This window comes from Staurois parvus, unplaced genomic scaffold, assembly GCF_062004578.1.
Source record: "Staurois parvus isolate SC_StPar_1 unplaced genomic scaffold, SC_StPar_1.0 ptg000387l, whole genome shotgun sequence".
Classification (NCBI taxonomy): Eukaryota; Metazoa; Chordata; class Amphibia; order Anura; family Ranidae; genus Staurois; species Staurois parvus.
The window spans coordinates 6733904-6876016 of record NW_028318183.1 but is presented as its reverse complement, the minus strand read 5'-3'; the positions used below and the strand labels follow the sequence as shown (position 1 = coordinate 6876016).

Sequence of the window (142113 nt, the reverse complement as noted above, 5' to 3'; positions counted from 1 at the left end):
GAGGAGGAGTGTAAAAATTTGGGCCAGTTTTGATGCCTAAGGTCTACGGAGCTTGTGATAATGGTGGGGCCAGTGAATTCAAAGCTGTATAAAGGATGTTCTACTGAAAAATGTCTGGACATCTGTCTGGAACCTAAAACTCAAATGCAGTTTTGTAATACAGCATTCCAGTGATGCAAACACAGGTTAAAGTGATTGTAAGGACTCAAAGTTTTTTTACCTTCATGCATTCTATGCATGAAGATAAAAAAACCTGTGTGTAGCAGTGCTCCCAGGCCCCCTAAAACATACCTGAGCCCCATCCTGATCCAGCAATGTACATGAAAGCCTCAGCTCTCCTGGGTCTTTCCCTCGTCATCGACTGAGACATCAGCGGTAGCTTGAGTATCTGCTTTATTTACTATGATATGGTGGAAGATCATATCAAATTTTGTATGTGCCTGGATTTTGTGCAAACCTCACACTGAAAAGGAGGACTTTTTCTCAATATGGTCTTTAATTTTTCAGAACAAGCCTTTGGGGGGGGGGGTCTAACCCCTTCTAGGTCAAAACACTGTGTGAACCTAGAAGAATGCGTAGACCCCCAAAAGCTTGTCCCAAAATAAGTAGCAAAGTCTTCCAATCTATTGTTTTGTGCTTCAGTGCATATAGTGAGATGAGAGTCTCCATCATTTAAAATACACCTATGATAAAAAGAATTATAGACCCTTAATTTCTTTGTAAGTAGGCAAATGTACAAAATCTGCAGGAGATCAAATAATTAGTTGCCCCACTGGATGCAGAAGTGAACGTGATTCTGAGTGAACCAGATTTAGGAAATAAAACCCCTAATTTCTTCTTGTTGGCTGACAACGCTGCCATTGCTGTAGTGAAATCCCAAGCAGCGGGTTTGTCCTGCCTGTTTTCCCCTTGCTGGATTTCTAGATCCCTCCTATTCCTCCTCTCCCTGATCCTTTCCACATGTAAATTGTTATCTGTCGTTAATAGGAAAACGATTGATATTGAAGCTTTCTAATTCTTAAATGTGGTGGCTGTGATAGTTTTCTTTTAGCCTTTTTTCCTTTATTTTCAATCTGGTGATCTTGCCATCAAGTCTATTTCAAGAGAGCAAGCTGTCCTGCAAATGTAGCAGATAGAGGGTTGAGACAAACTGTTTACCACTGACATGGGTGCTTACGTAATAAATACATCAAGTTGCATAAAAATTAAGAAACAGCATATGTATAAGGAACACTATGGGGTTGATTTACTAAAAGCAAATAGGCTGTGCACTGCAAATGCAGTTGCTCTACATCTGAGAACATTCAAGGCAAATAAAAAAAACAGCATTTTTGCTTGCACAATTGGATGAAAGAAATCAGCAGAGCTTTGCCTCATTTCAGAGTTTCCCCTTGGATATAAAGCAAATGCACTTGCAGTGCACTTGATGTGCACTTGCAGGTGTACTTGCAGTGTACTTGCGGTGCACAGTATATTTACTGTTAGAAAATCAACCCCTATGGGTGACACTAATATGGGATAATCCCATCGATGTCCCAGGCTCTTGAATAAATCGTAGGTTGAACTACACGTTTCACAGAATCGCCTGCTTCATCAGAACCATTTATATTACTTGTAAATAAATAAAGCAAACTGAAAAAGAAAAGGATAAATTACACAAAGCAACAAAACCATAATGATATTAATCCAACTGAACTATCCCCAATGGAACAGAAAAAGAGGAAAGAGACAAGAAAAAGGTGCATTTCAATAAATTAGAATATCAAAAAGTTAATTTATTTCAGTAATTCTATTCAAAAAGTGAAACTCATATAGATTCATTACACACAGAGTGATATATTTCAAGCATTTTTTTCTTTTAATTTTGATGGTTATGGCTTACAGCTAGTGAAATCCCAAAATTAAGTATCTCAGAAAATTAGAATATCGTGAAAAAGTTCAACTTTCCATTAATATGCTTGGATATAGCATCTGTGAACAGCCAGCGTCTTTAGAAATGACCTTTTGTGACTTACCCTCTTTGTGGAGAGTGTCAATGACTGTCTTCTGTGTAGTTCAACCTATGATTCAAGACCCTGGGACATCGATGAGATTATCTCATATTAGTGTGACCCATAGGGGTTGATTTACTAATGGTAAATATACTGTGCACTGCAAGTGCATTTGATTTATATCCATGGTGTCACACTCTAATCAGCTAATTAACTCAAAACACCTGTAAAGGTTTTCTGAGCCTTTAAATGGTCTCTCAGTCTGGTTCAGTAGGCTACACAATCATGGGGAAGACTGCTGACTCAACAGTTGTTCAGAAGAAAGTCATTGACACTCTCCACAAGGAAGGTAAGTCACAAAAGGACATTGCTAAAGAAGCTGGCTGTTCACAGAGTGCTGTATCCAAGCATATTAATGGAAAGTTGAGTGGAAGGTAAAAGTGTGGTTGAAAAAAGTGTACAAGCAGCAGGGTGTCAGGAGGATGCTTGCCATAGTGGTGCTGAAGTCTCTAGGCTCAGGCGCAGATGTGCGAGGGCTGTTCTGTTGTGCATAGTCGTGCGCATGCATGCACCTCTAACTGCCCGTTGCTAATGTTGGTGCCAATTAGACTATTTAAACCCAGCAGCACTATTAGCCTGTGCTGTGTGATCTGCCGCTCCCCCTCCTGTATTCCTGTGCCTGTTCCTGTGAGTGATACCTGTGATTGACCCCGGCTTGCTTCTTGGACTCCGCATCTGCCTGATCTGCTCCCACCATTACTGACCTTGGCCTGTGACCTGACTATTCTCCTGCCTGCCATTTATGCCTTATCCGTTTATCTGTTACCGACTTGGTCTGTCTGACCCTGCATACAACATACAACGGGCTACCCTGGTCTGCAAACCAACCTGTCCTGCAGTGACGTCTGCATAATACCAGCCTGTCCCTCTGCCAGCCTGCTCTGCTATCAGCCTGCCCTGTTGTGACGTCTGCCCACTGCCAGCCTGCTCTGCCACCAGCCTGTCCAGCCGTGACGTCTGCCTGCTACCAGCCTGCTCTGTTGCCAGCCGGTCCAGGTACCCCATCTTCCAGTGAAGTGCCATTCCTGCACAGACTACAGGACTGACCAGGCACTCATACCCTGCCGTGCTCTTGTGGTTGCTGTTTCAGTGGCCCTCGAACCAGAACAGTATGAGAGGCCTTCCCCTGCCGTCAGGCTCACAAGCAAGGTACGTGACACGGATACCCGCAGCCTTGAGAGGATCGTGAAGCAAAGACCATTCAAGAATTTGGGGGAGGTTCACAAGGTGTGGACTACAGCAGGTGTTAAGATTCACCACACACAGATGTATCCAAGACATGGGCTAAAACTATCACATTTCTTGTGTCAAGCCACTCCTGAACCAGAGACATCAGAAGCGTTTTACCTGGGCTATGGAGACAAAGGATAGGACTGCTGCTCCGTCCCCTTTTCGGATGAAAGTAAATTTTGCATTTCATTTGGAAATCAAGGTCCCAGAGTCTGGAGGAAGAGTGGAGAGGCAAAGAATTCAGTTGCATGAGATCCAGTGTGAAGTTTCCATAGTGGTGACTTAGGGAGCCGTGTTATCTGCAGGTGTTGGTCCACTGTGATTTATCAAGTCCAAAGTCCGCTCAGCCCTCTACCAGGAAATTCTAGAGCACTTCATGCTTCCCTCTGCTGACCAGCTTTATGGAGATGCTGATTTTATTTTCCAGCAGGACTTGGCACCTGCCCACACTGCCAAAGGCACCAAAACCTGGTTTAATGATTATGGTATCACTGTGCTTGATTGGCCAGAAAACTCGCCTGACCTAAATCCCATAGAGAATCTGTGGGGTATTGTCAAGAGTAAGTTAAGAGACACCAGACACAACAATGCAAACAAGGTTGCTATCAAAGCAACCTGGGCTTCCATAATACCTCAGCAGTGCCACAGGCTGATCACCTCTATGCCATGCTGCATTGATGCAAAAGGAGCCCCGACTAAGTATTGAGTGCATACTATACTGTACATGGACATACTTTTTAGCAAGCCAACATTTCTGTATTAAAAATACTTTTTTTTTATTGGTCTTATGTAATATTCTAATGTTTTGAGATACTGAATTTTGGGTTTTCACTAGCTGTAAGCCTTAATTGTCAAAATGAAAAAAAAAAGTTTCACTTTTTTAATTGAATTACTGAAATAAATTAACTTTTGATGATATTCTAATTTATTGAGATGCACCTGTATAGCTATGTATTCATATACAATATGGTATACATATCTTACCTATGTCTGAAAAACACAGAGTATAAGCGACAGATATCGTAAGGTGTGTGTCTGAGAATGCGCCTCGTGGACTATGGGATGTACCCGATCCCCAAGGTATCAAGCATAGATGCTATGATTCATATATGAATAATATGAAAAATATGTTTAACCTCTATGAAGAACAAACTACCCAAAATATACTTAAATTTGTTTGAGAGAAAGAGCTAGGTAAATGCCGCTGCTTTGAAGGCCAGGAAGATATGTGACAGATGAAGAAAGGTTCTGGGCAGATAATGCACCCATATTTCCCTTTAGTTCCAATCCCATAGCCAACACAGGAAAGTGATGGAATTCCTAGTTGTCACCAGAGCTGCTATCTCCATTGGAAGGTTACCCTTTTATTCCTGTTCTGGTGACAATCCAAACTTTGAGATCTTCCTTCACTTTCAATCTTGGTGGTAGTGTTAATTTAAAACATAACTAATGTTATAAACACAACTTTTACAAAATTTTTGGATAGAGTGGAGAGGGATTAGAACACCTTTCAAGTTTTTATTGATTTAGGGCTAGTTCACACTACTCTGGATGCATTCCAGATGAGTTTTTGTTTACAGTTCACACCACACTGTTCCAGTGCATTGACACTACAAGGTTTATTTACTAAAGGTGGAGAGTGCAAAATCAGGCTCACTTTTGCATAGAAACCAATCAGCTTCCAGGTTTTATTGCCAAAGCTTAAATGAATAAGCTGAGGTTAGAAGCTGATTGGTTTCAATGCAGAAGTGAGACTGATTTTGTACTCTCCAGCTTCAGTAAATAAATGCTCCTATGCCTGCATTTTTGGTGCAGAAATAAAAAGCACTGGACTGCATCTGGTGTGATCCAGCCCTTAAAGTGAAAGAAAATCCCTAATTTTGGATTGGAGGATTTAGGAATAGAGGGGAAAACTTCCACTGGGGACACTGGTGACCCCTCTGGATTCCTTCTCTTTAGAAGGACTTCTTCGCGCTTATTGGTTGGCTATGGGACAGGAAGAGAAGGGAAATCTCCCTAGTGGGACGCAAAGGCAAATGGAAAAACTAACAAGGGTTGTAACCTTCCCTTCCCTTAACCACCTCCCGCCCGCCTGCCATATAGTAATATGACACATGCAAGGTGGTTCTCTCGTTCTGGGAGGACATCATATGACGTTCTCCCATTCTCACCGCGCATGCGCAGCTCAGAGAGCACAAAGCGCGGCGATCGGCGGTGCGCTGTGTCCCTGGGACACAGCGGATCACTGATCACGGAAAGAGCCGAAGATGTCAGCTCAGTCATGTGATCAGCTGTGTCCAATCACAGCTGATCACAAGTAAACAGGAAAATGCCGGTTATCTGCATTTCTCTCCTCTCGAGCTGTCACGTTGACAGCTTGAGAGGAGAGCCAGTAATCGGCTTTCTGCCGAGGGGACATGTACACAGATCATCAGGGCACTGATGATCAGTGTGCCCTGATGATCAGTGTAGCCCCAGCAGTGCCACCTGTCAGTGTCCATCAGTGCTCATCAGTGTCACATATCAGTGCCCATCTGAGCTGCCTTTCAGTGTCACCTATCATTGCTGCCAATCAGTGCCACCTGTCAGTGCCGCCTTTCAGTGCCGCTTATCAGTGCCCATCACTGCAGCCTCATTAGCGCACATCAGTGAAGGAGAAAAATCACTTATTTACAAAATTGTATAACAAAAACTAAGAAAAAACTTTTTTTTTCAACATTTTCAGTGGTTTTTGGTTTGTTTAAGAAAAAATAAAAAACCAGATGTGATTAAATACCACCAAAATAAAGCTCTATCTGTCACAAAAAAAATTATAAAAATTTCATATGGGTACAGTGTTGCATGACCGCGCAATTGTCATTCAAAGTGCGACAGTGCTGAAAGCTGGAAATTGGCCTGGGCAGGAAGGGGGTAGAAGTGCCCTGTAGGCTTGTGGTTAAAAAAAAAAAGTTGCCTTTAGTTCTAAGAATGAAAGCCCAGCCCTGTTTGCTCCAGTTTTGATGAACTCCCTCTATGTATTTTTTTTAAACAAAACTTCTACTTTTTGTGATTAGTAAAGAAGCCTTTGGTGTACAGAAAAACATCAATTTTTTCCTATTTCATTGTAGCTTTTAGTAAACTGTCTATTGAAAACAACTGTCAGCCAAAAATAGCCACAGATTTTCTAAACACAAGCCTTTGTCATTTCCTAAATAGCTGCAGCTTTTACTATATTAGGGAAATATGTTGTCTACTGAAAATAACAGAACTATATTTTTTCACAAAAAAGTACCTCTTTTAGTACACTGATTGGGAATATATTTAGCAAGCTCTTTGGCTTAAAACAGCAATGTATTTTGGTTTATATACCTCTGTTTATTCCTAAATAAGTGCACAATGTAAGGCAACAATAGGCCTAGATTTTTTTTTACAAACCACAGATTTCACTACAATGTCTGAATATATGAATTTTTTATTACACTTTAAAAACAAAAAAAAATCTTTTAGCAAACTGAGTTTGGATAGTCAAAATAAACCTATTTTTGCCCCCAGTTACACAGCTTTAAGGCTAGGTCCACATCTATGCAGGTTGGAGCTGATGTGTTTTTCCGGCGCGTTTTTTGAAATCCCTGCCGCTTTCACTCCTCTCCTTGCAGGGGAGACAGTTTGGGCTAAAGGGCTTTTGATTGGTCAGCACTGTCACATGGACGGTGCTGACCAATCAGATGCCATCTAGTCCGCACTGTCATCACTACAGGGAGAGGAGAGAAAGCTGTGGGGATTTCAAAGCCCCAGACCTGTGAAGCAGCTTTCTCTCCTCTCTTTGCAGGGATGACAATACGGGCTAGATGGCATTTGATTAGTCAGCACCGTCCATTTGACAAACTCAGGCTATGACAGTCTGAGTTCACAAAGGAGCAATGGGGAAACCGCATGCAATTTGGACAGGAATCTCATTCCTGTTCAAATCGCATGCTATTCTTTGCAGTGCAATTTGCATCCATCTTGTATGGACGCAAATCTTACAGCAAAGTATCGGTATCGTAGAGTACTTGACCGAAAGTATCGGTACTCGTACATAAGAAAATGGTATCGGTGCATCCCTAAAAACGATCCTTGGCTCCACCCCGGATCCAGACTGACACTTGCGGCAGCCAATTAGGTCTGAAGAAGAAGCGGAAGCTTGGAAATGTGTCACCTGACTTGTATGTGGTATCCCATCGGACATCGCCTTCAGCCCAGCCTTCTGTGCATTCCTTTCATTGGAACTAAGGGGCCAAGCTCAACCCAAGAAAAACAACGCCACACCGTAATTTCCCCCTCCCCACCAAACTTTACACTTGGCACAATGCAGTCAGGCAAGTACCTTTCTCCTGGCAACTGCCAAACCCAGACACATCCATCAGATTGTCAGACAGAGAAGAGTGATTTGTCACTCCATAGAACACGTCTCCACTTTGACCAGTGGTGGTGTGCTTTACACCACAGCATCCGACGCTTTGCATTGGACTTGGTGATGTAAGGCTTAGATGCAGTTGCTCAGCCATGGAAATCCATTCCATGCAGCTCTCTCTCACTGCTATTGTGCTAATCTGAAGGCCACATGAATTTTGGAGGTCTTTAACTACTGACAGTTGGCGACATCTGCGCACTTTAGAATGCGCTGACCCCGCTCTGTCATTTTATGTGCTGTTGTTCCCATTTGCTTACACTTTGCTATAATACCACTAACAGTAGACTGTGGAATATTTAGTAGCAAGGACATTTCACCGATGGACCTATTGCACAGGTGGCAACCTATCACGGTACTACGCTTGAATTCACTGAGCTCCTTAGAGGGACCCATTCTTTCACAAATGTTTGTAGAAGCAGTCTGTATGCCTAGGTGCTTTATTTTATGCACCTGTGCCTATGGAGGTGACTGGGACACTTGAATCCAATGATTTGGAGGGGTGTCCTAATACTTTTGGCAATATGGTGTATTTTTTTTAGCAAAGACCCTAGAGAATTGAATAACGATTGTTGCAATTTTTTATGTCACATGGTATCTGCGTAGTGGTTTTTCAAACACAATTATTTTTGAAAAAATACACTTTAATACAGGTTCCTTTGGGAATCACATTTGTACTGATATGAATGTGGGACACACCACCCACTCCTGAAAATGCTGAATTTGCCATGTGATGGTGGTTGACACGGAGACCTGTGCTCTTATGAAGTTGAATTTTTAACCACAGCCCAGGAAACAGACAGTAAAGTTTTTAGTTAAACTGAAACTTCTATGAAAACCTTAATTTTTGCATATAGAGGGGAAGGTTTAGACCCATGTCAAACTTTAATATTGTGTTCCTGTCATAGGGAATTTCCCTCACTTTCTGACTCATTGAGTGACCACATGGAAATAATGGTGGAAATACTTTTATTATTATTATTATACAGTTTTTATATAGCGCCAACGGTTTGCTCAGCGCTGTACATTACAATGGGAGACAGTACACGAGACAGTACAGTAACAATACAAATCGATACACGAGGGGTTCGAGGGCCCTGCTCCTTGGAGCTTACAATCTAGGAGGGAGGGGACAGTGGTACAGGAGGAAATAGCTGTGGGTGATGGAGTGGTAGGAAGAGTGGAGGAGATCAGCAATTAGCTGAGGGCGGGGTAGGCTTCCCTGAAGAGATGGGTCTTCAGGGTGCATCTAAAGGAGAGGAGGGTAGATGATAGTCTGATAGATTGGGGTTGGGAGTTCCAGAGGATGGGGGCAGACCTGGAGAAGTCTTGGAGACGGGCATGGGAGGAGGAGACCAGGGAATTAGAGAGTAGGAGGTCTTGTGAGGAGCAGAGAGTACGTTTAGGGTGGTATTTGGATATCAGGTCGGTGATGTAGTTTGGGGCAGTGTTATGAACAGCTTTGTACGTCAATGTTAGCATTTTGAATTTTATCCATTGGGCAATTGGAAGCCAGTGGAGGGATTGGCAGAGGGGGGTGGCGGATACGGAGCAGTTAGTAAGGTGGATGAGTCTGGCCGCAGTATTCAGAATAGACTGAAGCGGGGATAGCCTGTGGTGAGGTAAGCCGGTGAGGAGGGAGTTACAGTAGTCGAGTCGTGATATAATAAGGGAGTAAATGAGTTGTTTAGTAGTTTCCGGGGTTAGGAATGGACGTATTTTGGAGATGTTGAGGAGGTGGAGTCAACATGAGTTTGTCAGCGATTGGACCTGGGGTTGGAAAGACAGGTTGGAGTCTAGGATGACACCTAGTACTCTGTATTGTGGGGTGGGACTGATGGTGGCATTGTAGGACGTGATGGAAAAGTCGGGGGGGGTGCGCGGGCTGGGGGGAAAACTAGGAGCTCGGTTTTGGAAAGGTTTAATTTGAAGAAGTGGAGTGACATCCAATCCGATATGTCGTTCAGTAGGCTAGTGATTGGGGCAGAGACTGAAGGGGTGAGGCGAGGGGTAGAGAGATAGATTTGCATGTCATCGGCATAGAGATGGTAGTTGAAGCCGTGAGAGTGTTTCAGTTGGCCAAGGGAGGAGGTGTAGATGGAGAAGAGAAGGGGCCCGAGGACAGAACCTTAAGGGACCCCAACAGAGAGGGGGAGTGAGGGGGAGGTGGTAGCGTAACTTAATCAGAAACACAGGCAACAATGAAAACCCATTTAAACCTCCAGAAAACCCATTTAAAGAGGCAATGAACTTGTACATGCAGTCAGTTGGCAGAAAACTTCAGAAAAGCTCAATAGCTCCGGCTCTAGCATGGCAAGACTTCCCCCAATGAGCACCCAGTAATTCAAACAGAAATACAGAAAAGAGCCCCAGACCAAAAGCGGGATGGAAGAGTCCAAGGTCATTTTAATTGTTGGTATAGATCATATATAAACAGCCAATATAATTTGAGGGGGGTCAAACGCCATCCCCTTCATCAGGACTAAAAAAATGTATGTGCAGTTGTGTTCAAAATAATAGCAGTCAGACATCACTAACCTGATCAATCACTGTTTTTGGTAGAAATGATATTTCTACATAGCAAATAATTTACTAGCAGGTGTAGTAGAGTAATAGAAATCCAACAAACCCTACAGTCATGACATGCATGCTGCTGATTCTGTGTAATGGAATCACTAATTGAAAGGGGCATGTTCAAAATAATAGCAGTGTGGAGTTCTATTAGTGAGGTCATTCATTCTTTGAAAAACAGGTGGCAATTATTGCCCTTATTTAAGGAAGGAAGGCAGCAAATGTTGTACATGCTGGTTACAGTGCATTTCTCTCTGAAATTCTGAGGAAAATGGGTCGTTCCAGACATCGTTCAGAAGAACAGCATGCCTTGCTTAAAAAGTTGATTGGAGAGGGGAAAACATATAAAGAAGTGCAGAAAATGATAGGCTGATCAGCTAAAATGATCGCTAATGCTTTAAAATGGCAACCAAAACCTGAAAGATGTGGACGAAAGTGAAAAACTACCATTCAAAGTTACCTGTGAGTACTGTTACAATTAGAAGACACCTATGTGAAGCCAAGCTATCTGCAAGAAGCCCCCGCAAAGTCCCACTGTTGAAAAAAAGACATGTGCTGAAGAGGTTACAATTTGCCAAAGAGCACATTGACTGGCCTAAAGAGAAATGGCGTAACATTTTGTGGACTGATGAAAGTAAGATTGTTCTTTTTGGGTCTAGTGGCTGGAGACAGTTTGTCAGACGACCCCCAAACACTGAATTCAAGCCACAGTACACTGTGAAGACAGTGAAGCATGGTTGCGCAAGCATCATGATATGGGGATGTTTCTCATACTACGGTGTTGGGCCCATTTATCGCATACTAGGGATCATGGATCAGTTTGAATACATCAGAATACTTGAAGAGGTCATGCTGCCTTATGCCGAAGAGGAAATGCCCTTGAAATGGGTGTTCCAACAAGACAACGACCCCAAACACACCAGTAAACATGCAACATCTTGGTTCCAGACCAACAAGATTGACGTTATGGAGTGGCCAGCCCAATCTCCGGATCTTAATCCAATAGAAAACCTGTGGGGTGACATCAAAAATGCAGTTTCTGAGGCAAAACCAAGAAATAGAGAAGAACTGTGGCATGTAGTCCAATCATCCTGGGCTGGAATACCTGTTCACAGGTGCCAGAAGTTGGTTGACTCCATGCAACACAGATGTACAGCAGTTCTCAGAAACAGTGCTTATACAACTAAATATTAATTAAGTGATTCAAAGGAAACAAAATCTTCAAACATTTTTCAGTTTATATAGTGAATGTTTGAGTTTGTAAAGAAGAATACAAACACTGCTATTTTTTGAACAGTCTAATATTCACTTTTCTTCAATTTTTTTAGAGAACACAAATTTGATATATTTTTCTTCATGTTTTGATTTGGAATAGAATGTGTAGTGTTCCCAATGCATTTGTGTGTATGGAAATAAAAGCTATTAGAAGGATTTTGAGCTTTATTCACTTTTTTCAACACACTGCTATTATTTTGAACACAACTGTATGTATACGTATACACCTCAAATTATAAAACAAAAAACATAGTATAATTACAATGAAATTGTCACATGAAATTCAATTACCTTCTAAAATTAGATGCATATGTATAAGACTAAAATGTTGTATATAATAAAACTGTAAATGATTGTGGAGGTAAAAAAAAATAAAAATATTGGCCAAATGTTTTGAGAATGACACAAATATTAATTTTCACAAAGTCTGCTGCTACAGTTTTTATGATGGCAATTTGCATATATTCCAGAATGCTATGAAGAGTGATCAGATGAATTGCAAATATTTGCAAAGTCCATCTTTGCCATAAATATGAAATTAATTCCCCCCAAAAAAATTCCACTGCCACAAGAGGACCAGCTGACATAATGTCAGTGATTTTCTCATTAACACAGGTGTCAGTGTTGATGAAGACGAGGCTGGAGATCACTCTGTCATGCTGACTGAGTTAGAATAACAGAATGGAAGATTTCAAAGCAGGGTGGTGCTTGAAATCATTGTTCTTCCTCTGATAACTATCGTTACCTGCAAGGAAACACCTGCAGTCATCATCACTTTGCACAAAAAGGAATTCACAGGCAAGGATATTGCTGCTACTAAGATTGAACCTAAATCAACCATTTATGGGATCATCAAGAACTTGTTGTGAAAGAGGCTTCATGGCACCCAAGAAAGTCCAACAAGGGCCAGGACCATCTTCTAAAACTGATGCAGCTGGAACCACCAGTGCAGAGCTTGCTCAGGAATGGCAGCAGGCAGGTGTGAGTGCATCTGCATGCAGAGTGAGGCAAAGACTTTTGGAGGATGGCCTGGTGTCAAGAAGGGTAGCAAAGAAGCTACTTCTCTCCAAGAAGAACATCAGGGGCAGACTGATATTCTGCAAAAGGTACAGGGATTGAACTGCTGAAGATAAAGTCATTTTCTGTGATGGATCCCCTTTCCGATTGTTTGAGGCATCCGGAAAAAAACTTGTCTGGAGAAAAAAAGGTGAGCGTTACCACCAGTCCTGTGTCATGCCAATAGTAAAGCATCCCGAGACCATTCATGTGTGGGGTTGCTTCCCAGCCAAGGGAGTGGGCTCCTTCAGAAGAACACAGCCATGAATAAAGAATGGTACGAAAACATCCTCTGAAAGCAACTTCACCCAAACATCCAAGAACAGTTTGGTGACTAACAATGCCTTTTCTAGCGTGATGGAGCACCGTGCCCTAAGGCAAAAGTGATAACTAAGTGGCTTGGGGAGCAAAACATCGACATGTTGGGTATATGCCAGGAAACTCCCCAAACCTTAATCCCATTGAGAACTTGTAGTCAGTCCTCCAGAGATGGGTAAACATGGGGCGGGGTAGCGCCGTGCGTCGATGCCTCGGTGGAATGCCATGACAGTGGAACTGCGCATGCGCAATTCATGGCACGTACTGCGCACACATGGGCATTCTGACACCATATTTAAATCCTGGTCCATGCAATACACAGCAGACTTTTTGATCTATGAGTTGTCACATCACGAGGAGCTCGCCTCATAAGACTTATCTGGGGATCTAGGTAAGAAAGGGCTATTTTTCACACTTTCTCTTGTTTAAACACCTTGAACAACTAATCTCTTTTGGGAGGATCTGATGAGGTAGTTATAAAGCCCTCCTTTGCAGTATTTGGCTTGCTGTTTCTATGCGGTGCACCGCTGATATCAAATCATGCATTGGGCTATTATCCACATCCAGTGTTTTTATAAGAAGATCTTTGTGCTGGTATGAATGAATTCTTATATATATCTACATATATACATGCAGTCTATCCAGTATCATGCCTTGATTCTGGTAGGATTTAAAATGTGCATACAATATTAAGTGCAGGGAGCCCATGGCTACTCTGACACCTATATACTTACATCTATACATATGCATATACCTTCATCATTTAATGTCTATATGTTTAGGCTCTATGCACACTGGGCGTTTTATTAATGCTGGTAACAAAAAAAGTCCAAAAAAGCTGGTTTGTTGCAATTTACAGCGTTTTACCACATTTTACGCGTTTTTCAGTGTTTGAGCATTTTCACAGCTAAAAAACTCCTCTAGAAACCCACTAGTCCTGGGTTTTTTCCCAGCCAAAAAAACGCCCTTGCCAAAAAATGTTGATTACAGTCTATGTGTGCATGAACACATAGGATAACATGCTGGGGAGTTTACTGACTGTAGAAAAAAACATCAAAAGCCAAAAACAGCAGTTGTAAAAATGTCCAGTGTGCATGAAGACCTAGAACCATATTATACATATAAAACTTTTATAAAATAAATGTGATAATGTAATCAACACCTATTATATCACGCCAAATGCAACTTGTATGTAAAGGAGCTGCCACTATATATAAACCAAAAAAAATTCTTTCAAAATTAAAACACCAAATTAATAAAGTGTTTAAAGTGGCGCTGAATAAATAATCAATAATGAATACAATAATGAAAAAATATAATGATGAAAAAAATAATGTATCGTGAATACCCATAAAACTCAATAGTGATAACAGAAGTTTATAAATAGTTTGTGATAACTCACCACAAATATTTGCCTTCCACTCTCGTGGTTGGCCAACAAGCTTCCTGGGACATATTTCCCATTTATACATGGATTATAGATCACTTGAGATAAAGATTCCACAATTGACCATGTAAAACAAACAAAAAACTCTCCAATGGTGTAGTATGAACAAACAGATCCTTTAATAAAGTGTTTGGACCTTACCCACAAGAAAAATCAATAAAACAAGCCCGAACAATATATCCTTTGATAAGCCTGAAGTGAACATAGACCAGGTGCTCTCACCACCTCCGGTTTGTTGGTAATAGACGCCGTCGCATCACTTCCGGTCACAGTCCATGTCACTTCCGGTTGCCGCACCATCATGCTCTGATGCGTTTTGTCACTTCCGACTTACTCATAGGGGTGATGGTGCAGTGCGGTGTGTTACTCTTTATAGAGCCGGCAATCAGAGACATCAATCCTCCGATTGGTCAACTGCAATACACACCTCCACACAGGAAGTGAGGTGGGAACCTGGCGGAAGTTCACACCATATACAAGTACAACTATGGGCAAAAAAAATATATAAAACAATTCACCATAAAAGATATATGTATACACATATTAATCATTTTAAAACATTGTATAAAATAAATACAATATTTTCAAACATCACGAGTGAATATGAGAGAACGTCCACATACATCTTACCATAACATCTCCACAAATATGAATGCATGAATCCAATGATGATAATCTTGTGTTATCACTATTGAGTTTTATGGGTATTTATGATATATTATTTTTTTCATCATTATATTTTTTCATTTTATTATACATATAGTCTATTTAATATTTTGTTCAGTTTTTTGATAAGACTTAAACTGTCTGCATAATATTAAATGCAGGGAGCCCATGGCTACTGTGAGGGACCGCCGAGCGGCACCACTAGCACTCCACCGGTCAGGCGTGCCCAGAGCGCGGAGTCTAAGCCCCAGGGTACTTGTTCACCAGAGCCCCTGATGGTGGGGATGGACTTGTAGTACCCCGGGACCAGGTCGCCACTACTGAGCACACCTGTCAGTGGTAGGGGTGTTCGCCAGGGGCTCCAACCAGGGAGAGCCAGATGTGAGGAGGTCGGGCGACCCCGATGGGATGGATGGATGGATGGCTGAGCAAGTGCGAAGTCAGACAGGCCGAGTTGGTAACGTAGAGGACGGTAAGGTACAAAGGAGCAGGCAGAGAATCGTCGGGTCACACGCCAGGTCAGCAACAGTAGGTCAGATCTAATGAGGGGCATCCAGGGAGAGAGGTCAGGCAAAGCAAGGGTCTGGGCAGGAGAAATCAGCAGGTCAAGAACAATCCGGGTCAAATAACTTACAAGGCACAGGTTCAGAATCACAGGAAGCAGGTAAGACCAGAACGAAATGACAGCTCAGGGACATTTAAATATCCCGCCCTGCGCTGCCATTGGTGCCTAGCGGGCGGCCGCGGCTTCTACTGCGCATGCGCGAACTCGAACGCCGCGGCCGGCCCGGACCTAGTGCCCGTGTCCCTGCACAGGGCGGAGCAGTGCGCCTGCGCCAGGACCATCGCAGCAGGGATCGCGGGGATCCCTGACAGCTACTGTGGCGCTTATATATTTATACTTATGTACATCCTTTCATCTTAAAAAGTTTTCTATGCTGACATGTTATTTCATCGTAGCAAATCCACCTTACAGGTAAAACTCGAAAAGTTAGAATATCGTGCAAAAGTTCATTTATTTCAGTAATGCAACTTAAAAGGTGAAACTAATATATGAGATACACTCATTACATGCAAAGCAAGATAGTTCAAGCCGTGATTTGTCATAATTGTGATGATTTTGGCTTACAGCTCATGAAAACCCCAAATCCACAATCTCAGAAAATTAGAATATTGTGAAAAGGTGCAATATTCTAGGCTCAAAGTGTCCCACTCTAATCAGCTAATTAAGCCATAACACCTGCAAAGGATTCCTGAGCCTTTAAATGGTCTCACAGTCTGGTTCAGTAGGAATCACAATCATGGGAAAGACTGCTGACCTGACAGTTGTGCAGAAAACCATCATTGACACCCTCCACAAGGAGGGAAAGCCTCAAAAGGTGATTGCAAAAGAAGTTGGTGTGGAAGGGAAAAGGGAAGGGAAAAGTGTGGAAGAAAAAGATGCACAAGCAGCAGGGATGACCGCAGCCTGGAGAGGATTGTCAGGAAAAGGCCATTCAAAAGTGTTGGGGACTTTCACAAGGAGTGTACTGAGGCTGGAGTCAGTGCATCACAGATGGATCCTGGACATGGGCTTCAAATGTCGTATTCTTCTGATCAAGCCGATCCTGAACAACAAACAACATCAGAAGCGTCTTACTTGGGCTAAAGAAAAACAGACCTGGTCTGTTGCTCAGTGGTTCAAAGTCCTCTTTTCTGCTGAGAGCAACTTTTGCATCTCATTTGGAAACCAAGGACCCAGAGTATGGAGGAAGAATGGAGAGGCACACACTGAAATATGCTTGAAGTCCAGTGTGAAGTTTCCACAGTCTGTGTTGATTTGGGGAGCCATGTCATCTGCTGGTGTTGGTCCACTGTGCTTCATTAAGTCAAAGCAGCCGTCTACCAGGAGATTTTGGAGAACTTCATGCTTCCTTCCGCAGACAAGCTTTATGGGGATGCTGACTTCATTTTCCAGCAGGACTTGCCACCTGCCCACACTGCCAAAAGAACCAAAACTTGGTTCAATGACCGTGGGATTACTGTGCTTGATTGGCCAGCAAACTCACCTGACCTGAACCCCATAGAGAATCTATGGGGCATTGCCAAGAGAAAGATGAGAGACATGAGACCGAACAATGCAGAAGAGCTGAAAGCTGCTATTGAAGCATCCTGGTCTTCCATGACACCTCAGCAGTGCCACAGGCTGATAGCTTCCATGCCACGCCGCAATGAGGCAGTAATTGCTGCAAAAGGGGCCCAAACCAAGTACTGAGTACATATGCATGCTTATACTTTTCAGAGGTCCGATATTGTTCTATGTACAATCCTTGTGTTATTGATTGCATGTAATATTCTAATTTTCTGAGATTGTGGATTTGGGGTTTTCATGAGCTGTAATCCATAATCATCACAATTATGACAAATCACGGCTTGAACTATCTTGCTTTGCATGTAATGAGTGTATCTCATATATTAGTTTCACCTTTTAAGTTGCATTACTGAAATAAATGAGCTCTTGCACGATATTCAAATTTTTCGAGTTTCACCTGTATATGCAACAAACTGCTATTTTTTAACTTCTCCGTTTTGTCATATGACATTGTTTTATCTGATAAATTGTTCTCTAAGTCATGCGGGCACACAGTGTAGTAAATGCTTACATTGTGTTCCTATAGATCCATTTTGGCTATTTTAGCCAACTAAGTGGCTCCGCTGTCTGATTACGGTGATCCCTGTGTGAGAAATTCACTTTGGGGGCTGGTTTCCCTCCCCCTTTCCTGAGCCCTCTTGCCATCTATCCCTGGTGCATCAAGGTGTTGATGGTGAGCACATCAAAAGAAGATCATTTTCTGTTCTTTTTGTACAATTATGGCAAGATAAATTACAAAAGAAAACTGGACGTATACTTATGCATTTTTTGACTGTATATCATAAGTGATGTTATTGTTGATTCTTATTTATGTCCACCATATTCTGTAGAATGCTTCTTGGCCATCCTTTCCCTTCAGCATACCCCTGAAAAAAGACTTTTGCTCTGAAACGCATCGGTTCTTTTCAGCTGAAGTTTACTCGCCCTTCGCTTTCTTCTGGTTCACAGGAGAGGGTGAATATCAATTCACAGCCCACAGCAAGTTTACAGGCATTTTTGCCATTTTTTTCGATGTATGATTTTAACATTTGTGTTATATGTCAAATTATGATGTTTCACCACAATTTTGTAATAAAATTATTTACATGCTTATATTATTAGTTTTGAGTTGCCTTAAAAATCCCAGTACAAACTGTCGGGGAACATATCTTTGGGTATATAGCTTTTGGGATGTTGGCAACTAGAGAATGAACCCTGTGCTGGATCCACAAACTGGGTGAACAAAAAACCCCCACGAATTCTGACAAACTTCACGCATTGATTATCTCCTAGATTGTAAGCTCCTAACCCTCTTGTATTGAACTGTATTGTTGCTGTATTGTCTCCCGTTACATTGTAAAGCGCTGAGCAAACTGTTGGTGCTATATAAATTCTGTATAATAATAATAATGTAAGAATGGACTGCCATCACTCAGGATGTGTCGCAGAAGTTGACTGACAGCATGCCAGGATGAATTGCAGAACTCTTGAAAAAGACAACACTGCAAATATTGACTCCTTGCATAAACTTAATGTAATTGTCAATAAAAGCCTTTGACACTTATGAATTGCTTGTAATTATACTTCAGTATTCCGTAGTAACATCTGACAAAAAAGATCTAAAAACACTAAGGCAGCAGACTTTGTGAGAATTAATATTTGTGTAATTCTCAAAACTTTTTGCCACGGCTGTAAAATCAACAAAAAAATATACATAACAGTAATGCAAAATTAAACTGCCGATTAGCTAGATAGCAACTCATAAGGCTAGGTTCACACTATTGCGGGTGGGTGCGGGGTCAGGAATCACAACAAAAATCCACTGCTCTTTAAAAATGCATCCAAAAACACAGCGCCCGCAGGGAAATCACATGGTGCAAGAGCAATATTCGATTTCCTGGCTGCTGCGTTTTCAAAATGTCCAGTCACAGCTAGCAACACAATTGTGCACAATGAATGGCAAGAATGGAAGCCATTCATTATTTACAATTGTCATGTCATCTGCTGTGATTGGTCACAACGATCACATGGTACCAGCAGTGGGCTGGTTCAATGATCTGTCATCAGCTGTGTCCGGTGAACACAGCCAATGACAGACCAAGCCTGCAGCGTGGCCGCATGACCACGTGCAAGGAGCATTCCAGGAGGCGTCTACATATGATATCCACCCAGAACTATGAAAGTCCCGCCCGGCTGTCATACTACAATAGGGTGGAAAGTGGTTAAAGCTGAACTCCAGGATAAGCAAATATTATCTAAATACATTCATCATGTGTGTTCTTACTTGAATCTTGATGTGCTTTGTGTATTTCTTCCAGATCTGTGCAGTAATCCAGTGTGAATGTTTGCTTCTTTGCAGGAGCTGTCACTCTATCCTTGTCCAGGGTGACTGGTCTTGTCCTCACCCCCTACTCTAGTTTTCTGGAGGAAGCCTGTAGTGGGTGGGGACCTGTCGGGCCACTCCTACGGATCTGCTCTCTGCACATGCTATGTACAGCCCAGTGATGATGTCACTGCTACATTTACAAGGTAATATCTGGGGTTGCAAAGATATTTGGTTTACACAAAAAGGATTTACACACTCACTGTCCACTTTATTAGGTACACCTTGCTAGTGCCAAGAAAGTATCCCCTATGACATTAGACCACCACCAGCCTGAACCGTTGATACAAGGCAGGATGGATCCATGCTTTCATGTTGTTTATGCCAAATTCTGACCCTACCATCTAAATGTTGCAGCAACCAGTCTGCCCATTCTCCTCCGACATCAACAAGGCATTTTCATCCACACAACTGCAGCTCCCTGGATATTAGATATTATAAAGTAATTTGTTTACGTGTTTACGTGTTTTTACTAGTAATGGCAGCGATCAGCGACTTATAGCGGGACTGCGGTGGGCATTCTGACACTGGAGGGAACTGACTTGGTGTCACTGACACTGGAGGGAACTGACTTGGTGTCACTGACATCCCTAGTGACACCAATACAGTGATCAGTACTAATAAAAGCAATATTAACACTGTACTAATGGCACTAGGCAAGAAGGGGTTAACATGTGGGGCGATCAAAGGGTGTGCTGTATGCCGTTTTACATAGTGTGCTTGTGCTGTGTGTGTGCTTCACTGGAAGCACACTGCTTTGTATGGCTGTGTGCAGTAGCTGACAGGGGAGAGAACTGTATTGTTTAAAGTTCTTCCCCACCCCCGTCGGTGATGCTCAGCATTCACCGGGCGCCGGCGAGTAATCACTGGCCAGGACCCGGTGATTGACAGCTGAGACTGTGGAACTGCAAAATCACGTGTATATATATATATATATATATATATATATACACACACGTAATTTTGCACACCCGTGCCACCCTGTAGCAGTACTTCTGCTATAGGGCGGATGGGAAGCGGTTAAAACAAAAAATTGTAATAAAAAAGAAAAACAAAATAAAACAAAAAATGATTACCATTTTCTTTCTTTTTGTACTGTCACCATTCAGTGTCCCTGATCACTGCCACACCAGTTATATGATGATGCTGTACTGCACTGGTGACCGTATGTTTAAAAAAAGTTAGATTTTTTTTTCTAATTTCTTAATTTACTAAAAAATGCTGACAAAAAATTATAACTTTGAAAAACGTGCCCTGCTTCTTACTAAATACCTTGGACTGTCTAATTTCCAAAAAGGGGTAATTTTGGATTTCAGATACAGTGCATCCAGAAAGTATTCACAACACTTAACTTTTGCCACATTTTGTTATGTTACAGCCTTATTCCAAAAAATTAATTTAATCCATTTTGGAATAAGGCTGTAACATAAAATGTGGCAAAAATTAAGCGCTGTGAATACTTTCTGGATGCATTGTATATACCATAGTTTGTGGACTCTTTCCTACAGACTAAATAATAAACACTGATCACCAAAGAAATGTAGCAGAATACATTTTGGCCTAAATATATCAAGAAAGATGATTTATTTGCAATGAAGCTGTAACCACTTCAATACCAGGCACTTTTACCCCCATCCTGCCAAGGTTTTCAGCGCTGTCGCACTTTCAATGACAATTGCGTGGTCATGCAACACTGTACCCATATGAAATTTTTTTCTCACAAATAGAGCTTTCTTCAGGTGGTATTTAATCACTGCTTAGTTTTTCTTTTTTGCTAAATACATTAAAAAGACCAAAAATGCTGAAAAAGAAACATGCTTTTCTTAATTTCTGTTATAAAATTTTGCAAATAAATAATCTTTTGGAGGGGATGAACAAGAAAAATCTATCAGTGTGTGGCCAGTTTTAGGGTAACATGTCAGGGTTGCGTGTGTGTGTGTGTGTGTGTGGGGGGGGGGGGGGTAGGGCTCAGGGTGGGTTAGCACTGCCCGGTTTGTAAATATTGGACTTGTTACCCATGTAATTAGAAGAGAGGTACAAGACCTAGTTTACACTGCATGAAGGGCCTTTTTAAAAATCTACCACCCACCGCCGCACTGTTTAACCGCTTCTCGACTGCCCTATAGCAGAACTACTGCTACAGGTCGTAAGGGCTGCGCAATATTACGTATATAATTACATAAGCAAAATTATGTATATGTGATTTTGTTTTTCTGGGTAGGGGGCGTGCGTGCCCTAGCCGTGCCACCATTGGCGGCTACAGCTGTTGATCACTGGGTCCCGGCTGGTGATTCCCCGCTGGCACCCAGCAATCGCCGAGTATCACTTACAGGGGAGAGGTCTGTATGTAAACAATACAGATCTCTCCCCTGTCAGCTCCAGCACACTGCTTTGTATTGCTCTGCATAGCGGAGCAATACAAAGCAGCGTGCTTACACAGTAAAGAACAGCACACAGCACCCATAATGATACACACACAGCATACAGTTAACCCTTTGGTTGCCCCAGATGTTAACCCCTTGCTGCCCAGTGTCATTAGTACAGTATCTGTGCTTTTTATTAGCACTGATCACTGTATTAGTGTCACTGGGGATGTCAGTGACACCAAGTCAGTTTCCCCCCAATGTCAGAATGCCCACCGCAGTCCCGCTATAAGTCGCTGATTACCACCATTACTAGTATAACAAAAATAAACAAATAAAATTTCCAGTATATATACCACCATTTGTAGATGCTTTCATGTAAACCACTTCATTTACACGTTTTGGGATTTTTTTTTATTAAAGACATGTAGCAGAATACATTTTGGCCTAATTTTATTACGAAATGTGATTTTTTACATTTTTTACTTGATGTTTTATAGCAAAAAGTCAAAAATATAGTTTTTTTCAAAATTGTCAGTCTTTTTTTGTTTATAGTGCAAAAAATAAAAACGCACAGGCGATCAAATACCACCAAAATAAATCTCCATTTGTTGGGAAAAAAAGGACATACATTTCATTTGGGTGCAGCGTTGCAGGACCGCGCAATTGTCAGTTAAAGTAACGCAGCACTTTATCCTCTGGAGGATAAAAGCAAAAGAAAATCGTGCGCTGCCAAATAATGAGAATAATAATAAATAAGCTGCTGCAAACATGTGTTATGTGTGTAAACATTAAAAAACAGACTAAAACAAATAAAAGTGTTGCACTGCTAGCATAAATCAACACATGTAAATATATAAACAAAAACATGACTGATAGTCTCAAAAGATGATAAACCATAAAAATGAATGCAAATCTTCAAAAAAATCCAAATAAGTGAAAAATCTTCCTGCTGGTGATTGCACCCAAAATCTCAGCGCTGTAAATCTTCAATACATGTGGATCACCACAGTGAACATAGACTTCCAGGTGGACTCTCACCTTCTCGCATGGACCTGTATGTGGACACAGGTCAAACAAAGCATCTCCCCTATTAGTGGGGGTAACACATAACGTGCTCCTCTGTGCACTCTTCCCCTTATGAATCACCACTGGACCTTCACAAATGGTACCTGATATCAGTACAGCTAGCTCTGTGGATAAAGCGCCACAACCACAAAGTGGACCATAGTGCAGTAGGCTTCTTAACCGCCTCCTGCCCGCCATACAAGGAAATGCAGGGCGCAAGGCGGTTCTCTCGTTCTGGGAGGACATCACATGACGTTCTCCCACTCTAACCGCGCATGCGCGGCTCCGGGGGCACGCAGCATGGCAATTGGTGGTGTGCTGTGTCCCTTGGACACAGCAGATCAATGAACAATGGAAAGAGCCAAAACCGGCTGCTCTGTCATGTGATCAGCTGTGTCCAATCACAGCTGATCGCACGTAAATAAGGAAATGCTGGTTATCAGCATTTCTTTCCTCACGAGCTGTCACGCTGACAGCTCGTGAGGAGAGGAGAGCTGGTAGTCAGCATTCCTCAGAGGGGACATGTACACTGATCATCAGGGCACTGATGATCAGTGTGCCCTGATGATCAGTGTAGCACCATCAGTGCCACCTGTTAGTGTCCATCAATGCCACCTACCAGTGCCCATCAGTGCCTACCAGTGCACATCAATGCCACATCAGTGTCCATCTGAGCTGCCTTTCAGTGCCACCTATCAGTGTGCATCACTGCTGCCTATCAGTGCCGCCTATCAGTGCCAGTCAGTGCCGCCTATTAGTGCCATATATGAGTGCTGCCTTTCAGTGCCCTGTCAATACCCATCAATGCCACCTACCAGTGCCTCATCAGTGCGCCTATCAGTGCCCATTAATGCAGCCTATCAGTGCCCATCACTGCAGCCTCATTAGAGCACATCAGTAAAGGAGAAAAATCACTTATTTACAAAATTTTATAACAGAAACTAAGAAAAAGGTTTTTTTTTTTTCAAAATTTTCAGTTGTTTTTGATTTAGCAAAAAATAAAAAACCCAGAGGTGATTAAATACCACCATAAGAAAGCTGTCTCAAAAAAAGGATAAAAATGTCATATGAGTACAGTGTTGCATGACCGCGCAATTGTCATTCAAAGTGTGACAGCGCTGAGAGCTGGAAATTGGCCTGGGCAGGAAGGGGGTGTACGTGCCCTGTAGGCTAGTGATTAAAAGGTGTATATTTATTAAAGCATATGAACTCACATGATAATAGTGTTAAAATGCAGAATCAAAAAATGGAGAGCAAGTCCCTGCCTGTCAGAATGGTGTAGGAGCGCTGACATCACCTGACTCCTCCCCGCGCGTATCGTCACGCACCACATGACTTCATCAGGGGTAGCTCTGGAGGGCGAGTGGTTAATGGTGACAGCCCTGTGGTGTTTGGCAGGCAGGACCTCCGCTGGTTACGGCTCGGTATTCCCATTTAGAAACCTTGTTTGGCTCTCAAAAATAAATAAGTTCAGCATCGCCCGCCCTCTGAATGTCAGCCGCTCCTGTACCACTCTCTGAAAAACGATCCACCACAGAACGCTTTTCACAGAATGCCACTAAGGGTGTACACTTTGCATTCTTTGGTGGCTCTATGACAGAATGTACAGCAGAATTATGGATTTTTCAGATTCTTCTTTTGAAGAAACCTATGACAACATGGAAGAACACACAAACTCCATGCAGACTGTGCCCTTGGGCAGACTAAGTACTGGAGGCCATGTTTAGAATGGGAGGTTTCCATTGGTGCAATGTGTGGGGGGGGCTCACAGGGCGACACAGGCTGGGAATACAGGAGGAGTTGTCACCTTCTCCCCATGTGACGGTCACACGCATCGTCCTCTCTCTATCTCTGAACTTCCACCACCCGCTCCCCGACTCCTCCTCCACCGGCGAGAGCGCGCACAGGGGGTCCCGGGAGGCGGGGGCGCGCACTGACTCAGTACGGAGTGTCCGATGGGCGGGAGCGCGCGGCTCCGGCCTGTCTGTTGGCGGTGATCGGGTGAAGATGGCGCCGGGCGGATGGAAATCCTAATGACAGTCTCCAGGATCGCTTCTATCTGTACCATGGTAGGTGTGGGAGGCCTGGGAGTCGGATCCAGGGGGAGGGCTGCTGAGGACGGACGGCCGGGGCAGGAGTCCTCTCTGCAGATCTACGAGAGGCCGGGGATGAGCTGAGGCCTAATGCTGGATGTCAGCTGTCCGCTTAGGTGGAAGGGGAAGTCATGGGGCACATAGGGGGAAAGCGGGGCCTGTCAGCTGGGAATAGTACTGGCAGCACACCCCACAACGTAACACCCAGAGCAGGAGGGGGCACCGGAGTCACTGCAACGGGGGGAGGGGCATAGAGCTGTAGGTGGGCAGAAATGTGTGTGTGAGGAAGGGATGAAGTTGCAGGTTGCACAGGTGTGCGTGGGGGTGAAGTTGTAGGTTGCACAGGTGGGGGGTGTGAAGGTGCAGGTTGCACAGGTGTGTGTGGGGGGTGAAGGTGCAGGTTGCACAGCTGTATGTATGGGGGTGAAGTTGCAGGTTGCACAGGTGTGGGGGGGGATGAAGTTGCAGCTTGCACAGGTGTGGGGGGGGGATGAAGTTGCAGGTTGCACAGGTGTGGGGGGGATGAAGTTGCAGGTTGCACAGGTGTTTGTGGGGGGGGGGGTGAAGTTGCAGGTTGCACAGGTGTGTGTGGGGGGGGGGATGAAGTTGCAGGTTGCACAGGTGTGTGTGTGGGGTGGGGGATGAAGTTGCAGGTTGCACAGGTGTGTAGGGGGGATGAAGTTGCAGGTTGAACAGGTGTGTAGGGGGGATGAAGTTGCAGGTTGAACAGGTGTGTAGGGGGGATGAAGTTGCAGGTTGCACAGGTGTGTGTGGGGGGGGATGAAGTTGCAGGTTGCACAGGTGTGTGTGTGTGGGGGTATGAAGTTGCAGGTTGAGCAGGTGCGGGGGAGGATGAAGTTGCAGGTTGCATAAGTGCAAGGGGGGATGAAGTTGCCGGTTGCACAGGTGCGAGGGGGATGAAGTTGCAGGTTGCACAGGTGCGAGGGGGGATGAAGTTGCACAGGTGCGAGGGGGGATGAAGTTGCAGGTTGCACCGGTGCGAGGGGGGATGAAGTTGCAGGTTGCACAGGTGCGAGGGGGGATGAAGTTGCAGGTTGCACAGGTGCGAGGGGGGATGAAGTTGCAGGTTGCACAGATGTGAGGGAGATAAAGTTGCAGGTTGCACAGGTGTGGGGGTATGAAGTTGTACGGGTGTGTGGGGGATGAAGGTGCAGGTTGCACAGGTGGGGGTGAAAATGCAGGTTGCACAAGTGTGCGGGGGATGAAGTTTCAAGTTGCACAGATGTGGGGGGGGGGGGGGTGAAGTTTCAGGTGTCACAGATGTGGGGGGATGAAGTTTCAGGTGTCACAGATGTGGGGGGGATGAAGTTTCAGGTGTCACAGATGTGGGGGGGATGAAGTTTCAGGTGTCACAGATGTGGGGGGGATGAAGTTTCAGGTGTCACAGATGTGGGGGGGATGAAGTTTCAGGTGTCACAGATGTGGGGGGGATGAAGTTTCAGGTGTCACAGATGTGGGGGGGATGAAGTTTCAGGTGTCACAGATGTGGGAGGGATGAAGTTTCAGGTGTCACAGATGTGGGGGGGATGAAGTTTCAGGTGTCACAGATGTGGGGGGGATGAAGTTTCAGGTGTCACAGATGTGGGGGGGATGAAGTTTCAGGTGTCACAGATGTGGGGGGGATGAAGTTTCAGGTGTCACAGATGTGCGGGGGATGAAGTTTCAGGTGTCACAGATGTAGGGGGGGATGAAGTGTCAGGTTGCACAGATGTGGGTGGGATGAAGTTTCAGGTTGCACAGATTGGGGGGGGGATGAAGTTTCAGGTTGCACAGATGTGGGTGGGATGAAGTTTCAGGTTGCACAGATGTGGGGGGGTGAAGTTTCAGGTTGCACAGATGTGGGGGGGGGTGAAGTTTCAGGTTGCACAGATGTGGGGGGGGGTGAAGTTTCAGGTTGCACAGATGTGGGGGGGGGTGAAGTTTCAGGTTGCACAGATGTGGGGGGTGAAGTTTCAGGTTGCACAGATGTGGGGGATGAAGTTTCAGGTTGCACAGATGTGGGGGGGATGAAGTTTCAGGTTGCACAGATGTGGGGGATGAAGTTTCAGGTTGCACAGATGTGGGGGGGATGAAGTTTCAGGTTGCACAGATGGGGGGGGGGGGGTGGTGGTGAAGTTTCAGGTTGCACAGATGTGGGGGGGATGAAGTTTCAGGTTGCACAGATGTGGGGGGGGGATGAAGTTTCAGGTTGCACAGATGTGGGGGGGATGAAGTTTCAGGTTGCACAGATGTGGGGGGGATGAAGTTTCAGGTTGCACAGATGTGGGGGGGATGAAGTTTCAGGTTGCACAGATGTGGGGGGGATGAAGTTTCAGGTTGCACAGATGTGGGGGGGATGAAGTTTCAGGTTGCACAGATGTGGGGGGGATGAAGTTTCAGGTTGCACAGATGTGGGGGGGAGATGAAGTTTCAGGTTGCACAGATGTGGGGGGGAGATGAAGTTTCAGGTTGCACAGATGTGGGGGGGAGATGAAGTTTCAGGTTGCACAGATGTGGGGGGGAGATGAAGTTTCAGGTTGCACAGATGTGGGGGGAATGAAGTTTCAGGTTGCACAGATGTGGGGGGGAGATGAAGTTTCAGGTTGCACAGATGTGGGGGGGATGAAGTTTCAGGTTGCACAGATGGGGGGGATGAAGTTTCAGGTTGCACAGATGGGGGGGATGAAGTTTCAGGTTGCACAGATGGGGGGGATGAAGTTTCAGGTTGCACAGATGGGGGGGATGAAGTTTCAGGTTGCACAGATGTGGGGGGAATGAAGTTTCAGGTTGCACAGATGTGGGGGGAATGAAGTTTCAGGTTGCACAGATGTGGGGGGATGAAGTTTCAGGTTGCACAGATGTGGGGGGGGAATGAAGTTTCAGGTTGCACAGATGTGGGGGGGGGGGGGGGGGGGGGGAAATGAAGTTTCATGTTGCACAGATGTGGGGGGGGGGAAATGAAGTTTCATGTTGCACAGATGTGGGGGGGGGGAAATGAAGTTTCATGTTGCACAGATGTGGGGGGGGGGAAATGAAGTTTCATGTTGCACAGATGTGGGGGGGGGGGGGGGGAAATGAAGTTTCATGTTGCACAGATGTGGGGGGGGGGAAATGAAGTTTCATGTTGCACAGATGGGGGGGGGGGGATGAAGTTTCAGGTTGCACAGGTGGGGGGATGAAGTTTCAGGTTGCACAGATGGGGGGGGGATGAAGTTTCAGGTTGCACAAATGTGGGGGGGGATGAAGTTTCAGGTTGCACAAATGCGGGGGGGGGATGAAGTTTCAGGTTGCACAGATGCGGGGGATGAAGTTTCAGGTTGCACAGATGTGGGGGATGAAATTTCAGGTTGCACAGATGGGGGGGGTGGAGATGAAGGTGCAGGTTGCACAGTTGGGGGGGGGGGGGGGATGAAGGTGCAGGTTGCACAGTTGGGGGGGGATGAAGGTGCAGGTTGCACAGTTGGGGGGGGATGAAGGTGCAGGTTGCACAGTTGGGGGGGGGGGGGGGGGATGAAGGTGCAGGTTGCACAGTTGGGGGGGGGATGAAGGTGCAGGTTGCACAGTTGGGGGGGGGATGAAGGTGCAGGTTGCACAGTTGGGGGGGGATGAAGGTGCAGGTTGCACAGTTGGGGGGGGGGGATGAAGGTGCAGGTTGCACAGTTGGGGGGGGGGATGAAGGTGCAGGTTGCACAGTTGGGGGGGGGGAATGAAGGTGCAGGTTGCACAGTTGGGGGGGGATGAAGGTGCAGGTTGCACAGGTGGGGGGGGATGTGAAGGTGCAGGTTGCACAGGTGGGGGGGGGGTGTGAAGGTGCAGGTTGCACAGGTGGGGGGGGGGTGTGAAGGTGCAGGTTGCACAGGTGGGGGGGGGGGGTGTGAAGGTGCAGGTTTCACAGGTGGGGGTGGGGGGGGGGTGTGAAGGTGCAGGTTACACAGGTGGGGGGGGATGAATGAAGGTGCAGGTTGCACAGGTGTGGGGGGGATGAATGAAGGTGCAGGTTGCACAGGTGTGGGGGGGGGATGAAGGTGCAGGTTGCACAGGTTTGGGGGGGGGGGGATTAAGTTGCAGGTTCCACAGGTGTGGGAGGGGATGAAGTTTCAGGTTGCACAGATGTGGGAGGGGATGAAGTTGCAGGTTGCACAGGTGTGTGTGTGGGGGATGAAGTTGCAGGTTGCACAGGTGTGTGTGTGGGGAATGAAGTTGCAGGTTGCACAGGTGTGTGTGTGTGGGGGATGAAGTTGCAGGTTGCACAGGTGTGTGGGATGAAGTTGCAGGTTGCACAGGTGTGGGGGTATGAAGTTGCAGGTTGCACAGGTGTGGGGGTATGAAGTTGCAGGTTGCACAGGTGTGGGGGTATGAAGTTGCAGGTTGCACAGCTCTGAGAGGATAGAGCTGCAGGTGGACAGAGGTGTGAGGGAGATGAATTTGCTGGTTGCACAGGTGTGACGGGGATGATGATGCAGGTTGCACAGGTGTGACGGGGATGATGATGCAGGTTGCACAGGTGTGACGGGGATGATGATGCAGGTTGCACAGGTGTGACGGGGATGATGATGCAGGTTGCACAGGTGTGACGGGGATGATGATGCTGGTTGCACTGGTGTGACGGGGATGATGATGCTGGTTGCACTGGTGTGACGGGGGTGATGATGCAGGTTGCACAGGTGTGACGGGGATGATGCTGCAGGTTGCACAGGTGTGACGGGGATGATGATGCTGCAGGTTGCACAGGTGTGACGGGGATGATGATGCAGGTTGCACAGGTGTGACGGGGATGATGATGCAGGTTGCACAGGTGTGACGGGGATGATGATGCAGGTTGCACAGGTGTGACGGGGATGATGATGCAGGTTGCACAGGTGTGACGGGGATGATGATGCAGGTTGCACAGGTGTGACAGGGATGATGATGCAGGTTGCACAGGTGTGACGGGGATGATGATGCAGGTTGCACAGGTGTGACGGGGATGATGATGCTGCAGGTTGCACAGGTGTGACGGGGATGATGATGCTGGTTGCACAGGTGTGACGGGGATGATGATGCAGGTTGCACAGGTGTGACGGGGATGATGATGCAGGTTGCACAGGTGTGACGGGGATGATGATGCAGGTTGCACAGGTGTGACGGGGGTGATGATGCAGGTTGCACAGGTGTGACGGGGATGATGATGCAGGTTGCACAGGTGTGACGGGGATGATGATGCAGGTTGCACAGGTGTGTGTGTATGTAAGTTGCAGGTAGGCACAGGTATAAGGTAGGATAGAGCTGCATATAGCCCCATGCTTGCAGTCAGTTGAGTAGGTGACTTACCTGTGTGGCAGTGTACACTGGCACAGAGTAACATCATCAGCAATCCATGCATGTAGGGGTGTTATACATGTGTATCATGAAGAGTATCCAGTATCTCCACCATCACCATAGCGTGGACCAGCTGTGTTTGTGTAGAAGGGTTTATATTTTCCTTGGGATGAAGACAAATGAAGAAACTTGGAGATTCTCACAGGAGAATAGATTGTTCCCAGGGGTCCTGTCCGTGTGTAAATCAGGCTGGATGACTCATACATGTACTGTGCCAGGCACCCCACAGATGCTGTCATGAACAAAACCTCAAACAGGCCACTTCCGGTCACCCACCACCAGGTATGATGGCGTGGCTTCTAATTTACAGTAGGCATAGTTTATTTGGTTTGATAACACCACTAAACTAATATATACAGTGCCTTGAAAAAGTATTCATACCCCTTGAAATTTTGCACATTTTGTCATGTTACAACCAAAAACGTAAATGTGTTTTATTTGGATTTTATGTGATGGACCAACACAAAGTGGCACATTATTGTGAAGAGGAAGGAAAATGATAAATGGTTTTCAAAATTTTTTACTATATCAGAGTAAAGGGGGCTGAATACAAATGCACACCAAACTTTTCAGATACCCCTAACTAAAATCTAGTGCAGGCATCACTAAATGACGGACCGACTCTTTCCTGCCCGGAGCGCCGCAGTCCTGCCATTTAGAAGCCTGCTGCCATCACCGCTGTAATCCTCGTAGCCTACAACGGGAGGAAAGACAGCTCAGCACGAAGGGTTTGCTTCCCGGGCTATCAGGCAGCTGATTGGTTGTTAGGTCGGTCCTAGCAGCCAATCACCAGCTTGCAGCTCCCGGCCTCTGTCCTGACTTCTTGTAGTAAATTGTGTAATTCCTGTGCTTCTCACTCTCCTGTGTAAGGTAGGACAGGAGGGGGGAATGTGAAGTAAGGCTGCTTAAGACAATAATGGGGGGATAGAACAGTAATTTAGAGGGCTGAGATCAATTATGGGAGTGCTAAGGACAATTATAAGGGGGGCTGAGAACTGTAATGTAAGGGGGGCTGAGGACAGTAATGTGAAGGGGGGGGGGGGGGGGAGTATTGCAGACAGTAATGTGACTGTGGGAGCTGAGGACATTAATGGGGGGCTGATGACAGTAATGGGAGGGGGGGGACTGAGGACAGTAATGTGAGGGGGGGTCTGAGGACATTAATAGGTGGCTGAGGACAGTAATGTGTTGGGGGGCTGAGGACATTAATAGGGGGCTGTGGACAGTAATGTGAGAGGGGGCTGAGGACATTAATAGGGGGCTGTGGACAGTAATGTGAGGGGGGGCTAAGGACATTAATAAGGGGCTGTGGACAGTAATGTGAGGGGGGGGGGGGGGTCTGAGGACATTAATAGGTGGCTGAGGACAGTAATGTGTGGGGGGGCTGAGGACATTAATAGGGGGCTGTGGACAGTAATGTGAGAGGGGGCTGAGGATATTAATAGGTGGCTGAGGACAGTAATGGAGGGGGGGCTGAGGACATTAATAGGGGGATGAGGACAGTAATGTGGGGGGGGGATGAGGACAGTAATGTGAGGGGGGGGGGGGGAGTCTGAGGACAGCAATGGGCTGCTGAGTGCAGTAATGGGAGAGCTGAGGACAATTCTGGGTGGACTTAGGACAGTAATGGGGAGCTGAAGACAATTATAGTGGGGCAGAGGACAATTATGGGGGGGGGACTGAGGATAGTAAGAGAGAACTTTGCATGCATGCGTCACAGGTTGGGCAGCCCATTCATTTTAACCTCCCTGGCGGTATTCCCGAGTGTAGCTCGGGGTAAAATGTCAGTACCAAAAGCGGTAACCCCGAGCTACACTCAGGCTTACCATGCGGTGCTGCATAGGGAGTCCCTGCAGCACTTATCTTGTCCTTCGCTCCCACGATGTGTCCCCTGCAGCATCCCCGGCCATCTCCTCAGCCTGATGCCGGCATCCGGCTCCTGTGTTCCGGTCCCTGTGACGTCGGGACGTACGGGCGCCGCCAGCGGCAGGAAATTTGAGAATTTAAGAAAAAATTTCATTTTTTTCAAAACGATTTTGCATAGTAAAACATTGCTGTTTCAACCCATTTCACAGACATTTTGTCCCGAGTGCTTTGTCCTGTGCCCTGTCTGCATTTTGACTGTTCTTTCTGCCTGGAAACTTAGAAAAGTCCATGGCGTCCAAAAAGTGTCCCTTTAGGTCAAAAGTGGGTTTAGATCAGCTAGAGAACAGCGATAGTAAATCAGAACCACTTGCAGAATTGAGTGATAATGATTCGTGGGGAAATTCGTCATCAGACACTGAAAATAATTTTGCGACTTTGCTCAGCGATGTGCGAACTTGGCGCTATATTTCAAATTTCAGTGTTTTTGGTTTGATTATATTATTGAATTAAATGTAGTATTATTATTATATTATTATTTTTTATGATTATTTATTAAATTATAATTTATGATTTTGTGTTTCAAATTTTATCATACCCGGGATGTTTAATAGACTCTTGTTCGGACAGATTTCAGTGAGTAATTCCTAAATATTACAGCCTACAATAAAAAAACTACATATTTCCATGCAAAATAATGGTACCGCTTTCAGCACCAAAAATCTGAAATAATCAGACCGCTAGGGAGGTTAAAGTGCTGCTCTGCCCTAAAGAAAGACAGGGAAGACGTTCTTGACACTTCTTTTAAAATCGTGCTGCATCATTGGTGTGTGTGAAAATGTGCCTTAGGTGGCAATGTGTGGGGGTGCATTTAAGAATTAATGGCACCCCCGCACATCTGATGTACAGCACATTTTTCTGCAAGTTGGGAACATGTTCAATTTCATGACCGTTCTCCAGCCACAGAAATATTAACCTAAGAGGAGATGGGGATTGTGATGTGAAGGATCTGAATCATGGCACCAACATGTGATCCAGACCTCTGTTGGAAGAATCTTTTACTGACTGGACCTCCATGAATTTTAATCCAGTACCCCTGATCTTGTGGAACCGATTGCCTTCAGAAGTCACCTAATTAGTAAATAGAGTCCACCTGTGTGTAATGTAATCTCAGTATAAATACAGCTGTTCTGTGAAGCCCTCAGAGGTTTATTAGAGAATATTAGTGAACAAACAGCATCATGAAGGACAAGGAACACACCAGACAGATTAGGGATAAAGTTGTGGAGAAGTTTAATGCAGGGTTAGGTTATAAAAAAATATCCTAAGCTTTGAACACAGAGCACTGTTCAACCCATCGTCCAAAAATGGAAAGAGTATAGCACAACTGCAGACCTACCAAGACATGGCTGTCCACCTAAACTGACAGGCCAGGCAAGGAGAGCATTAATCAGAGAAGCAGCCAAGAGGCCCATGAAACTCTGGAGGAGCTGCAGAGATCCACAGCTCAGGTGGGAGAATCTGTCCAAAGGACTACTATTAGTCGTGCACTCCACAAATCTGGCCTTTATGGAAGAGTGGCAAGAAGAAAGCCATTGTTGATACAGAGCCATAAGAAGTCCCATTTGCAGTTTGCGAGAAGCCATTGTTGGTGTCAATGGAAGGAATAGTGTCCCATCATTGGCGTCAGTGGAAGGAATAGTGCCCCATCATTGGTGTCAGTGGAAGGAATAGTGCCCCATCATTGGCGTCAGTGGAAGGAATAGTGCCCCATCATTGGTGTCAGTGGAAGGAATAGTGCCCCATCATTGGCGTCAGTGGAAGGAATAGTGCCCCATCATTGGTGTCAGTGGAAGGAATAGTGCCCCATCATTGGCGTCAGTGGAAGGAATAGTGCCCCATCATTGGCGTCAGTGGAAGGAATAGTGCCCCATCATTGGCGTCAGTGGAAGGAATAGTGCCCCATCATTGGCGTCAGTGGAAGGAATAGTGCCCCATCATTGGCGTCAGTGGAAGGAATAGTGCCCCATCATTGGCGTCAGTGGAAGGAATAGTGCCCCATCATTGGCATCAGTGGGAGGAATAGTGCCCCATTGTAGGTGTCAGGGGCAGGAACTATGCTCCACCGTTGCTGACAGTGTGGGGAATAATGACCCAAGGGCCAGATGAAAGCAAGCAAAGGGCCGCATCTGGCCCTTGCACTGTAGTTTGGAGACAACTGCTGTAAAGGAAAGAAGTCTATACTTCTGCTGTGGATAGTCCTGTCCGGTCACATATTCTCTCCAGCTGCCGGATTCAGTGAATAGGAGAGCTCACCAACAATGGTTGCAGTCTAATTGATAACATCATCCATAGGATTACTATGGGGCAGCCGTTGTAGATTGTCTCTTTTCTATACCGAAGCCGGGGCTGGAACCCAATCGTGGTCAGACCCGAGCAGCCTCAGAATAGGTAAGTATACAGATCTTCCCACTTTAATCTTTGTATTATATCATCTGTCAATACTTTATCAAACATTTGGTTTTGGTTTATTCTTTTAAATCTCTAGCTGTTTCTTTGCTCATGAAAAACTAGATGTCAGATGGAACAGCAAGAGTCCTCACCTGTAGAATGCAGCAGGATTCTTCTTTCATTTTATAATCTTCGCCACAAAAACTGCATCTGTAATCTGGTTGCAGTGGGTGACAGCTGAATATTTGCAGTCTGTTTTGTACAGCCAGAGACCACATGGTTCTTTGGGATGAAGATTCAGAGCAAAATGCAGATTCTGTTCTGTGTAGTGTCATTTCTTGTTATGAAAGACATTAGCAATCTTTAACATGAAGAGAGCGTGAGGACTCTAGTGTATATTCAGATGGTTCCTCATCAGCACAGAGATCTGTAGCTGCCCATTGCTCAGGGCTGAACAAATCCCAATGGCCATGTTGCATAAGAAATTGCTGAGTTTTGGCACTCAAATGAGGTCAGAGGATGCTTATCTTGCCCTTGTTTCTCATTTTTGTCCACATGTGCCATATCTCCTCTGATCAGCTGTAATTTTGTGACCTCTGACAGGTTAAGTGAATATCATTGATTATCTCATAATGACTTCTGAAAGTCAGTTGGATATATTGGGCAGCAAGTAAACACGATGTCCCTGAAGTTGCCGTGTTGAAAGCAGAAAAAATGGGCATCAGAACTTGTGTGTGGGGTTGCGTAGCTACAGACTGCTCAGGGTGCCCATGCTAAATCGTGTCCACAGCCAAAAGGTACCCACAATGGGCATGTGATCATCAGAACTAGGCCACACAGTGATGGAAGAAGGTGGCCTGGTCTGATGAATTCATAGCAGTGGCCTCTTTCATCGGGGTAATACACCCTGTCACACTGCAGATATGGTTCAAGAATGGTTTGTGCAACACAAGTTTGAGATGTTAACTTGGTCTCCAAATCTCCAGATCTCAATCCAATCGAATGTCTTGTGAGATGTGCTGGAAAAACAAGTCTGATCCATTGAGACCCCACCTTTCAACTTACAGGACTTGCCAATATCTACTGCTGACAGCTTGGTGCCAGATACCACAGTATATCCTCAGAGGTGTAGTTGAATCCATACCTGGGTCAGGGCTGTTTTGGTGTCAAAAGGTGAAGCTACTTAATATTAGGTGGTTGGTCCTAAAGTAATGGCTGATCAGTGTATTTTATAATAATGTTTGTAATAAAATTTTGACCACACGGAGATTCTTCTAATTCTCATATAGACCTCTGGGGTCTTATTGTTAACAGCAACAGGTATGTTTGGTTTTTTTTCTCTCCTTGCTGTGTCAAGTCAGCTCCTCTGGGATTGAGTAAGAGGTCCAAGTGGGCTCGTCTCAAAGGGTGCATGTGGCTATTTTATAAACAAACCCCAGCAGCTGAAACCTGCAGGTGTAAAGGTTACAAGTAACAATTCCTGTCTCCTGCCTGTGTGTTGTCATGCCCTAGGCACAGCTGTCATAAGGAACTCCGATGTACTTCTTTCCCTCTTTTGAGAGTTTTTTTTTTTTGTGTGTGTGCATTGTTGTAATAAAATGCAGTCCATCTGTTCCTACAGCAATTACCGTGTCTATATCTTTACTTTTACTAGTAAGAAGAGGATTCCTTCCTATAAATTATCTGTCTTTTGTATGAATTGTTATCCCTCTCTTGTGGGTAGGAGCAATAGAGTCAAATACTTGTGTAGCAGTAGTGCATTTCTGTGCACCAGCTGTACCATGGCGTGGTAAAAAGATGTGGATTTAGCAGGGAGATTAGCATCTTGTACCACCTGTCTTGACACCAAACAGTTAATTTGTGCTGGAACCAGTATTCACACTTTTCTTGTTATTTGTGAAGCTATTTTTTTATGCATTTTTCAGGTTTGAGCATTTTTATTTTCGCCAAAAACAAGTGATATTTACTAGGAGGAAAGGACAGTTGTTAGGTGAGAAAATGTGTTTAAAAAAAAAAAAAAAAAAAGTGTGTTTTTCAGGCATCCCAATTGAAATCTCTTGGGACCTAAAGTCCTAAATTGCCCCTGGCCCCACATTTCAAATTGCTAAAGTGAGCTAATGTGGTATTTGACACATTTATTTTCTATTTAAGATGCTGAAGGTAGGACTCCTTGGCTTGTATGTGCATGCTCCAAAAATATGTGCACCTATTGCCTACACTGGAGACCTACAGGCACTCAAAATGCATAGGACATCATGGTGGCCGCACATGTGGAAGGCATTATGCTTGATGGGGCATATAGTCCCAAAGAGAACAATCAGATGTCACTTGTATACGTTCAGACTGCATGTTCCCCAACCAGGAAAGGCGCACAGAGGAAGCTGAAAGCTTTGGAATAAAAATTAAAATTTTGAGTGATCAGTGAAATGTATTTTTTATAATCTTTACTTGTGCAGTAATTATATGATGGCAGCCAGAGCTGCCCTGGATGAGCTGTATATTGACTTTAGATTCAGTTACTTTTTCTGCTTCTGAATTCACTGTTTTTTATTTCAAAATTTCATATGGAAAGCAGGAAGGCGGTAATATTTGGATTTTTTTTGAAAGCTGGTCATTATCCTTTAATGCAAATGGCAGGACTTTGGCACCGAAATTTGAAATCCAGGTATGAATTATAATGCATAGCTAAATTGGTCCAGCTTGGACCTATATTGGTATGCATATGGCAAATATGTGGAATGACTGTGGTAGGCAATAATCACTGTAGTAGATCACTGCTACTTTTGAGGTCCTGTGTCGAGTGACCTGCTGTATAGTAACCACAAGGGGTCTCCCACACGAATACCATTCACAGGACGCCATGCAAAGCATTCTCTGATTGGTCACAGTGGAGATTGTGCCGGCACCGCCCCTCTATCTCGTCCAATCGGACAATGCTTTGCATTGATTGAAAAAAATACAGGGCACTCTATAAATGGTGCAAAGCCAGCAACTCTCTGTAGTTCTATGCAGCACTTCAATTGTGGTGCCTGGAATACAGAGGTGATTGCTGTAGTAGCAGTGCCTATTACAGTGGCTGTCTGCTTCCACATCAGTCTTGTGGGTATGACTTATGCATACTTATATTGGTTCAAGCGATACCAATGTAACTATGATGTAAAATCCATACCTGGAGTTCAGCTTTAATAAATACTACTTATAAGATTCTGTCCATGGTAAGGGGCCAGAAATAATTTTCTGAAGTATTCCACTGCAGCATTGTACAGTAAACCATAGGACAGCCCAGGACCTCACTGAGTGTATATTCTTAGTGGTACACTGCACTCAATGTAAAAATTAAAAGTAGCCTTCCTGCTCACTATTTAGTCCCGGCAATGCTGTGATGCATGAGTATGCTACTTTTGTTGGTGGTCCGAGAGCCTTTGCATGTATTGCAGAAGAACTACAACTGTGGCTTTTTTTTTTTTCAAACTCAGCCTACAAAAATCTTATTAATTTCTTACAGCCTCTAGTCAGCATAGATTAGAACATGGTTTGGAAGTGTGAATGTGGTTGGGTTTGAAACAGAAAGTAACATTGCAAAAGGTTTGGGTTGGCTGCAGTGCATTACACATAATTTACCTGTGTCCATACTATGCATGCTAAGTGATTTAGGCTGCTTTCACACTGATCCATTTCTCTTCCATTTTTTGCTTTAAAAAAACGAATTACCATGAAATCCTGTGGAACTCTTCACACTGATCAGTTGCAGGTCTGCTGCATTTTGTAAAATTTTTCTTGCTGCATTTTTGATGCAGAAAAAAACAACCTAGCTCCCTATTGAAATGCATAAAAAGGCAACTTACATTTGCGTTTTGGTGCATTTTTTTAAGTCACATGTCCTTTTTTCACAGGTGCAAAAAAAGTGGTAAAATTACATATGTGTTTTTACAACGGAGCAGTGTGAAAGTAGCCTTAGGTTTTTTTTTTTTTTTAATAAGCAGCAAAAGATGTTTTTAAGAGGTATGGCCACATCCTAAAGTGGAACTTCACACTCTGTCAACATTCACTTTTTTTTTTCTTTTTGTAGGAGCCTGGAAAACATTGCACCTGTGATCAGCAGTTCGCGGGTGCAATGCAGGGCTCCTGAAAATGGTCAGTGTAAGCTGTCTGTCCGTACATCATAGTGGCAGGCAGTTACAAAATGACAGGGTGCTCAACAGCACCCTGGTAGTTCATTGAGAACTACAAGCCAGCAGCCGCAAGGGGTGATGTTACTTGTAGTTCATTCTCTCTCAGAACTCTGTGAACGAATGATGCAGCTGTGTGGGCGGAGCCCCACACAGATGTGCTTTTTTCAACTGGTGACAGCAGGTGCGGGGAGAAGATCCCCCGCTTGCTGTCACAGGGAGGGGGGAGGATCGGGCGGTGGCTGCAGAAACCAGAAAATGTTATATGTTCCACCCAAAGAACGGGTGGAGCATGTTCCCAAAGGTGAACTTCTCCTTTAACCAGTCCTCATTGCAGCAATAAGCCAATCTACATTCAGTTCATTAGGCTCATGTGACAAATCTGTCACTTCACTACAGTGCATATTATAGATAACATTAAAAACTAAGAAGTATTTTGGTTACTGGTGTGGTAAAAAAAAAAACAGCAGTGCGATGCATTAAAAATAATTTCCATGCACTTCAACTCAAGTGTGTTTAGCATGCATCAACATGCACCAAATGCAAAGCACGTGATGTGAATCCAGTGCCAAGGACTGGGAGCACAAGGAGGCATGAGTATGGAGTATTTGTTTTCACACAAAGGAAAATGGCTCAATTACTTGTGAGTTTTTTTTTTTTTTTTTTTTTTTAAAGATTTTTATACGTAGTCAGCCGGAAGCAATGCCAGCTGGGCAGGATGGAAATCCTATGTATGGAAACTAAGTAAAGTGCAGTAATTGCCAGAATTAATCTCTTTACAGATCCCTTTCAAATAAGTAGATAGAGATTTCATTAGTGAACATGAGTTTCCTTGCTTACCACATGGCTGTTAAACTTTACACCATTTTTTTTAAATTCGCTTATATGAGGAGTTGTGCTGACTGGTGTTTCAGTCAGAACATTTTCATTTTGAAAATCAGATTTTTTTTTTTTAAACACATACGATAGAAGTTGAACCTTTTGAGGATTTATATTTCAAGGACATTAGAAAGCAGGCCAGGGTGGTGACCTTGTATGCATTTTCTGCAGCATTAATGTTACCTTTTAAGCATTGCATCTTGTTCTTTATTTATTATGTTTTCCTGTTTACATGCGCGTAGAGCAGATCAAGAGATGTAAAATGTAATACATTTTTATTTACTGTGCACAAACCAAAACCTTTCATCTCTAAAACCCAAGGACAAAAGGCCTGACCTCATATGATTGTTTGGTATGGTAGTGACTGTAGCACTGGAAGTTATTTAGCACTGCAGACATTGAAGGGCTATTCCCTTTTTTTACATAGAAAAATGATTCTATCATGCATGTTTTATAGGTTAACATTGTCCAGGTTGAAGGGCCCACTCCTACTCACGGTAACATGACCATAACTTGCGTTACGTGTGTTGAGGTGGCATCCATTGTCACCTAGTGCACTAGGGAAATGCATGTGTTGCAATGCACTGCAGCATTTGGTAACATAATACTGTGCATTGCAAAAATTTGGTGCTTTGATGGGTTGCCAGCCCAATTGCACTATATTGTCAAAAGTATTTGGATGCCTGCCTACATAGCTACATAGTTTGTAAGCTCCATGAGCAGGGCCCTCATATTCCTTCTGTACTGAAATGTATTGTAATTGTACTGTCTCCCTTATATTGTAAAGCGCTGTGTAAACTGTTGGCGCTATATAAATCCTGTATAATAGTAGATAGCCTGGCTGAAAAAAGACAAAAGTCCATCCAGTTCAACCATTAAAAAAAAAAAAAAAAGTTATCCTATACCCATAGTTTATCCAGAGGAAGGCAAAAAACCCAGCGTGATTCAGTTTGCTCCTGCAGGGGAAAACGTTCCTTCCTGATCCCCTGAGAGGCAATCAGATATTCCCTGGGTCAACTTTACCTAAAAATAGTAACCAGTTATATTCTGTGTATCTAAGAAAGAATCCAGGCCTTTTTTCAAACAATCCACTGAGCTGGCCAGGACCAACTCTTGAGGGAGTCTATTTCACATTTTCACAGCTCTTACTGTGAAGAAACCTTTCCGTGTTTGGAGATTACATTTCTTTTGCTCCAGACATAAAGAGTGTCCCCTTGTCCTCTGTGAATAACTCTACACCTTGAGTTCACTATTTGAACCACTGATTTATACATGTTGATCATATCCCCCCTTAATCTCCTCTTCTCAAGAGAGAATAAATTCAGTTCCTCTAATCTTTCCTCATAGCTGAGCTCCTCCATGCCTCGTATCAGTTTGGTTGCCCTTCTCTGTACTTTCTCCAGTTCCCCAATGTTCTTTTTGTGAATTGGTGCCCAAAACTGAACTACATATTCCAGATGAGGTCTTACTAATGATTTGTGCAGGGATAGTATGTATGATGCATGCATATTCTTAGCACCCAAGTGCATAACCTTACATTTATGAACATTAAACCTCATTGGCCAATTAAACAGTGTATTGAGGTCGCAAAATCCAAGTATACCACATCCACCGCCACCCCTCTGTCCAAGGTTTTGCCCACCTCCTCATAAAAAGAAACAACTTCTGTCTTTCATGAATCCATGCTGTCTGTTGATTAAAATATTTTTTTCCAGCATGAACTCATCTATGTGTTCTTTTATTAAACTCTCCAGTACTAACAGGTCTATAATTACTTGGTAAAGATTTTTAAATATTGGCACCACATTGGCCTTACGCCAATCCAGTAGTACTATGCCAGTCATTTAAAAGTCCCTAAAAATTAGAAACAATGGCTTTGAAATAACAGAGCTCAATTCTTTAAGGACCCGTGGGTGTATGTCATCCGGTCCAGGTGCTTTATTCACCTTTATTCTGTCTAAATATTTTTGGATCATATCAATTGTGAGCCAATGTGGATCATCTGGAGCTGTGTCAATACCATGCCCATTGTGGACAAGAGCTCCCCCATGCTCCTTTGTATACACAGAGCTGAAGAAGGTATTAAATGCATTTGCTTCCTCTTTGTCCCCAGTCATCCACTCTAGATTATTTTGTAAAGGGCCTGCGTGCTCGGACCGGACCTTTTTACTATTAATAAATTTGAAAAATTTTTTGGGCTTGGTCCTGTTATCTTTTGCAATCTGTTGTTTGTTTTTAATTTTTGCGTCCTATATGTTCTTTTTGCATATTCTGTTATATTCTTTGTGATGTTTAAACGATGATAGCGTTTCTTCATTTTTATATTGAATAAAAGCTCTTTTCTTATTATCTATAGCTTTTTTAACTTTGCCCATAAGCCACATAGGTTTGATTTTTAGCCTTTTAAACTTGTTGACCATGGGAATATATTTTGCAGTGTGTCCACATACAGTCTTTTTGAAGAACTCCCATTTCTGTGTTGTGTTCATCGATGCCAATATTCCGTCCCAGTCTCAGTCTTGGAGAGCAGCTCTCAGCCTTGGAAAGTTAGCTCTTTTAAAATTGAGTGTTTTTATTTTTCCTGTATGTGCTCGCTGTTTACAGCTAACAATAAATGAAATCATGTTATGGTCACTGCTACCCAGATGTTCTTTTATATGGATATTTGTAATAAGCTCTGCATGGTTTGAGATTACCAGGTCCAGCACAGCATCATTCCTAGTAGGGGCCTCTATGAACTGTACCATAAAATTTGCATGCACATGAACTTTAATGGCATCCCAGTCTTTATCCGTAGGGTTCAATATTGAGTTGGCCCACCCTTTGCAACTATAACAACTTCAACTCTTCTGGGGAGGCTGTCCACAAAGTTTAGGAGTGTGTCTATCGGACTGTTTTGTCCATTCTTCCAGAAGCGCATTTGTGAGGTCAGGCACTGATGTCACATGAGAAGGCCTGGCTTGCTTTCTCCCCTTTAGGCTACGTTCACACTAGCCTTGTGTGCAGGCGGCAGAGAGGCGTTTGGGAAGCGTTTTTACCGCTTCCCAAACGCCTCTGCCAATTCTGCACATTACAGCACATGGTGCTGTTCTAACAGGAGCGTTTGCGTCGCGTTGCGTCGCGGCAAAACGGACGCCTCTGGTCGAGTCAGGAGGCTTTGAAGCCTCCTATTCTCGTCTATGGTGCCGCTCCGCAAATGCCCGGCCAGCGTTTGCGGTGCGGTTGCGGGGTGTTTGCGGAGCGGTAACACCACTCAAATGCATTATAGGCGTTTGTGGGGCGTTATTAACGCTCGGCAAACGCCTAGCAACCGCCGCTAAACCGCGCATGCGGCGTTTGCGGAGCGTTTGCCGAGCATTAAAAATGCTTCGCAAACACCAGACCAACGCTTGCCAAACGCTATAGGGGCGTTTGGCAAGCGTTGGCAAAACAGCCTAGTGTGAACGAGCCCTTAATTCATCCCAAAGGTGTTTTTTTGGGTTGAGGTCAGGACTCTGCAGGCCAGTCAAGTTCCTCTGCCCCAAACTCACTCAGCCATGTTTTTTTATGGACCTTGCTTTGTGCACTGGTGCCCAGTTATGTTGGAACAGGAAGGGACCATACCCAAAGTTGGGAGCATGAAATTGTCCAAACTGTCTGGTCATGCTGATGCCTTAAGAGTTCCCTTCACTGGAACTAAGGGGCCAAGCCCAACCCCTGAAAAACAACCCCACACCATAATCCCCCAGCTACCAAATGTTACACTTGGCGTGATGCAGTCAGGCAAGTACCGTTCTCCTGGTAAAAGCCAGACACAAACACATCCATCGGATTGCCAGACAGAGAAGCGTGATTAGTCACTCTAGAGAACACGTCTCCACTGCCCTAGAGTCCAGTGGTGGCGTGCTTTACACCACTTCATCCGATGCTTTGAATTTCACTTGGTGATGTAAGGCTTGGATGCAGCTGCTTGTTCATGGAAACCCATTCCATGAAGCTCTCTATGCACTGTTGTGCTAATCTGAAGGCCACATGAAGTTTGGAGGTCTTTACCTATTGACTCTGCAGACAGTTGGTGACTTCTGCACACTGTGCACTTCCTCATGCGCTGACCCCGCTCTGTCATTTGGCCTACCACTTCGTGGCTGAGTTGATGTTGTTTCCAGTTGCCTCCACTTTATTATAATACCACTAACAGTTGACCGTGGAATATTTAGTAGCAAGGAAATTTCACAGATGGACTTATAGCACAGGTACCTTGCTTGAATTTACTGAGCTCCTTAGAGAGACCCATTCTTTCACAAATGTTTGTAGAAGCAGCCTGCATGCCTAGGTGCTTGATTTTATACACCTGTGGCCATGGAGGTGATTGGAACACCTGAATACAGTGATTTGGAGAGGTGTCTCAAATAATTTTGACAATATAGCATATATGTAAACACTTCCTTAATGCAATGCATGTTAGCTTGTGAGAAAAAGCATGTTAACATCATCCAACAGGATTTCAAGGTGTGAATAGTTGCAGTTGTTCTGTTGGCTACATTGCTTTGAACCCCAGTTGATGGCCTCAGTTTGGTCCGTTCTTTGCTGCCGCATACTTTCTGTGTCAGGAGCCAGTAGATGTAAACTGCAGCTGCCTATGATGAATGTAGTTTCAGTGCTTGGTCCAGACTCTGACAAAATAACTAGGCATATATGATGAAATGTGTTTCGTATCTGTTGGGCCTAGTTCACACTGGCATTGAAAGCAGGCATTTGGGGGGCGTTTTTAACGCTCCTCTTATGCCTATGCAAACAATACTATGGACAGCACACAGTGCTGTTCACATTATCAAAACCGGAAGCATTAGCATTTGTGTCGCTTCAAAATTGAAGCCTCATGTTGAGTGTGGAGGTTTGAAGCCTTTCAACGCCTCCCATTCAAGCGTATGGTGACGCTCCAAAATGCACTGGCAGGTGTTTGCGAGGCATTTGCAGTGGTGTTGTGGCGTATTAATGACATTACAGTTTTGTGGTGAGGTTTTAACGCTTGTAAAACACTTCTGAACTGTGCATAGGGCGTTTTGGGGAGCGATTTTAGCACTTCTAAAATGCCAGTATAGCACCCATACTAAAGCTCATTAACGCCAGTCTAGCGCCCATTCTAAAGCTCATTAACGCCAGTCTAGCGCCCATTCTAAAGCTCATTAACGCCAGTCTAGCGCCCATACTAAAGCTCATTAACGCCAGTCTAGCGCCCATACTAAAGCTCAACGCCAGTCTAGCGCCCATACTAAAGCTCATTAACGCCAGTCTAGCGCCCATACTAAAGCTCATTAACGCCAGTCTAGTGCCCATACTAAAGCTCATTAACGCCAGTCTAGCGCCCATACTAATGCAATAGGAGCGTTTAAGAGTTACAAATTTAGTCTAGTGTGAACAAGCCCTTGAGGTCTACCCAAGTCCTCAGAATTCAGGTGACTGCCCCCAGCAAACCTGACAACCAAAATCAAGGAAAGGGATTTGAAGAAATCCTGGAAAGCTGGCTTTTGCTTTGTTGAGTTCTTCTGTTGGTTGTACTCCTCATTTACACTGAGCACAGCATCATCAAATGTCCGAAAAGGAGGTTGACATATGGAAGGAATTTGAGAATGCCAGCTTTGTGTGACTCTGCTGGGGAGTCGCACAAAACACCACCATACTGAACCATTGAATTTGCCAGTGCTATGGTAGTCCTTGTTTTCATTCAGTAAAGGTTGTATTTCTAAAATCGCAGAAGATTTTTATTAAGGGGATCATTTCTATAATAGTACTTGTAATTCCTATGTAAAACTTTCTAGAGGATTCATTGGTTGGCCATATTGTTGGTTAATTTGTCCAACCCAAAGGTGTACCCAAGGCAAAATGTGTGGTACAATGCCTTTCCGACATCCTGTTCCAGACATACTTGTTTATTTTCCGAATATTTATTATGCTGGCATGATTGAGAACACTTGGAAATGCCAAACATACAGTATATTGGTGCGTACACTTGGATATTTCTGTATGTTTTTTAGCATTGTATGTGTTTTATTTATAACCATTTTGCAGCATATAGTGGTGTTTAAGGGGTGGGGAGGAACACTTTGAGGCTTCATGCATACTGAACACTCCCTTATCCCTGGTTCACATATATGCGGCCATGCGGGCCCCGTTTTGCACAGACACGAGAGCCCATTCATTTGAATGGACTCCCTCGCCCATGACATGCAGGGAAGAAGTCCCTGCACTTCTTCTGAAAACGCAGCCCGCACTGGGTCCTCGGTTCGCAGTACGGTTGCGTTTTTCCAGTGCGGGCGGCATGCCATCAGAACTAATGGCACCCGCCCGCAGGTCCGCATTTCTCTGTGCGAGTGGTCTGCAGCGGCACCACCCACACAGATGTGAACGTAGCCTGAATGCCTTTCTCCTGGCAGCAGTGTACCATGTTTAGCAGTGTCAATTCATTTCATTGACCAGAATACTAATTTATTTGGGCCATTGAAATAAATTAACGCTCCAGTGCTAAAGGTGCCTAGTGTTAATGCGTGTTTACATGTGTTTTTGCAAGTCCAAGTGTTTTTCTGCCAAAACTCCACTCCTGAATGTGATTTCTTCTGCATTCCAGAGAGGAGCATTTACTGCCTCTAAACTCTGGTAAACACCTGTGTACATGGACACATAGGCTTTTATTAAGCTGTGCTCAGGGGCTTTGGCAAGAAAAGCAAAAAACCAAAAAAAACGCTAACACGGAAAAACACAACTGAACGCTATTGCAAAAAACGCTAAAAAAGGCGAACAAACTCGTGTCGCTAACGCAACTTTATACAGCTAATGCTACCTGCGGTTTTAAAATGCCCAGTGTGCATGAGGCCTTACAAGCACACCTAGGTGGCATTGTGGATAATCCAACTCCCTTTAGTGGTGGATTTTCAGGGAACTGTTTCATTTATTCATTCACTATATTATTTCATGATTACTGTTTGTTACCTTCTGATACACTAAGGCACTGCACTTTGGCATATATTTTTAGATGTAAGGCATCATTCACATACAAAAAACGCATCTCACTCTTGCGTTGCCATTTATTGTTTATAGCATCCCAAACATGTCCAAAAAAACCACGCAAAGCTTAATGAGGTGCATGAGTCACTTTGCCGTGCGTAGTGCGGCCTATTGAGAGGATTGGAACACACACACCCCCACCCCTTCTTAGCCCTGTCACTCAAGGCGGTGAGGTGTGGCAGTATTTTACTATTGTTTTGGCTGCAGGAACATGTTACCCCTGAAAACGGGTGAAATATGTAACATATTCCCAAAGGTGAACGTATCCTTTAAGATAGTGACAGTTTTTCCTGGTACCCCAGGCATGCTGTGTAATGTCACTTTACACAGCTAATGTGACTTTTTGCATGAGCGTTTTGCCGTGTTTGCGGTTTCTAGTGGTTTTTTTTGGTCACCCAAAAAAAGTCCAAAAACGCCGGTTTGGGGTGTATCTCCATGTTTTTCAGTGTTCTTCTAGAAACCCACTAGTCCTGGGTTTTTTTTCCAGCCAAAATACGTCCCAGCCAAAAAACGTTGATTGCAATCTGTGTGCATGGACACATAGAATAACATGGTGGGGGGTTTACTAACTGTATAAAAAAACATCAAAAGCCAAAAACAGTAGCTGTAAAAACGTCCAGTGTGCATGAAGACTTAAGCTTTGGAAAGAAACCTTGAATGTTTCTGGGCAGAACTGCACCAGTCTTTGCACTCCAATTTTAGTTAAATCAACCCCAGTGTTTACATTAAACCCACAACAGTAAAATCAGTCTGTAGATGCAGTAAAGCATGCTTGTTATACTCACTGTGGAACCTAAGGGGTTAATCCTCCGCATTAAAAAGGATGTTTGATCCTGTCTTCTCTGATCCTCCCCTTCTTTTACTGTCCCCAATCCATCTCCATAGAGCCTTGGAGGCAAGCTGCACATGTTCTGATTAGTGTGTATTGCTAGAGAGTTTTTTTTTTCCTTGGGTGGGTGCATGTGATCAGCACAGGGCCAGTCAGCACTGTCCAGACAGAGGGTTAGGGGTTCTGAAGCCTCATGGGACAATCAGGGGAGAATGAAAACTCCTCCTCCAAGCTTTAACCAGTGCCTATTGGACACTGGTAGAAGTCACAAGACTGCTCTAACTGCTGATGAGAAAAGGTATTTAGCAGTTTATATTTACTAAAATAACTGCATTTCCATGTTCTGCATACTGTGGGGGACCAGATATAGTGAATGCAGGGTCCTGGGTTTAGTAACACTTTAATGATTTGCTTTAGATCTAAACACCTGAGTTTGGGGAATATGTTGTGCACGCATGCATGGGTAAACAGCATTTAACAAGTACAAGGGTGTACAGCCATTTGCTTCTGTGATGAGCTGTACGCCCCACCTGCGGCACCTCAGGAATGGAAAACCACTGGGAATTTTCCACTAGGCACATTTTATGCCAATGTGCCTGCAAACATTTGTGACCTAAGTAGGGTTGAGCAAAACGTCTTCTAGGCTTTGTCCTCACTAACAGTACTACTGTGTGTTCTGCTTTGTTTTTCCACTACAGCAGCTTGCAGGATCGCTGGAAATATAATGGTGTTTAATGCAACCAAAGAAAAATCCAGCTGACTGTGGTGTTCAGTGTTCTTAGGCTCATTTAAGTCAATGGAATGAAAAAAGGAATCCCTGTAATACAATCTAACATTATTTTTTTAGTGACTAGCACAGAAAAATGATTTATTCTAATGTTTCTTATTTTGTATGCCACTGCAATTTTTGGTGCAAATAGCCCCTTGTGTTCTGTTGGTACCTTCACATTGCCCTAACTTTGGTAACGTGTGTCTTACCACATGCTACATGTAAGTTGCCATTCATTGTAAATGGCACCCTGGGGACATATACAATAAAAGGAAAAAAAATGTGGACCTGCACTGTAGTGCACAACAGCCCGCAGATGTCAATTGTCGATACACTGTGGTGCGCTGCATTGCAACCTCTGGGCTTTTATGTCCTTTTCTTTCTAGTGGCTGAACATCAGTTACAGATGGATGTCTCCTGCTGATTGCAGAGAAAGCACAGGTGATGCATTTGAGGTACTTCTTCCTCCATGACTTTGTACAAACCAAACATTCTAGGTGTGTTCCAATGCTTCTGGTGACAGACTTTCAACATGATGGGTTCATCTTTACATGCAGTTAAAATAGCTGCGTAGGTCAGGCTTTGTGGTTTGGTAAGTAGTATTTACAATGCAAAACAGACTGGAGTGTGCCAATGAAAATGTATGAACATTTTGTACAAGCCATACTTAAATACATACACACACATTATTCTGGAAAATCAATAGTCATATGTTGTTTTTTTTTTTAATCTTTAAACCCTAACCTGCATATGTTAACTTGGACTGAGCAAAGGCGTGCAGATATCCTCCCAAGAACAACATAAGTCATGTAAGCATCTGACAGTCGCTCACACAAAGTACTTCTCAACAAATTGTACTTTCCTGGTGCATTAACTAGTGCCTCTGATTACCTAGGGAATTCAGTATTGCAGTTCAGAAACAACCGAATAAAGTGAAGCTCAAAATCTGGATCATAAAGGTGCCCTTTTATTGTTGTTTTTAATTTTTTTTGGGGGGGGGGGGGGCTGAAAAAAAAATTAACAGATTCCTCACTGCAAACAAATATGGTGAATGGAGGAGTCCCCCTGCCTGGACATTGTATTCTGACAGATCAGTGGATCAAACGATCAAGAGGGGAATGGCCACACACGGATCAAGATTCTCCCAGTCCATGCTGAATTTCAGCCAGTGTATGGCCTGCTTTACCCACATTTATGGAGCTATGACGATCCATATTAGTAATAGGTGCAGGGAACAAAGCTTTAATTGCAGTAATCAAGAAGAATTTACTTAAAATCTTACCAGATCTTGCTTGTTCACAGTAGAAAGCGATCCTGCCACTCGAAGCCCACAATCTGCCCATCTTTATGGCTTCAGGTGCCAACTGACGGAGCTTGTCAGTGCCCTCTATACAGAATGAACAAGCAAGTTAGCTGAACTGCAATGATATCACAATTCACAAAGCTTTATTCTAGGACTAGATCATAGATATATGATTAACCACTTTTCTATCAGGGCGATTTTTTTCACACTTGTTAAAATTTACATTTGTTTGCTAGAAAATTGCTTAAAATACACACACGATGTATTTTCTGAAAGCAGAAGCCCTGTGGAATAAAATGGGTATGAGTTCCAATTTTTTATGTCACATATTTGTAGAACTGTTTATCCAACACTTTTGTTTTTTTTTTGGAAAAATACACTAAAATTCATTTTATTATTGGCTCTCCGGAGACTCCCCCTCCTCATTGGCTGAGACAGCAGTGGGAGCCGTTGGCTCCCACTGATATCAATCACAGCCATTGAGCCAATGAGAAGAGAGAGGGGGTCGTGGCTCCATACATTAATGGACACGCAGAGCAGTGGCTCAGGAGGGAGCCTGCTTGGGTGCCACCATAGCAAGCTGCTTGCAGGAGGGAGGGGTCAGGAGTGCCGATGGGGGACCAGAGAAGAAGAGGATTGGGGTTGCTCTGTGCAAAACCACTGCACAGAACAGGTAAGTATGACCTGTTATTTAAAAACAAATTGCCTTTAATAGCACTTTAACCAGTTCAGGACTTTAGTTGATCCGGTTGGACGTATATGATGTCCTCCTGGATTGCACCTCGCGTGTACCCACTGGCCATGCTTCAGTGAGATCTGTCACCAGCTGTATCATCGGACACAGTCGATGCGTAAATCCGTGTACTGGTCCACCACCAGTACCACGTGACCGCTGTGACCAATCACAGCAGGGCAGGTCACATGACAATTGTAAACAATGGATGGGTTCCTTTCATGCAATCTATTGTGTAGAATTGTGTTGCTAGCTGTGATTGGTCACAGTGATCACATGGTACAGACTGGGCCAATCACAACCCATCTATTCCATGTCAGATAGTGGTGGCCAATCACAACAAAACAACTTAATGGATCCATTTCATTCAGCGAAATGCTCACTTATAGCAATGAAATTCATTGCTTTAAGCAATCATAAGGGGTAAAAAAAATTTACTGATCACTTTCCAAGAGTACTGCAATGTTACATTGGTAACATTATATTGCTCTGGTCACAGTGTGTGGTAAAAAAAACAAAAACATAAAAAATGTAATAAAAAAATTGAAACTTTTTTTTTTTACCAGTTAGTGTCCCTGATCACCGCCACACCAGTTATGATGATGCTGTGCTGCATTGGTGATAGTATGTAAAAATAAATATTTAATTTCTTAATTTTCCAAAAAATTACTCGCCATGCCTCTTACTAAATACATTTGACTGTCTAGTTTCCAGAAAGGGGTAATTTGGGTGATATCTGTACTTTCCTGACATTTTTGGGCCTTCCCGACCATCCTGTAGCAGTAATACTGCTACAGGGCAGCACGGGTGCGCAACATCACTTATATAGGTGATTTTGCATTTTCGGGTAGGGGGTGTGCGCCCCCTACCCGCATCGCCATTCGCGGCCGTGTCTGTCGATCACTGGGTTCTGGCTGGCGTTTACTCACAGGTGATCGGTGATTACCGAGGATCTCCGATTGGGGAGGAGAACGGTTTTGTTTGCTAACAGTTCTCCTCCCTGTCAGCTTGGGCACACTGCTTTGAATGGATGTGCACAGCACAGCCATCCAAAGCAGTGTGCATACCTTGAAACACGCTGACACCGCCCCCTAGCAAAACACTCAGCACACAGTGAACGCTTTGATCGCCCCTCAATGTTAACCCTTCTTGCCCAGTGCTATTAATACAGTGTCAGTGCTTTTTTTTTTTTTTTTTAGCACTGATCACTGTAGTATTGCCACTGGGGATGTCTCTGACACCAGGTCAGTTCCCCCCAGTGTCAGAATGCATGCCACAGTCACTGATCGCCTCCATTACTAGTAAAACTATTTAAAAAAAAAAAAAAAAAAAAGCCTAGTATATATACCACCATTTTGTAACCGCTATAACTTTCACATAAACCAATTAATTTACACATATTGGGATTTTTTTTAGCAAAGACATGGAGCAGAATACATTATGTCTTAGTTTTTTTCCTCAAAATTGTCAGCATTTTTTTTTTTCTTATAGCGTAAAAAATAAAAAACACAGAGGCGATCAAATACCACCAAAAGAAAGCTCAATGTGTGGGAAAAAAAAGACATAAATTTAATTTGGGTGCAGCGTTGCATGATCTTGCAATTGTCAGTAATGCAGCGCCGTAACGCAAAAAATGGCCTGGTCAGGAAGGAGGGTAAATCCTCAGGAGGTCAAGTGGTTAAAGGATAAGTTCACCTTTCGGAACATATTACATATGACGCAAGATATAAGGCGAGCGTAGAGAGTGGAATAGCTGCTAGCACAAATAGGCAAAGGTAACAAAACCCACAAAATATGAGTACAAATATAAGTGCGGCTCTAAAAATAAGTCCAATACAATCATAAAGTGCTTAAGTGAATATAGTGATCGTACAATATTGCTGTTATGTAAACCTAATAAAACATATCAAATCTCATATATAAAAAACGTCCGTATCACTAGGAATCTCAGCAATCGTGGTAAATATGAATTGTCTGTGGCACTACAAATCACAAGTACCAGGTGGTACATAAGTGCTCTTCAGCTAGTGAGGAAATCCGTGGAACTACAAGATGCAGCAACACCAAGTGGGATATTAAAAAGTACTCATGATCCAAAATGGAAATCCACCACCTCTTATGGATGTGCACTCACCAGAACGTCACTGGTATAGTAGCATTTTGTGCTGATCCTTATGGGGGGTCTCAGAAAGCCATGAGCAGGGACCAGACTTCTCCACAATAAGGGCTTTGCAAAAACCAGTAAAATGATCCTCCTAGGGGGAGAAGCTCACCACAGGAGCCAAAGGTATGGCATTTAGGGTAGTATTTATTTTTTAGAAATTTAAAACCAATCCACACGGATACATACAATGTTAGGTGCAAGGATTCAACCTATGTCTGTAGCCCCTGTCCTCGTTTTTTCCACCCTCAGACCTGGGAGAAATGAAGCTTCAGACACCGAAGTGTGCAAGCTAAATCTCTGAAAGGTTTATGCATGACAAGGACGGTTATACAGAACTCAATAGGCATTGCTTAATCTCAGGATAACCAATGAAAAATTTCATTCTTATCAATATAGTTAAGTGAAAAACAGAAACTGCAAATAGTTGATGGATACCATATAAGGTAGTTCCGTTTACAGAAATGAAACTAGTCTAAGAAAACGAGAGAGAAGTTACAAAACCGAAATTAACTGTTCACACATCTAGAAGTGGAGGCATTTACAAAATATATGCCAGTTAATAAGTCTTATTTTCTTACATTAGGTGCATAAAATTATACCAAAATGGCCGCTGCTCCGAGCTCAGTCCGCGTTGGCGTGATGTCAGCACGTAAGGCTCTACCCAACGCGTTTCGTGCGCATGTACGTCTTCAGGGGCACGCCTACTTGAGAAACCCCTTATTGTGGAGAAGTCCAGTCCCTGCTCATGGCTTTCTGAGACCCCTCATAAGGATCATCACAAACACTACTATACCAGTGGCATTCTGGTGAGTGCAGATCCATAAGAGGTGGTGGATTTCCGTTTTGAATCATGAGCACTTTTGAATATCCCACTTGGTATTGCTGCACCTTGTAGTTCCACATATTTCCACACTAGCTGAAGAGCACTTATGTACCACCTGGCACTTCTGTGATTTGTAGAGCCACGGACAATTCATATTTACCACATGATTGCTGAGATTTGTAATGACACGGATGTTTTTTATATATGAGATTTGATTTTGTTATGATTTATTAGGTTTACATCACAACTGTATTGTATGATCACTATATTCACTTAAGAACTTCATGATTGTATTGGAGACTTATTTTTAGCGCTGCACTAATATTTGTATTCGTAACATATTACACCCATATCCAGGGTGTAACATGTTATGTACTAGTCCCCGCTCCTCCTGATCCCCATTATGACAGCAGGGGATCCCCCCCCCCTTCCCCCCCATTGCTTGCTAGTTGTCATAATTTAAAGCCAGTAGAGGAGCTCGAGACAGGCAAGCCAAGTTGAGATTTTCATTTAAAGTAAACCACCTGTGTACTTGAATCTATGAATTGCATTGCCAAGTTCTGTAATACGTTTTGTGTGTGTATATATATTCTTTCTGGTTAATAACATCTATGTTTTCAATTGACCAGGTGCACACCTTTTTACACTGGTAGTAAATTTTACATAAACATGTTTGCATATATTCTTGTATTTGCATAGACTTTAAGGTGTTACTAAACCCAGGACCCTGCATTCTCACTCTGTCTGGTCTCCCACAGTACACAGAACATGGAAATGCAATTATTTTAGTAAATATAAACTGCTAAATACCTTTTCTCATCAGCAGTTAGAGCAGTCTTGTGTCTTCTTCTATCTGAGTCCAGTAGAGTACTGGTTACAGCTTGTAGGAGGACATTTTGTACACTTCAAATAAAGTTTGTACAAAACAAAAAAAAAAGGGGGGGGGGGGTCGTGTGATGTGTGAATCGCACAGCACGCTGTCCCCTACCGCAACTGGGAATGCAGAGCTGCTGGAGCGGTGGATTGCTTCGGCAGCTCTGTGTTCCCATGTGAATAGAGCCTAAATATATTACTCATCTGATTACAAGTAATCAGAGTTTAGTGAGCTAAAATCAGATTTCATGCTCTAGTTTATTACACTTTTCATACCCTGTCATTGTTTAACCATGTCCAGCAGTTAGGACTTACCTGCTTGTCCTTGGGAGCAAGCGGTTTTACCAGGAGGATCATTGCTGCAGCCGTGATTCTGGTATCACCTTTTTACTGCCAGCAACAGGCTTTCAGGTAAAAGTAATCTGAGCGGCTCTACAGTCATCCGATCACTTTTACAGGGCTCATAATTGGGCCCCCTTCCTGCTGCTGTTCCCAGGCTCTCTCGTACAGAGGAGAAGTAGTAAAATCCATTCCTCCCCCTCCTCTGTGATGAGTGAAATCGGAAAGCGACAAGGATTTTGTCATTTTGTTTCAGTTCTTTGTTTACTGACAGTTATTGGCAAATGAGACCGATCTGTGTTTGATTGGCTGCCTTGGAGGGCAAAGGAGGGATCAGGGGTCCTATAGGTCCAAGCTATCACAAGGGATGTTGACCATCCTTGGCAATAAGATTAAATAAAAGAAGAAAAAGTGACAAAAAATGTAATCTAAAAAAAATTAACCACCCCCCATCCCTATCTGTTCATATGTGAATGCAAATGCATGTGTAGGTCCTGCATGCATATGTGACTTGCGATTGCACCACACATGGGTATTCCTGTGAACGTCTGAGCCAAAGCAGTAATTCTATCACAAGAGCTCACATTTTAACTCTACCTCTATACAGGTAATCTGTAAAGGCTTTTAAAGTGTTGCCTATGAAGATTTTTATGTACCGCAGTTTGTCGCAATTTTCACTCATGTTTGGTATCTTTTTACCAAAAGTTGGGTATTATATTGTGTTTGTGTGCACTAAAATGCATTTGTGTATTTTTTACTGAAAATTTACATTTGATAAATGACTGTGTAAATATCGTGTGGCATAAAAAATTGCAACTACCACTTTATTTTTCAGGGCCTCTGCTTTCAGAAAATATATAATATTTGGGAATTCTAAGTAATTTTCTAACAAAAGAATGCTGATTTTATACATATATGTGAACAATTAAAATTTCCCTGTGCAGAAAGTGGTTAAAGTAGATTTGAAGGCAAAATGTCAAACGTTTTTGTTTTAGTGTGGAGAGCAGTTAAATACCTGTCAGGTTTTTATTGATGTCAGTGACCCTGTTATCACTCAACGAGAAAGTGAAAAGAAAATTGCAAATTGTGAGTTGTTACCAGAACATATATAGAGGGGAGTTCATCCAATGGAGACATTAGTTCTGCCAATGGAGACATTAGTGCTACCAATCTGTATGTAACTGCTCTCCACACTAAAACAAAAAAAGTTTGAAATTTTGCCTTCAAATCTACTTTAACCACTTTCTGCCCAGGGAACTTTTTCCCAAGAATTCCCTCACTTTGGAGGGATTTCCCCTAATTTCCTGTTGTGGCAAGGTTTTGTTTTTGCCTTGACATACGTTGTAATGCTGCATTGATTTGTCCATCCCTTTAATATGGCCAAAACTGGTGACATACAATCTTCAACTCAGAACTGTCAGCAGCAGTATGACACAGATTGGTAGCATGACAGATTGTATTCCAAACTACGATGAGAAATATAGATGGCCTATCCATCTGCCATGGTATCATTATACTGCTATCAGATATAACAGTGTCTTGCATATTTTTATTTTTTGTGGTAACAGACATGACCTTTTTTTCTTTGCAATCTCTTAATAGGCATTTCTGGGTCTCAGAAAGATTAAATCCCTGCCAAGATTAAAAAAGGAAACAAAAACCTTTTTTTTCCCTGGTTAATCCCATGAGCTTGAGTTGAATCATAGACATCAAAGCTGTCAGCTTGTATACAACTCAGACTCATCAACACTTCTGTATCTATAGCCTATTTCTGCTTGTAAGGATAAGCGATGTCATAACCCTTCAGTTCCTCTCTTATTTATGAATAGAACCTCTAATATGGATGTTTTCTTTTTTTTTTTTTTTTTAATTTTCTTATTTTATTGCCTTCGAGCCTGCCTTCTTGGGGGTGTTTTAGATTTAGACATCTTTTTTTTTGTTTCTTTTTTGTAGATGTTATTTATAAATATTTTTTCCATATTATTCTTAAAACAAACATACATAAAGCACAATTATAACAAATTCTTCATATTTCTTAACAATATATTGTAGCAGTTGCATCCAGTAGCCATTTGGTGTTCACATCGTAAGAAAAGTAATGGGCATGTAAAATAAAATAGAAAAGTAGAATATCTGCAATGCGTAGGATAACTATACATTTGAAACAATTACATAGCTCTACTGTTATGAACCTAAATAAAAATGAAGAATCTCTTATGAATATTGAAAAATGGTAGAGTAATCCGTGACTTCTTCCACAGAAGCCTGTGTCACCTAACCCAGATTGAAACATTTTTTTTGTAAAGCCCCTCTTTGTTGAAATGTTAATTTTTACATTAATTGCTAGTTGAAGTTCTTTAAACCAGTCTCCCAACAATGGAGGTGCACTGGAAACTTCATCACAATTGTTCTGCGGGCTGCAAACAGGGATCTCATCATTTTTTAGTCTAACTCAGAAGAATTCAAGATGCCCAAGACACATGTAAGAAAGGTGTTCTCAAGATTTTATTTATTTTGGCAATTACTGAGCCCCTGTATCTTACCAGCCTTGGCCAGCCCCACATTTATAACAATTTCAGTCATTTAATCCCTATTTTAAACAGAAAAGAAGGGGTTCTGTATGCCCTATGATGTTATTAATTTGTATGGGGAAGATTGTAAAGACATTTTGGAAAATCTTAGCCAAGATCATTTCCAATCCAGTTCCCAGATCTTCCACTCATTGCTTTTTACGGCTTAGAGAATAACACCTTTACAATTCATATATCATGTGAGTATACAGGGCAGGAATTGTGCCCTTAGAATCCCCTGACCCACTTAGCTTATCCAAGTTTTCTATATGCATGCATATACACTCTAGACTTCCTGAACAACTTATAATCAACTTCTAATTGATTAAATGATTTGAAATGACCAGTCTCATTAAAGTGCTGGACAGTACTGATACCAACCAGCTTCCATTTTTTAAAACTACAAAGTATAGCAAGTCCAGGGAAGACCTTAATATCCCAAATAGGCGTACGTTTTGTGAGACCCTTCGTACCATGTAATTTTTTTTTTTTTTTTAAATCAACCCATACGTTACCCATAAAATAAAATCTTCATATAATGAGAAGCTTCCAAAAGAATTCAAGGAGTTACGTCCACGAAACAGATATTTAAGTATTAGATATGAACAGCTTCATTGGTTTGCCAAATCCCACCCCTCAATTTGTTGCAATTTGAAAGCTAGGAAATATAGACGATGGATCAGGGCTGAAAGACCACCTAGGTCTTTAGGAAATCGCAAGGTAGCTAAAGCTATTCTGGTTTTCCATTTCTTCCAAATCAAATTGTGAAATTTAGTTTCCAATTTTATAAATACATTTTAAAAGGATCCAGACAGGAGAATTATGTAATATGTGTGTATGTGTATATATATATATATATATATATATATATATATATATATATGTTTGAGGCGTCCAAATAATAATTAATTGTACTTTTTAGGAGTTTACGCCATGAAAATGTGTAAAGTAGTTCTGTAGTGAACGTCTGTTGCCAAAGGTGGTGAAAGTGGAGAGAGTCTTTGCCCAGGGCTGATCATCTTCACGTAATCGCTGTATGTCCAATTACATCTGGATGACCGCTAAGACTGTTGGCACTGGGAGACCTTTATATCGGGCTTCTCATCTGCAGCTGTTCACAGAAAACCCTGCTGAGTCTCCCACAGGAAATCCAAGTCATCCCCAAACATATGTATTGATGAAGCCTTAGATGTTGTGAATTGTTTTCCTAAAATGGTTCTTGTGTGTTCATAAAAAATTGTGTCGTAAAGGTTAATCCCATTGAAAACAGAATGCTGATTGTTACTTTTGCTACACTTGTTGCTTAACTTTGCTTGACTGTGTTCCCCCTACTTACTACTTAGTAACACTTCTTTTTGACACACAATTTAATGAGGCTCCTTGGTACCCATTCTTGACTATTTTGCCTGCAGCTTCCTTCACTGTCCTCTTGTTTATAGTTTACATATAGGCAGAAAATTTGAAAGCATTGTGAGGAACCCGTTTCAATTGATGTCTGTATCCCTGCTTAGTTGAAACACTTTCTCTGTTTGGTCTGATCACCATTGTCACTTTGACAGAAAGTGATGGGAAAAGAGCACTTTACAGTTGTAACCTGAACATGCAGATCCTCTTTAACCGCTTCCATACCGGGCACTTTTACCCCCTCCCTGCCCAGGCCAATTTTCAGGTTTCAGTGCTCACACTTTGAATGACAATTGCGCGGTCATACAACACTGTACCCAAACTAAAATTTTATTGTTTTCTTCACACAATAAGAGCTTTCTTTTGGTGGTATTTAATCACCACTGGGGTTTTTATTTTTTGCTAAATTAACAAAAAATACCCAAAAATTAAAAAAAAACTATACAACTGTCATGTGCCCTGCTGTGATTGGTCACAGCAGGTCACATGGTACTGGCAACAGGGCCGGTACAGAGATCTGTCATCGGCCGTGTCTGCGCGGCTCTGCTGGCATGCAAACTGCGCATGCCTGAAAGGACGCCATATGGCGTCCACCCGGAGGGACGAGGGTTTTTGCAGGCCACCATTCGGCCATAGGCCAGGCGGGAACCGGTTAACCACTTGCCTACTGGGCACTTTTACCCCTTTCCTGCCCAGGCCATTTTTCAGCTTTCAGTGCTGTCACACTTTGAATGACAATTGCACGGTCATGCAACACTGTACCGATATGAAATTTTTATCATTTTTTTCACACAAATAGAGCTTTCTTTTGGTGGTATTTGATTGCCACTGGGGTTTTTATTTTTTGCGCTGTAAACAAAAGCCAAAAAAAAAAAAAGTTTTTCTTTGTTTCTTTTATAAAAGTTTGCAAACAGGTAACTTTTCTCCTTCACTGATGTGCATTGATGAGTCAGCACTGATGAAGCTGCACTGGTGGGCATTGATGAGGAGGTACTGATGATGCACTGATATGCAGCAATGATGGGCACTGATAGGCAGCACAGACTGGAGGCACTGCTGGGTAGCAAAGATGGGCGGCACTGATAGGCGACACTGATAATCAGTGCCCTGATTATTAGTGCAGATCTCCCATGTCACATTTGCTGGTTATCGCCAGTACTTTCCTCGCTCTGTGACAGGGTGAAGAAAATACTGCCGATAACCGGCAATTGTATTTATATTGTTATCTGCTGTGACATTGGATACAGCTGATCACGTGGTAAAAGGCCGCTGTGATTGGCATTTTACCTTATCACTAACAGCTCCGGGTCCATGGACGCCCTCCCAGAACTGGACAACTGTGCTGTTGCCGTCTTTCGGCTATAGCGCGGTTGGAAAGCGGATAATAAAAGCCTACCTGCTAGCAATGTTTTAATGTTTGGGCTGTAGTTCCACATCAACAGCTCCATTTGTGGATAGTTATGCCAGGCTCTTGGTGGATTACAAACTCTTCCTTTGTCCACCCAAAAGAAAGTGATTTGTATTGTCTGGACTTGCCTTTTAGGCCCTTTTCACACGGGCAATCTGATTAGCTCCACCATCTTGGCGGATCAAGTCTGTGGACAGTCAAGTGTAAATGGACAGCCGGTCCATTTACACTTGACCACCCATAAAGCAGAGCGGGCTGTGTTCTTGTCTGCTCTGCATAAACAGAGTGGACACTGACCTGCCATCCACCTGCTCTGCTCAGCAGGGGATCGGCGAACAGATTCCCCACTTAGCAAAGCGGATTCCGCCCTGTGTGAAAGAGGCCATAGCTGCAGCATATAAGGTAACATTTTGGTAATGTAACGGGGACCCTTCCTCTTTGATTTCTCTGTTAATGAACAAATAATAACCTAATCTCATCCCTAACCTAACGCTCATCTGTGTTCTTTGTAGATCAGGTATAGTCCAGCACATTTTATAAAAGCGTGCACACATCCCTGGTAGTGAGCTATGGATCTCTGTAAGAGAAGTATATTAGGAGCATCTTTTTGGGGTTTACATTTGTACCTTGCTGTTCATGTGTGTGCTAGATTGTAGGTGTTCATTCTAATAGAATGTTTTTACTTTGATCTTGCCCACAGAATAAAATGAAAGGGTTTATGTACTGGGAATTTGTTTGCCCTCCTTAGTCTTAGGGCTTACCTGGCAAATCATGTTAGCTGGGTTCACTCCTGAGATGACATTATATTGACGGTTGCCTTAGCAGTGCCCAATTAGTGGCTTGGGACTTTCACCTAATTAGTTCAAAGCAGTTAAGTCTTTGTAGTGGCACTCCCTGGGCTGTAGGCTTTTCTTTTGAAGTAATTGTCTTCCTTTTTTTGTATGCAATCATAAACTGGTTGGTTGTAGAGAAAATATTTTGGTGTACCTCCTGAAAAAAAAATCCTATAGTCTTCACATAAATGTATCATGTGAACTGGAGTTAGGGACCCGGCTATGCAAGAGGGAGATTTGTTTACTTCAGTCTATTTAAAGTGGTTGTAAACCCTTACATATTTGCATTGAAGGGAATAACCTCAAGTTATACACAAAGATGAAAAAACAAATACCTGTTTATCTACTGCCCGTTCTGCTCTACAGTACTTAAACACACAAATCAAAGGCTATTTCTCAGTTCCAGCAGACAGGCTGGGGATCTGGCATCAAACACTGCACTGCATGAAAGGAGAGCTGAATGTAATCTGAGACCTGAGTGGAGGGAATGGACCCCACACACACTCTCATAGGGAAACGTGTACAGCTGAGATTGCTGACTGTCAATTGCCTTGTGTGTGCTGGGGGGCAGAGCCATCTCCTTGTATTCTGTGGTGTTGGTATGATCTGTGAGAATTGACTGATGCAGATAGCAGAGGAATGACAGAGAGAGAATACAGGCATAATGGGCATAAACGTATTTGTGCAAATTATGCCAATAAGCTCCTCATTAAACACATGTTTGGGGCATTTTTTTAATGTACACCAATGCTGTAAAATACTAATCTAAACCTCACAATGTGCATGGATACTTTGGTGGAAAATGAAAAATGCCTTTAATAGTACATTACTGGATTTTAAACAGTATAGGCACTTATTTTTAATATTTTACATAGCTATACCTGCAAAAGGGGCCAGCATGAAGTGATCTAACAGGACTTAAAGCGGAACATCACTGCATCTGAGCACTATAAACCAAAAACACTATTTAATTCAATTTTATATTTCAGTGTTTTTTATTAATTTTTAAGCAGTATAAAACAGAGGCAACAAAACACGCCCACGCAGGGGCTATCAATTGCACATCAGTGCTCTAACGCCAACAGGGCAAAAGGTATGCCCACACAGGGGCTATCAATGGCACATGAATTACAAGAACATTGATGCAACTCTGACTGTAACAAACTAAAAGCAGCTATCCACTGTTACACCAAAAACAAACAGAAAAAAAAAAGAAAGAAGTACAAAGAGGGGAAAAAAAAATAAAAAATATAACAAAACCAAAGAGCAGGGGTCCAAGAACGCCAATACCGAACACCATCACATCCCCAGACTAGCCAGGGGGAGTGTTGGAAAGGTATATTGCAACCCCGGCTCCCATATTTTAAAAATTTACATCGGGAGTCATTGCAGATACTCGACATCTGTTCATTGAGCATCATGGTGGTCATACGATCCCGCACCCCCTGAAGAGGGACAAACGGGCTCTTCCAGGCCTGAGCAATTGTTCTAGTGGCTGATAAAAACAAATAGGAAGCCAACTTCTGCTGGTGAGCCAAGAGGCCCGGTATGGGGCATTTAATTCAATTTTAATATTCAAAGCAAACTCGCCCATCCGCCCATGTCTCCATGCTTTATTTTACTAAGAAATTGCTGGAAAAAAAATACCCATAGCATTTCTAGCCACAGCCATCTTGAGTAAGGGGTGATGATTCATGTAGCATTTACTTCTTAGAATCCATCTGCCCTTAGCTCAGGCATGCAGATAGGAGGGTGCGTTTAGCTGGAAAAGCTGCTCCTCCTCTCTTGAAGAGTTTTGGGATGTATGGCATCAATTTGTCTAGGCATGGAAACCAGAAAGTAACTGAAGAAATGTAAAAAAAAAAAATGTTTACATTTATGATATACCTTTCTATCTATCTATTAATGCTAGCAGCATAAGGATTAAAAATAGTCAATAATGATTGAGAGTGAAGGTCAGCTTTAATGTTCTGACTAAAGTTCCCTTTAATACTTATAAAAATAAAAGAACGCCAGCATTGTCATGTGTTCCCATATCCACCATTATACAATCTCAATTATAGCGCAGGTAGTATACGCCTGTGACTAAGGTTGGTAATACATTATTCAATTTTCTTTTTAGATTTACAGAAACCGTATAATAATATGAGGTAAAACTTAAACACTTTCAATTTGTATGCGATCAGGCAGGTCCTTGCTTTACAGGTATATCTAAAGGAAATTGAACAAGAAAATTGTATAATATATGGCCAGCTCCACTGACACCACTGAATTCCCTAACTAGGTTTATTTCAGGTACTTGTATAGCGCCGTCAATTTATGCAGCGCTTTACATATATATTGTACATTCACATCAGTCCCTAACCCTCAAGGGGTGTACAATCTAAGGTCCCTAACTTACATTCATACATACACATACTAAGGCCAATTTAGACAGGATCCAATTCACCTACCAGCATGTTTTTGGAGTGTGGGAGGAAACCGGAGTACCCGGAGGAAACCCACGCAGGCACAGGGAGAACATGCAAACTCCAGGCAGGTGGTGACGTGGCTGGGATTCGAACCAATGACCCTAGTACTGCCAGGCAGAAGTGCTGGTTGGCGGTGCTGTGTAAGGGCGGGTTCACACTACCCTAACAGAAACCCATTTCATTTTACTCTGTGTTAGATCACGTCTGGGGAGCTGTGCTTTGCGTTTTTACAATACAAGGCACCTTTTCCCTTTTTTTTTTTCACCTAAACTTTAATGAAATGCCACAAAATTATATTCCATTCATTTCTATGTTCAGCAGCTCAGCTGCCATGCATACAAATGCACGGACACACAGACTGCTGCTGAGCAGTGCACATAAATGCAACATCATGTCTGTGTTTTTCCACACTGCTATACCCTGCAGTGTGGAACTGCGAACAGGGCACAAAGGAAACCATCGTTTTCTGGGTACCTTTGCTGAGAACTGCTTTTTTCCTATACGACAAAAAAATGCAGCCCTCTGCTGTAGTGTGAACTTGCCTTAATAATGACTATATTGATAGAAGTACAGATCCTTTGACAGGTTAAACCACTCCCTTATACTGTATGTATTTATGTTTGTATTTAGCGGTCTGCCTGGAGTTCAGCTTTAACCACTTCAAGTCCGGACACGTTCACCCCCTTCCTGTCCAGGCCAATTTTCAGCTTTCAGCGCTATCACACTTCGAATGACAATTGTGTTGTCATGCAACACTGTACCCATATGAATTTTTTAGCATTTTTTTGAGACAGATAAAAACTTATTTTTGTGGTATTTATTCACCACTGGGATTTTTATTTTTTTGCTATATAAATGAAAAAGTCTAAACCTTTTGAAAAAAAAAGTTTTTCTTATAAAATTTAGCAAATAAATAATCTTTCTTCATAAATCTTGGCCAAAATATATTCAGCTATCTTTTTAGTAAAATTAAAAACAAAAAAACCCAAATTAGTTTATAACCAAAAATTATAATTTAAAAAAAAAAATGTTTACATTTTTATTTAATTTTTTTTATATTATAATTTGTTTTTTTTAACATACTGTCACCCTAGCAATACAGTGTCACCATAGTTACACTGTACTACTTGTGAGGGGTGATGAAGATTTTTTTTTTTTTTTTTTTACACACTGATTGCTTTTACACCTATAACGGCTGTAAAAACAATAACAAAAAAAAAAAAAAAATCCTTCTCTCTGGCTGCCTTCTTGCAGCCATTGAGAAATACTGTGAGAGCTGTGATTGGTCACAGCTTGTCACATGGTACAAGGCTGTTGTGAATAGCCTTGTACCATGTGACCTCTGTGATCATTCACAGATTTCACTAGTAGTAAGCAGGTGATGTCAGAGGTGATATCTTGCTTACTACTATTCATGTAATCACTGATTGGCCAATCAGTGATCACATGATCGGGACCTTACATAGAGGTCCTGTACAACAATCGGTGTTCCGCTGTGATCGGTGTTTGCGGTGCCGCACGCTCCCAGGGAGCGCGCACAGGCAGGGAAGGGGGAGGACTTTAATAAACGGCCACCTGCATTGCTCCTGTCCGGCCATGTTTATGTACATGGGCTGGACGGGAAGTGGTTAAAGGATAACTAAAGGCAACATTTTTTTTTTTTTTTTTTTTAGTTCTGGATGGAGTGAAGAAAAAATAAAGCACCTCTTGGTTTTTACTGCTGTCTGTGCCCCCATTGTGGAGATTCACCTTTTCTCTGTGTCCTGAATCATTGAAAGTAAAAGAAAATCCCAAATTTTGGATTGTTCCCAGAAAATTAATGGAGGGGAAATCATCCAATGGGGATACTAGTTTTGGTGACCTGGGCGTCCCCAAGAAATGCCCTTAATTTGCAGATATTTCCCCTCACTTCCTGTTTGGCTATGGGACAGGAAGTGAAGGGAAATCTCCACAATGGGACACCGATGGCAATAGAAAAATCTGAGAGTTATGAGATACTTACTGTATCCAAAATGAAAAAAGTTTTGCCTTTAGTCCTACTTTACTGCATAGTGTTTCTAAGTGTATTACACTGTAACAACCCATTTCTTAAACTCCTTTCACAGTGTGGGTGTATTTACCATCAAGACACTTGGCTTATTTCTATAATGTTTATGATAATGTGGTTGTTTCTGATCTGATTCACTAATGTATCACAATGACATTTTTGTCATCTCTTTTTACAATGCAGGGTGTATTGCACAATGAACTAACAATTCAAAATTGGTTAATGTTTAAAAATACTTCAGATTTCTTTCAGGATAACATATTCATGAATTTTGTGTTTGTAGCAGAAAATGTATCCGCTGGCAGTTGTGGCACTTTCATACCTTTATAACATATGCTGTTTGTTTCTTTCCCCACTGTGTCGTCTTGAAGAAAGCCAGTGTACATTATTTGAAATTGGGCTTCATCCCCTATTAAACCTGCCTTGTGAGAATGGTGGTGGCTATGCTTTGTGTCTCCACGGCCACCGGTCTTGTCTCTGCCCTGCTGTAGTTCTTTACAGTGGTGACGTAACCTCATCTCCTAGATTGTAAGCTCCAAGGAGCAGGGCTCTCGAACCCCTCGTGTATCACATTGTATTGTTATTGTACTGTCTCATGTATTGTCTCCCATTGTAATGTACAGCAATGAGCAAACTGTTGGCGCTATATAAATACTGTATAATAATAATCCCTGCTTGCTGCTGTGGGCAGACTCGGGACTCCCAGTCTGAGCCACCCACAATGTGGGCAGCTGGCTATGTGGTTGTGCCTAAGATGCAGCCCTCGGTGCCAGCTCCCGACTCTCTCTCTCTCTCTCCCCCCCCCCTCTCTCCCCTCTCTTTCTACCCTGCCTGTGACTTTCTGCATTTCCTTTTGCATCATTTTTTATTTGCGTGACGTTGGGCTTTAATGCTCAGTCCAGCTCAAGCAGCAAAATCTTGGAAGTGTAAAGGATCAGGGTATGGGTACTAGAGCTGCACAATGTTGACAGCCCATCCTGGATTTAGTTTTTTATATTTACCCCCCCCCCCCCCCAAAAAAAAAACAAAAACAAATTTCAACTGAGTTGTACAGTTTATAGGTCACATTAAAGGTGGAAAACGTTCTGAAATTATTTCTTTGTCATTTTTTTTTTACATCACAGAAACCTGGCATTTTAATGGGTGTGTGCGTAGACTTTTTATATCCACTGTATATACGTGATTTTGCGCACCCGTGCGGTTTGGAAGTGGTTAAAAAAGGATGTACCCGTTATCTTTTAAAAGCATTGTTTTCTTCTCCAGTTATTAGAGTTCACATTGTAATTTTTTAGCAACTCAGAGGTAAGAAGCTGTAGTGGGGACTGATCTGTGTCTGGCATTTGTGAACACAGCAAATAACTGTAGAGGTGCCCAGATTTGCATGATTGTGTCATCCTGGAAATTGATGCTGCACTGATGTCCTGCATTGATGCTGCTTGATCTATGGTGAAGGCATAGAAAAGCAGGTTATGGCATCATCAGGTGTGTTTTTGCCATATGTGTGGGAAATAATAGATACCTGCAAGTGTTGCACTTGCACATGACTTTGCAAGCATACACGTTGCCAATAAAAACAAAGTTTATAAAAATTGTAACCAGCTAGCACATACATTTGCCCAAACCAGAATCCCTTGCACTGGGTCAATTACCCTCAACCCTGATATTGAGGCTCAGGTGAAGCTGTATGCTGCTATTGCTTTTCTTCAAGCATTCAGTTAGCATGCCATCTATATTGGATTTCATCAAGACATTTTATGAAAGTGTATACTTGTGTTTATTTGCAGCCACCTGCATTAAGTAATTCCTATGTGGCCAGCTGGCATGCTTTGAAGATGATTAAATGAATCCTGTTCACAGTGATAGCTCGGTTTGAAGTGCACTAAATAGAGGTGATGGGGCTCAGCTGCTCCCATGATGCCCATCCAGCCTTGGCGGCTGAAAGGTCCACTTTATTTCTCTGTTCCACACTGCAGAAAATCTTTGAATAGTTAGGTCAGTTGAATTTGTACCAGTGCAAGTAATGCTGTCATTCAGATTCAGCTTTGAGAAAATGACTTTTCCCATGTCTTATACTGAGCCTAGCAAGATCAATCCAGAACGGACAGGATTTCTAAAGGGGAGAGTGAGGGGGATGAATAAATGATGGGAAGGCTATGGCTTGAAGGTTTGTTTGATTAGAACTGTTGTTTACCTGCCTTTATTTTTATTATCCGTGTACACTCCTCTGATTTAAGTAAACACATTTTCATTTGTTTTATTTGTACTTATGCACACTCTTAAAAATTGAGAGCAATGTGCCATTTGTAAAACTGCATGTGTTCATTAATGAACAGTTTTAGGCCATTAAAAGTCTAGTGCTGAGCTACCCGTACCTACAGACTAACATTCCTTGAATAGGGTATATCAGTAAAGCAGGAGCAAGTCCCATTCAAGTCTGAGATATATTAGTGTGCTGGTGTGGGATACCTGGAACTAGGTTTTACCAGCCAGGCTGTAGACAACACAGGAGGCCGTTGGTTCCAGTAAGTAAGGGCCTACTGGCGTGATAGTTAAAGTGGTTTTAAAGGTCGGTGTGATCAAATGTTTTCTATTTTTAACCCACTCATGACTTTTCCATTAAGATCAACAGCACAACCATAGGTCCTTCCCCTCATGCCAGGGTGCTAGGCGTAATCCTAGACTCTGACCTGTCCTTTGGGCCCCACATCCACTCACTGGCTAAATCCTGCTGCCTCAACCTGCGGAACATTTCCAAAATCCGCCCCTTCCTGACCAGTGACACCACAAAACAACCTATCCACGCCTTGGTTATATCCCGCCTTGATTACTGCAACTCCCTCCTCACTGGTCTACCGTTACACAGACTATCCCCCCCTCAGTCTATTATGAATGCTGCTGCTAGACTCATACACCTTACCAACCGATCAGCGACTGCTGCCCCTCTCTGCCAATCTCTTCACTGGCTTCCACTAACCCAATGTATAAGATTCAAAATACTAACCACAACATACAAAGCCATAAACAACACTGCCCCTAGCTACATCACCAACCTCATCCACAGATACCGCCCAAATCGCCCACTCCGCTCCTCCCATGATATCCTCCTCTCTAGCTCCCTCATCACCTCCTCCCACCCTCGCCTCCAGGACTTCTCCAGAGTCTCTCCCATCCTCTGGAACTCCCTACCACAGCATGTCCAGTCATCCCCCACCCTGTCTGCCTTTAGGCTATCTTTGAAAACTCACTTCTTCAGGGAAGCCTACACCACCTCCACCTAAGAACTGTGCTTGAATCACCTCCACCAGATCATCCCCCGCAGCTATCCCCTTTTGTATCACCTCCCCCTTCCTTTAAATTGTAAGCTCCACGAGCAGGGCCCTCCTATTCCTTCTGTACTGAAATGTATTGTAATTGCACTGTCTCCCTTATATTGTAAAGCGCTGCGCAAACTGTTGGTGCTATATAAATCATGTATAATAATAATAATTTTTTAAAACTGTGCCGGGCAAATCAGAAGTGCTGTATGCTTATCGCTTCTGGTTTCCTATATCATACAGGCAGACAGAGCGGTTCTGGTCTTTGTCTGCCTCTATGATCAACTGGCAGAAGTGCCGGCTGGTTGATCAGGCGTCCCAGTGGAATGGGACAGCCCGCGGTAGGGGGGACATCCCCTCCCACTGCTTGTAAAAGCGATCCAGCAGCTAGATAGCTACTCGAATTGCTTTTGCAAGAGAGCTGACCATCAGATTTAAACCCTGCTGCTTACCTGCAGCAAGACTACATGTAAAAAAACAAAAAAAAACGACATGCTTGGCTCCCGTAACGGCATGTGTCTGGCAATAGGAATTGAACATCACTGTCTATTCCTGTCTATACTGGCAGACTGTTACTTCGCTGTATGGAGAGTCAATGAACTACGAAGGTGCTGATAAGCGCCCTGGCAGTCCATTGAGAACTACAAGTCATCTACCGTGGTGGCAGACTGGACTTGTAATTCATTATTCACAGATTGCTGTGAATGAATGACGCGGCTGTGTATCCAGAGCCCCACACAGCTGCTCTGCTCTTAAAATTTGACAGAGGGTGCAAGGAGAGGATCCCCCGCCCACTGTCACAGTGGGAGATCGGAGAGTGAGTGCGGCTGCTGCTTTAGAAACAGGTTACTCAAGGTGAACATATCAGTTTATCTGTGATTTGTTTAGGAAGAGTGCAGAAGAAGTGGCTGATTAACTAAAATCGACAGTATTGCGATAGAAGAAGCTTCCAGCCACACAGTAAATTCAACCAACCGTGACCAATCTTTTGCAATGCATCTATCTCAATGTTATGTGATTTTATAATGTGTGGTACCCATCACTAATTTTTTGCAAAATCATTTTTTTTTTAAGTTAAAAATTTACAAATATTGTGGGTGCTAATTTTGCTTTGGTTTGTTTTGTTCTCATGTCCTTTAAATGGGTTTCAGCAGTTAGTAGTTTGGTCTTCAAATATCTCTTAATAGCAAATCTTTTAAAAAATACTTTGATCAATTTCATAAAACCAATAAACATACTAAGATGAAAAAAGATATTTTGTGAAAATATCTATGGCTTATCTTGTACAGCTGGAGCCATGTGGTAAACAGACAGCTAGTAATTATTTTATTTCCACTGGGATCTCATTACCCTGTCATGAGAGCTTAGTAACCTGAAAAATATTTTATCAGTTTACAGTGGTTGTGAAGGCAAAGGTTTTTTACCTTATTGCTTTTTATGCAGCAAGATAAAAAACCTAAAAATCTTCTGCAAGCAGCTTCCCCTAAATACATACTTGAGCCCAATCTCGATCCAGTGATGTGCACAAGAGCTGAGGCTCTCATGCTCCTCATTGGCTCAGATACAGCAGCAGGAGCCATTGGCTCCCGCTGATGTCAATCAGAGCCAGAGATGCGGGGAATGGGGCCAAGCTCTGTTATGTATGTCTTATGGATACACAGAGCAAGGCTTGGGAGCAAGCATGCCTGAGTGCCCCCAGAGCAAGCGGCTTTCTCTAGGGGCACTTGGAGGGGAGGAGTCTAGAGTGCAAGCGAGAGACCCCAGAAGAGGAGGATCGGGGCTCCTTCAGGTAAGTAGGACATGTTTGTTATTTTAACAAAAAAAAACCCAAACCTTTAGTATCACTTTTTTAATAAACGCTTTTTCACTCTGCTGCGTCTCTCTCTCTCTCTCTCTCTCTCTCTCTCTCTCTCTCGGGTAACTAGAGTACAACCCTGTGGAAAAATCCTATTCCAGCTTGTACCACGTTACAAAAACATCAAGTCCTGTTTCTGTGAAGAGAAAGTGCTAGATACATTTTGCGTGTTTGTTGGCACTCCACTAAGCGCTGATATTTTGGAACTGCTAAGAAACTTTTCTAATTTTTTTTTTTTTTTTTGAATCATAGAAGCAAATTTTTTCTTTTACAAAGTTGAACTCTGGGCAGATACAATATAAAAGAAGCCAAGGAATGGAACTAACACTGATACATCATTTAAATGTATTTTTTAAATTTGAGTACCTGAATTTGACTTTATTGTATAAAGCTGGCCATACATGTCTAAGGTTTTTTGTTTTTTCCATTGAACCACCCATGTGAAAAAAAAAAGAAACTAAACCAATTTCCCCATCCACACATTCAAGATAGATGGGGAAATTCTCCCCGCTGTGTCTTTGTATTGTATTGTATTCCCCCCACCATCAGAATTCACTGATCAGCACTGCAGTCCATTGGCATTATATTTGCTGGGTGTGAAAGTGCTGAGCTATTGTATTCTGACAGCAAGGGCACATTCCCACTGTCAGAATACACTGATCTTGAGACCCAAGAACTGGGACCCACATTCTGCTGTGTCCACTGGACAGCACACCCCTGAACTGGAGCAGGAAAAATGGTGTACATGTACATTTTTCAGCAAGTGCTTAATGACTGCTAGCCCCAACGTAGTATCTAATTTGTTTTTAACCACTTGCCCCCTGGAAGATTTACCCCCCCCTTCCTGACCAGGCCTTTTTTTGCGATACGGCGCTGCATTACTTAAATTGACAATTGCGCGGTCATGTAACACTGTACCAAAATCAAATGTATGTCCTTTTTTCCCCCCCAATCACCTCTGTGGTTTTTACTGTTTGCGTTATAAACAAAAAAAACTGACAATTTCTCAAAAAAAAATTATATTTTTTATTATTATTATACAGGACCTATATAGCGCCAGCAGTTTACAATATAAGGGCAGACAGTACAATTACAATACAAATTAACACAGGAGGATTCAGAGGGCCCTGCTCATATCCAATAAAAAAAATGTAAAAATCAAATGTCTTCATAAATTTAGGGCAAAATATATATGGAGTGTGTGGTGTGGTGTAGTGTGCCAACCCCATGTGTGTATAGCTACCGTCTGGCACCTTGGAAAGGTCATCCCAGCTAAGAAGGCACAGATGTTTACATAGGTCAAACATCACTGATAACCTTAATGAAGAGAGTTGGTTATATTTTAGAAACAGTTCTGTTTTTATCGATGTGCTTCTACAATTTCATTCTATGAATAACCTTGATTTTTTTTTTGTATCTTGGCGCCAGCATGAAGTGCCGGAATCTTTAGTGCAAGTTTGAGCCTCTGTGAGTGTAGGCTATGTCTAGACAGCTCAGCAGCACACAACGAGAGTTCAAAAAGAATCTTCCAGACCAGCATCCCGATTTGTGGCCGCATCACGTTCCAGTGCTGACATAATTTGTCTCAAGCCAGAAAAGCGTTCTTAAACTCTTAAAGCAAGAGCTTTTTTCAGCCCTTGAGCACATTCCTGTCACAGCGGGACGCCCATCAAATGATGCCTTAGCACTTGTGCTGCAATCGGCCTCTCCCTGTGCGCAGGAATAAACGAGTGATTAGTTTGGTGTACATGCTGCTCAAGTGTGTTATCCCCAAACTGTGTCTACAGAAACAAATGAGTGATGCGGTTTGATAGGGGTTATTCAGTGAATATCTGGGGATCTTAAGCTGTACTTTAGCAGCATCCTGCCAGCTATTGGAACTTATAGTTCAGAAATGGCAGAGGAATGTTAACATGCATTTTTTCAACATATTTCATGCTTCTTTATCTGCATTGTGTGCATACAAGCAGTGTCCAGCTTCTATAATCAGGAATATTTTCTTTTTTTTCCTAGGGCGCCAATGCCTCGGCTTTAGAGAAAGAGATTGGCCCGGAACAGTTTCCAGTGAATGAGCACTATTTTGGTTTAGTAAATGTAAGTGGGTCCCTGTGAGTTTAAAAAAAATAAAAATAAATTGTGTATATATACAGCAGGTAAAATAAGTATTGAACACGTCACCATTTTTCTCAGTAAATATGTTTCTAAAAATGCTTTGATGTGAAGTTTTCACCACATATCAGTAACAACCCTTGCAATCCATACATACAACGAAACCAAAACAAATAAGTTCAGAAATTAGGTTATGTATAATAAAATGGAATAACACAGGGAAAAAGTATTGAACACCTGAAGAAAGGGAGGTGCAAAAAGGCATGGAAAGCCAAGAAACCAGCTGATATCTATCAGTCATTGGAAAGCAATCCAGCCCCTTGTCAGTGCAAATCAATATCAGCTAGTTCAGTCTCAACTGATGGCCTATAAAAAAGTGTCTCATTACCAAGGTGTCTCACAAAAAGCCAAGACCTCTCAAGAGCTTCGCAACCTTATTGTTGCAAAACATACTGATGGCATTGGTTACAGGATTTCTAAAATTCTAAATGTTCCAGTGGTCACTGTTGGGGCCATAATCTGGAAGTAGAACATAATTTCACTGAAAACCGACCATGAGCAGGTGCTCCTCGCAAGATTTCTGACAGAGGAGTGAAAAGAATTATCAGAAGAGGTTGCCCAGGAGCAAGGACCACTTGAGATCTTCAGAAAGATCTGGAATTAGCAGGTACAATTGTGTCAAATAAAACAGTAAGTAATGCACTCAACCGCCATGGTCTACATGCACGCTCACCAAGCAAGACTCCATCGCCGAAGAAGAAGCATGCTGAAGCTTGTTTAAAGTTTGCTGCACAACATTAAGGCCACAGGAACTCACCTAGCCGTTAAACTCTCCTGGCAGCAGGAAAACCTTGTTTAGCGCTTGGGCGTTTATTCGTTTGGTTGGCCAGAGTATTCTCCATTGACATGGGTAAACGCCCAATCGCTAAACGCAGTTAGCGTTTAGCCGCGTTTAAATGAGTTTTTGCTGCGGTTTATGGTTTTCGTCCAAAAATTTCCTCTCCTGAACGCAATTATTCTGCGTTCAGAAGAGGAACGTTTAGCTGCCCCTAAACTCTGGTAAAAGCCTATGTGTACTTGGACACCTAGGCTTTTACTGAGTTGCGTTCAGGGGCTTTGGCAAACAACGCCAAAAGCTCCTAAACTCATGTTGTAGGAGCAGCAGTGTACATAAGGCCTTAGACAAGCCTGTGAAATACTGGGAGGATATAGTCTGGTCAGATGAGAAAGAACTTGAACTCTTTGGATGCCATAATACACACCATGTTTGTAGGTCAAATGGCACTGCACATCACCTCAAAAACACCATACCAACAGTGAAGTTTGGAGGTGGGAACAAAATGGTTTGGGGCTGTTTTTCAGCATATGGTACTGGAAAACTTCATATCATTGAAGGGAAGGATAAATAAAAAAAATGTACTAAGTAACTAAGACATAAAGATAAAAATTCTGCTGCCATCTACCAGGGTGATGAAGATGAAGCGAGGGTGGACATTTCAGCAAGACAAGGATCCCAAACACAAAGCTAAGGAAACTCTCAATTGGTTTCAGAGGGGGAAAATAAAGCTGCTAGAATGGCCAGCCAATCGCATGACTTGAATGCTAGAAGAAAATCTATGGAAAGCACTAATGATCTGAGTTCATAGAAGAGGCCCACAGAACCTTCAAGATCTGAAGACTGTGTGGGAGAATGGGCCCAAAATCACACCTGAGCAATGCATGTGACTACTTTCTCCATACAGGAGGTGTCTTGAAGTTGTCATTACCAAGAGAGGATTTTGTACAAAAATTTCAGTTAGCATGTTCAATACTTTTTCCCTGTATCATTCCATTTTATTACAAACAACCTAATTTCTGAACTTATTTGTTTTGGTTTCTTTGTATGTATGGATTGCATGGGTTGTTACCGACGTGGTGAAAAATATATATATACAGTTGTGTTCAAAATAATAGCAGTGTGTTGAAAAAAGTGAATAAAGCTCAAAATCCTTCTAATAGCTTTTATTTCCATACACACAAATGCATTGGGAACACTACACATTCTATTCCTAATCAAAACATGAAGAAAAATATATCAAATTTGTGTTGTTCCTCTAAAAAAAATTGAAGAAAAGTGAATATTAGACTGTTCAAAAAAAATAGCAGTGTTTGTATTCTTCTTTACAAACTCAAACATTCACTATATAAACTGAAAAATGTTTGAAGATTTTGCTTTCCTTTGAATCTCTTAATATTTAGTTGTATAAGCACTGTTTCTGAGAACTGCTGTACATCTGTGTTGCATGGAGTCAACCAACGTCTGGCACCTGTGAACAGGTATTCCAGCCCAGGATGATTGGACTACATTCCACAGTTCTTCTCTATTTCTTGGTTTTGCCTCAGAAACTGCATTTTTGATGTCACCCCACAAGTTTTCTATTGGATTAAGATCCGGGGATTGGGCTGGCCACTCCATAACGTCAATCTTGTTGGTCTGGAACCAAGATGTTGCATGTTTACTGGTGTGTTTGGGGTCGTTGTCTTGATGGAACATCCATTTCAAGGGCATTTCCTCTTCAGCATAAGGCAGCATGACCTCTTCAAGTATTCTGATGTATTCAAACTGATCCATGATCCCTGGTATGCGATAAATAGGCCCAACACCGTAGTATGAGAAACATCCCCATATCATGATGCTTGCACAACCATGCTTCACTGTCTTCACAGTGTACTGTGGCTTGAATTCAGTGTTTGGGGGTCATCTGACAAACTGTCTCCGGCCACTAGACCCAAAAAGAACAATCTTACTTTCATCAGTCCACAAAATGTTGCGCCATTTCTCTTTAGGCCAGTCAATGTGCTCTTTGGCAAATTGTAACCTCTTCAGCACATGTCTTTTTTCCAACAGTGGGACTTCTTGCAGATAGCTTGGCTTCACATAGGAGTCTTCTAATTGTAACAGTACTCACAGGTAACTTTAGACCTTTGATCTTCCTGGAGCTGATTGTTGGCTGAGTCCTTGCCATTTTGGCTATTCTATCCATTCGAATGGTAGTTTTTCACTTTCTTCCACGTCTTTCAGGTTTTGGTTGCCATTTTAAAGCATTTGCGATCATTTTAGCTGAGCAGCCTATCATTTTCTGCACTTCTTTATATGTTTTCCCCTCTCCAATCAACTTTTTAATCAAGGTATGCTGTTCTTCTGAACAATATCTGGAACGACCCATTTTCCTCAGAATTTCAGAGAGAAATGCACTGTAACCAGCATGTACAACATTTGCTGCCTTCCTTCCTTAAATAAGGGCAATAATTTCAATTAGTGATTCAATTACACAGAATCAGCAGCATGCATGTCATGACTGTTGGGTCTGTTGGATTTCTATTACTCTACTACACCTGTTAGTAAATTATTTGCCATGTAGAAATATCATTTCTACCAAAAACAGTGATTGATCAGGTTAGTGATGTCTGACTGCTATTACTTTGAACACAACTGTATGTGTGTGTGTGTGTGTATATATATATATGTGTATATATATTATACAGTATCTCACAGAAGTGAGTACACTCCTCACATTTTTGTAAATATTTTATTATATCTTTTCATGTGTAAACCGCTGGCTACAAAAGTGAGTACACCCCTAAGTGAAAATGTCCAAATTGGGCCCAATTATTAATTTTCCCTCCCCGGTGTCATGTGACTCGTTAGTGTTATAAGGTCTCAGGTGTGAATGGGGAGCAGGTGTGTTAAATTTGGTGTTGTCGCTCTCACACTGGTCACTGAAAGTTCATCGTGGCACTTCATGGCAAAGAACTCCCTGAGGATCTGAAAAAAGAATTGTTACTTTACATAAAGATGGCCTAGGCTATAAGAAGATTGCTAAGACCCTAAAACTGAGCTGCAGCACGGTGGCCAAGATCATACAGCGGTTTAACAGGACAGGTTCCACTCCGAACAGGCCTCGTCATGGTCGACTAAAGAAGCTGAGTGCACGTCATATCCAGAGGTTGTCTTTGGGAAGTAGACGTTTGAGTGCTGCCCGCATTGCTGCAGAGGTTGAAGGGGTGGGGGTCAGCCTGTCAGTGCTTTGACCATACGCCGCACACTGTATCAAATTGGTCTGCATGGCTGTCGTCCCAGAAGGAAGCCTCTTCTAAAGATGATGCACAAGAAAGCCCACAAACAGTTTGCTGAAGAGAAGCAGACTAAGGACATGGATTACTGAAACCATGTCCTGTGGTCTGATGAGACCAAGATAAACTTATTTGGTTCAGATGGTGTCAAGCGTGTGTGGCTGGAACCAGGTGAGGAGAACAAAGACAAGTGTGTCTTGCCTATAGTCAAGCATGGTGGCTGGGGCTGCATGAGTGCTGCCAGCACTGGGGAACTACAGTTCATTGAGGGAACCATGAATGCCAACATGTACTGTGACATACTGAAGCAGAGCTTGATCGCCTCCCTTCAGAGACTGGCCCTCGGGGCAGTATTCCAACATAACTACCCCAAACACACCTCCAAGACGACTACTGCCTTGCTATAGAAGCTGAGGGTAAAGGTGATGGACTGGCCAAGCATATCTCCAGACCTAAACCCTATTGAGGGCATCCTCAAACGGAAGGTGGAGGAGCACAAGGTCTCTAACATCCACCATCTCTGTAATGTCATAATGGAGGAGTGGAAGAGGACTCCAGTGGCAACCTGTGAAGCTCTGGTGAACTCCATGCCTTAGAGGGTTAAAGCAGTGCTGGAAATAACGGTGGCCACACAAAATATTGACACTTTGGGCCCAATTTGGTCATTTTCACTTAGGGGTGTACTCACGTTTGTTGCCAGCGTTTTAGACATTAATGGCTGTGTGTTGAGTTATTTTGAGGGGACAGCAAATTTAAACTGTTATACAAGCTGTACACTGATTACTTTACATTGTAGCAAAGTGTCATTTCTTCAGTGTTGTCACATGAAAAGATATAATAAAATATTTACAAAAATGTGAGGGGTGTGCTCACTTCTATGAGATACTGTATATTGTTCAGCATAAATGAGTACACCCCAACAGATGTCAGAAAACATTTCCTTTCCTTTCAGAATCAACATTTTCTATAGGACACTATACTACAAAATACTCCCACAAATGTTGACATTGATTGCAAACAAGATTTGTTAATTTGCCCACACAAAATGTATTTTTAATTTTTTGCTAACAAATTAATTCAAGACCATGTTGCAAAAATGAATACACCCCAATGAAATGCTGGCCATAGACGGGTCAAAAATTGGACGATTTTCGCACTGTTAGTTGGTTAATTGGTCAGCTGTTTTTCAGGTTTTTTGCACATTTTTTTTATCGGTCATGTTGGCAAATTCGCGGCCGATTTTCCTGGCAATGATGGGCAAATCGGCCGATCGTTTTACCGATTAAAAAAATCTGCGCATGAGCTGTGACCTGCAAGGGACAGAAATTATGCAGTGAACTTTGATTTTGCCGGCTAATTTTTTTTTCTTTTTTTACCGTTGGTGGTACCATTTTTCGTTTTTTTTTTTTTAAAAAAAAATCGGCCGGTGTTTGACCCGTCTATGGCCTGCAAACGTCTTGAAGCTAAATTTTAGACAAAATCCTAATTAACATGTATTCAACTACAGGGAAGTCTAATTATTCATTAAACAGGTGTTCAGCAGACAGTTGATTATAAAAGGGTGTTACTTAAAGAAAACCCTTTCTCATTTCATGCTGTCAGCAATGGCACCACATAGAAGAAAAATGTCACAAGACCTGAGAAAGAGAAAATAATTTCTTTACACAAGAGAGGTAAAGGCTACAAGAAGATCAGCAAATATTATTATTATTATTATTATTCAGTATTTATAAAGCGCCAATAGTTCGCTCAGCGCTGTACATTACAAAGGGGGACAGAACATGTGACAGAACAATACCAATACAATGCAAAACATGAGGGGATCGAGGGCCCTGCTCTTTCAAGCTTACAATCTAGGAGGGAGGGGATGGTGGCACAGGAGGAGATAGCTGTGGGGGATGGAGTGGTAGGAAGAGTGGAGGAGGTCGGCAAGTTAGCAGGGGGCGGGGTAGGCTTCCCTGAAGAGATGGGTTTTCAGGGTGCGCCTAAAGGAGAGGAGAGTAGGTGATAATCTGATGGGTTGGGGCAGGGAGTTCCAGAGGATGGGTGACACCCTGGAGAAGTCCTGGAGGCGGGCATGGGAGGAGGAGACCAGGGAACTAGAGAGAAGGAGGTCTTGTGAGGAGCGGAGTGTGCGTGCTGGGCGGTACTTGGATATTAGGTCAGTGATGTAGTTCGGGGCAGTATGGTGGACAGCTTTGTACGTCAGTGTTAGGATTTTGAATTTGATCCGTTGCGCAATCGGAAGCCAGTGGAGGGATTGGCAGAGGGGGGTGGCGGAAACGGAGCGGTTGGAAAGGTGAATGAGTCTGGCAGCCGTATTCAGGATGGACTGAAGCGGGGATAGCCAGCGGCGAGGCAGGCCAGTGAGGAGGGAGTTGCAGTAGTCGAGTCGCGATATGATGAGGGAGTGGATGAGCTGTTTAGTGGTTTCTGGAGTTAGGAACGTGCGGATTTTGGCGATGTTGCGGAGGTGGAGTCTGCATGAGTTTGTTAAAGAGTGGACTTGGGGCTGGAAGGATAGGTTGGAGTCCAAAATGACACCAAGTACTCTGGCCTGCGGGGCGGGTTTGATGGTGGCGTTGTTGGACATGATGGAGAAGTCAATGGGGGGTGGTGTCCGGGCTGGAGGGAAGACAAGAAACTCGGTTTTGGAGAGGTTCAGTTTAAGGAAGTGGAGCGACATCCAGTCTGATATGTCGCTCAACAGGTGTGTGATTCGGGCGGAGACCGAGGGGGTGAGGTGGGGGGTTGAGAGATAGATTTGTGTGTCGTCGGCATAGAGGTGGTAGTTGAAGCCGTGAGAGTGTATGAGTTGGCCAAGGGAGGAGGTGTAGATGGAGAAGAGAAGGGGCCCGAGGACAGAGCCTTGGGGGACCCCAACAGAGAGGGGGAGTGAGAGGGAGGTGGTGGCATTATAGGTAACGCTGAAAGAGCGTTGTGACAGGTAGGATGAGAGCCAGGAGAGAGCAGAATCTCTGAGGCCGAGGGAGTGTAGTTTTTTGAGGAGGAGGGGGTGGTCGACTGTGTCAAAGGCCGCAGAGAGGTCAAGGAGTAGGAGCACTGAATAGTGGCCATTAGCTTTGGCGGTTAGCAGGTCGTTGGAGAGTTTGAGTAAGGCAGTTTCGGTGGAGTGTAGGGGACGGAAGCCGGACTGTAGGGGATCGAGGAGGTTGTTGTCGTTGAGGTGAGAGCATAGGCGGGCGTAGACTAGGCGCTCGAGGAGTTTAGATGTAAATGGGAGCAGGGAGATGGGTCTGAGGTTGTTCGGGTCATTGGGGTCCAGGGAGGGCTTTTTAAGTATGGGGGTGATGTGTGCATGTTTCAGAGGGGAAGGGAAAGTGCCGGAGGAGAGGGAGAGATTGAAGATGTGGGTGAGGGAGCGTAGGATGGAGGGGGAGGGAGGTTGTAGGAGTTGTGTGGGGATAGGGTCAAGGGGGCAGGTGGTGAGGCGGGCATCAGAGAGGATCTTGGAGACTTCTTCGATGGTAGTAAGGTCAAAGGTGCGGAGTGTTGGGGGAGCTTCAGTATGAGGAATGTAGGGTGGGGTGGGAGAGGAGGTCAGAGCAGTGGTGGGGCCGTGGGAGAGGGGTGTAGAGGGGGTAGCTGAGTGAGGGGGAAGGGGGTTGGAGGGAGTTTGAGCAGCGACGAAGTCCCTGTGGGTTATGTCGAGGGGGAGGGGGGATGAGGGGGTAGCTGTGTGAGAGGGGACGGGTTGAGAAGGCGTGTGAGTTGCGGCAATGTCCTTGCGAATTGTGTCAATCTTGTTTTTGAAGTGATTGGCAATCTCAAGGGCAGTGAGTGAGGTGCTGGGTGGAGGTGGGGGTGGCGAGAGTAGAGAGTTGAAGGTGGAGAAGAGTCGGCGAGGATTGGAGGAGAGGGCCTTGATGAGGGTCAGGAAGTAGGCTTGTTTGGCAGTATGGAGGAAGGAGGTGTAGGTGTGGAAGGCAGATTTGTATCGGGTGAAGGCTTGTTGGGATTTGGTTTTGCGCCATAGTCGCTCCAGGGCACGACTGTGTCGTTTGAGGGTTTTGGTGTGATCAGTCTGCCAGGGCTGGAGCGGTCGGGGTCTGATGTTGCGTGTGGTTAAAGGCGCTAGTGAGTCAAGGGCTGTTGACAGCGCATTGTTGTAGGCGGTCATAGCCAAGTCGGGGCAGGACAGGGGGAGGATGCTGTCATGGAGTTGATCAACTGCGGAGTGGAGGGAGGCAGGGTTAAGGTTGCGGAGGTTACGGCTGGTAGTAGTGTGACATTTGGAGGGGTAGGCGTTGGAGGATGAGGAGATAGAGAAGGTGATCAGGTTGTGGTCAGAGAGAGGGAAGGGGGTGTTAGTGAGGTTGTGGGGAGCGCAGCGGTTGGAGAAGACAAGATCAAGGATATTACCGTCGGAGTGGGTGGTGGATTGTATGCACTGTGCAAGTGCAAAGGAGGAGGTTAAGTGGAGGAGACGGGCTGTGTCCGGGTTGTCGAGGTTGACAGGGATGTTGAAATCCCCAAGGATGATAGTGGGTAGCTCAGAGGAGAGGAAGAAGGGTAGCCAGGAGGAGAAGTCTTCCAGGAAGCGGGGTATGGATCCAGGAGGCCGGTATATCACAGCAATCTTCAGGGGGGTTGGGGAGAATAGTCGGACGCAGTGGGCCTCGAAGGAGGAGAAGGATAGGGAGGGGGGGTTTGGGAGGACTCGGAAGGTGCTCAGCGGTGATAGGAGCAGGCCAACCCCACCACCTTTACGACCGTTGGGCCTGGGTGAGTGGGTCCAGGTGAGACCGCCGTAGGAGAGTGCAGCAGGGGAGGTAGAGTCAGTGGGCTGGATCCAGGTTTCCGTAATCGCCAGGAGGTTGAGGGAGCGGGAAACAAAGAGGTCGTGGATGGCGGTAAGCTTGTTGCACACCGATCGGGCGTTCAGGAGTGCACATGAAAACGGGGGGGAGATTTTAGGGAGCAGGGGGACAGATACTAAGTTGCGGGGGTTGTGGCAGGACGTGGAGGTGGGAGGGTTTTGTGCGGGTGAGGGAGGTGGTGGAGGGCCAGGATTCGGGGAGATGTCCCCCGCGGTTATGAGGAGGAGAAGGGTGAGAAAGGTGGCATGGGAGCGGGATGTGCAGGAGCGTGAGAAACTACTAGTGGAGGTGTTGGGGTCAGTGGGAGAGTGGAGTAATAGGAGGAGGTGATGGGTGCCATAAATGGGTGAGGGAAGCAGTGAGGGCACAATATACAAATGTTTGGGAGGAGCAGAGGGATATAGTGAATGGATTTTGGGAACAGAGGAGAGGAAAATGAGAAGGAGGAGTGGAAGAGGCATTTTGGGGAGGTGATGAAAGCAATAGTAGGGAGATGATAGCAATGAGGGGGAGATGTACAAGTTTTGGGGTGGAGCAGAGGGGTAAAGAAATGAGATTTGTGAACAGAGGATAGTAATATGAAGAGCAGAAGAGGGGTGTATTATATAAAGGTACACGGAGTGGGACTCAGGTGTGTAAGAGATGTTTCCCAGGGTGTTTCCTTGCAGTCTGTCCAGCATGCAGTAGAGTTTCTTGCTGTTGTTGTGTCTTCCTGCTGCTTAAGTTCTCCTGCTTTAGTTCAACTGCTGTGTTTAACTGCTCTGCACTCATTCAAAGCCGCACTCCATCATAAGCCGCACTCCATCATAAATATTTATTTATCAGTCAGAATGTACGGCATACACTGCAGAGGAATGGCATGCAAGGGTGTCATCCACGAAGGAAACCTCTCCTAAAGTCCACGTGCAAAAAAGCCCACCTAGAATTTGCCAGGGCCCATGCTGAAAAATAAAACGATTACTAGGACTTTGTACTCTGGAGTCATGAGACTAAGATAAATATTTTTGCAACTGATGGCTTCAAAACTATGGCGTCACAAAAGTGAGGAGTACAATGAAAAATGCATGGTGCCTACAGTGAAACATGGTGGTGACAGTATCCTTTTGAGAGGCTGCATGAGTGCTGCTATATATATAGTGCCCATCATAAATCCTCAAATTGAACCTTTCCAAAACCGAGCTCCTAATTTTTCCCCCCAGCCCGTGCCCCCCCTCCCATCCTCTCCATCACGACCAACAACGCCACCATCAGTCCCACCCTGCATGCCAAAGTCCTAGGTGTCACTCTAGACTCAAACCTGTCCTTCCAACCCCATGTCCAATCGTTGGCAGATTCCACCTCCGCAACATCTCCAAAATTTGTACTTTCCTAACCCCAGACACTACTAAACAACTCATTCACTCCCTTATTATCTCATGTCTGGAGTACTGCAACTCCCTTCTCACCGGCCTACCCCAACACAGGCTATCCCTGCTTCAGTCTATCCTGAACTCAGCGGCCAGACTCATCCAACCGTTCCGCTTCTGCCACCCCCCTCTGTCATTCCCTCCATTGGGCTTCCGATTGCTCAACGCATTAAATTCAAAATACTAACACTGACATACAAAGCTATCCATAACATTGCCCCAAACTACCTCACCGACCTGATACCCAAATACCACCCAACCCGTACTCTTCGCTCCTCACAAGACCTCCTACTTTCTAGCTCCCTGGTCTCCTCCTCCCACCCCTGACTGCAGGACTTCTCCAGGACTTCTCCCATCCTCTGGAACTCACTTCCCCAATCCATCAGACTGTCACCTACCCTCCTCACCTTTAGGTGCACCCTGAAAACCCATCTCTTCAGGGAAGCCTACCCCACCCTCACTTAACAGCCGATCTCCTCCACTCCTCCTACCACTCCATCCCCCACAGCCACTTCCTCCTGTACCACTATCCCCTCCCTCCTAGATTGTAAGCTTGAAAGAGCAGGGCCTTCGAACCCCTCGTGGATTGTTTTGTTCTATTGTCTCATGTTCTGTCCCCCACTATAATGTACAGTGCTAAGCAAACCTCTTGGCGCTATATAAATACTGTATAATAATAAATAAATACACCCCTTTTGAAAAGTAAGATTTTAATGAATATCTCAACACAGTTTTTTTTATAGATTTGTTTAGCTCATTACATGAAAGTAAGATAAATAATATAACTTAGATTAAATAATCTTCAGTTTTACTCCAATTGGTTGTTGCAAAAATGGATACATCCCACAACAAAAACTACTACATCTAGTATTTTGTATGACCTCCATGATTTATAAGGACAGCACCAAGTCTTCTAGGCATGGAATTAACAAGTTGGCCATATATTGCAACATCTTTTTCCATTCTTCAAGAACAATCTCTATTAGAGCCTGGATGCTGGCTGGAGAGTGATGCTCAACTTGTCTCTTCAGAATTCCCCATAGGTGTTCGATTGGGTTCAGATCAGGAGACATAGTTGGCCACTGAATCACTGTTTTTCTTCAGAAATGCAACAGTGGCCTTAGTTGTGTGTTTTGGATCATGGTGTCATGTTGGAAAAGTGCACGACGAGAAGGGAACGGAGTGATGGTAGCATCTTCTATTTCAAAATAGAGCTGTACATCTGTGAATTCATGATACCATCAATGAAATGCAGTTCCCGGACACCAGCAGCACTCATGCAGCCCCACAGAAGGACACTGCCACCACCATGTTTCACTGTAGGCACCATGCATTATTCTTTGTACTCCTCACCTTTGCGACGCCATACAGTTTTGAAGCCATCCGTTCCAAAAAGATTTAGCTTGGTCTCATCACTTCGGAGTACAGAATTGCAGTAGACGGTTTTTTTTTTTGTGCATTGGCTTTAATAGAGACTTCCTTTGTGAATGATACCCATGCATGCCATTCCTCTGCAGTGCACACCATATTGTGTCACGGGAAACAATCGCCCCAGTTTGGCTTTCTACTTCTTTAGCTAACTGCAGTGAACTTGCATGGTGATTTTCTTCAACCCATCTCATCAGAAGACGCACCATTCGAGGTGTTAACCTCCATGGACAGCCTGGACGTCTCTGTGGGATGGTTGCAGTTCCATCCTTGTTAAATTTCTGTATCACTTTTGCTACAGTATTCTGAATCATAAGGAAAGCTTTGCTGATCTTCTTGTAGCCTTCATCTTGCTTGTGTAAAAAAATTATTTTCTTCCTCAGGCCTTGTGACATTTCTCTTCCATGTGGTGCCATTGCTGACAGCATGAAATGGGAAGGGGTTTTCTTTACGTAACACCCTTTTATAATCGGCTGTCTGCTGGATACCTGTTTAATCAATAATTAGACTTAGCTGTTGAATTCATGTTGATTAGAATTTTGTTGTCTAAAATTTAGCATTGCTCCTAAGACTTTTTTTGGGGTGTATTCATTTTTGCAACATGATCTTGAATGAATTTGTTAGAAAAAAATACTTTTTAGTGTGTGCAAATTAACAAATCTTGTTTGCAATCAATGGCCCGCATTTGTGGGAGTATTTTATAGTATAGTGTCCCATAGAAAATGTTGAAAAAAAGCAGAACTGAACACTATACAACCCAAAAGGGTTAAATGCTGACTTGGATTTATTCCAGTTTTTGTGTAATTTATCAGTAATTTTTTTTTCTGCAAGTCATACTGTGAATGAAGAATAGGGTGGAATCACCTAGAAAATGTATTTCCAGTATATTGTAAATATTATACAAATGCCATATCTTTTATTCATTCGTGTCGCCCCTGCACAATGTCCTTTTTTGTCTCTTTTGGTTCTCACAAATAATAACAAAAAGGTTCTCTAGCTACCCTATATGACCTAAGCCTTAGGCAAAGGATCACATGAACTCTGATTAACAGAATTGTGGATGTTTTATGTAAATAGACATGTTGGAAATTTTGTTTTCAGTCACAGACCTTCTGATGTTGTTGCAATGAGATTAGAGAATTGGCAAGACACTACTACGCAAAAAGATGAGGCTTTATATGCAGTGAGCATAGAACATTGAATTACAATAGATTTATTTTAGTTGTTTTTGACAGTAACCAACACAAATAGACCATTTCATGTCCAAACAAAAACAGATCTCTGCATAGACATTTCCAGTAGAGCCTAAACCCAGCCATAGACAGACCGAAGTTTGGCCAGTTCAGCAGGAACTGAACTAATTTCATTCCATCTATGGGCAGGCTGGTTGTACTGAACCAAACAGAGCAGAGAGTACACCCTAAGTGTAGTAGGTAATATGACATTTATTGGTAAAAGGCAACCACTCACATTTGGTAAAATCAAAGGAGCTTATCATAGTTCTCAGATGGCTTTCACCCCTGGGACAGATGCCTGGAGTGCTGTCAATTAGGATACCCTGGTAGTGGTCCTGATGTTTCCTGTTGTGATCAGAGAGACACCAAGGGGGCGCTATACTAAGTGTAGTATGATAGAATGAAAACCGCACATAAGAAATGGCACCTCACTCAAATTTGCACCTTCGCATACCATTCATGTGCATTCCTACACAATCACAGGTACTCCTGCAGCTTGTAGCAGAATTCTCTGATCCCAAGAGATCACTGCCGCTGTGGGGGTGGAGTTGGGCAACCAGGCAGCCTCTGGAGGAAACAGAATGGGGACATGAACTGGCCGGGATTCAATCCCTCTATGGCTAGCTTAAAGTGAAAGTGCCATCCACAACCAATCAAATTCTGTGCTTTTTCCAATAATTTTTTTTATTTAAAATTCCTGCACAGTTTTGAGATGGGGAGAATGACCATTTTCTTTGTGTAAATGTTGGCTTTGGCCATATATAACTGTTTGTTTTCTGCACACTCAGTTTGGGAACACCTGCTACTGCAATTCAGTTCTTCAAGCACTTTATTTCTGCCGCCCATTCCGGGAAAAAGTCCTCGCCTACAAAAGCCAACCGAGAAAAAAAGAGAATCTTCTCACATGCTTAGCAGACCTTTTCCACAGCATAGCCACTCAGAAAAAGAAGGTCGGAGTGATCCCTCCAAAGAAGTTCATTACTCGCTTACGCAAAGAAAATGGTAAGCATATCTCACTATTTTGTGAATTAGAATATTATGTGTACATTTGGAAACTGAGGTAAGCTGCAACAGTGGCTATTGTGGCTCCTCTTCACAGAGGTTTAATAAGCTGCGATGAGGAGTAGAGATGATATTATCCGCTTCTCATTGCAGCTCAGTGAGAAGCTGACAGTAAAGTCAGTACAAATGGCTGGTATAATAAGATGGAATGTAAGCATCTCACTGACTGTGTAATTTATCCCTCTTCCTCTTTCTTCACCTCAGAAGTGGCAATAGCAGGGAGAGAAGAGGAAATGGCCACAATGTGAAAAGGAGCCAGAGGTGTATATGTATATATGTGTGTTATAAGGGAAAACACAATTATTTATGAGTGGCCCCTCTCACATAGGTTTCTTATTAAATGCAACCTTATTTTTTAGCGCTTATTTTGTCAACGTTTGTGTTTTTGTTTTTCATTGAGAAGTATTTGAGCCCCTGATCTTGCAAGATCCTGGGCTAAAATTCCATTTACACTACACATTGCGGCTATTCACCACATATTTTATTCACTTCTCTCCTCATCCAGAAAAGAGAAGTGCAAATGAAAGAGTAACTCCAATTTTTTTTTTTATCCAAAGAAATTTTATTGGAATATAACAGCAAATACAGGTAAAGTACTGCAATGTATAAGTAAGGTATACATCAAGGATATTTGCCATACAGCTAGTGGTCAAAATAACAGAGTAAGGAATATGTCATTCTTATGATAAATCAAATCTCTTAAAGTTAAAGAAACATGGACAACTATGGTCATTGAGATCATTACAGAAGATCCTATAAACTTGCGATGGCCTATAGGCCCCCCGATCCCGGAAACTGCAATTTCCATTTTCCAACTAGCGGAGACATCAACTGCCATAGGGCAATACCAAGTTCAACTATTTTCACTGTGGCCAATGCTGTCCTCCCATTACTTGACTAATTTGATCAGGGGACCCCAGAAAAGAGAAGAGATGTAAATAAGAAAGGGGGGGGGAAGAGGGAGAGAGAGAGAGAAAAAAAAAAAAGGAGGGGGCGGAGAGATGTGTCAGAGAGGTGAAGCCAGTGGCTGACAGGAAGAATAAAGAAAAGGGGGGGGGGGGGATATGCGCTAGAGTAACTCCACTTTTGTTCAGATAAAAACCTTCCCCTCTGGGTGATCTAGTACAATGCAAGGATGTTAACATACTTTGTTGCAGAGTTGTGCTTTACACTTGTTTTATGAGATTATAACACAAAGCATAGTCAAGGTTATTCATATTGCTTTGAATTGACAATTTATAGTTCATTTTCTTTAAGCCATTGTTTATTAACCTTAGTATAGTTGGTTATACTGCCACCACCTTGTGGTAATTTTGATTATGGCACCATCTTTTTCTGTGTTCCCTTCCATTTTTGTGATTCATTTCCCTTCATTTTCTTCTTCTTGTAATGCTTATGGGATAAAGATGGTTGCATGTCGCACAGGCACATGTTAGTCTGCTTGCATGGGGGAACGCATTACCGTGTTTTGACCTGCAAATACCGTCCCTTCATTTATCTGTTACATCCTGTTGTCTGGTGTAATCAAGCTGCATTAAGTATAAGATCTTCTTGGATGAGAAAGGGTATTCGGTGAGTTCAGCTATCTGATAAAGACTGTCCGCAGTGATTGTATCTGCCTATATAGGCCAGACATGGAGGTCTCAGCAAGGAATAAGTCACTAATACAACAGTTGATGTGAAAATAAGAGTCCTACTTTTGTTATTCTGAAGAAAGAGCTGTTTGTTTGTGTCCATGTGCAATGGGAGTGGTTTTATAATAATCAGTCAGCTGCTGCACCTGCAGTGCTCTGAAAATTGCAGGGTATTCCTTTAGACATGATTTCCTATTGGAAGTACCTCACCAAAAATGACTTTTTGTTGCAGGGGGTGCCTGAAATCTGACTTGTATCTGAGAGTAGATATCTGGGAAAATCAGTGAGCCAATCACACAAGCAGGAAATGATGTTGGTGGTGTTCTGAACACCATCTGTGTACAGAACACCTCTCGGTAGTCATAGTGCAATGCATTTTGCTGAAAATTACAGCACTGCAGATTTGAAAAGGAAAGGTAATTTATAATAACATTCAATTACAAAATGGCTTGTGTCATAGTTGTTTACAGTATATACTTTATTCATTTTTTTTTTTTTTTGGCTATAGTTTTTTAATGAAAGTGGAGTCACCCTTTAAAAAACTCTTCTGGGAGCTTTATACTCAGTAAAGGCCCTTGATGTGTAAAGACAGGAAACATCACTCTTTAAAAAAAAATGTACACTTTATATTTTCCAAATAGGACGTTTATATAGTAATATTCTATATGCACTATATATACATGTGCAACCTAAATGCCATGGGAGCACAATTTTCAGTTTATTAGTAAATAGTTTTTTTTGTTCAACATTATTGGCTATTTTCTTTAGGTAAGTGACTTACATTCCCAATTAAACTCTTTGAATTTTGGATTATAGCTCTACAAAATGTTGTTCAACTTCAACGAGGGTAAATACTTGCAGTCATGGTCAAAAATATTGTCTCCCAGGGGTGTGGAAATTTTTTTAAAAACTACTTGTCCATGGACTGAATCGGTGCCCCAATCTACTTGTCCCTCATGACAATCTACTTGTCCCGACACAAATAAATTTTGAACCAAAACCATATTTAAATTGGAGGTGCTTTAAGGAATGTCTGGGGCTTTTAAAAACAAAAGGGGCTTTATGGCGACTTTAACCGTGCAATGTTAAAAACATTAAAAGTTTATCTCCTCCTCGCCTCCCTGCTTTTCTCCAGTACCTCACTCAGGGACTAGCATGGAGGAGAGACACCTTGCAGTGTAATGAGCACCAATTGGGTGCTCAACGGGAAAAGGGAGTGACGGGCTTATCCTTTATCCCTTTTGCTGCCAGAGCTGTTTTTGCATTTTTTGCACGTTTAAAAAACAATTTAAGGCCTGGAGATTACACAAAACCCCCAAACATATATTTTCTGAAATCAGAGACCCTAGAGAATAAAATAATGGTAGTTCAAATATTTTATGTCACACGATATTATCACAAAGGTCGAGGAAACGCAGAAATTTCAGTACAAAATACACTTACGTTAATTTTAGGGCACAGAAAGCAATAAATGATCCGATTTATTATAAAATATAAAAGATGAGGTTGCATCAAGTAAATAGATGTGTGTACGCTCGTGAAATGGCAACAAACTTTAGTACCCTATATTTTCTATTGGTGACTCTTTTAAAGCTTCTTATAGGTCATCAGTTTAGTGTTACAGAGGAGGTCTGGTGCTACAATTATTGCTCTCATGCACGGCGATATGAAACGTGTATCGCAATCATTGTTTTCATGCATAAGCGCTCCAATGTGTTCTTTTACATTTGTACGTGTGTACATATATGGGGGTCCTCACATTTTTGACAGGGGTTATATGCTTGGGTGTAACTTACATTTTTTTAAAAATATATATATTTTTTTTTCCCAAAACATAGGGGACAAAGAGTCCCCTATGTGATGATTGTTTGACAGGTTCTCTTTATTGAGACATCCAGGGTCTAAAAGACCCTTCATGTCTCCCCAGTACTACACTGAATGTAATGCAGTGCACATCGCACTGCATTACATTCTTTCCTGGCCTCGATGGCTGGTAAATCTGGCAACTGCGACCCAGAAGTGACGTCACATCAATTTCAGGTCAGGACGAGAGGAGCAGATGTGTCTGCTCTCCTCCCTCCCCTATACCCGCCGACACCCACTAAACTGGTCCAGGACCTACAGATGGGCACGCAGAGCCTAGGAGACAGTGGGGCGGAGGCTGGCACCATAGTGGGCTGTGTGGAAGCAATCAGGTGGCAGTGCAGCCGCCCGAATGCTTCCACCTGACAGATGAGCCCTGCTGCTTACCCGCAGCAGGGCTAAAGGTTACAAAAAACCTCCCTGCCCAGCACTACATGTCCTGGGCGTTGGGCAATATAAATTGAAAATCTCACGTTTATTTCTTTCGTTTGTATTGGTATAACACAAAAAAGTGGAGAAAAAAAAACACCAAATCTGACTCATTCCTTGCAAAACCCCTAAAATGGACTGGACAAAATATTGGCACCTTCTCAAAATTGTAAGAAATAATTGCATTCCAAGTTTGTGATGCTCCTGTAATTTATAATTAAACTCGCCTGTATCAGTTATCAGGTGCTAACAATATAGAAATCTCACTGACAACCAGTTAAAATGGTCAGAAATGTACAGGTGAAATTAGAATATCTTGCAAAAGTTCATTTATTTCAGTAATGCACCTTAAAAGGTGAAAATAATATACGAGATAGACTCATTACATGCAAAGCAAGATAGTTCAAGCCGTGATTTGCCATAATTGTGATGATTATAGCTTACAGCTCATGAAAACCCCAAATCCACAATCTCAGAAAATTAGAATATTACATGTAATCAATAAAACAAGGATTGTACATAGAACAATATCGGACCTCTGAAAAGTATAAGCATGCATATGTACTCAGTACTTGGTTTGGGTCCCTTTTGCAGCAATTACTGCCTCAGTGTGGCGTGGCATGGAAGCTATCAGCCTGTGGCACTGCTGAGGTGTTATGGAAGACCAGGATGCTTCAATAGCGGCCTTCAGGTCTTCTGCATTGTTCGGTCTCATCTTTCTCTTGGCAATGCCCCATAGATTCTCTATGGGGTTCAGGTCAGGCGAGTTTGCTGGCCAATCAAGGACAGTAATCCCACGGTCACTGAACCAGGTTTTGGTGCTTTTGGCAGTGTGGGCAGGTGCCAAGTCCTGCTGTAAAATGAAGTCCGCATCCCCATAAAGCTAGTCAGTGGAAGGAAGCATGAAGTGCTCCAAAATCTCCTGGTAGACGGCTGCGTTGACCCTGGACTTAATGAAGCACAGTGGACCAACACCAGCAGATGACATGGCTCCCCAAATCAACACAGACTGTGGAAACTTCACACTGGACTTCAAGCATCTTGCAGTGTGTGCCTCTCCGTTCTTCCTCCATACTCTGGGTCCTTGTTTTCCAAATGAGATGCAAAAGTTGCTCTCATCAGAAAAGAGGACTTTGGACCACTGAGCAACAGACCAGGTCTGTTTTTCTTTAGCCCAGGTAAGACGCGTCTGATGTTGTTTGTTGTTCAGGAGCGGCTTGACAAGAGGAATACCCATGTCCAGGATCCGTCTGTGTGTGGTGGCTCTTGATGCACTGACTCCAGCCTCAGTCCACTCCTTGTGAAAGTCCCCAACACTTTTGAATGGCCTTTTCCTGACAATCCTCTCCAGGCTGCGGTCATCCCTGCTGCTTGTGCACCTTTTTCTTCCAAACATTTCCTTTCCACATAACTTTCTATTAATGTGCTTTGATACAGCACTTTGGGAACATCCAACTTCTTTTGCAATTACCTTTTGAGGCTTTCCCTCCTTATGGAGAGTGTCAGTGATGGTTTTCTGCACAACTCTCAGGTCAGCAGTCTTTTCCATGATTGTGATTCCTACTGAACCAGACTGAGAGACCATTTAAAGGCTCAGGAACCCTTTGCAGGTGTTATGACTTAATTAGCTGATTAGAGTGGGACACTTTGAGCCTAGAATATTGCACCTTTTCACAATATTCTCATTTTCTGAGATTGTGGATTTGGGGTTTTCATGAGCTGTAAGCCATAATCATCACAATTATGACAAATCACGGCTTGAACAATCTTGGTTGCATGTAATGAGTCTATCTCATATATTAGTTTCACCTTTTAAATTGCATTACTGAAATAACTGAACTTTTGCACGATATTCTAATTTTTCGAGTTTCACCTGTACTTAACCTTTCTTTTGAGTGTCTCTGTGAGCCACATGGAGCATGAAGAAGAGAAAGAGCAGCAAATAATTGTCTGAGGATTTGAGAACATAAATTATGGAAAAGCATGGACAATATCAAGGTTAGAAATCCATCGCCAGAGATCTTAATGTTCCTGTGTCCACTGTGCTCTACATTGTCAAGAGGTTTACAACCTATGGCACTGTACCTAATCTCCCTGGATGTGCTTTGTGCCCCTGGATGCTGGAAAAGTGTCAGACACCTGACCATTAATTTGGAGGGCAGCCACAGGATGTTCATACAGTACTGAGATCCATTTAAAGAACGTCGGGCCAAAGCCTATGCGCTGCAGAACATGTGTCGTATAAATCCAGTGTATGAAATCAAATGCTTTTTCCAGATTGAGAAACACCAGGGCCTCCCAGTAGATACCTCAGGACTGAGTTGGGTATGGATATATACTCTACTGTTAAACCCACGGCTGTTTTTTGTTTTTTTGGTTTGTTTTTTTAGTTCAACACACTGAGTACAATAAAATAAACATTCTCCAGTGAGCTTTTTGTTGAAATGATTACCCCAGCACTTGCAGTATAACACTTTCAGTGCTTCTGGCCTCTCACTGCTACTTTCCCAAACTTCATTTCTTTACAGGAAATATTTAACAGTGGGCAGTGCAGTTCACAGTCAGACTTTTAACTTGGGGGAGGAAGGGGGAGGAGTAGGGGAGTGCCTTGCCAATGTATTTCTACAGGGCTGTGTGTTTCTATTGATGTTCACAGTATAAGGAGACAGTTACTGTACCTGCGTGTAAGGGTCATTCCATAGGATGCGGCAAGAGAGAGAAACCACACTAAACAGAAAATTTGGGGCAATAGGTAAATAAGTCAGATTAAAAAAAACTGCATAAGTGAGTGATTAAATCAGCTACAGAGAGTGCTTCAAAATCTGAGGGTTTAAGATCACTAATTGTCAGTCTGTGCCTGATCTCTTCCTAGGCATAGAAGTAAGTGAAATAAATGTATCCACGAGGCTGCTGAGAAATGTAGCTAGATTGCCTGTGCACAAACTCTTCCAAGACATGAATGCGATCCTGTATACTCTTGTGGACATTAGTAGCTATTTCTAGAACTAGCCATGTCTAGGAAAGTGATGGAAATCTTGAAGGAGATTCTGCACAGATTGGCAAGTAAGCTGCAACATCAGCAGTTCTGTGGATGTATTTGTATCATTCAGTTTATCTTGGAAAAGATTGTTTGCAGACTGGCGGGCAATCAAGCTACAGTGTCAACAGCCTTATGAATACATTTTTTTAACTAACACTAATCTGCAACAGTAAACTTGGCTAGTTTAATTTAAACTAAACTCTATTGTAAATATCTTTTTTAAATTGTTAACAAGCAGCCACACATACGCTATACAGACTGCTTCATTCTGGGCTGTAAGGGGTGAGGGAGGAGACTCCTTGTGATATCTGGCAGCTTCTGCCTACGTCACATACCCCATCTGTTATCACTCATAATTTACAGCAGCCTGACTATTCCTTTTGTATCTCCAATGTAGAAGAGAGATTCTTACAGGTCTCTCTTTGTTTAGCTTCTGCCAATGTCACATCCCAGCTGATTTCCCTCAGTCTATACAGGGGTATCAGCAGAAATCTGACCTCAGGAGTACAGGCATGCCATGCATAGGCACAGCTCTCTAGTAGAAGACATGGACGCAAACTGAACAACAGGGTACATTTACCACAAAGGGCATATAAACCGCACATACTTGGTGTTTTAGCTTAAAACAGAAAAGAAGGGATAAGTATGGATCTGCTTCTGTCTGTGATGTGGTCAGTTTAAAAACGGACATTAAGGGGAAATACCAGGATCGCCTTTTATTTACAAGCTAAGAAACAAATACAAAGACAACGGTACATTTACCACAAAGGGCATATAAACAGCACATCACTTTGAAAAACACCCCCTCAAGTAAGGGTAGATGATTCATGTATCTTGCTACCTGGAATCCATCTTCCCTTAGCTCAGGCATAGGCTAAGCTGAGAACCGTCCCCTCCCCTCCTGAAGACTCCTGGGATGTATGACATTATTTTCCTAAGCACAGAAACCAGGAAGTAACTTAAAGCAGAGTTCCACTGACACGTGGTGTCCTCCCTGCAACCCGTTTCACCAGCCTTATAGTGTTCCAGGCGCCGACATCTTCAGTGCGGGCACCCGGATGTGACAGCTTGCGGCTTCACAGCTGGGTGCCCACTGCAAATGCGCGAGTAGCACTGTGCTTCCTGAATGGCTCTGTAGTCTTCTGGGACCTGTCACGTGTTCCAGAAGACTACGGGGAAGGAGGGTAGGAGGACAACTTCCGCTTTTGATCGCCCAGGCGATCGCAGCGGAAGTGGGAGCCGAGGAGATGTCCGTATCGGGTATCCGCTCCCCAAAGATGTCAATCCTTAATGGGGAGCGGTGAACCAGTCTTTAAAGGGGATCTTCCCTTTTTGGGTGGAGCTCCGCTTTAAGAAATGTAAAAAAAAATTAAAGCAAGCAAATATGATATACTTTCCAATCCATTTACTAAAGCTATCAATATAAGGATGACAAATAGCTCATGTTGACAGATAAATAGAGGCGTATTTGCGTCAATGGGACGCGATTTTACCTTTGAAGTCAGGGGGGCGTGATTTTGCATTGAAGTCAACGAAACACGATTTTGCATTTAAGTCAGTGAAATGCGATTTTACATTGATGTCAATGGGACGCGATTTTGCATTGCAGTCAATTATCGGCAAACCGCTGATAACCCTATTTTCGTCCGATAATTTACTGCAGTCGACAACCTGAATACAGATTACTGAAAAATCGATCAAAATGAACAAAAAAGTTAATGTTGAAAGTTTTTTTGTTTTTGTTTTTTTGTTTTTTTTTCCCCCTGGGTGTGATGGAGACCAGATTTGATCCCATCTCCTGGCATTTGATTTAAAACATTTTTCAGTGGAATTCAGTAAAACCTAAAATGCATTAAGTTTTAGCAACATTATTTAATAGCTACAGCAGCAACAGATACTTTGAGAATTACTGCCAGTTTGCTGGATAGGAAACTGGTGGTAAATAAGACCAGCTCTGGGGTGGTGTACAGAGTTTATCTGACAATTTCTCCCCCTAGTGGCTCTGTCCCTGGCCTCATTCAACTGTTGGCTGGGAGATTCCCCTAACAAGAGCACATTTTGTAAGTACAGTAAAGGGGCTGGGGATATCGATGATATTACCCAAATATGGCAATACCTACATTTGGGAAATTACTTGCATCACTGGTTGGGTGGAGCCTGATGGGGAACATAGAGACTAGTTCTCTATCAGTAGAAATTCTGAAAGAACCCTCTGCACACTGCTATATAACCTTTCCAGCTTTGTAATAAAAATGTATTTTTTTATTGAAAAGTTATCTGCAAAGGGTGTATAGCAGTGTGCAGAGGGTTCTTTCAGAAGTTCTAGTGTTGATATGTTGTTACACCCCTTTTGCATCTGATAGACAAATGTGTGTACAATCCATTGGTATTTGAGCACAGGTATATCTTGTTTAGTTCTCTTATCAGGTCTGCCTTACTTGAATAACAGCGCACTACAGTGAGCAAATTCAAAAGCCGCTATTGGACTGAATAGCAGTCATGGAGCTGCCCAATGCCATGTGATGACTGACCATACCAAAAATCTCAAACGACGCAATCGTGCGCTGGAACGACTATGGCGCAAAACCAGATTCCAACAAGCGTTCACCCGATACAAATCTGCCTTCTTCACCTACACTTCCTTCATCCACGCTGCCAAGCAAGCCTACTTTGTGACCCTCATCAATACCCTCTCCTCCAGCCCTCGCCGGCTTTTCTCTACTTTTAACTCTCTACTCTCTCTGCCTCCACCCAGTACCTCACTCACCGCCCACGAGATTGCCAACCACTTCAAAAACAAGATCGCCGCAATTCGTAGGGACATCGCCACTGCTCAGACTTCCACCCCACCTAGCATCCCTCACACGTATAACCCCTCAACATCCCTCTCTTTCCACCTCGCCACTGTCCAGACCTCCACCCCATCTAACATCCCTCACATTAAAACCCCCTCAACACTCCACTTCTTCGACCTTGCTACCACTGAAGAGGTCACTAAGGTCTTCTCTGAAGCCCGCCTCACCACCTGCCCCCTTGACCCTGTACCCTCACAACTCCTGTGGTCACCCTCCTCTTCCATCCTACGCTCCCTCACTCACATCTTTAATCTCTCCCTCTCTACTGGCCCATTCTCCTCCCCTCTGAAGCACGCGCACATCACTCCCATACTTAAAAAACCCTCCTTGCGTCCCACCGACCTGAACAACCTTAGACCCATCTCCCTGCTCCCATTTACATCCAAACTCCTCGAGCGCTTAGTCTATAATCGCCTGAGTTACCACCTCACCAACAACAACCTCCTTGACCCCTTACAGTCTGGCTTCCGTCCCCTATACTCCACCGAAACTGCCCTACTCAAACTCACCAATGACCTACAAACCGCCAAAGCTAATGGCCACTATTCAGTGCTCCTACTCCTCGACCTCTCTGTGGCTTTCGACACGGTTGACCACCCCCTCCTCCTCAAACTACACTCTGTTGGCCTCAGAGACTCCGCTCTCTCCTGGCTCTCTTCCTATCTATCACAGCGCTCCTTCAGTGTTACCTATAACGCTGCCACCTCCCCCTCAATGTTGGGGTCCCCTAAGGCTCCGTCCTTGGGCCCCTTCTCTTCTCCACCTCCTCCCTTGGCCAACTGATACACTCTCACGGCTTCAACTACCATCTTTATGCCGATGACACACAAATCTATCTCTACCCCTCGCCTCACCCCATCCGTCTCCACCCGAATCACTAGCCTACTGAACGACATATCGAATTGGATGTCACTCCACTTCCTCAAATTAAACCTTTCCAAAACTGAGCTCATAGTTTTCCCCTCAGCCCGCAACCCCCCCCCCCCCCTGACTTCTCCATCACGACCAATAATGCCACCATCAGTCCCACCCCACAAGCCAGAGTACTAGGTGTCATCCTAGACTCCAATCTGTCCTTCCAGCCCCAGGTCCAATCACTGACAAACTCCTGTAGACTCCACCTCCGCAACATCTCCAAAATACGTCCGTTCCTAACCCCGGAAACTACTAAGCAACTCATTCACTCCCTTATCATATCACAAGATGACTATTGTAACTCCCTCCTCACCGGCTTACCTCACCACAGGCTAGCCCCGCTTCAGTCTATCCTGAACACTGCTGCCAGACTCATCCACCTTACTAACCGCTCTGTGTCCGCCACCCCTCTCTGCCAATCCACCCACTGGCTTCTGATTGCCCAATGGATAAAATTCAAAATGCTCACATTGACGTACAAAGCTGTCCATAACACTGCCCCAAACTACATCACCGATTTGCTATCCAAATACCACCCAAAACGTACTCACCTTTCCTCACAAGACCTCCTACTCTCTAGTTCCTTGGTCTCCTCCTCCCATGCCGACTGCAGGACTTCTCCAGGGCTTCCCCCATCCTCTGGAACTCCCTACCCCAATCCATCAGACTGTCACCCACTCTCCTCTCCTTTAGGCGCACCCTGAAAACCCATCTCTTCAGGGAAGTTTACCCCACCCTCCGCTAATTGCCGATCTCCCCCACTCTTCCTACCACTCCATCCCCCACAGCTATTTCCTCTTGTACCACTATCCCCTCCGTCCTAGATTGTAAGCTCCAAGGCGCAGGGCCCTCGAACCCCTCGTGTATCGAATTGTATTGTTACTGTACTGTCTCATGTACTGTCTCCCATTGTAATGTACAGCGCTGAGCAAACTGTTGGCGCTATATAAATACTGTATAATAATAATAATGTGATCTCAGTGAAAAGCTAGGTGGACCTGATAGGGGCTAGTCTCTTAGTTCTCAATCAGGCTAAGCCCACCCATACCACAAACCTCCTCAGACATGCACCTGGCAATGTAACGGGCGCAGTGACCAGGGAGGGAAGAACGAATTGAAGGAGGATTGTCCAGTATGCCTGATATTGAAAGATTCATGTACCTATCTCTGACAAGTACATGAATTAACCTGAAGGCTTTCTAAGACACCCTTTATGAATTCCCCCTTTGTGTTTGGCTGTTTTGCAAAGTTTGATTAAAAAAAATTGAATTGAAAGCACAATTGCTTGATCAAATACATGAATAGCTTTTGGGTATTCCTATCTTAAGAAGAGACACTTTTGCTTGCAGCACCTATGGGTGTCTGCAGTTATGAGCACAGTATTACTTTATTCATAAATCCGTCTCCACGAGCTGCATTATTCCACCTACTTCTGCCTCTCTGGTTCCTGCTTTTCTTTATGCATCCCCTGTGCATTCTCTCCTTGAACAAACAAAGGTGTGAGATTCCCAAGCTTCCCATTCAGTAAGCACCTGTGTTGTCATAGTGCCTGTCGAAAGCAATGGAGACCATGCATAGACTGGTGTTATAGTATTGAAAGTCTCTTGTTAATCCGGTGTATGAAGCTGCTATAAGGCCACAGCTTGCTACATAACTTGGCTGCAATAGACAAACTGTGGCGGAAATAAAAATTATTAAAAAACACACCTAATAATAAACTTTATATGCATTATTTATCAAGAGAATTGTACATAAATCCTTTCTTTATGTAGTACACATATAGGCATTTTGTATGTATGTGTGTGTATATATATATATATATATATATATGTGTGATGTGTGTGTGCGTGTGTGTGTGTATGTATGTTTGCGTGTGTGTGTATGTTTGCGTGTGTGTGTGTGTATATATATCTATCCTAGATTGTAAGCTCGAAAGAGCAGGGCCCTTGAACCCTTTGTGTTTTGTTTTGTTACTGTATTGTCTCATGTTCTGTCCCTCACTATAATGTACAGCGCTGAGCAAACCTTTTAGCGCTATATAAATACTGTAAAATTATATATATATATATATCACAGCAGGTATCGAATGTGTCACCACTTTTCTAGGTAAATATATTTCTAAAGGTGCCATATGTCAGTGACAACCCAGGAAATTCATACATATAAAGATAACAAATCAAATAAGTTCAGAAATTAAGTTATGTATAATAAAAAGGAATGACACCGGGAAAAAGGGAAAAAGTATTGAACATATGAAGAAAGGGAGGTGCAAAAAGGCATGGAAAGCCAAGAAACCAGCTGATATCTATCAGTCATTGGAAAACAATGTAAATGTAAGTTTAGTAAATGTAAGTGGGTCCCTGTGAGTTTAAAAAAAATAAAAATAAATTGTGTATATATACAGCAGGTAAAATAAGTATTGAACACGTCACCATTTTTCTCAGTAAATATGTTTCTAAAAATGCTTTGATGTGAAGTTTTCACCACATATCAGTAACAACCCTTGCAATCCATACATACAATGAAACCAAAACAAATAAGTTCAGAAATTAGGTTATGTATAATAAAATGGAATAACACAGGGAAAAAGTATTGAACACCTGAAGAAAGGGAGGTGCAAAAAGGCATGGAAAGCCAAGAAACCAGCTGATATCTATCAGTCATTGGAAAGCAATCCAGCCCCTTGTCAGTGCAAATCAATATCAGCTAGTTCAGTCTCAACTGATGGCCTATAAAAAGGTGTCTCACAAAAAGCAAAGAGCTCTCTCAAGACCTTCGCAACCTTACTGTTGCATATCATACTGATGGCACTGGTTACAGGATTTCTAAACTTCTGAATGCTCCAGTGAGCACTGTTGGGGCCATAATCTGGAAGTCGAAAGAACATAATTGCACTCTAAACCGGCCACAACCAGGTGCTCCTCGCAATATTTCTGACAGAGGAGTGAAAAGAATGATCAGAAGAGTTGTCCAAGAGCCAAGGACCACTTGTGGAGAGCTTCAGAAAGACCTGGAATTAGCAGGTACAATTGTGCCAAAGAAAACAATAAGTAATGCACTCAACAACCATGGCCTATATGCATGCTCACCACACAAGACTCAATTGCTGAAGAAAAAGCATGTGGAAGCTCATTTACAGTTTGCTGCACAACATTTAGACACGTCTGTGAAATCCTGGGAGAACATAGTCTGGTCAGATGAGAACAAAATTGAACTCTTTGAATGCATAATACACACCATGTTTGGCGGTCAAATGGCACTGCACATCACCCCAAAAAGACCATACCAACAGTCAAGTATGCCATTCCTTCAGAACACCTGCGCCGGTGACATCTGACAATGGTGCACGTTTAGTATACCTACAGATAAACTTTATTATATGCTTACCTGAATGTAAAAATAAAAAGAGTTTAATACTACTTTAAACTCCCTGAATCAGAAAACTGCTACAGGAAATTACCTGAAGTGGAGTTTGCCAGAGTGAAATAGAATCTGGCATAGGTTTTGTGACTCATTTTACAGTATAGAAAACTGACACAGATCCCCACAAGATTGGACCTGGTATCCGGGGTGTGAGCTGTTGGCCTCTCTGCTTTTGCAGTGCCTGCACAGCCTCCCTCCTGATGTCAGCTGTACAGAAGTGGGGATGGGCAATGGGATCGGAGCATAGAGCTTCAGCTGTGTTCAGAATAAACAAAAGGGGTTTTGACCCTTTTGTTTAAATGGTATTAAACCCAAAACTAAAAATATAATATATTGTGGATCACTGGTTCTTAGATGTGGTGGCTACATTTGGCCAGTAACACAACTTATGTATTAGGGTGCCCCTACTCTGGATGAAGGGGCACATGGGGGAGCACCTTTGGACAGCAGCATTGTCAGTCTGGGGTGAGGGGACTGTTAGATGTACTGTACTAGCATATTTAAAGTGACACTAAAGTCCTTGTTTTTTTTCTTTTAAAATTACAAACATGTCATACGTACCTGCTCTGTGCAGTGGTTTTGCACACAGCAGCCCAAATCCTCCTCTCCTCGAGTTCCCTGCCGGCACTCCTGGCCCCTCCCTCCTGTCAGGTGCCCCCATAGCAAAGGGCTTGCTATGGGGGACACCCGAGCAAGCGCTCTCCCAAAGCGTGGCTCTGCGTGTCCATCCACACACAGAGCTGCGGATCGGTTATGCCCCTCCTTTACCTGATTGGCTCACTGGCTGTGATTGACAGCGGGAGTCAATGGCTCCTGCTGCTGCCTCAGTCAATCAAGAATGAGAGTCCCTGGAGAACCGAGGCTCTCCTGGACATCGCTAGATAGAGAAGGGGCTCAGATGAGTATTAGAGGGGCTGCTACACAAGGTTTTTTTTATAGGGATGCACCGAAATTTCGGCCACAAACATATTGGCCGAAAACAGCCTTATCGGTATTTGGCCGATAGGAAAAATTTAGCCGATACAGGAGACTGTGTGCATTTAAAAACCGGCACTGACATATGGCGACAGCCAGTGAGGGAGCTTCTCTGTATACCCTGCTCCCTCACTGTATAGAGTGCTCCTCTCCTGCCCCCTGCTTGCACACACTGCCCTCTACAAAGAGGACCTGTCACTCATATTTATCCCCTATGTGATAGCAATAAAATCATAAGTTGGAAAAAAATAAATAAAAATTTACATAAAAGTAGAAAAAAAATTGGAGCCTCCTCACCCCCATATACGCAGACGTTTCAGTTCGTTTTTCAGCCACATGTATTCTGAATTTTCGGTATCTGTTTTGGCACCAGAATTTTCATTTCGGTGCCCCACTAGCTTTTTTACCGTCATGCATATAATTCATGAAGGTAAAAAGCATGAGCCTTTAGAACCACTTTAAATAATACACCAACAAATTGAAGCCAAATGCTAGCTAACACTGTATAAGCAGTTACAGCAAACACTTTTTTCCTTTTGCGATAAAGGTTTTACATATAAACATACATATTTTACATAGGTTTTACAATAAATGATCATTGTAAGCACTCCTGTAAGTGGTATGTCTCATTAACTGCTATATCTGCAAAAGTTATTTTTTTTGAAAAACAAATTTTAAGCCTTGGGTGGCCCTTTTGGGTGGACCGAAGACTCAACAAATTAAAGGAGCGGGTGCAAAATTGTTGACCAAACAGTGACTGCACCCAATCACATGCAGTCACTTTTCAAGTATTCAGGCAGCTGTCAGAATACATTAGCCAGCAGGGGACATTCCTCCATCCACTCTGTTTAATGTTTATGGGAACATCTTTTAATTTCTTCTGTTCTTGCTATTTCCTCATGTGTGAACAAGTTTCCAGTTCCTCAGTGACTGATTCTAAGAAGCACTCTGTCCTTGAACTATGGGCTTGGGAATAATGCCAACAGTCTCGTTCCCACCCTGTCATAGTTACATGGCTCATTCATTCAGTAGTAACTATTGCCGTTATATTGTATGCAGTGCAACTGCAGACGTTTTGAATGAAAGCACTAGTTAACGGATCAGAGTTTGACATCTGGATCATCAGATTCTCCCATGAGCCCACAGTTGATTTAATAAATGAGCTGAGTCGATCTTTTTATGCCAGCCAGCATTTTAACATTGGGGGCTAGACCTCTTGCAGCCAGTTACAAATTACCAGAACATTGCAATAATTACAGTTCTCTGAATATACATAATCTGTTAATTTTCAAAATCTATGTGAAATGTGTTTAGAGATGACCTCTCTTCTTTCTTTTTCCTCTTGTTTTTACGTTTAGCTAATCAGTAAGTGGTATATATTACAGGGTTTGTTTCAGTTTATACTAGAGCTATACACATAAAAGGCTGTACACCGTCTTTGTGTTCGTTAGCGTGGCAAGTTGAGGAAGTTTATTATGCTAAATGTTTCATCTGTATTCCGCCCACCTGGTATATTGTCCTCTGTCAGACATTGTCAATGACAACTCCTACATTATTTTCCTCTTGTGACAAGGCTGTGTAGGCATTATGTCTCGGCTATATCATTAGATGATGTAAGTTTATGATGTTATCACATGTTATGTACAGTGGAAGCTGCTTTGTGGATTCTGGCTTTTATGGTCATTTTATTTGATTTTATTTGTGACTAATGCCTTCTCTTTTCTTTTGAGGTTGTTACTGATTTTTACTTTGTCCTTTATTTTCATTACTGTAAATAGTATAATATGACATAATCACTTTTTAGACTGGTTAACCACAGACAGGCTTACCCTTGAGAACTATGAGGGATACATCCAACTATTCTCTATAGTGCCGAAGCCTGCTGCTTTTTTTTTTTTTGTATAGCCAAGGAACTAATGCAGAGCATGCACAGTTGACACTTTCCTCTTCTCATTGAAAATACTAAATTCCCTGCTGCAGCAGTAAGAGCTCTTGTTCTCTGATTGGCACACCTATCCAGTTGGGATGAGCTCCTGCAAATTAATAGTTAGCACCAGGGAGACAGGGCTGATCAGGATGAGAGTGGAGCTTTATTTTACCAACTCTGTAACATTAAAGGAAACCTGTTCTAAGATTATCTAAAACTGTTAAGACTAAGAGTCCAGCCTCAGTGCTGTGAATCATTGTCCTGGAACAAGTTTGTCACCAGTAAAGTCAGAACTCCTGATCTGCATACTTGTTCTGAGCCCGGGAGTTAATACCTTCAGAAGCAAAAGGACGGCAGTGGCAGCCCACGTTTCTTTCCACACAGGTTTTACTGCAGTCAGTCTGGCATTAGCATACCCAAGAGATCATTGGTTTCTGTGGGGTCAAATCACATTTCTGCCCATAACACAAACATCCCCTGCCAGAGAGAAACAAGGTTGTTCCTGTGTTGTCTGTGCCTTACTCAGAACATGGAACATCCATGGGAAATGATAACCATCCTTATATTTAGCTTGTTCAAAACTCAAATGGCTCTGAATATGTAAAGGCTACAGGTCACATATTGAAAATTTTTTGTTTTGTTTTTATAAACAGAAAACATTTTATTAAAGCTTTGCCCAACTAGAAATGCAGCTAATGGTAGTACAGTAGTTACACATCAATGGGTATAGTAGTAGATCATACAGTATAATGGCCGTATTCAATACATTATGTCCAGGTCAAAAGGCAATATCACATGGCACATGTGAATTCAATAACATTCTGCATGTGCATTAATAGGCAGGCCACTCTAAACTGTTTCAGGCCTACATCAATATAGGAACGATGAGAGGGAGGGGGAGCAAGAAAGGCAAGGAAGGCGATGGGAAGAGAACAAAGAGGGGGGCAAGATGAAGGGGAGAGGAGTGGAGACTAAAAATGGGGGGAGGGACAGAGGCGAGAAACCACAACACAAACTCTAAAGCATCCTGACCATAGGCGTCTATCAAAGTAGATCATATCTTATCAAATTTCCTAGGACAGTTTCTACTCTCATATGGTTTTTTTTTTTTGTCTTTATATAGAGGTAGAACTGAGTTAATAGCCTTCTGCCTAGTGGACACAGTTGAAGGTGTAGGAGGCTTCCAACGCAGGGCCACACAATATGTAGAAAAGTACAAGTAGAAGCAGTACAACTTGTGCACTGGGGGTTCACCTGAGAGTAAAGCGTGTGTATGAATTTCGGCTGTATAAACCTGTCTTTAGTAGAAATCATAGAAGTCACATAGGTTGAAATACAGTCCTCCATAAGCTCAGGGATATCTTTTCATCAGCAGTCAAAAGTGCGAGTGTATTTAGTGTCATAAGCTACAGAGAGACGAAGGTACAGGAAAGACTAGGGTTTTCCCATCACGTAAGAGGCAAGAAGGCGTTCAGTCTGGTCAGACTCCAATACAACAAGCTCTGGAAATTGAGCAGCAAGTGCAAGTTTAAGTTGCCAATATCTAAATGCCATATAGTCTGGCAGGTAGTTTGGTCGTCTAACGGTAATAAAAGGCACCACTTTCCCATCTGAGATTGCATGCTTCAGAGTCCTTATCCCTCAAGTTGCCCACAGTTGTGGATCTGGAATCGAATAGAGATCAGGAACTGAAGGGTTACCCCACAAGGGTAAATGCTGAGAAAATGTAGAGGGAGCAATGTATATGCTCCTGGCTTGATTCCACACACGGATGATTACCTTTATAGGGCCAGTTATGGATGGACAGGCCCAAGGGCCCCTAAAGACTAAGTTGCTAAGGGCCAATAGGAACCTTACAAATCCACCTCCAGGGTCACCACTGGATTGTGCTTGGGCTGGGAGAACCAGCAATGTAGTTTACCCAACACCACCGCCCAGTAATGCTATTGTCATGTTGGGGGTTGCCTCTTCCCAACTTTCAAGGTTAACTGTAGAGTGGACTTAGCCAGCCAGGGGAGTCCGCCCAATGAGCACCACGATACTTTCCAATTTACGACAAACTATCTTGGGAATAAAGATTGGAATATTTCAAAAGAAGTATAAAAATTTAGGCAGGAAAATCTTTTATAGCAAGGCTATCCGCCCAACCGAAGTCAGGGAAGGGATCTCCAGATACTTCAATTACGCGCAAAGCGAGAGACCAAAGGAGAGACGTTCTTTTCTAAATAGGCAATAGTGGTCTCTCCCACCTGAACCCCCATATAGGTAAATTCGTCCACCCATTGAAGCTGCGTTTGTGTGTCAGTACGAGGAACAGATGGATGTAATGGAAAAATCATCAACTTATCCCAATTGATTCAGATCCCTGAAAAATGGCCAAAGTGATCAGTAATTCTTATAACATTTTACAGGGAGCCCATGAGGGCCAGGAGTCTTACCCGATTGAAGAGTGCCCAATGCCTTTTACACCTCCTCCAAAGTAATAGGGGAATCTAGCTTGTCATGATACAGTAGGTGGAGGTAAGAACCGGTAAATCTACCCCACCCAGATATGTCTGGAGTTCACTAGTTCACTATCCGTATAGGCCACCTGAGAGCTATAAAGGGTTTTGGGGGGCTGCTGCACTCATTTTTTTTTTTTTGTTTTTTTTTTAATTTTCATGTATAGAATGCATGAAGGTAAAAAAAAACCTTGAGCCTTTACACTAGGTCTGCTATACATTCTTTATGTACCTGACCTATAAACAAGTGGTACTCTCCTCTGGTGGAAGCTTTAAAGGCATCAGATGCAGAGTCAGGATTGATGCTCCAAAGTGTACTGAGGTAATCCCTGAAACTGGATTTAATGGTAATTCCAAGGTGTGACGATCACGGCGTCAGACCCCAGCCCTTCTCACCAAACTCGTGACCGAAGGACTAGCCAATCTAAAACCGTGCTGTCATGTGCGTAACAATGCCATGCCCAGCTGCACCCTGCACAAAGATTTTCCAGCTAATGGACCACAATCTGTGTACCTGCAGCCTGGGAGCAATTGTTACTGGGTCAGGTAAATTACGCAATTAACCCTTCACACTGCCACCACCTCCTTTTTCTACAGAGAAAGAGGAAACTCGCCAATATTAGCAATAACACTATAATGTTTGAATAATCGTTTGTATACACAATGTCACCGCACTCAGATGTATGCAGACGTTTTAAAACACACAGCGCTCTTCAGAGACCGGAATTCGTAGTTTGCATTAAAGAGCTTTATAAACAGTTCAACACTTTCAGAAAGTAAGATTTATTACTAAAGGTCAAAAGGGTGCAAAAACAATATTTACAGAAAAAGATGTAGCCTCATATATATATATATATATATATATATATATATATATATATATATATATATATACATACAGAGAGCAATAACACAGCAAAGAGATAACAGAAAGAAGTTTAGATAGATAAAGTACTTGCCAAAAGTCCTGGGTTAAGCAGCTTTCAAGTTTCAGAGCAAAAGGGTGCCTTATCTCCCAAAGTTGGTTCCTGGTGTTAAAGGGAGATTTCTTCAACTCAGCTTAGCTTCGCTCTCTGCTCCAAGCATCACAGCCTTTCTAGGAACTCAGCAGGGTGTCTCCCTGAAGCAGAGAACCAATCGCCTCATTTGGGGAGGGTGTTGCAGGCGGAGACCTAAGCTAGAACCAAAATCCCTCCCAGCTTATATCATGACCCATAACTTACCCTTGGTGCATGTAGCAGCCTAGCCACTAGTAGATTAATATGCAGAAGCATATGCTGAACGTCTAGATACGAAATATGACATACCTGCTTGGGGCGGTTAAGGAGATATCATTTTCTGCTCTCCTGTAGATTCCAGCTAGGGGGTGTAATATATCAGGCGACTTGTATTAAAGTGACCGATCTGAATATATGCCTGGCCTCCAGATATAAAAAATGATATGGAAAAGTGGATTTTTAAATGTGAGTCTGTTTTACGACTACCTGGAATGTCTTTGAAGCTCAGTGAAGAACTGGTTTTATGGCTTTACGATATCCCAGATTGAGAAGCTAACAGACATCCGGGCACCAACTAGGTTGGGATTTATAACCATGGAGCCCTCCCACTGGGGCTGTTGCCTTTTGAACTCAGCATACACACACACACACAAACCATATTCCTGAGGGAGACTGATTTGGGAGTAGAAATGATACAAGATGGAAGATTCTTAGCAAGATGGGTGACCGCGTCCATCTCTGTATGTATGCACAATTGCTACACAAGGGATTTTCAAACCACTATATCTCCCCACCCCCACTACCGAGCAATATTAGAATAGGTGTAATGATAGTGGTGTCCAAACCAAGGCATTTTAACACTTGGGGTCTTGCTACCAAGGAGTTGAGTCTCCTGTAATATACAAATATGAGGAACATGGGTCTTCAAAAATTTAAATACTAGGGAGCACTTAATAGTGGTGTTTAGGCCCCTCCTATTAAACAGTCCCACCCATCCCCTTAAAACTGAGGAAGGCTTCTATCCGAATCCAATCAGCCTCTCAGGCCACACATAAAGTGTGCAGTTCGCAAGACGCACAAAAAAGAACTAGAAAGCAGAAGGAGTCACAATAGGCATTCCAGTGGATAAATCCTGTGCAGGTCTCCTGGTAAAATCAGGGTCACATTACTTGAACAGCAGCAGTTATATATTCATTTTAATACAGGCAACTTCCAATATGGTGAAAGATTTCCTGAGGCACTAAAATAATCAAGTTGCAGGTGGAGTGCCAGGTTGCCACATTATTCCACGGAGGCCCAGAGTGTGCATTAGACCTGGGGCACAAAGGCACAGCCCCCAGACATCATTCAAGCTACTAAATGTACAGTAGGATCTTGTACATTTACGAACTCAGCTAATTGCCGATCTCCTCCACTCTTCCTACCACTCCATCCCCCACAGCTATTTCCTCCTGTACCACTATCTCCTCCCTCCTAGATTGTAAGCTCCAAGGAGCAGGGCCCTTGAACCTCTCGTGTATTGAATTGTATTGTTACTGTACTCTCACGTGTACTGTCTCCCATTATAATGTACAGCACTGAGCAAACTGTTGGCGCTATATAAATCCTGTATAATAATAATAATAATCTTGTAGAAAAGAAAAAAAATATAGGATGCCTCACAGAGCTCTCAAGACAGTTGACAAAGATACAGGACAGCCTATTGGGAATGAGACTACTTGCAAACAGTTGTAATTCAGGAAGCAGCATCCTCAGGAGATGTGAAGAAATGCACACAGTTGCCATCTTGAAGTATTAGATTGGTGGGAAACGGCATACTGTACATCAACCCTTTAGTGCAGAGCTTAGCTCTAACATGGTTGAAGGATTTCCATTGACGCTGTGTCTTCACGGAACAGTCGGAATATGAGGATCTTAGTGTTTTCATATATCGGGTCCCCCTGATTGCAGGCCTCACGGAGTACCAGATTGTGACCTCTGAAGTGCAGTAGTTTAAAAATGAATGTGCGAGGCAGCGCACCCTGTGGGCCATGGGTTGGAGGCATGTGATGTGCTCACTCAACTGAGAAATTGGGTGAAAATTTAGTTTTAGGCAGAAACAATTACAGGAGGGTTTCCGTAAAGGTCGTTGTGTCAAAGCATTCTGAGCCCAGTTCTGTGCTGTGTTTGATTGTGGTTCTCCGCAACCTCCGCTCTGGATTCCAGGTGTTTAACGTTGATTTATAGTGTGTGAAGGGCCACACTATGATTGCGCTGTATATCTTCCACAGGAAATACTCTGTGCTCGACCTCCGTAATGCACTCCCTGAACCGGTCAAGATCCCTGCGAATTTCAGCTTGCACATGATCTATCTTGGTGATGAGAGTAGTCTGGCAGCTATAGATAGCTTGCCTAAGACAGCCAGTTAGCCTAGTCTGCGAAGGCAGGCTTCGGGCTGTTTGTGTCTTCATGTTGCAGGTGGCAATGGCTGGAGTGCCCGCCAAGGCCTCAATACTTCTAGGGTCAGCTGCGTGATGAGTCGGGTCAGTATTTATGCCTCTAGTCATCGCCCACTGGTTCAACACTGGAAGGGGGGTCGGTCCTGTCAAAAATCAGGTTCCCTGCACTGATTGGTAAACCAGGATTAAGGCCAGAATCAGGAGCCTTGCAGCTACACTTTTCTCTTGGGGCTATATTGGACACTCCTCCCATGAAGTTATGTTTAGATTTTCTGTTAGGACTAGTGATTTGTTTAAAGTGTTACTAAACCCACAACAGTAAAATCAGTCTGTATATGCAGTAAAGCATGCTTGTTATATTCACTGTGGAACCTAAGGGGTTAATCCTCTGCATTGTGTAAAAACCCTGTTTGATCCTGAATTCTCTGATCCTCCCCTTCTTCCAGTGTCCCCCCTCTAATCTCCTGATGAGACATATAGTGTGGAGACATGCTCAGTTTGGTGTGTATTGCTAGAGAGTTTTTTTTTCCTTGGGAGAGTGCATGTGATTAGCACAGGGCCAATCAGCACTGTCCAGAGGTCAGGGGTTCTGCATCCTCCTACAGCAGAATGAAAACTCCTCCTACAAGCTTTAACATGTGCTCAGCTGGAAGTCACAAGACTGCTCTAACTGTTGTATTTTTACTAAAATAATTGCACTTCCATGTTCTGTGTACTGTGAGAGACCAGATATAATGAATGCAGGGTCCTGGGTTTAGTAACACTTTAAATTTCATATATACTGTACCTTTATTGATTTATTTTTTTCTTCACATTTTATGTTTTTGTCCTTTACATTTCCAGAAAAAAATTATAGTTTCTCTTCAAGTGTAATACTGTATACGTGTTCTAGTTTTAGCATATGTAATGTATCTAAGCAGGCTTTCATGTAGAATCTTAAACTCTAAGGCTCAACCTGATGCATATTTATAACTCTAAGCTGCAAACAAGGAATTTGTATTATTTTTTTGGCTGAAGCTCCAACAGGATGGTGATTACTGCAATAATCAAAGCTTGCTGTGCCTCTGTGCTGCACACATCTGTTCACATCTATAGAGGCCTTGAATGGCGCTGTCTCCAACACAAATGAAAATAATGTTTTATGGGAAGTAATTTAGGACTAGATCCTAATAAAGTCTAAAAATCCATCTGCCCCCTTTTCTTTATTGTGGATCTTGAGTGCTCAGCACGGGATGTTGGTGCTTTTCCTTTTTGGCTTGACTTGGATCGGTTCTCTTTCAGTACTGACAATTGCAGCGCCAGATACGGCAAGTAAGGCTGACCTTAATAAGGATATATTACTTATGTGCTGCCACAAATAAATGATAAGCTGCTGCAAGCACCTAAAGGTGTTCCCACATCAGTAAAACTCCCCAAGAATAGTGCTGCGCTGCCCCCTAGCGACCCAAGAAAATACAATAATAATAAACACACTCCTGAGCATCAAACCCAATGTGTAATAGAATAAATCTGTGAAACAGTCAGTAGTAAATAAAACAAAAACTGGCTGAGTCACTAAATCACAATATGTGAAATAAACATATCAAAATTAAACCAAAATCAAGTAGCAATAAAGACCGAACTGAGCTGAAGAATAAAGTGTAAAAAAAAAAACAACAAAAACCGTGAAATATGTAAAACGTATATCAGAAATAAAACACGATCACAATGGCAGTAAACACCCGGCTGACCTAAAGCATAAAGTGTGAAAATCAACAAAAACATTATAAAATAATGTAAAACAAATGCCAGGCTGAGCAATCAGCCCACCAGTGGATAAATGTGATGAATCAAGTAAATGTTCAACTGGGCTGGATATTCACAAAAAGTGCGTGTTAAAAGAAAGAGAGAGGGGGAAAAAAAAAAGCTGCTCTACGGAACATACAAAAAAACAGATAAATGGTGAATGATAGATAACACTTAATAAAGTGCAAAAAACAGTCCAGCAGTGATATAACAATCTTTCTTCCAACATTTAAAGTAATGCACCAGTGACTTCAACAGGTGTGCAAATCTATCGTGTTCCTCCACCTTCAGGCATGCATGCTCACCTTAACTGCTGACCCATAGAAAGTAGAGGTCAACATGCGCTCAATATGAATCCCACTGGATCCTCTGCTTCCACAGGTCTCTCCAGGCACTCTCAGGAACAATCCTTTACATCCCCATTCCAATGGATAGGTGCTCATTCTTGTGTTTGCTAAGCTGCGGATACCTGTATCAATCAGCGACTGCTGCAGCTGATGGGAGGGAGCACCGACAACTTGGGGGAGGCCAATAGAAGCCAGCAGGTGACTTCAGAGCTTTTTGATCTTTTTGATCAGCACAGAGATGCTCTGAAAATGACACAAACCTCCTGCAGGTGAATTGCAGCACACATGGTAGGTTTATTTTATTTATTACAGGCATTTATATAGCGCCATCAATTTACACAACGCTTTACATATACTGTACATTCACATCAGTCCCTAATCCTCAAGGGACTTACAATGTGAGGTCCCTAATTTACATTTATACATACACATACTAGGGTCAATTTAGACAGGAGCTAATTCACCTGCCAGCATGTCTTTGGAGTGTGGGAGGAAAGCAGAGTACCCAGACTCAAACCAACGACCCTAGTACTGCCAGGTGGAAGTGCTAACCATTTAGCCAGTGTTCTGATCCGACTAGGTTGGCATTGAAAGCATGCAATGTACTCCTAGGATATGTGTGTGCGGCTCTGAGGAGTGGTTAGCTTGAGGTATGCACTCACTTTTGAATTTTCCTCCTTGGCATTTATTTTCTGCTGTTGGAGTTGCACACCACCCTTATCCTGAAAACCTTTCTCTTCTGTCTGTCAGACACAATGCTTCCTTTGTTGATACTCCGTTTGAAATTGCTTGTTGTATCCATTCCAAGTTTGTATCCATTCTGACTGGCAGATGAAGAGGCACTGCTCCTGGGACTTAACTTACATTAAAAAAGAAGTTGTAACTAATAGGAAACTACCAGGTTTCACTATTTATTTTTGGGGAACCCATAAACAAGCATTTGATAGGAGTTGTATCCTACAGCAACCAATCGTGTGCTATTTTTCCTCTCTTCAGTTTTAATGGAGCAGCCCTATAGCTTCTTAATATAAGTTATTGATTTAAAGTTGTTGTAAAGACTCAAGGTTTTTTATCTTCACTCATTCTATGCATGAAGGTAAAAAAACCTTCTCTGTGCAGCAGCCCCCAATAATACTCGCCTAAGCCCCCTTTCGATCCAGCGTTGTGCACTGGAGTCTCGGCTATCCCAGGACTCCCTCTCCTCATTGGCTGAGACCGCAGCGTGGAACCATTGGCTCCCACTGCTGTCAATCACAGCCAGTAAGCCAATAAGAAGAAAGAGGGGGCGGGGTCGAGCCACAGCTCCATGTGTGAATGGACACAGAGAGCAGCTGCTTGGGAATACACGTTTGGGTGCCCCCATAGCAAGCTGCTTGCTGTGGGGGCACGCGACAGGAAGGAACTGCCAGGAGCACCTGACGGGGACCCAAGAAGAGGATGATCCAGGCTGCTCTGTGCAAAATCACTTCACACAGCAGGGAAGTATAGATGTTGTTTTTTTTTTTTTTTTAATGTAAGTCTTTAGAATCACTTTAAAGTGTACCTGTAATTTATAATTATTTTTTTTGTTATGGGTAGAGTAGAAAAGCTTTAGAATGTGTATTGGCAACGGGTCAGTTATGACCTACCCTTTGATCACGGCTGTGTTGGGCCATTGAAGGTCTTGGAAGAATTTACCGGGCTCTGGTCTTCCTAAGGTTCATAACAACTGGTATAGCATACATGACTTTCTCATTTCCTTTTTGACCAGTCTCACATGAGAGCTGGTGAATTCCAGGACCTTAAAACCAGTTGGCACCCAGCGTACATAGATAATTTAATTGAGGTCGGTGGAAGATCAGAAGTTTTCACATTGACTCCAAGACCAATACATATTTTCAGAATGCTTTAATATGCCCACATAACTTAAAACAGAACTTTACTCCTAACAGCTTGATAAAATATAATGTTCTTTAGTAAGGAACATACATTCTACATGAATAATTATACTGCCAAAATGCGTGCGTGCTGTAAATTGCCTCCGGCATTGTTCCTCTTTCTTTTTGCTGGAGGCTGCCATTTTGTTAAAGCCCAGAGTCCATGAGCAGCAGTAAATCTTTAGGCTGTCAACAGATCTGCCTACACATATTCAGCACAGTGCCAAAAAAATTAGAGCAACTGAGCATATGCAGAGCAGGGCGAGTCTGTGTATTACTGGATTCTAGATGATAACGGCACTTGCTGACTAAAGTTCCACTTTAATAAAGCACAGCATAGGGTATTATTGCAAGCTCAGATCCAACTGAAACTCTTGTTTCAATAGGGTTGGGAAGTAGTAAAGCCTCTTGTCGGGGTTTTTTTTTTTTTTGTCCTCCCATGTCCCACTGGGTAGATCTCCCTGTTCCAGTGACAGATTGTCAGACAGACCTGAAACAGATGGGAAATCTTTTTAACCATTTTACTACTACGCTATAGCTGAATGATGGCTACAGCGCGGTAGTCCAGTTCTGGGAGGGAGCCATATGATGTTCTCCAAGAACGCGTCCCCAGCGGAGCGCACCCTGCGCTGTTTGTGATTGCTGTGTCCTTTGGACACAGCTGATCACATGACACAGCAAAAGGCCAATCACACCGGCATTTTCCATGTGATCAGCTGTGTCCAATCACAGCTAACTACTATGTAAATACACTTGCCGCTTATCAGCAGTACTTTCCTCACGCTGTCACAGTTCTGGTAACCGGAAGCAGACATCTGCACTGATAATCAGGGCACTGATTAGTAGTGCCGCCAGTACATGCCCTTCAGTGCTACCTATTAGTGCCCTTCAGTGCCATATATCAGTGCAGCATTAGCAGTGCCTCATCAATGCCCACCAGTGCCGCCTCATCAGTGCAGCCTCATTAATGCACACCAGTGACGAAGAAAAATTGCCTGTTTGCAAAATTTTATAATAGAAACAATGAAAACCTTTTTTTTTTTTTTTTTTTTTTTTTTCATTTATAGTGCAAAAAATAAAACACCAAGTGATGATTAAATGCCACCAAAAGAAAGCTCTATTTGTGTGAAAAAAATGATAAAAAATGTCATATGGGTACAGTGTTGCATAACCGTATAATTGTCATTCAAAGTGTGCCAGCGCTGAAAGCTGAAAATTTGGTCAGGAAAGGAAGGGGGTAAAAGTGCCCGGTAGGCAAGTGGTTAACGGGCACTCAGACTTTTTTTTTTTTCTTGTGTTTTTTTTTGTTAGTACAGTGTGGAAAGATTTGAATATTTCATATTTTTATTGCTGTCTTTGACAGTGACTCTGGTTTTCCATCTTTCTTGATGGCACAAGGACTAAGAGAGGGATATCTGCTCTGAAGACGCACACAACTAAAAAAAATGTCTTAACCCAACCCTCGTTTTATTCAAAACTAAGTGGTGTTGAGCTTTAAATATCCAAACCTGAAATCACTTTAGGAGTGAGCCACCCAAATAATGCAGTCTTCCGATTTGTTGAACCTGCATATAAACCTACCCAGTTTTATTAGGGGTACCTACAGATCATCACAGTCTACATTTTTAATCCTTATATAGAAAGCTTTGACCATTTTTCATAAGAACACATCTTATAGAAATATTGTTTTGGTACTGATGGAAACTTGTTACTTCAATTTCAGAACTCTTCGACAACTACATGCAGCAGGATGCCCATGAGTTCCTAAACTACCTGCTCAACACAATAGCTGACATTTTGCAGGAAGAGAGAAAGCAAGAGAAACAAAATGGTCGAATACCGAATGGTAACATCGACAATGAGAACAACAACAGCACACCAGACCCCACATGGGTTCATGAGATCTTTCAGGGAACATTAACTAATGAAACAAGGTGTCTTACTTGTGAAACGGTAAGATTTTTTGATTAATATTTGTGGCAAGCCTTTTGCTGTAATAGCTGCTCTGATCTAATTTTAAGAGCTGTCAACAGAACAGGAGGTAGGAGAACATCTTCCAATGACAGCTGTTTAAAAAGAGATTTCCCCCTCCTTTTTTTTTTTTAGTTTTTTGTCCCCTCTGGGAGATTTTCCTTCACTTCTTGTCACTTGAAGGGAAATATCACCAATGAGACACAGCAAAGAAAAAAAAAACATTCCCTATTTCTATCTACATCTAACCAAAAGTTTTGGATTTAAATATACATTAACATGTTACAGGTGCTTTCTGTTTTGTGTGCGCATTTAAGCACACCTCACTAACAACATTTTCATTTTTTTCCTGAGCGGATTCATAAAGTATTTAGGCTGGCCATAAAATATACAATTTTCTTACCATTTTCTGTTTAGACTTACCTTCAACTATGTAGCGCAAGGGCCTGCCTAATTGGATACATATGAAAGTGTTGTTTAGGTTTGATCTCATATTATGTTTGTTGGTAAATCTAAAGCAAAATTCTCAAGAAAATTGTATAATGTATGGCCAGTCTTAGACCCCCTTCATTTTTTCTATTTTGTGATGTTGCAGCCTGACACTTTGGTTGTTTTAAATTCATTTTTTTTTCATTAATTTATACACAGTGCCCTATAAAGACAGTGTAAACAGAATTTTAGAAATGTCTGTGAATTTATTAAAAATCAAAAAATGAAATATCACATTAACATAAGTAGTCAGACCCTTTGCAACAACACTTATAGTTTAAATTGGCTGAATACAATCCAGGCAATCAAAACCAAGGGTATCATGATGATGATAATAATAATTAAAAAAAAAAAAGTGTTTTAAAAGTTTTTTCCAAAACAGTCACAACCTCTCTGGCCTCTCTGTGGAGAAGCAGTGATCTTTTGGCAGAGGTCTGCTGATGCTCTGTGTTGCTCAAAGCACTTAAATCAACAGGGAACATGAGCTTTGCTGATTGTAGAGCTATAGGTCTGACTCTGTAGTAAGTGTGTCAGACCTCAGAGAGCAAGGGGGTCACTCTGCAGCTTCTGCAAAGGAGAGGCTTTTCTACATAGGATGAGGTGGCTGTAGAAAGAAAAACTATATAACATCAAACACTTTTTGTTTTGCTGCACCTGGAATATGCTTAGCTGATTTAAACTAAAGGCTTTAAAGGTTCAGTTGGACAATAAAGACCATTATATATGTGGAAAATGTTCATATACATTTAATTTTACCTACATAGGTAAATTAACTACCTGCCGACCGCAGATAGCCGAATGACGGCTACACTGCGGCCGGCCAGTTCTGGGAGGGCATCCTCCCAGAACGCGCTCTGCTGCGTGCCCCCGGGGGCGCACACCCGGCGATCTCCTTTGGACACAGCTGATCACGTGATGTGGTAAAAGGGCAATCACAGCGGCCTTTTACCGTGTGATCAGCCATGTCCAATGACACGCTGATCACCGGGAAATGCAATTGCCGGTTCTCGGCTGCACTTTCCTCACGCTGTCAGAGCGCAAGGAAAATACTGCCGAAAACTGGCAGTTGTCAGAGCAGGGTTCGGCACTGATCATCAGGGCACTGATGATCAGTGCCCTGATGATCGGTGCCCAGCAGTGCCACCCACCAGTTCCGCCCACCTGTGCCCAGCAGTGCGCCCACCTGTACCCAGCAGTGCACTCACCTGTGCCTAGCAGTGCACCCACCTGTGACACCCAGCAGTGCCACACACCTGTGCTCAGAAGTGCCACCTACCTGTGCCCAGCAGTGCCACCCACCTGTGCCCACCCACATGTGCCCATCAGTGCTGCCAGTCTGTGCCACCAGTCAGTGCCCAGTGGTTGTGCCAGTCAATGCCTAGCAGTGCCACCAGTCAGTGCCCAGCAGTGATGCCAGTCAGTATCACCTGTCAGTGTTGTCTCAGTGCCGCCTATCTGTGACACCTCATTAGTGCTGCCTATCAGTTACCATCAGTTACCATCAGTGGTGCCTCATCAACGCACATCAGTTAAGGAGAAAAATTACCTGTTTGAAAAATGTTATAATAGAAACAAAGAAACTTTTTTTTCAAATTTTTTTGCACTTTTTTTGTTTATAGCGCAAAAAGGAAAGTGCCCAGCGGCGAATAAATACCACCAAAAGAAAGCTCTATTTGTGAGAAAAAAATGCTAAAAATTTCATATGGGTACAATCTTGCAATTGTCAATCAAAGTGCGACAGCGCTGAAAGCTGAAAATTGGCCTGGTAATGAAGGGGGTATAAGTGCCCGGTAGGCAAGTGGTTAATTGTTTTCATACTGGTTGTCCATTGATATAATGTAGCTATAATACACTATTTTATTTACTTTGCCACATGGTATAATGTGTTGGCAATTATAGTCCCTGTGCAATGGATGTGGGATATGGGCTATATGCAGACAACACAATGTGTACATCCCTGAATGTTACTCAACAGCTGTTAAGCAGGAAAACATAGTGACTGCAGAGAAGTGCATAGATCCCTCTAGTGGCTAATGTTTAAATCTTTATTAACCATACTACAGTATAGATGCACAAATATAAAAAAGGTGATAGTCACATAAAATATGAATACAGTGAACGTAAAAAGCACTCAAGTCCAGGTACTTTGCTAGCTAAGTTTATCTTTCTCGATCCGCAGTCAACGTCAAATTAAATTTAATATTTCAAGTTCTAAATACCTTTCTGTTCTACAGATAAGCAGTAAAGATGAAGATTTTCTAGACCTTTCTGTTGATGTAGAACAAAATACATCGATTACTCATTGTTTAAGGTAATTATTTAAACATACAAATTTTGTTTCATTAAATTAAATAATGTCAAGTAATTGTGTATTACTATAAAGCTGTCAGATTGTTTCTTTCACCATATTGTTTTATTTCTTTTTTTGTTTTCTAGCAGAAATTTGATGTAAATGTTTACCGTGTTAATGGTCTTGACATGTAAAGAAGACCTCCACCCAGTACTGTTAGTTTTGTCTTGGAAAGGGAATGCAGCCTATGTGTAAAATACCTAGTTTTGTAATCCTATGGGTTATAGTCCTCAAACAATTGTTGCCTTCTCTTCCCTAAGCCTGGGTTCACACTAATGCGGTCCAGAATTTGCAGCGTTTTCTCTACGAATTCAGAATTGCACCCCGTTCATGTGGACTGCTGCGGGTGTGTATGTTAACAACACCCCAAAATTGGTCCGCAAAATGCTGAGCGATGTGCAGAATTGGATCGCATAGATGTGAATACCCATGCGATCCTATTCTAGTGCGGACCAAAAACAGGGCTCTGCACCTTTTTGGTGCAGTGTGATTCGAGCCATATAAAATGTATGGCTCCAATCACACTGCACACAAATCGCATGTGATTTGCGATGCGGTTCCTGTGCGAATCACATGCGATGTACCGCACCACATATCTGTGAACCCGGGCTTACTGTCTATCTTGGTTGATCAGATCCTGGTTGGTAGAAAGTCATTAGCAGTAGTTTTTTTTTTTGTTTTTTTTTTTTGTTTTTTTTTTGTTCTTCTTTGGGGCTTGGGTTGGTCATCTTAAATTTGTCCATGTAGATTGGCCTACACATTGGCCTTTACTCAGCTTGTATATACTGAATCCCCATTACATCCTATGATGCTTGTGCTGCCTTTCGGTAGAGATAAATAGAAGTCTGCAAAAAATGTCTAGCCATTCACGTTTTAGTGTGTTTTTGATGCCAGTTATTCAAGGACTGCCAATATGATTGCACTCCAAATACAGGCAAATTGTCAGATAATTTCACTGAATACTTTTGTTTTAAGCACTCTTATACAGTTTAAGACAGTGTTGCAAGCTCAGAATTTTACTTACCTTTATTCATTATATACAGGACATCATAAAATAAATAAGTGCAGTGCTAAATTACTTAAAAGTATAATGATTGTTTGTCCACTAATAAAAATTATCAAAATTAAAATGAAATAAATGCCCAAGATATTATTATTATTATACAGTATTTATAAAGCGCCAATAGTTCGCTCAGCGCTGATATTATAAAATAAAGGTGACAGTCTGTGCAGGTATAAAGGTGCGGAATCACAGTAAAATCCAGTAGTGGTACTTCAAATAGTGTGGTAAAATTACGCACTCACCAGATGCGTAATGTAAATACACATTATATGAACCAGTAGAGGTCTCCTTTATGGATATGGATCTGGTCTGGGACAAGGATAATCCTCCCTCTAGGTGGGTGGTGTTGTCTGGAGCGCACAGGGAAGTACATATTTATTTTATGCTTTTGACAAGGTTTTATATTGGTTGCCTTGAGTGCTTCAGCTGCTAACTAGAGAGCGCTCACTTTTTTTTATTGTATTTTATATATACAGGACATCACTGGGGGTAATCCTTTTGTTGTCTAGTAATTCCTTCTTAATTTTTTAATTTTTTTTATTTTATGTAGCTTTATCTAATGATTTCACTAACTCGTATATCATAAATCACCATTTGATGTTTTGGTCATTTTAGGGGATTTAGCAACACGGAAACCCTTTGTAGTGAATATAAATATTACTGTGAAGAATGTCGCAGTAAACAGGAAGCACATAAACGGTAATGTATTTACAGCCATATATATGTTTTATTTAGGGTCACAGCTATGTGCTGAAGCCCAACTGAATGTTTATTTTAAACTGGCCAAATATATTCCAGGAGCATCAAACAAAGATATGTACAGGCGTAATGATTGTTTAATTAAAAAAATCATCCACAGTCTGAGCATTTTCTCTTCCAGAATCCTGGATAGTGTTGCTCTTTTTCTTTGTGGGGAAGCAGTGGTCTCTTTGCAGAGGTTTGACACATTCCCTTATTGAGTCAGAGCCAGAGCTCTCCATTCAGCAGCAAACAAAAGCTTTGATGATTGCAGAGCTATGGGTCTGACTCAGTACAGGATGTGGTGAACCTTTGCAGGGAGACCCCTGCTTTTGCACAGAGAGCTAGGGTCTCACTGTGCAGAATGTTGGAGGACAACTTTCTACTCAGGATGTGACTCTTTAGAAAGAAAACAAAGTGTAAGAAATTGAACGCCTTTTGTTTTAATGCACCTGGAATGTATTTATCTGATTTAAACTGACCGTTCAGTTGGGTTTGAACCGCTTCCCCGCCCCCCTATAGCAGAAATACTGCTACAGGGCGGCAGGGGTGCACAAAATCACTTGTAGAAACGTGATTTCGCATTTACGGGTACGGGGCACATGTTGCCATTTGCGTCCACTGCTGTCAATCACCGGGACGCTGCCTGGTGATTACCGAGGATCTCCAAAGGGAAGAGGGCTGCTTTGTTTAATCGTCGTCCCTGTTTGCTCCCTGTTTAGTCGTCGTCCCTGTTTGCTCAGGCACACTGCTCTGGATGTACAGCACAGCCATCCAGACCAGTGTGCTTACAGTGAAGCACCAACATACCGCCCTCCAGTAAACCACTCCCAGCACACAGTTAACCCTTTGATCACCCCTCATGTTAACCCCTTCCTGCCAAGTGCCATTAGTACAGTGTCAGTGCTTTTTTTTTTTTTTGTAGCACTAATCACTGTATTGGTGTCACTGGGGATGTCAGTGACACCAAGTCAGTTCCCTCCAGTGTCAGAATGCCCACCGCAGTCCCGCTATAAGTCTCTGATTGCCACCATTACTAGTGAAAAAAAAAATTACAGTATATACACCACCATTTGTAAATGCTATTACTTTCACATAAACCAATTAGTTTACACACATTGGGATTTTGGCGTAAATTTATGACGAAATTTGATCTTTTACATTTTTTTACTGGACATGTTTAATAGCAAAAAGTAAAAAATATTGTTTTTTTTTCTCAAAATTTTCGGTCTTTTTTTTTTTTTCTTATAGCGCAAAAAATAAAAACCCGTACAGTTGATCAAATACCACTGAAAGTAAGCTCAATTCGTGGGGGAAAAAAAGGATGTAAATGTATTTTGGATGCAGCGTTGCATGACCGCACAATTATCAGTTAAAGTAACGCAGCACGGTAATTTAAAAAATGGCCTGGTCAGGAAGGGTTTTTTTCTCCCAACTGGAGATCGTGAAAAAGTTCTCACATAAACATACTGGTCTATTTAGCAGCATGATTGGTTACCTCAAGTTGTGAAAAACATAAGGCCTCATACACTGGAAGACTTTTCTGCTGTTCTTTGGGTCGTTTTTTTTTTTTTTTTTTTGCCCTCAAATGCCCCTGCATGTTTTGCCTACATGTCCATTTAGGTGCCAAAAATACCCCTACTGTCAACACATCCAGGAGCAGCGGTATTTTGGCAGAAAAAAAACACGACACCTGAAAACAGGTCTAAATGCATGATTAGCGATTGAGTGTTCCTTAATTTCAATGGCCAGAAAAAAAATACTATTCTGCCCAATTAAATGAATTAACACCCAACCGCTTGACACACCTAAAATGTATTACATGTGTTTGCAGGCATCAAGTGTTTTTTCTGTTGAAACAACAGTGCCAGAAGGGAAGGTGTCTAGGAGAGAGAGCAAAAATGTCTAGAGTGCTTGGGGCCTAATGTGTAAAATGCATTAAAGGTACACTCCAGTCAGATTAAGGCCTCCTGTACACAGGACGATTTTACTGCCGCTTTTAGGGGTGTTAGATGTCTTTTTTTTTTTTTTTTTACCCTGCTTTCAAATGCCCCTCCATGTTAGTTTGTGTGTCCATGCAGTGTTGAGAGGTATGAGAAAAAACCCTCTGCCAGTGTGTTCAGGAGCAGCAACGATTGGCCAGGAAAAATGCTTGATGCTTGTAAACACGTTTATTACAGGTATTTATATAGCACCTTCAATTTATCTAGCACTTTACATATATATATATATATATATATATATATATATATATATATATATATATAGTACATTTACGTCCCTGCCCTCAAGGAGCATACAATCTAAGGTCCCTAACTCACATTCATACATGCACATACTAGGGGCCAATTGAGGCAGCAGCCAGTTAACCTACTAGCACGTCTTTGGAGTGTGGGAGGAAACCAGAGTACCCAGAGGAAACCTACTCAGGCACAGGGAGAACATGCAAACTAGTATGTTAATGCTAGGCGCATTTGGCGCTTGAGCGTTTAATCATTTCAATAGCTAGAATAAATTATTATTTTGTTAATTAAATTAATCACAAGCAATTGACTCCTGTAAATGTGCCTAAACTTTTATAAGCGTCAGGCGTTTTTCAGCAAAAATTCTGCTGTCAGAAGGAAAAGCTTCTAGGAGAGTTTTCAGAATGTCCTGTATGCAAGAGTCCTAGAAATACTCCTTAAAATGCATGCTGGGGCCACCTTATCTGCTCGGGGGCTCATTTTTTCTTTCAGATTAAACGTTTGGGTTAAGTTCTCTCATTTTGATTTGCAAAATATTGACAAATAGCCTTTCCTTTTATTTAAAATCCTTTTGTTCTTTGATTTCAGGATGAAAGTAAAAAAGCTGCCTATGATTTTAGCTCTCCACTTAAAGAGGTTTAAATACATGGATCAGCTGCATCGATATACAAAGCTGTCATACAGAGTAGTGTTTCCTTTAGAGCTTCGGCTATTTAACACATCAGGAGATGCCACCAACCCAGACAGAATGTATGACTTGGTAGCTGTGGTGGTCCACTGTGGAAGGTAGGTACAATGAAAAGCTTGACCAGATCATGATGATTGTGCTACACTGGTCAAACTCTATATGCTGCTGGTCTGAGCGCCTAGTAACACCTCTGTTTTTCAGTTGCTGCAGTATATTTATGTATTTTACTCATTATGACTCATCTCTATGCAAGATGTACATGATGAAAACCGCATCAAAAATGCGCGGAGTGGGATTTTTTCAAAACACACTGCACTAAAATGCGTTGATATGAATTGCATCTGACAGATTCTCCTGCATTGCACTAACCCCATTCTAAATATGGTTGCTAAAATTTAGGCTTTAACATGTTATTGTGATTTCAATAGTTTTTAAAATTTGCAGCTTTTATTAAAGTGCTACATGTTTATCCAGCTGATTAAAGTCCTTGTTCAGACAATTCCTGTTATGGGGTGAAAACGGTTTCCTGCCACTTTGCAGTATTTTTTCCTGAAGGTGGGTACAAGTGGTTGTGCCAACACTATGGTCACTATCTGGATGATAGTCCAGAGCAATTAGGTGCAGATGGCAAGGAACCAAGCGCATGTAGACAAAAAATGAATACGGGCCAGTTCACACCACAAAAACGCACTCCGGATACATTCTGGATACATTTTTGCTTACAGTTCACACTACACTCCATTTCAGTGCAGTTTTGATGCAGTTTGCTATGTTCCGGTAAGGTTATGTGCAGAAAAAATGCAGCATGTTCTACTTTTTTTTTTCTGCATCAGGAACTGACTGCACTGATGTGAACTAGAGCCATTGGAATACATGGAAAACACTGTGCATGCTTTGATGCAGAAAAAAAATGCACTGGACTGCATCTAGTGTTAACTAGCCCTGAAAGAGGCTGAAGGAGATCATCAGCGGTAAAAATTGTGTGTTAGGTGAAAAAACAAATGCCATGAAAGCTGTTCTTACACAGTGCTTCAGCACTGTTTTTTTCGCTCCATAAGACACACCTGACCATAAGATATACCTAGGTTTTAGTGGAGGAAAACAGGGAAAAAAAATATTCTGAACCAGTGGACTGCAGACATGGTACGGGAGATGACCAGAGACTGCGGACACAGTACAGGAGATGACCAGAGACTGCGGACACAGTACAGGAGATGACCAGAGACTGCGGACACAGTACAGGAGATGACCGGAGACTGCGGACACAGTACAGGAGATGACCGGAGACTGCGGACACAGTACAGGAGATAGATCGGAGACTGCGGACACAGTACAGGAGATGACCGGAGACTGCGGACACAGTACAGGAGATAGATCGGAGACTGCGGACACAGTACAGGAGATAGATCAGAGACTGCGGACACAGTACAGGAGATAGATCAGAGACTGCGGACACAGTACAGGAGATAGACCAGAGACTGCGGACACAGTACAGGAGATAGACCAGAGACTGCGGACACAGTACAGGAGATAGACCAGAGACTGCGGACACAGTACAGGAGATGACCAGAGACTGCGGACACAGTACAGGAGATGACCAGAGACTGCGGACACAGTACAGGAGATGGAGTGGAGTGGGGGGGAGTTGGTACCTGAATTTGACAGGTACCCGCTCCCACTTCTGCAGAGTTGTCCTTCCCCCTCCCTCCCCTCCCATAATCTCCTGGGACACGTTACAGGTCCCAGAAGATTACAGGGCCATTCACAAAGCGCAGCGGGCACCTGGCTGTGAAGCCCACTGGCTTCTCACAGCATTACAGGGAATACTTCAAACACCACCACTGGCCTCTAGCTGCATTACAGGATGGCTCAGGGTACCTCTCCACCATGGACAGAGCCAGCAGAAACAGTATATTCCACCTTAGGGAAAATAGCTTGCACAAACGAGCCACGAAAGGAGCGTTTATAGTGTAGTACTTTATTATTGCATAAGGTAAAAGACATCCACGTGGGTAACAGAGAAAAAAACAAGCTGGCAGCAAACAATCACAAAAATGGCCGCCGGACCTCCGTGAGGATGCGGGGGCGTGACGTCAGTACGGCAGGCTCCTCCCTGGTGCGTTTCGTGCGCATGCATGTTATCAAAGGAATATATACACTACATGTTTTTCCAAATGTGAATAGCTCTGTCCTCTGTAAATATTATTCATGTTAGGCTGCTTTGATAGACAAAAGCACACCCCAAACAACTGTTAACAATGTCATTGTGAACAGGACCTAAAAGTCTTTTGCCAATTGTGTTCTGATATCCAAAAAAGGTTGTATTCCACGGTTTGGAGAGCCATTTTAAATACATTATAAATAAATAAATGTATTAAGTTTAGTAAATATCCTGCCATGCTCAGATTGCTCGGAGGCATTCCCTTCTGTAAGTCCTTTCTACAACTGTTCCATCACTTGCAAGCCACAGTGGACACCTGAGTCATCAAATGTGGTTTCATGCTCCAGGCTGATCCCGGATGAGGAGGGAATGCACATAAGCGCCATTAAATTTAACATTCCTCTGAAAAATGTTTTAATCTTGTTCTCTTTTATGACCTAGTAACCTGTTTCTTGTTTTCCTTTTTTATACAGTGGTCCCAACAGAGGACATTATATTGCAATAGTGAAAAGTCATGATTTTTGGCTGTTGTTTGATGATGACATTGTAGAGGTAAATTATTTTCTATATGTGGTTACACAATATAATAAACAATGTGAATACAGGCTGGAAACATGTTATGGGGGTACAGACTGCAATGATGGTGATGCATGGTGGATTATCTTATCAAGTTGCGGCAGGGGCCTTAGAAGAGAACTTTCAGTATGGTTTGACAGGCTGTGAGTATGTGAGCTTGGTGAGCATGTGATGGCTTTTAAGAAGTACAGTGTGTAGGGTTAGTCTAATACGCAGTGGGTTAGAGAAGGCTGGCATAAGGCTTGCTGGGTCAGTGCAGGGAGGTATTTAATGTGGTGGGTCTGTGCTGGCTGTTACAAAGTATGGTAGAACAGTGCATGCTAGTATTAGGCACAATGCATCAGTGCTGGCTGGTAGAGGCGAGAATGGATCGGTGCAGGATGGTATGAGGCACAGTGGTCATGTATTCTTAAGCTTACCCACACTTTTTTTTTTTTGTCTTTTTCAAACATCTGTGTATTTCTTCTTTCTATGCAGAAAATTGATGCACAAGCTATTGAAGAATTCTACGGGTTAACATCAGACATCTCAAAGAACTCTGAATCTGGGTATATTCTCTTCTACCAGTCTCGAGACTGAGCAAGAACTGTCACAAAGACATACATTCTGCCTCATTTCTTCTCTGGACAAGTGGAGCAAAGAGAAAGCACTGATACATATATGTCTATATAAAACTATAATTATATAGCTATATATAGATATAGATATATATATATGAATATTAAAAAAAAAACTACAGAGAGGGGGAAAAAAAAAGTTTAAAAACAAACATAAAAAAAAAAGACTCGAGAGCTCAGGGGGGCATTAGCGCAGTTTGCACACGCCGAAGCAAAGAACACGGATCGAGCAGACAGATACTCATATCACGAAAATTGATTTATTTGCTCTCAGGTATCATGCTCACCATAACAGTCCCATCACTACTGCTACTACAGTTAACCATGAACAGAAATGGTCATTCCTATTGGTTCACATTTTACAGTTAGTATTGCTATTCTAATCGTCTTTTAGCTAGCTATTACCACCGCTCTTGAAATGCATCGGATTCAATGACAGAAGCCTGTTCTGTTATTTTTTCACACTGACCACCCTGCACAGCTAAGCAGACCTAAAAAGAAAAATGTTTGAAAATCTAAAAACCTAAGTCGCTGTAAAAATACTAAAATAAAGTATATATATTTATATATTTGCGCCCAGCAACCGCAATTGCCTTTCTTGGAGTGAATAAGAAGACATAGTTGAAGCTTTCAGTCGATTGGATGCCTGGAGAAGCTTACAGTCACAGATGACCAGATTGGGAACAATGCACGAAGTTTGTTATGCCCCCTGTTATTTTGGGGAGATGGCAGCTTAACTGTGGAAAAATCTTTTAAATGTTTGCAGTAGCCACGCCTGTTTTTGCTACAGATTATAGTGAGGTATGGAATCTTTCAGATTTGAGAAAAATTTTCTACAAAAATTTAATACACATAGGGAAGCATTTACAAAGACTGAGTTAATCGGGAGACTCTACAGAGCAAATCTGAAAGTGGCATAAAGGATTTGCATTCATTTTCTGCGTTTTGTATGCCTGGAAATCCATATGCAGCATTTCACCAGTATTTGTAATAAATGTTATTGTTTTGCAATATTATCTGCATTTCCTACATGTCTTAGACTTGGTCTGAGGTGTGAGTTAGATTGAAAGCTATTTCTAAACTTTAGGGCGGGAACAATCCCCCAAAAAAAAGCTTATGATTAATGTGCTACAACTAATCTTACAGTGCTTCTCTCTTGTACTAGATTCCCCTGTTCCTGTCTTTGTAAATCACTTCCACATACACGCTCCCCAAGCGATTTCTCCATTGGTGCTTGGAAAACTACTGAATTGCAGATTGAAAGGGCAGGTAGGTTAAGGCAGAGGTCATATAATAATATATAGTAGTTATAGTGTTGCAGTTTGGAAACCCTAAAGTGTTTCTGTTATTAGATCCCATACCTTTACTTTTAGCACAAATCCGTTGTTCACTAAATATATTTTGATATTGTTAATTTATTAGTCAGAAAATGGCAGCCGTTATGACAACAAAGAAACAAAATAAACTGTCATGTGCAACACAATATAGAATATATAGAATTATATATGTATATGGAAGTTTCTGTGTGGATATTGTATAGAATGTGACAAAGACAAAATAAATTTCTTACAGTTGGTCATACACGGACAAAATTTTGACCAATGTGACAGATTTCCCAGTATGTGCGCTTCTTCTATACAAATGCTGAGTGGCAATTTAAGCAAAGCGGAGTTCCTTACTAAAATCGAGCAAATCAATTCCCCATTTGTCAGATCTAACTTCACAGACGAACCAGGCTTCACCAATTTAACATGAATGTGTGCGTTTCATCCCCAAGTTATGAGAATTCTGACTCCCAACATAATTTGACATTTTCCTTATATAACCTGATTTAAGTAAATTAGAACAGGCTTATTCATGTGGATTGGTTTTATTCCATTTCAAAGATCTGTCATTTTTTTACCTTCTGTTTTCTGCTTCTTTGTTTTTTTTTTTGCTTTTTTATTTTTTAAGCAGGCACATTTCATGTTGCATCACTTGCCCAGCAAAGGAGTTAGTCTTTTTCAAAGCAAGTCTGTACAGTTATAACAATTGAAGGCTTGATATTCACATTTTGACATAAGCCTAGTTATAACTGGTTCTCATTAAGATAAAGCTCCACAAAGCCTTGGCACTGGCTCATTATAATTATTACTACCTGGATCATGTTCTGTTTACTTGCATTTGTTTCCTTTGCTCACTAACAGTTGCTTTCCTGTCTGGGTCCCACTGCAAACCTCTTTCTGATTGCACAGAAAGATCCCTGTTATGACAGGTACTCCCTGCTTGACCATTCTTCCAAAACTTGGTAAATACACACAACTCCTGATATAAAAGTGACGTGGCCCAGGTGCTAATATTAAGGGGTCAGACTTGGCACAGTTTGCTAAGCTACTCTTGAAGAAGAAGTATCGCTTCATTCTTAAACTCTTTTTAAAATCCCAGAGAGGAGCAAGTGCATTTAGCCTGTGTTTGCTGAGCAGCATGGTCAGACAGCTCACCCTCCTTTCCCCACAAATTTTTCCAAATACGCTGCCAGCAAGGACTTGAATATACTGTATTACAAAGGCTGGTTGACAGCACTTGGCTCTGGAGATGAGTTCCACCATTTAGCACCACAGTGGGGCAGAGTAATCTCTTTTCACATAAAAACTCTGTTCATCTACAAAAAGTTAAAGACCAGTTAGTGCTGTGGGGCTGTGTGAGCAATCTTCTGGGCTGTAGGTGATTCCTATCAAGCTGAAAATCAACCAGTGCTGTGTATGTTTACTAGCAGCCTATATCGCACAGCTCTGCAAAGTACATTCCATAATAGTAAACCAGCAGTCAGCTTAGAGGTGGGGTGGGGGTTCAGTGCTGTGCTGTTCTGTAGCCTCCCCATAGGAATGCACATAAAGCACTGACAGAAATATTTTTTTTTTTTTTTTTAAATACAATGCATCCTAACAGGACCAAGTGATATGCGCACTGGGTCCCCTGAGGGATTTTGCAAAGATTTTTAGGTTCCAGTGATAAGTCTTCTGTAAATCTGTCACATGGGCAAAAAATGTTATGCCGCCTATGGTCATCACTATTTAAATGTGTGCTGCATAGTGGATAGTTTAACAATGTACTAATGTAACCGTAATTACTAAATGTCAGACACTGGTGGGAGCGACAGATGGGACTTTGTGGTCTGGTTTTTCTGCAGCGTGTGAACCTCCTACCCGTCATCTCTGTATCTCCAGAGCGTACACAAGTCTGGAGCATGCTGGGAATGTTATCTGAAATTTGTGACTGCCAGGCGCCTTTATGCAGCACATGGGTTATTATTTTCCTACAGTTTCCTTAATAATGATTATGAAGAATAGCTTAAAAAGAATTTCGATCTTTTTTTTTTTTTTTAAATAAGAGATATTATAGTAACAAGATTGACTGCACCATGTATAATCCAGAACTTTAACATGTTAATGTATTTTTCTTTTTGGTGATCATCAGTTTGTTAAATCATGACCCTTGTGTATCGTCTAGCCGTGTCTGAATGTAACTTGCCTGAAAAGTTGGTGAATGTGTATCTATCAAGCTTACCATTCCTTTTTTTATCATGGTGTAATGAGACTTTAAGGAAGAACTCTTCACGATGAGTTTGAGTGGAAGGGGATGAGGTGAGTCATGTGTAGATCATTACTTTTTTTTTTTTTTTAAACTCCCATCAGGCTCTTTAGAATGTTTGTTTGGCAACCTGTATTTCTTATTGTTGAAGGATGTTAGGCATCCCCATATTTTTTTTTGTTTTTTTATTATTATTTTTTCATTATTTAAAGATGCACTCCAGCTAAAACTAAAAATGTACTTTTTGAGGTGCATACAACCTACCTGCTCCACATCATAGTTTTTCATCTAGGCATTGCTGTAGTGCCAGCCTGATTCCTGGTAATCTTGTGGCATTCAAACACCCTTCTTGCTGCATTAGTCCAAAAAAATAATACATGACAGCATTAAGATGTTTCTCACAGCCACCTATTAGATTCAGACCTGCACTGGATATATGAACGTGATTGGTGAAGTAGGGAGAGAGGATCTTACAAAGCACATTCTTTAGGAGGTACACATCTACTTCCTATGTGAGGTGGTCTGTGTCTGGAGTGGATTACAGATTAAAGTTATTTTAGGGAATTTAAAGCTGTTTCACAGGTCTGGGGATTTGAAATCCATATGACTTTCTCTCCTCTCCTTGCAGGGATGACCGTACGGGCTAGACAGTTTCTGATTGGTCAGCACCATGACAGTGCCGACCAGTCAAAAGCCATCTAGCTTGTACTGTCATCCCTGCACTGAGAGGAGAGAAAGTTGTGGGGATTTCAAATCACCAGCTTTTCCTTCTGTAAGAGCATGGGATCCGTGTAGGGAGGTTTCCCAAACCGCTTCTGTGTGATTTCAGGCTATGACAAGCCTGGGTTCACACAGGAGCAGTAGGGAAACCGCATGCCATTTTACTGTGCTATTCTTTGCAGTGCAATTTGCGTCCATACATTTTACATAGACTCGAATCACAGTGCAAAGTATCAGTTTCAAATATCGGTAGCATTTTCACGAGTACTTGTTATCAGTGCATCCTTAGTAAATGAGTAAATATTAAAGCCGGCCATAGATGGAGCAGTTTTTTTTCCTGCAACCATGGTTTTCAGGAAAGAAAATCGCTCGATTTCCCCCATCAACTCAGTCAGTGTTGATTGGGGAATCCCTCCCGCAGAGCTATTGTGTTCTGCTGGTAAGGGGGCAGGGAGAGCCATCCCCGTCAAGAGAACACAGTGAGTACTGCTAGCGACTATAATAGCCCCTAGCAATAATCGCATGTAAAACACAGGCTGGTTGTACCCAAATTGATCGATCGGTTAACTTGGGGGAATTCAGCGTGCCCTTATATGGTTTACATCAAGGCCGGTCCCTGCTGAACCGGCCAAGATTCGAACAGTCTATGGCCACCTTTAGTCTGTGCCCTTGTTCAAATTGGCTAATACCAGTTGCCAGGCCAAGACATTGAGACGTGTGGGGACATGCAGGTGAACAATATTACAAAGCTAGATTCACATCTTAACCTTCCACTCAAGACGTTACCTGGAGTTCTTATTTAGCACATACCGTTTGAAGATTGTTTTGTAAATACTTATTTAGCTGGCCTGTTTCAAACTAAAAGGCTGTATTTACTACAGAATAATTTTCTATAGTAAGGTACAGTCAAGTCAGTTTGCTGTTATTTAGTCAATATGACTTGATAGTAAGTATAGGTCACTGCTGCTAATGTCATGCTTTATAACCTTGGAACACTTTTATTGGCTCAGGACGCAGCCTTGTAGATTTCTGGTCCAAACATTCACGTAGATTTCATGTGGCATTTGGTCCATGTAATGCTTAATAATAGGGCAGCAGCCCACTGATTGCAGTCCTGCTAAGGCTGAGACAATCTGTCATGTAGAAGTAGTGATATAATCTATAAATGTGAGGAAACATGTACAACCTTGGCTTTACTGCTGTCTCTCAGATTTTTTTATTTTAAAGCAGCACCCCCCCTCAATAAAAAAAAAAAAGCATGATTATTTTTGCCTACCTTTTAGAGCTGAGAATATGTTCCTCTTGTGAGTTAGTGGACATTCAAGTACGTATATATTCTTAACAAGCAGTAAAGAAGCTGTAATACCAGAATTTTGTAGTACTATGAATCAATTCATTCTCAAAGTTTATAGCAAGGGCAGCAGCTAATTGCAATTTGTCATACTTCCAATTATGTCATGCTTAGGTACCCTGTAACTTAGCCTGCTCAGAGCAAAGTAGTGCCAATCATTTAAAAGCTCACCCTCTGACCCACCTATACTCACCTTTGCCACACTCCATGGCCTCTTTGTTCTTCCAACAGAGCCAGAAATCGAACCACTTTGCGTAAAGCTGGGTCTACATGTACCAAAATTCAGCTGGTCCAGCCGGAGTCTGCTGAATTTCGGTACCTGTGTACCACTGTATTCAACAGAAACTAGTCTTAACGACTGGCCCCTATTGAACTGTTGTGCTAGAAAACAAATTGCCACGCTGATCAGTATATTCTGATGGAGGAGTCCCTTTGTCAGAATACAGTAGCGGAGTGGGCATGATCCCTGCATCCACATCACTTGTGTTGATCTGCGGATCAGTCAGTGGTTTTTTTCCCCCATACAACCAACTTGTTGAACAAGGAACTGTGTGTATACCCTGCTTAAGATCTGTGTCAGGACTTATACAGGACATGGTGCTGGCGTAGTCGTCGTCTTTCTCATGTGACTATTCGGATAAGTCAGCTAACTGTTCAAGCCAGAGCACTGCATCCTGGGTAGATGCCGCATGTTCCCTCATCCCCAGAAGCTCCAGGTATTATGTGAGGGCTTCATTGGAGCAACCAAAAGGGGGGCATGTAAATGAGTATAAGTGGATCTATGGGTGGGCTTTAAAGAGTCTATCACATTGCCTAGCATGGGCAAAGTGAGTCACTTTAATACCTTTCTGATGGAGGCTGCCTTTCTCTGACTCAAACTGCATAATTCTGCATCAGTGAAGCTCCTGCTCAGTATCACTACAAGCAAGTGAATGTTCTTGGAACTAATCTGACACTTGCAAGTTAGACACAGCTTCCAGTAGAACAGTACTAGTTTAGATTTTTAAATCCATTAAATACATTCCAGGAACATCAAAACAAAGGGTACTCAAGTCTTGCAGTTCTTTTTTCTTTAGAAAGCATCCACAACCTGAGTTATATAAGCCTGTCTGGTGCCAGCCTGCTGCAGAGAAGGAACCCCATGGAGAACATGAATCCTTCTCTGCAGCATGCTGGCACTGGACAGGCTTTTTTCTAAAGAAAACAAGCTGTAAGAATTTGCATTCCTTTTTGATTTGATGGAACTGCAATATATTTATACTGAAATTTTAATTGGGTTTTTAAAAACAGCAAGCTGGACAGCATTTTCAATGATGCAACCAACGCTTCTTGTACTTGTTCTCTGACTGGATATTTAAACTGCATACAAGTTGAGGCAAACCATGTGGGAGCCAATAGGAAGATCTTGTCCCTGGACGTCATGCATTTGTGTCCTAGCACTTCTGAATGCGAGTGAAGAACTAATTTTTTTCTCTTTTAATATTGGTTCTGTATTTTTTTTTCTTTTGCAAATGTCTACTGTCATGTATGGAAAGGTTTCTACATTTCATACAGCTGAAAATGTGTAAAGTTTATTAAAATTTCCCAAAATAATTTTCTGAATGCCAACTTTACTCATATGAGGAACATTCTTATACACATCATGAATTGCAGTTGTCTTTTTCAAAATGGCCACCTGAATCAATATTATTCAACCCATCCCTGCTCATTCATGCTAACTGACAATATTTGTTTTGTATATTTATTTATAACTTTTTTTTTTAAAGCGAAAAAAAAAAGCCAAGGTTTGTTATTGAACATGGTTTATAGTCAAACAGTGAAATTACACATTTATTTTTGCTAAGTGTGTGAAATACGTGTCCATAGGAATTATTTTTTTTTTTAACTTCACATTTGCAATCCATTTCATAAATGTGTATTTTTTGTATGAATATATGAGGTGATGGTTCTGAATAAGTTAATTTTTACTTCTAGTGCAGCTGAAAATAATAAAATTCTTGAATTATTGTCAGAATTTAGCGGTTTATTAAAAAAAAAAAACAAATAAATTATATTAACCAACCAAAATGACCAACATATGAAGCATTATATAAATATTTTTTAGGGGTAGTCAAATGGGGACTTGTCAGTTGTAAATAGTGGAACTGATTGCTGTGTGACTATAATTGTTGATTTGAACAGCAGTTCATTATTTTGTATATTGGAAACAAGAATTTTATTAAATAATGTATGTTATTTGTTAACATACTAGATGTATTAAACAACCTATAAATTATAAAACGTTGCACTTTTGATACAGATTTATAGATGTTTGGCGGGTGTATTAAAGGGCTTGCTTGAAATAACCTGATGTGTTATGATTTCCTGTTCTAAAGAAATAAAAGTGTAAGCAACACAGTATTCCTTTTCTGTCTTGTCTGACAATCACTGCAATATATATTAATAGTTTACTACATTAGTAAAAAAATATACCAGTACCTTTAAAGAGATGCTGGATCACTTGAACGTTTATGTTAATCCAATCACAAAAATCTCCTGTAAGTTTTAGGCCTCATACACACTGGACATCTTGCCATCTCTCCTAGACGCCTTTCCACCTGGCAGCAGCATTTTGGCAGAAAAAAAAACGTTTGACTCTTGTAAACATGGTTAGGTGCATCAAGTGATTGGGTGTTAATTCTTTTAATTGGCCAGAATAAAAATTTATTCTGGCCATTGAAATGAATTAATGCTCTAGTGCTAAATGCAGCTAGCTTTAACACATGTTTGACGTATCAAGCAGTTTTTCTGCCAGAGTGGTGGTGTTCCTGGATGCACTAGCTATGGGGGTTTTTTTTTTCTGCCTCTAAACGCCCCTTCCTCTAAATGCCAATGTGTGCATATACACATAGGCTAACATTGGTGTTTAGAGGCAGAAAACAAAAACCGCCAGACACCCCTAACTGTTGCGTTAAAAATGTCCAGTGTGCATGAGGTCTTAATGTATTATTGAGTTAAGAAAAACTATTGTAAGGCTTTTTAATCTGCAGCTTTCATTAAAACAATATCTGCTTATCCAATACGCTAGGCACATTTAGCTCTTGAGCGTTTATTTCAATGGCTAGAATAATTTTTTTCTGGTGAAAGGAAATTAACGCCCAAATGCTTGACATAGGTAAGCGTGGTACACATTTTTATAAGCGTCAAGCATTTGTTGACCAAAATGCTGTTAGCTTCTAGGGAAGGCAAAATTAATTCGGTGTGCATATCGCCCAAAAAAAATTACATATTAACATTTTAGTATCCAAAACAAATGTGCACTGTATAAATTTTTAGTTGTAAATTGTACTCAATCAGTGTCTCTTTCCTGAACTTCTGGTCAGGGAGCGTGCACTGTAATGTCACACAAGTCATGTGATAGCCAGACAGATGTTTTTAAAATTATTCAGTACACAATTTGTATGCTTGTATTTAACCCCTTCACGCCTAAGGGTACAACAAATGTAAATGCCTAAGTACAATTCTGCAACGTTGACGTGTGTTAGTAAAACCGTAGATATCATCACAACTACTTTGTACATCCAGGTGGATTATACCTTGATTTTTTTCAGGACAAATTGGGCTTTCATTTGATGGTAAATGGTAATGGATAGCTCCTGATTTTTTTTTATTATCAAAGGAAAACTGGCCCAAAATAGTAAAAAAATAATTTTTTTTTTAGCTGTGTGTTTCTTGTTACTACTATAACCTACCACCAAAAAAAACCCAAAATAAATTCTCCAGCTCCTGACGATGGCAGCGATACCATATATGTGTATGTTATTTGTTGTTTGTACCCGTAGTACAGCCCAGAAACAATAGTGCGCATTTTGTTTCTTTTTTTTTTTTTTTTTTTAAACCTAAAAACACACACCATATTTTTATTTATTTATTTATTAATTAATTTATTTATTTTTAAATTCGGACCTTGACTTAAACACTAACCCTGGCACTGAACTAGATCAAACAGTAAAAACATCCACTTGTAGCTTCAATGCACACTTTGCTCAATGGGTTTCGTCGCGGGGCCAGAGATCCCTATAATATTATGGAAACTTTACAAGTTAGTGGAGCTTAATCAGCAACAGCAGTCTGCAATGAAAAATGAGAGTTGGAATCTGAATTGTTTAATCTTATTCCTGTAAAGAAATGACCCACACTTCAATATGCAAGGTCCATCATTAACCACTTGCCATTCTTTAACAGTACATTTACTGCTACCAGTACGTCACTCAGCACAAGCACAGTGGTGCGATCCTGTGACTGCTCTCTGGCGGACAAAAAAAGGGGTCATTGAGGGGGTATTTGTACTGTACTGGCATTAGCCTCAAGAAATTAGGCTGTCAGTACATCAGGATTGCTCAATTTTCAAATATACTGTATATACTATAGTTTGTAAACTTTCACACAAACTAAATAATATACACTGATTTGGGTTATTTTTACCAAAGAAATGCAGCAGAATACACTTTGGCCCAAATTTATGAAGAAAGATTATCTGTTTGCAAAATTATTTATAATTTGCTTTCTGTTTTAATTTTTTCAAAAACACAGTGGTGATTAAACACCCCCAAAAGGGTCCATGCACAGTGAGCTATTTCCCTTGGCAGAAAAGCAGACGTTTAAGAGCAAATTATTTTATACACTTCTTTTGGGTACAGTGTTGCATGACTGAGCAATTGCCAGTTAAAGGATAACTTTCCCTTTCATAACATAATACATGTTACACCCATATTCAGGCTTTGCCCTTTTGGCTGCATCCATCATTTACTGTATTCTGTGAATGGGAAAACTACAGGTTCCAACTGCAGCTTGTAGTTCTCCATGAACTACCATGGCACTGTGGGTAGTTCATTGATTCTTCCTGTCAGATACACTGACAGGTTTGTAGGAGTCCTGCATGGCACCAGCAATCTGCTGATCACTGGTGCAATGCTTTCCAGGCTCACAAAACCAAAATAGTTTGAATGATGTCACCAAATACAAGGCTTCCTGTGAATGGCTAAGCAGCACTTGGCATGACTTGATTTTGTTCCAGCAGCTGCCTGAAAGTCCCCTGTGCTGCTGTCAGAAGACAGCTTCATGCTACATACAGCCTGTGGAGCGCTGACAGTGGCCACAGCAATTAGTAAAGGAAATTGTTTGGGCCAGTGAAGGTAACCTAGAGTTATGCAGGCCATAGATGGGTCGAAAATCGGCCGATTTTTCGGCCGAAAATAAAATCGGCCGATTTTCGGATCGTTAGTGGGCGATTTGGTCGGCCGTTTTTCGGTATTTTGGCCGTTTTTTTTTTTGGTAAAGTTGGAAAAAAATCGGCCGATTTTGCCGATCGGCCGATTTTCGCGGCAATTAGTGGGCAAATCGGCCGATTTTTTACCGCTAAAAAATCTGCGCATGAGCAGTGACCTGCAAGAGGAAGACAAAAAGAAGAAAAAGAAGAGGATGAAGAAGAAGAGGATGAAGAAGAAGAGGATGAGGATGAAGAAGAGGATGAGGAAGAAGAGGAAGAAGAAGAAGAAGTAGGATGAAAATAAGAATTCCAGTCCAGCAAAAAGTGTCTCTGCAGAGAGCTCCGCTATTTCTGACAGTTCTCTGACAGTTCCTTGACATTTACAGCGGTTGAAACATTGTATCTATTTGTTTCCGAATAAAAACATCTGTATCCTAAATGGAAACAAATAGATACATTGTTGCAACTTCTATAAATGTCAAGGAACTGTCAGAGAACTGTCAAAGAAATAGCAGAGCTCTCTGCAGGGACACTTTTTGCCGGCTCTAGACGGGTAGAAAATCGGCCGATTTTTTTTTTTTACCATTGATGGTAACGTCGGCCACTTGAACAACCGATTTTTCCTTTTTTAAAAGAAAAATCTGCAGTTTTTCTCCCCATCTATGGCCTGCATTAGGCTTTAATAATGGACCTTATGTACTATATTGCCAAAAGTATTGGGACACCCCTCCAAATCATTGGATCCAGGTGTTCCAATCACTTCCATAGCCACAGGTGTATAAAATCAAGCACCTGGGCATGCAGACTATTTTTACAAACATTTGTAAAATAATTGGTGGCTCTCTGGAGCTCAGTGAATTCAAGCATGGTACCGTGATAGATTTCCACCTGTGCAATGAGTCCATCCGTAAAATTTCCTTACTACTAAATATTCCATGGTCAACTGTTAGTGGTATTATAACAAAGTGGAAGCAACTGGGAACAACATCAATTCAGCCATGAAGTGGTAGGCCACGTAAAATGGCAGAGTGGGGTCAGCGCATGCTGAAGCACAAAGTACGCAGCAGTCACCAACTGTCTGCAGAGTCAATAGCTAAAGACCTCCAAACTTCATGTGGCCTTCAGATTAGCACAACAACTGTGTGTAGAGAGCTTCATGGAATGGGTTTCCATGGGTGAGCAGCTGCATACAAGCCTTACATCACCAAGTGCAATGCAAAGCGTTTGATGCAGTGGTGTAAAGCACGCTATCACTGGACTCTAGAGCAATCCGATGGACATGCCATGTCTACGTTTGGCAGTTGCCAGGAGAACAGTACTTGCCTGACTGCATTGTGTCAAGTGTAAAGTTTGGTGGTGGGGGGATTATGGTGTGGGGTTGTTTTTCAGGGGTTTTGCTTGTCCCATTAGTTCCAGTGACGGGAACTCTTAAAACGTCAGCATGCCAAGATATTTTGGACAATTTCATGCTCCCAACTTTGTGGGAAGAGTTTTGGGATGGCCCCTTCCTGTTCCAACATGACTGAGCACCAGTGCACAAAGCAAGATCCATAAAGACATGGATGAGTGAGTTTGGGGTGGAGGAACTTGACTGGCCTGCACAGAGTCCTGACCTTAAGCTGACAGAACACCTTTGGGATGAATTAGAGTGGAGACTGTGAGCCAGGCCTTCTCGTCTGACATCAGTGCCTGACCTCACAAATGTGCTTCTGAAGAATGGTCAGACATTCTCAGACATAATCCTAAACCTTGTGGACAGCCTTCCCAGAAGAGTTGAAGCTGTTATAGTTGCAATGGGTGGGCCAACCCTATGGACTAAGACTGGGATGCCATTAAAGTTCATGTGTGTGTAAAGGCAGGCATCCCAATACTTTTGGCAATATAGTGTATATCAAAGTGTTGGTAAATATTTCTTTACAGCAAGAAGATTAAACGCTTCCCAACTGTCCTACAGCAGATATACTGCTGCAGGGCGGCACGGGTGCACAAAATCACGAATATATACGTGATTTTGCATTTCCGGGTAGGGGGTGTTTGCCCTACCCACGCCGCCATTTGCAGCTGTCAATCATGGGTCCCTGCCTGTGATTGCCGAGCATCTATGACAGGGAGGAGAACTGTATGTGAACAATATACAGTTGTGTCCAAAATTATTCAACCCCCAATGCTGTAAAGGGGTTTAGGGACTATAGTGTACATTTGGAATTGTATTCAGAATCAAATCCTACAAGGACGTTGTAACTACCCAAATGCAACTAAAATGACATCAATTGTTTATGTAATACAGTAGTAAATGGTTCTTATGTGGTTTCTTCATTGCCACAATTATTCAACCCCTTAAAGACTACCACTCTGAAGAACAGAGGTTCATACAGGTGCTTTCCATCAGGTATTGAAAACACCTGTGGATGTCACCGAGCAGCAATCAAGCATAATAAGCACCAATTAGGCAGCTTTAAAATGACTGTGATACTCAGCTCCTTCTAGACATTTACTGGTGTGGTTACAAACATGGTGAAGGCAAGAGAATGGTCCAGGAAGACAAGAGAAGAGGTGATTTCTCTTCACAGGAAGGGCAATGGCTATAAGAAGATTGCAAAGATGTTAAACATACCAAGAGACACCTTAGGAAGCATCATTCGCAAATTCAAGGCAAAGGGCACTGTTGAAACGCTACCTGGTCGTGGCAGAAAGAAGATGCTGACTTCGACTGCTGTGCGCTACCTGAAGCGTAGAGTGGAGAGAAGTCCCCGTGTGACTGCTGAGGAACTGAGAAAAGATTTGTCAGATGTGGGTACAGAAGTTTCAGCCCAGACAATAAGACGCACACTGCGTAATGAAGGCCTCCGTGCCAGAACTCCCAGGCGTACCCCCTTGCTGTCTCCAAAGAATAAGAAGAGTCGACTGCAGTATGCCAAAAGCCATGTGGACAAACCACAAAAGTTGTGGGATAGTGTTCTGTGGACTGATGAAACAAAATTAGAACTGTTTGGGCCCATGGATCAACGCTATGTTTGGAGGAGGAAGAACAAGGCCTATGATGAAAAGAACACCTTGCCTACTGTGAAGCATGGTGGAGGGTCAATCATGCTTTGGGGCTGTTTTGCTTCTGCAGGTACAGGGAAGCTTCAGCGTGTGCAAGGTACCATGAATTCTCTTCAGTACCAGGAGATATTGGATGGAAACGTGATGCAGTCCGTCACACACCTGAGGCTTGGGAGACGTTGGACCTTTCAACAGGACAATGATCCCAAGCATACCTCCAAGTCCACTAGAGCATGGTTGCAGAGGAAAGGCTGGAACATTTTGGAGTGGCCATCGCAGTCACCAGACTTAAATCCGATTGAGAACCTCTGGTGGGACTTAAAGAAAGCAGTTGCAGTGCGCAAGCCTAAGAATGTGACTGAACTGGAGGCCTTTGCCCATGAAGAATGGGCGAAGATACCCGTAGATCGCTGCAAGACACTTGTGTCAAGCTATGCTTCACGTTTAAAAGCTGTTATAACTGTAAAAGGATGCTGTACTAAGTACTAAGATTGAATGTCACTTGGGGGTTGAATAAAACTGATAATGCTGTGAGCACAGAAAAGACATTTGTGGTTATTTCATTATAACTGTTATGTTATATTTGTCTGACCTACAAGTGCCTCTTTAATGTAAATGTAAGCAAGATGACTGAATGATCAAAAGCAATGTCAAACTGGCCAAAACACTCAATTTCAGTGGGGGTTGAATAATTTTGGACACAACTGTAGTTCTCCTCCCTGTCAGCTCGTGCACATTGCTTTGGATGGCTGTGCACAGCACAGCCATCCAAAGCAGTGTAATTACAGTGAAGCGCACACACACAGCTTACTGTGAAACAGCACACAGTTAACCCTTTCATTGCCCCTCATGTTAACCCCTTGCTGCCCAGTGCCATTAGTACAGTGTCAGTGCTTTTTTTAAGCACTGATCACTGTATTGGTTTCACTGGGGATGTCAGTGACAGCAAGTCCGTTCCCCCCAGTGTCAGATTGCCTGCTGAAGTCCCACTATAAGTCGCTGATCACCGCCATTACTAATAAAAAAAAAAGAAGTACCAGGATGGGATTTTTTTTTCTTTTTAAGCAAAGACGTGTACCGGGATACATTTTGGCCTAAATTTATGATGAAAAAAAGTTAAAAATATTGTTTTTTTTCTCAAAATTGTTGGTCTTTTTTTTTTTAAGTGCAAAAAATAAAAAACGCACAGGTGATCAGTTGTCACCAAAAGAAAGCTCAATTAGTGGGGGGGGGGAGGACACAAATTTCACTTAGGTGCAGCGTTGCACGAGCATGCAATTGTTAATTAAAGTAACACAGCTTCATAACTCAAAAATGGCCTGGTCAGGAAGGGGGATAAATCCTCAGAAGGCCAAGTGGTTAAAGTTTCCAACTGTTATTGTGATGTCATCCACCTGCCTCTCCACCTCAGCCAAAGAGAGGAAGCCCCTGTATTCATTGACAAAAAAACAAGGCTTTCTATGAATGGCTGAGCAGTGCTCAACTT

General features: G+C 42.5%; 1 protein-coding gene across 1 annotated transcript; it reads left to right on the top strand.

Moving 5' to 3' along the window:
- Window positions 1-24796: 24796 nt before the first annotated feature.
- On the top strand, window positions 24797-134734 carry USP12 (ubiquitin specific peptidase 12). Its single transcript, XM_089685827.1, has 9 exons — window positions 24797-25036; window positions 72570-72650; window positions 86477-86690; window positions 115521-115750; window positions 118492-118568; window positions 120286-120369; window positions 123240-123437; window positions 125974-126052; window positions 126554-134734. Exons 1-9 carry the CDS (start codon window positions 24989-24991, stop codon window positions 126653-126655), a joined length of 1113 nt encoding a protein of 370 aa, XP_089541953.1. The 5' UTR covers window positions 24797-24988; the 3' UTR covers window positions 126656-134734.
- The last annotated feature ends 7379 nt before the right edge of the window (window positions 134735-142113 follow it).

What these genes read in the sequence shown, in the direction of transcription:
- USP12 (XM_089685827.1), top strand. Translation starts at nt 24,989, where the DNA reads ATGGAAATCCTAATGACAGTCTCCAGGATCGCTTCTATCTGTACCATG. An exon ending in AAACAGGAAGCACATAAACG is followed by an intron (nt 120,370 to 123,239) that starts GTAATGTATTTA and finishes CTTTGATTTCAG; the next exon opens with GATGAAAGTAAAAAAGCTGC. An exon ending in TTGATGATGACATTGTAGAG is followed by an intron (nt 126,053 to 126,553) that starts GTAAATTATTTT and finishes CTTTCTATGCAG; the next exon opens with AAAATTGATGCACAAGCTAT.